Below are 144179 nucleotides of genomic sequence, written 5' to 3'. Positions count from 1 at the left end.
ATAGATAGTGAGAAAGGGCTGCATCCATTCGAATATATAGGTAGGTACTCAGCATATAGAAAATATACTAATTAGACAGCTCCTTTTCATAAATGGAATAAGTTATGCCTTCAAAATTGAATTATCTACAAATATCTTTTCTTATATATTCTAACAAATGACGTTTCATAAGGTTTTAGTTTGATTTATAGATAGTGAGAAAGGGCTGCATATCATAAAACTATTTTCATAACCTCATAAATCCATCTAGTTGTCATAAATAGGACTGACCAGAATCGAAGTTGAGGACGGATTCGTCATCAGTGAGTCATACACATAGACCTAATATCCATGGACCTAGTGTCACGTGATTTTTCAGAAGCTCGTAGAGGAGAAAGCATTACAGAGAGAAAAATATATGATTTCTCTTGATTCGAACAAGGATGCTACTGAGGGCAATCTGTCAAGAACCTAAAAGCAATAAAATAGGTGATTTATTACACTGAGATGGTCAAATGTCAAAATCATCTGATTGAAAGATATAAAGACATGTTATTTTTTTATACGTTTTATGAACTGAATAGAATGAAATTTACATACTTTTTTATATTTATCATTTCGATTTGCCTAATTCAATGATGGAATAAAATATGGCATATATTTGGATGAACTTCTACCATGTGAATCAGGAAAATTGAGAAATTTTAGACCATACTTCTTTCTGACATTGTGGGGACAGAACAGGATTTAATGTAACAATGAGTTGGACTCGTTAATATCTCAAGGAAATATAATATACATATAAATAATTGCTTATGGGAATCAGCAATACTCTTATTGGCTATAGGTGAAGATAAGTAATATTCGATTCAATCATCTTTTGAATTGGTAATATTTCTTCTACTTCAGGTAGAAAAATTCTCAATATTTTTCACAATTCTTTGCTTTAAATTCAAATTTGGAATAACGATTTAACGTTCAACTCTTCGAGTTGAAAGAGATGTATATTGTTCTCTTTCTCTAGGGCAATAAATCAAGAGAGTTGAGTTAACGAAAAAGATTATTTAAAAAAAATATTGCAATTTCTTAAACTTTTATGACATGAAATTTTCAAGGAGGTATGTATACAAGAATGGCTTCACGAAGCGAAAAATTTTTACTATAAATTTTTTCAAGTTAATATTAATGAAGGAAGTACGAGAAAATTTTCTTAATCAAGAATTGCCTATTTTCAGGGTTAAATTTAAATGGTAAATATTGTAGATAGAGTTTCGGGAATAGGGAGTTTTTCAAAAGAAATTTTTTTTTTTGAGAATTTTTTGTCAGATTTCTGAAATATTAATAATTTTCCATATTTCGGCAAAAATCCAGATACCTTTTTTTCATCTTAATTTCTTTATGACTTTTGAAATTTTCTTTATGATACTAAGCGCTCAAAATGTACTTCTCCAGACATCATTACGAATAAAATCAGCTAGCATATATATTTTAGGAACAGTATCGTTTCTAATTCTAACAATGATTTCATAACAAGTTTTCTACCTTTCCCTATTCTTCAGTGCAATATTGTCATAAACTAGTAATGTACACAATTTTAGCCAATCAGAGAAACCCTACCCTCGTAAATCATAAAAGTGTCATTCATCTCGAGCCATAAAATACAGTCCAAGATTCTATTGGCGTTCATGTTGCAAAAAGGCGTAAACCTTTGGGAGGCGTTCCAAAAAGCATAATTCCATATGAAAAACATCTACAATTAGAGCAAATCAAGCAATTTTAAAAAAATTTTTGCACCAATTCAAAACACATAATATCACTGAACATTTGTGGATGAGTTACTTGAAATGAGAAGTCTCTCTGAAGCTGAATAGTCATTTAAAGAAAGTGTTCAATTTCAAAGTTCGATTTGCGGAATACTATCGATTTTTTTTTGGAAATCGAGACGGGATCTTCAAGTTCACTATATCACGTCATTGTTCACTCAAAAAATGAAATGAATCCGACCTGTACTTTGGAATTGGAATGCACTGAAATTAGCACTGAAATAGCAGTGGTATGAACAAGGTATTGAACACCCTTAAAGAAAATGAAATGTTCGTTGTGTGGATGGTTAAGCCTAGCACATGTAAAAAAAAAAAAAAAAATAAAAAAAATTGAGGTTATCGTTCTGTGGATATTTTGCACATTCCTGGAATATTTTCTGACATCACTCGATGCTGGGTTGGACATCTTATGATTATGAATTAAGACAGTGCTTATTGTCGAAGGGAACTAATTCAAATTTATTGAATTGCCTGAAGGATTGAGTGGAAAATTTTCGAAATTCTCAAAAATTTTGTGTAGGTATTTTCTGATTGCATTTGTGTTTTTTTTTTGACTGTTTGGAGCCGTCAATACCTATGGTAGGTACAGTACAGTTGAACTGTGCAGAGTTTTGCCCCAGAATAGAAGATTATTGAGTATTGGAGGAGCAGCATCTAGAGAGTCTTCGATTCCAGGACTAGAAGTTGTAATTGCTTTGTTTGTTATTTCATACGTAGGAAGTTCAAATTTAAGTTAGTTAACTGCATAATTTCTGATCCAATAAGTATTAATTATAAATTCTCCTATATATTCCTAGTAACGAACAACTGTGAACTGAACAATTCGATCAGATCTCACCGAGTATTTGGTAGTTATACTATTTCCCTCTTTTATCAACTTAGGTATATCACAATTCACAAAAGTTGCTACAGTGAATAACTATAATACTTCCCTGCTACACTTATTGTAATTTTGCAGAGCTCTTTAAATTCCTTTTGTATATTATATATTTTTTGGTAATTAGATAGTTATGATTTCAGAGAAAAAGTTTTTGAGTGATTCAGCATTGTATACCCTCCTTCTCCACCTTTGTAGCATTTCAGGTTCCGATTTGCCTAACCCACGTCCTGACGTAGTCGCTTTTGAATCGGTGGCGCCCCATTAGGAAAAGGATGGTGATAAATGAAACGAAGTAAATTAGTGGAAATTACTTTTTTTATTATTTTATAATATCTGATACATTAATTGAAATCCAGAACATTGAAATTCAATGGAAAATATATTCAATTTGAAGCTTTTTTCCAGTACAGTTTTCCATAGTTCATTGTATAGAGTAAATAACGATGTTGAGTTTATAACATTCGGTTTTATGGAGCTGGCTCGATACGGAGGGTGGAAAAAACCGAGTATTTTAATCAGGGGTTTTCCTGTCCTGATTTATAAAGAAATACAATATTCCCAAGAAGTAACAACAAACTCGAGGTTCAAGTTTCAATCCGCCTTACCTTCTTCTATTTTGTTGAATGCAAAGTTTACCCCATATATCAGCGGATTAGGGAGAGAATTAATTTAACGTCTTCGATGGACTCGAGAACTTGAAGAGTCTCCTGTGCGTTACCATAACAACTCAACGGAGAGATTTCATCCCGTTTCCATCTCGTTACGGACAATGGGGAATCTACGGACGAAAAGCTCCGCTAGGCAGGTACGCTTCGTAATTGACCAATACGAATCTAAGTTTGGTAGGTAAGGGAGCTGCCGAGTTGGATGGAATTTTCTGTAAATATCATAGAGTAATAAATATAGATTGAGGGAGTATACGCAATTTTTACATGTCCCCAACATGGTTAGATTACGTTGTCAGATTGTGATATCATTTCAAATCCACAATTTTATTATATCATTATGAATGTATATTATAGCGAATGAAATTTATTTATCTGAGTGATTCTCAATTATAACGGGTGTTTTTTTTCGAGGTATATAACTTTAAGTTGGCATTACTGTTCAAGATGGCAACCGATTCAACAGCTGTCAAGTGATTTATTGTCAGTTTGGTTTGACAATTAATCATGAATAGACTCACGCCTGAACAACGCTTGCAAAGAGTACAATTTTATTTCGAAAATAATGGTTCTGTGCGGAATACGTATCGCGCACTACGTCCATGTTATTTTCTTTAGCGATGAAGCGCACTTCTGGTTGAATGGCTACGTCAACAAACAAAACTGCCGCATTTGGAGTGAAGCTGATGCTCAAGTGTATGTCGAAACACCGTTACATCCAGAAAAACAGACTGTTTGGTGCGCTGGTGGAATCATTGGTCCGTACTTCTTCAAAAACGATGATGGCCAGAACGTTACAGTCAATGGTGATCGGTATTGAGCTATGATTACTAACTTTTTCATTCCTGAATTGAACAACCATGATGTTCAGGAGCTGTGGTTCCAACAAGACGGCGCAACATGTCACACAGCTCGTGCCATAATCGATTTATTGAAAGACACGTTTGGTGACCGCCTAATTTCACGTTTTTAACCTGTGAATTGGCCTCCAAGATCTTGTGATTTAACACCGCTAGACTACTTTCTGTGGGGCTATGTAAAGTCATTGGTCTATGCGGATAAGCCACAAACCCTTGACCATTTGGAAGACAACATTCGCCGTGTTATTGCCGATATACGGCCACAAATGCTGGAAAAAGTCATCGAAAATTGGACGTCCAGATTGGATTACATCCGAGCCAGCCGTGGCGGTCATATGCCAGAAATCATATTTAAAATATTTATATGCAAATTTGAATATTTTGAATCCGATATTTTTCGTTATTGTCAAATCTATAATAAGCAGAATATTTATTATATTCTGTATCTAGGTAACTGTTGAAATCAAAGGTTTGGAAACTATTGCTCTCCTAGTGTCATCCGTTGTTTCACGTCGTTTGGCGCGCTTGAAGTTTGTTTTCTGAATTTCGGATAAATTTTCATCTCAATATATTTTGAGTTGATATGAAACGTTGATTCACTATGAGACATAAGATGTGCGTTCTTTGTGGAGAAACTCGCGTTTTGAGTGAAATATCGTATCACTGATATGTGTTCATTTCCGCGCGCTTCATATATTACCTATTTGATAGTTCATGTTTGGGACAAAATTTGCTTACTGAAAATGACATATGCTCCCTCTATTTATTTTTATTACTCTGAGGCAAATATCAATCAAAAGAGGTTATAGATTCGAAAGTTTGCATCACTTTATTCCATATGCAAGAATTTTTGAATATCAACAATATTTTTGTGGGTTTGTTCATCAATGTTTTTTATTTTATTTATTTTATTTATTTATTTTATTTATTTATTCACAATAATATACAAGTGAATAATTTTAACCCATCAACATATTCCATGGGGCGTCAATACATCAATAAAATCTAGTTCAAAGCAGTTAAATAAGTTTCATCAAATCTATAATATAATCAAATGTAAATATAAATAAAGTCAAAATTTAAAATAAATTAACATTGAAATAAATTAAATAAAATCAATAAATTAACGTTCAAAACAGGTTAAATCTTAAGGCATTGATAGTCAATAATCGAGTATAAGACAAACATTACATGGCAAACTATTCAAAATGGCTAATCCAAAACTCATTCATAGTGTAGAAGGCTGTTTTGTACAAAATTTTCTTTATTTCATGTTTCAACTTATTTTTGTTCATAACTTTGAAAGCTTCAGGGATCTTATTATATTCTTGTATGGCCTCATGGTTAATGCTTAGCTGAGTCGCCGCGACCCTATGATATGGTGTTGAAAAGTTCCTCGCATTCCTTGTGGTGTAATTGTGGAACTCCCCATTTCGCGTCAGTTTCTCCTTGTTGTCGTGGATGTATAGGATGCAGGAAAGTATGTACAAACAGGTGAGTGTGAGTATGTTCTCTTCTTGGAAGTGACTCCTACAGCTTTCAGCACTCCCCAATCCACACAATATACGAATTGCATTTTTTTGTTTTGTAAAAATCTTCTTCATTTCAGGTCCACCACCCCAAAACAGCAACCCATAATTCAAAACACTACTGAAATATCCATAATAAGCGATTTTGGCTGCTTGCTTTCCTGCCAATTGTTTAGATCTTCTAATGAGGTAAGTAGCTACTGACAATTTCTTTTCTAATTCCTCTATGTGTTTCCAGAACTTCAAATTCGGTTCCAGATATATACCCAGGAATTTCAGGTTCATCTCAGTCGCGGGTTTAGTTTCAAAGGTGAGATATTGTGTCTTTTCCCTGTTTATTTTGAGCTTATTTGCACTAAACCATAGTTCAGCCTGTTCGAGGATCTTCGATGAAATATCTTTGAGCTCTTCTTCAGTAGTACCAATTGTGAGGAATGAAGTGTCATCAACAAAGAGCACTGTGCTGTGTGACTTAACATTTGGAGGTAGGTCATTCATGTATATCAAAAATAATCGATCATCACGTATATTTTGCAAAAAAGGGATTTTCGTAATTCTTTTTAGAGATCAGAATTCTGGTGTAAGTTTGTTATTAAAAGCAGTTAAATTTTTCCATTTTGACTGCTGACATGAATCATAGAATAATAAGTGAGAGTGACCGTGCAAAAATTGTGGATCTAATTGGAGATTGTCATGCTCAAAAGTTTGGTATTACGCAACTGTTACTCAATCGGCAATTTTGAATCCAAATCTTTCTGTTGCTTCGGAACTTTTTCAGAGTTGCATTATTGCATAGGGGATGACCAAGCAATCCTAGCATCCATCGGCAACTTCGTCGGGTTTAGGAAGTATTTTTGTTGGACGTGTTCAAGTTTTAATCATGATTGTTGATACCAAGAAATAATAATATTTCTTAGTATTATGGTGTTCAATTACTGAACTACTACCTAGTGGCAACACAATTTGAATTTTATGGTTATTTTTGAGAAGCAACCCCCAAGAAAATCTTTCTATATAATTGAAGTTGCCGATCGTAGAAAATAAATGATGCTGGGTTATGAATAATAAACGAAAATCCATGAGAGACATTATGCTTTTTCTACTGACAAACTTTTTCTGAACTGTTCGTATTTGTTTATTTTTTTTTTGGCGTGGGAGGGCAGCAGCTCCAACGAATTTTCATTTTGAAATACTGTGGATTATTCATGGAATTTATCATAATAGTATGAAATATACATAAATTAACAAATATTCTGATTATTATTTCATTATCAATAACATCTTATTCAACTTCATTCGAAATATAGATACATCACATCCAATAACTTCTGAAAACATCAATCTCGATGGTAGCTCCCGTGCTTTGCCACACAAAAGACGGGAAACTTCCAGAATAAAGCTTTGCCGAGTAATTGACCACTACAGGTTGGTAAAGTGTAAAATGGAAGACCGGTGGTTACCAGCTGGCAGTTCGTTTGTTTCGATAGGTATTTCACAAAAGGAACCAACTTCGGACAGTACGGATGGATGAATTTCTGAAGTTTTGCTGCATTATTAGCAGATCCCCACGAATGGTTTTTCCAACCATTTGCATTTCAAACATACATATTGTCATTCTCGAAATTGTTGAACAATAATGATGTATGTAGTTCCCTGTCAGGAAAAACAACACTACTTATATTTTCGTAAAATTTTTATACCTTTTCCTTTTCAAAAAAATAAAAGTTCCTTCATGGGAATAATGTATCATTTTATTGATTCATTCGACAATGTAGATTACGAAAATGCTTGGAGTTGGGGGTCAGTACATTTATTCATGAATTCTATGCAAAAATCTGAAATTTTCTAAGGAAAAATTTATAATATTCCCGAAGCTGCAACTTCTTCTGCACGTGGGCTACGCGCTTGAAACCTCACTATGTTTTAGAGCGTGACTCGAAGTTTGAAAAACACTTTATTTGAGGGATCTGTGACGAATAATTCAGGAGATATAACGATTTTTAGAGGGAAATTCCATTTTTTCCCAAATTTCGAGTTCAAATTTCCTGGAAACCGGTAGCTTCACGAAGAATCGGTAAGCGGTGCCATAATTGACGATCTCTGATTAGCCGAATTTCGATTTCACCCGAAAAATTTTTTGTCCAAAAATTTTCGTAAAATTTTCCATACTTTAGAAAATTTTCCAAAAAATAAAAGTTCCTTCATGAGACTATTGTACCATTTTATTGATTGATTCGACTATGTAGATTACGAAAATGCTCTCAGTTGGGTGATCAGTACATTATTCCATAAATTATAGGCAAAAATCTGAAATTTTCGAAGGAAAAATTTATAATATTCCCGAAGCTGCAACTTCTTCTGCACGTGGGCTACGCGCTCGAAACCTCACTATGTTTTAGAGCGTGACTCGAAGTTTGAAAAACACTTTATTTGAGGGATCTGTGACGAATAATTCAGATGATATAACGATTTTTAGAGGGAAATTCCATTTTTTCCCAAATTTCGAGTTCAAATTTCCTGGAAACTGGTAGCTTCACGAAGAATCGGTGAGCGGTGCCATAATTGACGATCTCTGATTAGCCGAATTTCGATTCCACCCGAAAAATTTATTGTCCAAAAATTTTTGTAAAATTTTCCATACCTAATCCTTAGAAAATTTTCAAAAAAATAAAAGTTCCTTCATGAGACTATTGTTTCATTTTATTGATTGATTCGACTATGTAGATTACGAAAATGCTCTCAGTTGGGTTATCAGTACATTATTCCATAAATTATAGGCAAAAATCTGAAATTTTCGAAGGAAAAATTTATAATATTCCCGGAGCTGCAACTTCTTCTGCACGTGGGCTACGCGCTTGAAACCTCACTATGTTTTAGAGCGTGACTCGAAGTTTGAAAAACGCTTTATTTGAGGGATCTGTGACGAATAATTCAGGAGATATAACGATTTTTAGAGGGAATTCCATTTTTTCCCAAATTTCGAGTTCAAATTTCCTGGAAACTGGTAGCTTCACGAAGAATCGGTGAGCGGTGCCATAATTGACGATCTCTGATCAGCCGAATTTCGATTCCACCCGAAAAATGTATTTTCCAAAAATTTTCGTAAAATTTTCCATACCTAACCCTTAGAAAATTTAAAAAAAAATAAAAGTTCCTTCATGAGACTATTGTACCATTTTATTGATTGATTCGACTATGTAGATTACGAAAATGCTCTCAGTTGGGTGATCAGTACATTATTCCATAAATTATAGGCAAAAATCTGAAATTTTCGAAGGAAAAATTTATAATATTCCCGAAGCTGCAACTTCTTCTGCACGTGAGCTACGCGCTTGAAAACTCACTATGTTTTAGAGCGTGACTCGGAGTTTGCAAAACGCTTTATTTGAAGGATCTGTGACGAATAATTCAGGAGATATAACGATTTTTAGAGGGAAATTCCATTTTTTCCCAAATTTTGAGTTCAAATTTCCTGGAAACCGGTAGCTTCACGAAGAATCGGTGAGCGGTGCCATAATTGACGATCTCTGATTAGCCGAATTTCGATTCCACCCGAAAAATTTTTTGTCCAAAAATTTTCGTAAAATTTTCCATACCTAACCCTTAGAAAATTTTCAAAAAAATAAAAGTTCCTTCATGAAACTATTGTACTATTTTATTGATTGATTCGACTATGTAGATTACGAAAATGTTTTCAGTTGGGTGATCAGTACATTATTCCATAAATTATAGGCAAAAATCTGAAATTTTCGAAGGAAAAATTTATAATATTCCCGAAGCTGCAACTTCTTCTGCACGTGGGCTACGCGCTTGAAACCTCACTATGTTTTAGAGCGTGACTCGAAGTTTGAAAAACACTTTATTTGAGGGATCTGTGACGAATAATTCAGGAGATATAACGATTTTTAGAGGGAAATTCCATTTTTTCCCAAATTTCGAGTTCAAATTTCCTGGAAACTGGTAGCTTCACGAAGAATCGGTGAGCGGTGCCATAATTGACGATCTCTGATTAGCCGAATTTCGATTCCACCTGAAAAATTTATTGTCCAAAAATTTTTGTAAAATTTTCCATACCTAACCCTTAGAAAATTTTCAAAAAAATGAAAGTTCCTTCATGAGACTATTGTTTCATTTTATTGATTGATTCGACTATGTAGATTACGAAAATGCTCTCAGTTGGGTTATCAGTACATTATTCCATAAATTATAGGCAAAAATCTGAAATTTTCGAAGGAAAAATTTATAATATTCCCGAAGCTGCAACTTCTTCTGCACGTGAGCTACGCGCTTGAAAACTCACTATGTTTTAGAGCGTGACTCGGAGTTTGAAAAACGCTTCATTTGAAGGATCTGTGACGAATAATTCAGGAGATATAACGATTTTTAGAGGGAAATTCCATTTTTTCCCAAATTTTGAGTTCAAATTTCCTGGAAACCGGTAGCTTCACGAAGAATCGGTGAGCGGTGCCATAATTGACGATCTCTGATTAGCCGAATTTCGATTCCACCCGAAAAAGTTTTTGTCCAAAAATTTTCGTAAAATTTTCCATACCTAACCCTTAGAAAATTTTCAAAAAAATAAAAGTTCCTTCATGAGACTATTGTACCATTTTATTGAATGATTCGACTTTGTAGATTACGAACATGCTCTCAGTTGGGTGATCAGTACATTATTCCATAAATTATAGGCAAAAATCTGTAATTTTCGAAGGAAAAATTTATAATATTCCCGAAGCTGCAACTTCTTCTGCTCGTGAGCTACACGCTTGAAACCGCACTATGTTTTAGAGTGTGACTCGAAGTTTGAAAAACGCTTTATTTGAGGGATCTGTGACGAATAATTCAGGAGATATAACGATTTTTAGAGGGAAATTCCATTTTTTTCCAAATTTCGAGTTCAAATTTCCTGGAAACCGTTAGCTTCACGAAGAATCGGTGAGCGACGCCATAATTGACGATCTCTGATAAGCCGAATTTCGATTTCACCCGAAAAATTTTTTGTCCAAAAATTTTCGTAAAATTTTCCATACCTAACCCTTAGAAAATTTTCAAAAAAATAAAAGTTCCTTCATGAGACTATTGTACTATTTTATTGATTGATTCGACTATGTAGATTACGAAAATGCTCTCAGTTGGGTGATCAGTACATTATTCCATAAATTATAGGCAAAAATCTGAAATTTTCGAAGGAAAAATTTATAATATTCCCGAAGCTGCAACTTCTTCTGCACGTGGGCTACGCGCTTGAAACCTCACTATGTTTTAGAGCGTGACTCGAAGTTTGAAAAACGCTTTATTTGAGGGATCTGTAACGAATAATTCAGGGGATATAACGATTTTTAGAGCGAAATTCCATTTTTCCCAAATTTCGAGTTCAAATTTCCTGGAAACCGGTAGCTTCACGAAGAATCGGTGAGCGGTGCCATAATTGACGATCTCTGATTAGCCGAATTTCGATTTCACCCGAAAAATTTTTTGTCCAAAAATTTTCGTAAAATTTTCCATACCTAACCCTTAGAAAATTTTCAAAAAAATAAAAGTTCCTTCATGAGACTATTGTACCATTTTATTGATTGATTCGACTATGTAGATTACGAAAATGCTCTCAGTTGGGTGATCAGTACATTATTCCATAAATTATAGGCAAAAATCTGAAATTTTCGAAGGAAAAATTTATAATATTCCCGAAGCTGCAACTTCTTCTGCACGTGGGCTACGCGCTCGAAACCTCACTATGTTTTAGAGCGTGACTCGAAGTTTGAAAAACACTTTATTTGAGGGATCTGTGACGAATAATTCAGATGATATAACGATTTTTAGAGGGAAATTCCATTTTTTCCCAAATTTCGAGTTCAAATTTCCTGGAAACTGGTAGCTTCACGAAGAATCGGTGAGCCATAATTGACGATCTCTGATTAGCCGAATTTCGATTCCACCCGAAAAATTTATTGTCCAAAAATTTTTGTAAAATTTTCCATACCTAATCCTTAGAAAATTTTCAAAAAAATAAAAGTTCCTTCATGAGACTAAAAGTTCCTTCATGAGACTATTGTTTCATTTTATTGATTGATTCGACTATGTAGATTACGAAAATGCTCTCAGTTGGGTTATCAGTACTTTATTCCATAAATTATAGGCAAAAATCTGAAATTTTCGAAGGAAAAATTTATAATATTCCCGAAGCTGCAACTTCTTCTGCACGTGGGCTACGCGCTCGAAACCTCACTATGTTTTAGAGCGTGACTCGAAGTTTGAAAAACGCTTTATTTGAGGGATCTGTGACGAATAATTCAGGAGATATAACGATTTTTAGAGGGAAATTCCATTTTTTCCCAAATTTCGAGTTCAAATTTCCTGGAAACTGGTAGCTTCACGAAGAATCGGTGAGCGGTGCCATAATTGACGATCTCTGATCAGCCGAATTTCGATTCCACCCGAAAAATGTATTTTCCAAAAATTTTCGTAAAATTTTCCATACCTAACCCTTAGAAAATTAAAAAAAAAGTAAAAGTTCCTTCATGAGACTATTGTACCATTTTATTGATTGATTCGACTATGTAGATTACGAAAATGTTTTCAGTTGGGTGATCAGTACATTATTCCATAAATTATAGGCAAAAATCTGAAATTTTCGAAGGAAAAATTTATAATATTCCCGAAGCTGCAACTTCTTCTGCACGTGGGCTACGCGCTTGAAACCTCACTATGTTTTAGAGCGTGACTCGAAGTTTGAAAAACACTTTATTTTAGTGATCTGTGACGAATAATTCAGGAGATATAACGATTTTTAGAGGGAAATTCCATTTTTTCCCAAATTTCGAGTTCAAATTTCCTGGAAACTGGTAGCTTCACGAAGAATCGGTGAGCGGTGCCATAATTGACGATCTCTGATTAGCCGAATTTCGATTCCACCTGAAAAATTTATTGTCCAAAAATTTTTGTAAAATTTTCCATACCTAACCCTTAGAAAATTTTCAAAAAAATAAAAGTTCCTTCATGAGACTATTGTTTCATTTTATTGATTGATTCGACTATGTAGATTACGAAAATGCTCTCAGTTGGGTTATCAGTACATTATTCCATAAATTATAGGCAAAAATCTGAAATTTTCGAAGGAAAAATTTATAATATTCCCGAAGCTGCAACTTCTTCTGCACGTGGGCTACGCGCTTGAAACCTCACTATGTTTTAGAGCTTGACTCGAAGTTTGAAAAACGCTTTATTTGAGGGATCTGTGACGAATAATTCAGGAGATATAACGATTTTTAGAGGGAAATTCCATTTTTTCCCAAATTTCGAGTTCAAATTTCCTGGAAACTGGTAGCTTCACGAAGAATCGGTGAGCGGTGCCATAATTGAGGATCTCTGATTAGCCGAATTTCGATTCCACCCGAAAAATTTATTTTCCAAAAATTTTCGTAAAATTTTCCATACCTAACCCTTAGAAAATTTTCAAAAAAATAAAAGTTCCTTCATGAGACTATTGTACCATTTTATTGATTGATTCGACTATGTAGATTACGAAAATGCTCTCAGTTGGGTGATCAGTACATTATTCCATAAATTATAGGCAAAAATCTGAAATTTTCGAAGGAAAAATTTATAATATTCCCGAAGCTGCAACTTCTTCTGCACGTGAGCTACACGCTTGAAACCGCACTATGTTTTAGAGTGTGACTCGAAGTTTGAAAAACGCTTTATTTGAGGGATCTGTGACGAATAATTCAGGAGATATAACGATTTTTAGAGGGAAATTCCATTTTTTCCCAAATTTCGAGTTCAAATTTCCTGGAAACCGTTAGCTTCACGAAGAATCGGTGAGCGGTGCCATAATTGACGATCTCTGATAAGCCGAATTTCGATTTCACCCGAAAAATTTTTTGTCCAAAAATTTTCGTAAAATTTTCCATACCTAACCCTTAGAAAATTTTCAAAGAAATAAAAGTTCCTTCATGAGACTATTGTACTATTTTATTGATTGATTCGACTATGTAGATTACGAAAATGCTCTCAGTTGGGTGATCAGTACATTATTCCATAAATTATAGGCAAAAATCTGAAATTTTCGAAGGAAAAATTTATAATATTCCCGAAGCTGCAACTTCTTCTGCACGTGAGCTACGCGCTTGAAAACTCACTATGTTTTAGAGCGTGACTCGAAATTTGAAAAACGCTTCATTTGAGGGATCTGTGACGAATAATTCAGGAGATATAACGATTTTTAGAGGGAAATTCCATTTTTTCCCAAATTTCGAGTTCAAATTTCCTGGAAACCGGTAGCTTCACGAAGAATCGGTGAGAGGTGCCATAATTGACGATCTCTGATTAGCCGAATTTCGATTCCACCCGAAAAATTTTTTGTCCAAAAATTTTCGTAAAATTTTCCATACCCAACCCTTAGAAAATTCTCGAAAAAATAAAAGTTCCTTCATGAGGCTATTGTACCATTTTATTGATTGATTCGACTATGTAGATTACGAAAATGCTCTCAGTTGGGTGATCAGTACATTATTCCATAAATTATAGGCAAAAATCTGAAATTTTCGAAGGAAAAACTTATAAAATTCCCGAAGCTGCAACTTCTTCTGCACGTGGGCTACGCGCTTGAAACCTCACTATGTTTTAGAGCGTGACTCGAAGTTTGAAAAACACTTTATTTGAGGGATCTGTGACGAATAATTCAGGAGATATAACGATTTATAGAGGGAAATTCCATTTTTTCCAAAATTTCGAGTTCAAATTTCCTGGAAACCGGTAGCTTCACGAAGAATCGGTGAGCGGTGCCATAATTGACGATCTCTGATAAGCCGAATTTCGATTTCACCCGAAAAATTTTTTGTCCAAAAATTTTCGTAAAATTTTCCATACCTATCCCTTAGAAAATTTTCAAAAAAATAAAAGTTCCTTCATGAAACTATTGTACTATTTTATTGATTGATTCGACTATGTAGATTACGAAAATGTTTTCAGTTGGGTGATCAGTACATTATTCCATAAATTATAGGCAAAAATCTGAAATTTTCGAAGGAAAAACTTATAATATTCCCGAAACTGCAACTTCTTCTGCACGTGGGCTACGCGCTTGAAACCTCACTATGTTTTAGAGCGTGACTCGAAGTTTGAAAAACACTTTATTTGAGGGATCTGTGACGAATAATTCAGGAGATATAACGATTTATAGAGGGAAATTCCATTTTTTCCAAAATTTTGAGTTCAAATTTCCTGGAAACCGGTAGCTTCACGAAGAATCAGTGAGCGGTGCCATAATTGACGATCTCTGATTAGCGAAATTTCGATTTCACCCGAAAAATTTTTTGTCCAAAAATTTTCGTAAAATTTTCCATACACCCTTAGAAAATTTTCAAAAAAATAAAAGTTCCTTCATGAGACTATTGTACCATTTTATTGATTGATTCGAGTATGTAGATTACGAAAATGCTTTCAGTTGGGTGATCAGTACATTATTCCATAAATTATAGGCAAAAATCTGAAATTTTCGAAGGAAAAATTTATAATATTCCCGAAGCTGCAACTTCTTCTGCACGTGAGCTACGCGCTTGAAAACTCACTATGTTATAGAGCGTGACTCGGAGTTTGAAAAACGCTTTATTTGAAGGATCTGTGACGAATAATTCAGGAGATATAACGATTTTTAGAGGGAAATTCCATTTTTTCCCAAATTTTGAGTTCAAATTTCCTGGAAACCGGTAGCTTCACGAAGAATCGGTGAGCGGTGCCATAATTGACGATCTCTGATAAGCCGAATTTCGATTTCACCCGAAAAATTTTTTGTCCAAAAATTTTCGTAAAATTTTCCATACCTATCCCTTAGAAAATTTTCAAAAAAATAAAAGTTCCTTCATGAGACTATTGTACTATTTTATTGATTGATTCGACTATGTAGATTACGAAAATGCTCTCAGTTGGGTGATCAGTACATTATTCCATAAATTATAGGCAAAAATCTGAAATTTTCGAAGGAAAAATTTATAATATTCCCGAAGCTGCAACTTCTTCTGCACGTTTGCTACGCACTTGAAACCTTACTATGTTTTAGAGCGTGACTCGAAATTTGAAAAACGCTTCATTTGAAGGATCTGTGACGAATAATTCGGGAGATATAACGATTTTTAGAGGGAAATTCCATTTTTTCCCAAATTTCGAGTTCAAATTTGCTGGAAACCGGTAGCTTCACGAAGAATTGGTGAGCGGTGTCATAATTGACGATCTCTGATTAGCCGAATTTCGATTCTATCCGAAAAATTTTTTGTCCAAAAATTTTCGTAAAATTTTCCATACACCCTTAGAAAATTTTCAAAAAAATAAAAGTTCCTTCATGAGACTATTGTACCATTTTATTGATTGATTCGACTTTGTAGATTACGAACATGCTCTCAGTTGGGTGATCAGTACATTATTCCATAAATTATAGGCAAAAATCTGTAATTTTCGAAGGAAAAATTTATAATATTCCCGAAGCTGCAACTTCTTCTGCTCGTGAGCTACACGCTTGAAACCGCACTATGTTTTAGAGTGTGACTCGAAGTTTGAAAAACGCTTTATTTGAGGGATCTTTGACGAATAATTCAGGAGATATAACGATTTTTAGAGGCAAATTCCATTTTTTCCCAAATTTCGAGTTCAAATTTCCTGGAAACCGTTAGCTTCACGAAGAATCGGTGAGCGACGCCATAATTGACGATCTCTGATAAGCCGAATTTCGATTTCACCCGAAAAATTTTTTGTCCAAAAATTTTCGTAAAATTTTCCATACCTAACCCTTAGAAAATTTTCAAAAAAATAAAAGTTCCTTCATGAGACTATTGTACTATTTTATTGATTGATTCGACTATGTAGATTACGAAAATGCTCTCAGTTGGGTGATCAGTACATTATTCCATAAATTATAGGCAAAAATCTGAAATTTTCGAAGGAAAAATTTATAATATTCCCGAAGCTGCAACTTCTTCTGCACGTGGGCTACGCGCTTGAAACCTCACTATGTTTTAGAGCGTGACTCGAAGTTTGAAAAACGCTTTATTTGAGGGATCTGTAACGAATAATTCAGGGGATATAACGATTTTTAGAGCGAAATTCCATTTTTCCCAAATTTCGAGTTCAAATTTCCTGGAAACCGGTAGCTTCACGAAGAATCGGTGAGCGGTGCCATAATTGACGATCTCTGATTAGCCGAATTTCGATTTCACCCGAAAAATTTTTTGTCCAAAAATTTTCGTAAAATTTTCCATACCTAACCCTTAGAAAATTTTCAAAAAAATTAAAGTTCCTTCATGAGACTATTGTACCATTTTATTGATTGATTCGACTATGTAGATTACGAAAATGCTCTCAGTTGGGTGATCAGTACATTATTCCATAAATTATAGGCAAAAATCTGAAATTTTCGAAGGAAAAATTTATAATATTCCCGAAGCTGCAACTTCTTCTGCACGTGGGCTACGCGCTCGAAACCTCACTATGTTTTAGAGCGTGACTCGAAGTTTGAAAAACGCTTTATTTGAGGGATCTGTGACGAATAATTCAGATGATATAACGATTTTTAGAGGGAAATTCCATTTTTTCCCAAATTTCGAGTTCAAATTTCCTGGAAACTGGTAGCTTCACGAAGAATCGGTGAGCCATAATTGACGATCTCTGATTAGCCGAATTTCGATTCCACCCGAAAAATTTATTGTCCAAAAATTTTTGTAAAATTTTCCATACCTAATCCTTAGAAAATTTTCAAAAAAATAAAAGTTCCTTCATGAGACTAAAAGTTCCTTCATGAGACTATTGTTTCATTTTATTGATTGATTCGACTATGTAGATTACGAAAATGCTCTCAGTTGGGTTATCAGTACATTATTCCATAAATTATAGGCAAAAATCTGAAATTTTCGAAGGAAAAATTTATAATATTCCCGAAGCTGCAACTTCTTCTGCACGTGGGCTACGCGCTCGAAACCTCACTATGTTTTAGAGCGTGACTCGAAGTTTGAAAAACGCTTTATTTGAGGGATCTGTGACGAATAATTCAGGAGATATAACGATTTTTAGAGGGAAATTCCATTTTTTCCCAAATTTCGAGTTCAAATTTCCTGGAAACTGGTAGCTTCACGAAGAATCGGTGAGCGGTGCCATAATTGACGATCTCTGATCAGCCGAATTTCGATTCCACCCGAAAAATGTATTTTCCAAAAATTTTCGTAAAATTTTCCATACCTAACCCTTAGAAAATTAAAAAAAAAATAAAAGTTCCTTCATGAGACTATTGTACCATTTTATTGATTGATTCGACTATGTAGATTACGAAAATGTTTTCAGTTGGGTGATCAGTACATTATTCCATAAATAATAGGCAAAAATCTGAAATTTTCGAAGGAAAAATTTATAATATTCCCGAAGCTGCAACTTCTTCTGCACGTGGGCTACGCGCTTGAAACCTCACTATGTTTTAGAGCGTGACTCGAAGTTTGAAAAACACTTTATTTTAGGGATCTGTGACGAATAATTCAGGAGATATAACGATTTTTAGAGGGAAATTCCATTTTTTCCCAAATTTCGAGTTCAAATTTCCTGGAAACTGGTAGCTTCACGAAGAATCGGTGAGCGGTGCCATAATTGACGATCTCTGATTAGCCGAATTTCGATTCCACCTGAAAAATTTATTGTCCAAAAATTTTTGTAAAATTTTCCATACCTAACCCTTAGAAAATTTTCAAAAAAATAAAAGTTCCTTCATGAGACTATTGTTTCATTTTATTGATTGATTCGACTATGTAGATTACGAAAATGCTCTCAGTTGGGTTATCAGTACATTATTCCATAAATTATAGGCAAAAATCTGAAATTTTCGAAGGAAAAATTTGTAATATTCCCGAAGCTGCAACTTCTTCTGCACGTGGGCTACGCGCTTGAAACCTCACTATGTTTTAGAGCTTGACTCGAAGTTTGAAAAACGCTTTATTTGAGGGATCTGTGACGAATAATTCAGGAGATATAACGATTTTTAGAGGGAAATTTCATTTTTTCCCAAATTTCGAGTTCAAATTTCCTGGAAACTGGTAGCTTCACGAAGAATCGGTGAGCGGTGCCATAATAGACGATCTCTGATTAGCCGAATTTCGATTCCACCCGAAAAATTTATTTTCCAAAAATTTTCGTAAAATTTTCCATACCTAACCCTTAGAAAATTTTCAAAAAAATAAAAGTTCCTTCATGAGACTATTGTACCATTTTATTGATTGATTCGACTATGTAGATTACGAAAATGCTCTCAGTTGGGTGATCAGTACATTATTCCATAAATTATAGGCAAAAATCTGAAATTTTCGAAGGAAAAATTTATAATATTCCCGAAGCTGCAACTTCTTCTGCACGTGAGCTACACGCTTGAAACCGCACTATGTTTTAGAGTGTGACTCGAAGTTTGAAAAACGCTTTATTTGAGGGATCTGTGACGAATAATTCAGGAGATATAACGATTTTTAGAGGGAAATTCCATTTTTTCCCAAATTTCGAGTTCAAATTTCCTGGAAACCGTTAGCTTCACGAAGAATCGGTGAGCGGTGCCATAATTGACGATCTCTGATAAGCCGAATTTCGATTTCACCCGAAAAATTTTTTGTCCAAAAATTTTCGTAAAATTTTCCATACCTAACCCTTAGAAAATTTTCAAAGAAATAAAAGTTCCTTCATGAGACTATTGTACTATTTTATTGATTGATTCGACTATGTAGATTACGAAAATGCTCTCAGTTGGGTGATCAGTACATTATTCCATAAATTATAGGCAAAAATCTGAAATTTTCGAAGGAAAAATTTATAATATTCCCGAAGCTGCAACTTCTTCTGCACGTGAGCTACGCGCTTGAAAACTCACTATGTTTTAGAGCGTGACTCGAAATTTGAAAAACGCTTCATTTGAGGGATCTGTGACGAATAATTCAGGAGATATAACGATTTTTAGAGGGAAATTCCATTTTTTCCCAAATTTCGAGTTCAAATTTCCTGGAAACCGGTAGCTTCACGAAGAATCGGTGAGAGGTGCCATAATTGACGATCTCTGATTAGCCGAATTTCGATTCCACCCGAAAAATTTTTTGTCCAAAAATTTTCGTAAAATTTTCCATACCCAACCCTTAGAAAATTCTCGAAAAAATAAAAGTTCCTTCATGAGGCTATTGTACCATTTTATTGATTGATTCGACTATGTAGATTACGAAAATGCTCTCAGTTGGGTGATCAGTACATTATTCCATAAATTATAGGCAAAAATCTGAAATTTTCGAAGGAAAAACTTATAAAATTCCCGAAGCTGCAACTTCTTCTGCACGTGGGCTACGCGCTTGAAACCTCACTATGTTTTAGAGCGTGACTCGAAGTTTGAAAAACACTTTATTTGAGGGATCTGTGACGAATAATTCAGGAGATATAACGATTTATAGAGGGAAATTCCATTTTTTCCAAAATTTCGAGTTCAAATTTCCTGGAAACCGGTAGCTTCACGAAGAATCGGTGAGCGGTGCCATAATTGACGATCTCTGATAAGCCGAATTTCGATTTCACCCGAAAAATTTTTTGTCCAAAAATTTTCGTAAAATTTTCCATACCTATCCCTTAGAAAATTTTCAAAAAAATAAAAGTTCCTTCATGAAACTATTGTACTATTTTATTGATTGATTCGACTATGTAGATTACGAAAATGTTTTCAGTTGGGTGATCAGTACATTATTCCATAAATTATAGGCAAAAATCTGAAATTTTCGAAGGAAAAACTTATAATATTCCCGAAACTGCAACTTCTTCTGCACGTGGGCTACGCGCTTGAAACCTCACTATGTTTTAGAGCGTGACTCGAAGTTTGAAAAACACTTTATTTGAGGGATCTGTGACGAATAATTCAGGAGATATAACGATTTATAGAGGGAAATTCCATTTTTTCCAAAATTTCGAGTTCAAATTTCCTGGAAACCGGTAGCTTCACGAAGAATCAGTGAGCGGTGCCATAATTGACGATCTCTGATTAGCGAAATTTCGATTTCACCCGAAAAATTTTTTGTCCAAAAATTTTCGTAAAATTTTCCATACACCCTTAGAAAATTTTCAAAAAAATAAAAGTTCCTTCATGAGACTATTGTACCATTTTATTGATTGATTCGACTATGTAGATTACGAAAATGCTTTCAGTTGGGTGATCAGTACATTATTCCATAAATTATAGGCAAAAATCTGAAATTTTCGAAGGAAAAATTTATAATATTCCCGAAGCTGCAACTTCTTCTGCACGTGAGCTACGCGCTTGAAAACTCACTATGTTATAGAGCGTGACTCGGAGTTTGAAAAACGCTTTATTTGAAGGATCTGTGACGAATAATTCAGGAGATATAACGATTTTTAGAGGGAAATTCCATTTTTTCCCAAATTTTGAGTTCAAATTTCCTGGAAACCGGTAGCTTCACGAAGAATCGGTGAGCGGTGCCATAATTGACGATCTCTGATAAGCCGAATTTCGATTTCACCCGAAAAATTTTTTGTCCAAAAATTTTCGTAAAATTTTCCATACCTATCCCTTAGAAAATTTTCAAAAAAATAAAAGTTCCTTCATGAGACTATTGTACCATTTTATTGATTGATTCGACTATGTAGATTACGAAAATGCTCTCAGTTGGGTGATCAGTACATTATTCCATAAATTATAGGCAAAAATCTGAAATTTTCGAAGGAAAAATTTATAATATTCCCGAAGCTGCAACTTCTTCTGCACGTTTGCTACGCACTTGAAACCTTACTATGTTTTAGAGCGTGACTCGAAATTTGAAAAACGCTTCATTTGAGGGATCTGTGACGAATAATTCAGGAGATATAACGATTTTTAGAGGGAAATTCCATTTTTTCCCAAATTTCGAGTTCAAATTTCCTGGAAACCGGTAGCTTCACGAAGAATCGGTGAGCGGTGCCATAATTGACGATCTCTGATTAGCCGAATTTCGATTCCACCCGAAAAATTTTTTGTCCAAAAATTTTCGTAAAATTTTCCATACCTAACCCTTAGAAAATTTTCAAAAAAATAAAAGTTCCTTCATGAGACTATTGTACCATTTTATTGATTGATTCGACTATGTAGATTACGAAAATGCTCTCAGTTGGGTTATCAGTACATTATTCCATAAATTATAAAAAAGTTTTTGTCCAAAAATTTTCGTAAAATTTTCCATACCTAACCCTTAGAAAATTTTCAAAAAAATAAAAGTTCCTTCATGAGACTATTGTACCATTTTATTGATTGATTCGACTATGTAGATTACGAAAATGCTTTCAGTTGGGTGATCAGTACATTATTCCATAAATTATAGGCAAAAATCTGAAATTTTCGAAGGAAAAATTTATAATATTCCCGAAGCTGCAACTTCTTCTGCACGTGAGCTACGCGCTTGAAAACTCACTATGTTTTAGAGCGTGACTCGGAGTTTGCAAAACGCTTTATTTGAAGGATCTGTGACGAATAATTCAGGAGATATAACGATTTTTAGAGGGAAATTCCATTTTTTCCCAAATTTTGAGTTCAAATTTCCTGGAAACCGGTAGCTTCACGAAGAATCGGTGAGCGGTGCCATAATTGACGATCTCTGATTAGCCGAATTTCGATTCAACCCGAAAAATTTTTTGTCCAAAAATTTTCGTAAAATTTTCCATACCTAACCCTTAGAAAATTTTCAAAAAAATAAAAGTTCCTTCATGAAACTATTGTACTATTTTATTGATTGATTCGACTATGTAGATTACGAAAATGTTTTCAGTTGGGTGATCAGTACATTATTCCATAAATTATAGGCAAAAATCTGAAATTTTCGAAGGAAAAATTTATAATATTCCCGAAGCTGCAACTTCTTCTGCACGTGGGCTACGCGCTTGAAACCTCACTATGTTTTAGAGCGTGACTCGAAGTTTGAAAAACACTTTATTTGAGGGATCTGTGACGAATAATTCAGGAGATATAACGATTTTTAGAGGGAAATTCCATTTTTTCCCAAATTTCGAGTTCAAATTTCCTGGAAACTGGTAGCTTCACGAAGAATCGGTGAGCGGTGCCATAATTGACGATCTCTGATTAGCCGAATTTCGATTCCACCTGAAAAATTTATTTTCCAAAAATTTTTGTAAAATTTTCCATACCTTACCCTTAGAAAATTTTCAAAAAAATGAAAGTTCCTTCATGAGACTATTGTTTCATTTTATTGATTGATTCGACTATGTAGATTACGAAAATGCTCTCAGTTGGGTTATCAGTACATTATTCCATAAATTATAAAAAAGTTTTTGTCCAAAAATTTTCGTAAAATTTTCCATACCTAACCCTTAGAAAATTTTCAAAAAAATAAAAGTTCCTTCATGAGACTATTGTACCATTTTATTGATTGATTCGACTTTGTAGATTACGAACATGCTCTCAGTTGGGTGATCAGTACATTATTCCATAAATTATAGGCAAAAATCTGTAATTTTCGAAGGAAAAATTTATAATATTCCTGAAGCTGCAACTTCTTCTGCTCGTGAGCTACACGCTTGAAACCGCACTATGTTTTAGAGTGTGACTCGAAGTTTGAAAAACGCTTTATTTGAGGGATCTGTGACGAATAATTCAGGAGATATAACGATTTTTAGAGGGAAATTCCATTTTTTCCCAAATTTCGAGTTCAAATTTCCTGGAAACCGTTAGCTTCACGAAGAATCGGTGAGCGACGCCATAATTGACGATCTCTGATAAGCCGAATTTCGATTTCACCCGAAAAATTTTTTGTCCAAAAATTTTCGTAAAATTTTCCATACCTAACCCTTAGAAAATTTTCAAAAAAATAAAAGTTCCTTCATGAGACTATTGTACTATTTTATTGATTGATTCGACTATGTAGATTACGAAAATGCTCTCAGTTGGGTGATCAGTACATTATTCCATAAATTATAGGCAAAAATCTGAAATTTTCGAAGGAAAAATTTATAATATTCCCGAAGCTGCAACTTCTTCTGCACGTGGGCTACGCGCTTGAAACCTCACTATGTTTTAGAGCGTGACTCGAAGTTTGAAAAACGCTTTATTTGAGGGATCTGTAACGAATAATTCAGGGGATATAACGATTTTTAGAGCGAAATTCCATTTTTCCCAAATTTCGAGTTCAAATTTCCTGGAAACCGGTAGCTTCACGAAGAATCGGTGAGCGGTGCCATAATTGACGATCTCTGATTAGCCGAATTTCGATTTCACCCGAAAAATTTTTTGTCCAAAAATTTTCGTAAAATTTTCCATACCTAACCCTTAGAAAATTTTCAAAAAAATTAAAGTTCCTTCATGAGACTATTGTACCATTTTATTGATTGATTCGACTATGTAGATTACGAAAATGCTCTCAGTTGGGTGATCAGTACATTATTCCATAAATTATAGGCAAAAATCTGAAATTTTCGAAGGAAAAATTTATAATATTCCCGAAGCTGCAACTTCTTCTGCACGTGGGCTACGCGCTCGAAACCTCACTATGTTTTAGAGCGTGACTCGAAGTTTGAAAAACACTTTATTTGAGGGATCTGTGACGAATAATTCAGGAGATATAACGATTTTTAGGGGGAAATTCCATTTTTTCCCAAATTTCGAGTTCAAATTTCCTGGAAACTGGTAGCTTCACGAAGAATCGGTGAGCCATAATTGACGATCTCTGATTAGCCGAATTTCGATTCCACCCGAAAAATTTATTGTCCAAAAATTTTTGTAAAATTTTCCATACCTAATCCTTAGAAAATTTTCAAAAAAATAAAAGTTCCTTCATGAGACTATTGTTTCATTTTATTGATTGATTCGACTATGTAGATTACGAAAATGCTCTCAGTTGGGTTATCAGTACATTATTCCATAAATTATAGGCAAAAATCTGAAATTTTCGAAGGAAAAATTTATAATATTCCCGAAGCTGCAACTTCTTCTGCACGTGGGCTACGCGCTCGAAACCTCACTATGTTTTAGAGCGTGACTCGAAGTTTGAAAAACGCTTTATTTGAGGGATCTGTGACGAATAATTCAGGAGATATAACGATTTTTAGAGGGAAATTCCATTTTTTCCCAAATTTCGAGTTCAAATTTCCTGGAAACTGGTAGCTTCACGAAGAATCGGTGAGCGGTGCCATAATTGACGATCTCTGATCAGCCGAATTTCGATTCCACCCGAAAAATGTATTTTCCAAAAATTTTCGTAAAATTTTCCATACCTAACCCTTAGAAAATTTTCAAAAAAATAAAAGTTCCTTCATGAGACTATTGTACCATTTTATTGATTGATTCGACTATGTAGATTACGAAAATGTTTTCAGTTGGGTGATCAGTACATTATTCCATAAATAATAGGCAAAAATCTGAAATTTTCGAAGGAAAAATTTATAATATTCCTGAAGCTGCAACTTCTTCTGCACGTGGGCTACGCGCTTGAAACCTCACTATGTTTTAGAGCGTGACTCGAAGTTTGAAAAACACTTTATTTTAGGGATCTGTGACGAATAATTCAGGAGATATAACGATTTTTAGAGGGAAATTCCATTTTTTCCCAAATTTCGAGTTCAAATTTCCTGGAAACTGGTAGCTTCACGAAGAATCGGTGAGCGGTGCCATAATTGACGATCTCTGATTAGCCGAATTTCGATTCCACCTGAAAAATTTATTGTCCAAAAATTTTTGTAAAATTTTCCATACCTAACCCTTAGAAAATTTTCAAAAAAATAAAAGTTCCTTCATGAGACTATTGTTTCATTTTATTGATTGATTCGACTATGTAGATTACGAAAATGCTCTCAGTTGGGTTATCAGTACATTATTCCATAAATTATAGGCAAAAATCTGAAATTTTCGAAGGAAAAATTTATAATATTCCCGAAGCTGCAACTTCTTCTGCACGTGGGCTACGCGCTTGAAACCTCACTATGTTTTAGAGCTTGACTCGAAGTTTGAAAAACGCTTTATTTGAGGGATCTGTGACGAATAATTCAGGAGATATAACGATTTTTAGAGGGAAATTCCATTTTTTCCCAAATTTCGAGTTCAAATTTCCTGGAAACTGGTAGCTTCACGAAGAATCGGTGAGCGGTGCCATAATTGACGATCTCTGATTAGCCGAATTTCGATTCCACCCGAAAAATTTATTTTCCAAAAATTTTCGTAAAATTTTCCATACCTAACCCTTAGAAAATTTTCAAAAAAATAAAAGTTCCTTCATGAGACTATTGTACCATTTTATTGATTGATTCGACTATGTAGATTACGAAAATGCTCTCAGTTGGGTGATCAGTACATTATTCCATAAATTATAGGCAAGAATCTGAAATTTTCGAAGGAAAAATTTATAATATTCCCGAAGCTGCAACTTCTTCTGCACGTGAGCTACACGCTTGAAACCGCACTATGTTTTAGAGTGTGACTCGAAGTTTGAAAAACGCTTTATTTGAGGGATCTGTGACGAATAATTCAGGAGATATAACGATTTTTAGAGGGAAATTCCATTTTTTCCCAAATTTCGAGTTCAAATTTCCTGGAAACCGTTAGCTTCACGAAGAATCGGTGAGCGGTGCCATAATTGACGATCTCTGATAAGCCGAATTTCGATTTCACCCGAAAAATTTTTTGTCCAAAAATTTTCGTAAAATTTTCCATACCTAACCCTTAGAAAATTTTCAAAGAAATAAAAGTTCCTTCATGAGACTATTGTACTATTTTATTGATTGATTCGACTATGTAGATTACGAAAATGCTCTCAGTTGGGTGATCAGTACATTATTCCATAAATTATAGGCAAAAATCTGAAATTTTCGAAGGAAAAATTTATAATATTCCCGAAGCTGCAACTTCTTCTGCACGTGAGCTACGCGCTTGAAAACTCACTATGTTTTAGAGCGTGACTCGAAATTTGAAAAACGCTTCATTTGAGGGATCTGTGACGAATAATTCAGGAGATATAACGATTTTTAGAGGGAAATTCCATTTTTTCCCAAATTTCGAGTTCAAATTTCCTGGAAACCGGTAGCTTCACGAAGAATCGGTGAGAGGTGCCATAATTGACGATCTCTGATTAGCCGAATTTCGATTCCACCCGAAAAATTTTTTGTCCAAAAATTTTCGTAAAATTTTCCATACCCAACCCTTAGAAAATTCTCGAAAAAATAAAAGTTCCTTCATGAGGCTATTGTACCATTTTATTGATTGATTCGACTATGTAGATTACGAAAATGCTCTCAGTTGGGTGATCAGTACATTATTCCATAAATTATAGGCAAAAATCTGAAATTTTCGAAGGAAAAACTTATAAAATTCCCGAAGCTGCAACTTCTTCTGCACGTGGGCTACGCGCTTGAAACCTCACTATGTTTTAGAGCGTGACTCGAAGTTTGAAAAACACTTTATTTGAGGGATCTGTGACGAATAATTCAGGAGATATAACGATTTATAGAGGGAAATTCCATTTTTTCCAAAATTTCGAGTTCAAATTTCCTGGAAACCGGTAGCTTCACGAAGAATCGGTGAGCGGTGCCATAATTGACGATCTCTGATAAGCCGAATTTCGATTTCACCCGAAAAATTTTTTGTCCAAAAATTTTCGTGAAATTTTCCATACCTATCCCTTAGAAAATTTTCAAAAAAATAAAAGTTCCTTCATGAAACTATTGTACTATTTTATTGATTGATTCGATTATGTAGATTACGAAAATGTTTTCAGTTGGGTGATCAGTACATTATTCCATAAATTATAGGCAAAAATCTGAAATTTTCGAAGGAAAAACTTATAATATTCCCGAAACTGCAACTTCTTCTGCACGTGGGCTACGCGCTTGAAACCTCACTATGTTTTAGAGCGTGACTCGAAGTTTGAAAAACACTTTATTTGAGGGATCTGTGACGAATAATTCAGGAGATATAACGATTTATAGAGGGAAATTCCATTTTTTCCAAAATTTCGAGTTCAAATTTCCTGGAAACCGGTAGCTTCACGAAGAATCAGTGAGCGGTGCCATAATTGACGATCTCTGATTAGCGAAATTTCGATTTCACCCGAAAAATTTTTTGTCCAAAAATTTTCGTAAAATTTTCCATACACCCTTAGAAAATTTTCAAAAAAATAGAAGTTCCTTCATGAGACTATTGTACCATTTTATTGATTGATTCGACTATGTAGATTACGAAAATGCTTTCAGTTGGGTGATCAGTACATTATTCCATAAATTATAGGCAAAAATCTGAAATTTTCGAAGGAAAAATTTATAATATTCCCGAAGCTGCAACTTCTTCTGCACGTGAGCTACGCGCTTGAAAACTCACTATGTTATAGAGCGTGACTCGGAGTTTGAAAAACGCTTTATTTGAAGGATCTGTGACGAATAATTCAGGAGATATAACGATTTTTAGAGGGAAATTCCATTTTTTCCCAAATTTTGAGTTCAAATTTCCTGGAAACCGGTAGCTTCACGAAGAATCGGTGTGCGGTGCCATAATTGACGATCTCTGATAAGCCGAATTTCGATTTCACCCGAAAAATTTTTTGTCCAAAAATTTTCGTAAAATTTTCCATACCTATCCCTTAGAAAATTTTCAAAAAAATAAAAGTTCCTTCATGAGACTATTGTACTATTTTATTGATTGATTCGACTATGTAGATTACGAAAATGCTCTCAGTTGGGTGATCAGTACATTATTCCATAAATTATAGGCAAAAATCTGAAATTTTCGAAGGAAAAATTTATAATATTCCCGAAGCTGCAACTTCTTCTGCACGTTTGCTACGCACTTGAAACCTTACTATGTTTTAGAGCGTGACTCGAAATTTGAAAAACGCTTCATTTGAGGGATCTGTGACGAATAATTCAGGAGATATAACGATTTTTAGAGGGAAATTCCATTTTTTCCCAAATTTCGAGTTCAAATTTGCTGGAAACCGGTAGCTTCACGAAGAATTGGTGAGCGGTGTCATAATTGACGATCTCTGATTAGCCGAATTTCGATTCTATCCGAAAAATTTTTTGTCCAAAAATTTTCGTAAAATTTTCCATACACCCTTAGAAAATTTTCAACAAAATAAAAGTTCCTTCATGAAACTATTGTACTATTTTATTGATTGATTCGACTATGTAGATTACGAAAATGTTTTCAGTTGGGTGATCAGTACATTATTCCATAAATTATAGGCAAAAATCTGAAATTTTCGAAGGAAAAACTTATAATATTCCCGAAGCTGCAACTTCTTTTGCACGTGGACTACGCGCTTGAAACCTCACTTTGTTTTAGAGCGTGACTCGAAATTTGAAAAACACTTTATTTGAGGGATCTGTGACGAATAATTCAGGAGATATAACGATTTTTAGAGGGAAATTCCATTTTTTCCCAAATTTCGAGTTCAAATTTCCTGGAAACCGGTAGCTTCACGAAGAATCGGTGAGCGGTGCCATAATTGACGATCTCTGATTAGCCGAATTTCGATTCCACCCGAAAAATTTTTTGTCCAAAAATTTTCGTAAAATTTTCCATACCTAACCCTTAGAAAATTTTCAAAAAAATAAAAGTTCCTTCATGAGACTATTGTACCATTTTATTGATTGATTCGACTATGTAGATTACGAAAATGCTCTCAGTTGGGTGATCAGTACATTATTCCATAAATTATAGGCAAAAATCTGAAATTTTCGAAGGAAAAATTTATAATATTCCCGAAGCTGCAACTTCTTCTGCTCGTGGGCTACGCCCTTGAAACCTCACTATGTTTTAGAGCGTGACTCGAAGTTTGAGAAACGCTTTATTTGAGGGATCTGTGACGAATAATTCAGGAGATATAACGATTTATAGAGGGAAATTCCATTTTTTCCCAAATTTCGAGTTCAAATTTCCTGGAAACCGGTAGCTTCACGAAGAATCGGTGAGCGGTGTCATAATTGACGATCTCTGATTAGCCGGATTTCGATTTCACCCGAAAAATTTTTTGTCCAAAAATTTTCGTAAAATTTTCCATACCTAACCCTTAGAAAATTTTCAAAAAAATAAAAGTTCTTTCATGAAACTATTGTACTATTTCATTGATTGATTCGACTATGTAGATTACGAAAATGTTTTCAGTTGGGTGATCAGTACATTATTCCATAAATTATAGGCAAATCTCTGAAATTTTCGAAGGAAAAATTTATAATATTCCCGAAGCTGCTTCTTCTTCTGCACGTGGGCTACGCGCTTGAAACCTCACTATGTTCTAGAGCGTGACTCGAAGTTTGAAAAACACTTTATTTGAGGGATCTGTGACGAATAATTCAGGAGATATAACGATTTATAGAGGGAAATTCCATTTTTTCCCAAATTTCGAGTTCAAATTTCCTGGAAACCGGTAGCTTCACGAAGAATCGGTGAGGGGTGCCATAATTGACGATCTCTGATTAGCCAAATTTCGATTTCACCCGAAAAATTTTTTGTCCAAAAATTTTCGTAAAATTTTCCATACCTAACCCTTAGAAAATTTTCAAAAAAATAAAAGTTCCTTCATGAGACTATTGTACCATTTTATTGATTGATTCGACTATGTAGATTACGAAAATGCTCTCAGTTGGGTGATCAGTACATTATTCCATAAATTATAGGCAAAAATCTGAAATTTTCGAATGAAAAATTTATAATATTCCCGAAGCTGCAACTTCTTCTGCATGTGGGCTACGCACTTGAAACCTCACTATGTTTTAGAGCGTGACTCGAAGTTTGAGAAACGCTTTATTTGAAGGATCTGTGACGAATAATTCAGGAGATATAACGATTTTTAGAGGGAAATTCCATTTTTTCCCAAATTTCGAGTTCAAATTTCCTGGAAACCGGTAGCTTCACGAAGAATCGTTGAGCGGTGCCATAATTGACGATCTCTGATTAGCCGAATTTCGATTTCACCCGAAAAATTTTTGTCCAAAAATTTTCGTAAAATTTTCCCTTAGAAAATTTTCAAAAAAATAAAAGTTCCTTCATAAGACTATTGTATCATTTTATTGATTGATTCGACTATGTAGATTACGAAAATGCTCTCAGTTGGGTGATCAGTTCATTATTCCATAAATTATAGGCAGAAATCTGAAATTTTCGAAGGAAAAATTTATAATATTCCCGAAGCTGCAACTTCTTCTGCACGTGGGCTACGCGCTTGAAACCTCACTATGTTTTAGAGCGTGACTCGAAGTTTGAAAAACGCTTTATTTGAGGGATCTGTAACGAATAATTCAGGGGATATAACGATTTTTAGAGCGAAATTCCATTTTTTCCCAAATTTCGAGTTCAAATTTCCTGGAAACCGGTAGCTTCACGAAAAATCGGTGAGCGGTGCCATAATTGACGATCTCTGATTAGCCGAATTTCGATTTCACCCGAAAAATTTTTTGTCCAAAAATTTTCGTAAAATTTTCCATACCTAACCCTTAGAAAATTTTCAAAAAAATTAAAGTTCCTTCATGAGACTATTGTACCATTTTATTGATTGATTCGACTATGTAGATTACGAAAATGCTCTCAGTTGGGTGATCAGTACATTATTCCATAAATTATAGGCAAAAATCTGAAATTTTCGAAGGAAAAATTTATAATATTCCCGAAGCTGCAACTTCTTCTGCACGTGAGCTACACGCTTGAAACCGCACTATGTTTTAGAGTGTGACTCGAAGTTTGAAAAACGCTTTATTTGAGGGATCTGTGACGAATAATTCAGGAGATATAACGATTTTTAGAGGGAAATTCCATTTTTTCCCAAATTTCGAGTTCAAATTTCCTGGAAACCGGTAGCTTCACGAAGAATCGGTGAGAGGTGCCATAATTGACGATCTCTGATTAGCCGAATTTCGATTCCACCCGAAAAATTTTTTGTCCAAAAATTTTCGTAAAATTTTCCATACCCAACCCTTAGTAAATTCTCGAAAAAATAAAAGTTCCTTCATGAGGCTATTGTACCATTTTATTGATTGATTCGACTATGTAGATTACGAAAATGCTCTCAGTTGGGTGATCAGTACATTATTCCATAAATTATAGGCAAAAATCTGAAATTTTCGAAGGAAAAATTTATAATATTCCCGAAGCTGCAACTTCTTCTGCACGTGGGCTACGCGCTTGAAACCTCACTATGTTTTAGTAGTGACTTGAAGTTTGAAAAACGCTTTATTTGAGGGGTCTGTGAAGAATAATTCAGGAGATATAACGATTTATAGAGGGAAATTCCATTTTTTCCAAAATTTCGAGTTCAAATTTCCTGGAAACCGGTAGCTTCACGAAGAATCGGTGAGCGGTGCCATAATTGACGATCTCTGATAAGCCGAATTTCGATTTCACCCGAAAAATTTTTTGTCCAAAAATTTTCGTAAAATTTTCCATACCTATCCCTTAGAAAATTTTCAAAAAAATAAAAGTTCCTTCATGAAACTATTGTACTATTTTATTGATTGATTCGATTATGTAGATTACGAAAATGTTTTCAGTTGGGTGATCAGTACATTATTCCATAAATTATAGGCAAAAATCTGAAATTTTCGAAGGAAAAACTTATAATATTCCCGAAACTGCAACTTCTTCTGCACGTGGGCTACGCGCTTGAAACCTCACTATGTTTTAGAGCGTGACTCGAAGTTTGAAAAACACTTTATTTGAGGGATCTGTGACGAATAATTCAGGAGATATAACGATTTATAGAGGGAAATTCCATTTTTTCCAAAATTTCGAGTTCAAATTTCCTGGAAACCGGTAGCTTCACGAAGAATCAGTGAGCGGTGCCATAATTGACGATCTCTGATTAGCGAAATTTCGATTTCACCCGAAAAATTTTTTGTCCAAAAATTTTCGTAAAATTTTCCATACACCCTTAGAAAATTTTCAAAAAAATAGAAGTTCCTTCATGAGACTATTGTACCATTTTATTGATTGATTCGACTATGTAGATTACGAAAATGCTTTCAGTTGGGTGATCAGTACATTATTCCATAAATTATAGGCAAAAATCTGAAATTTTCGAAGGAAAAATTTATAATATTCCCGAAGCTGCAACTTCTTCTGCACGTGAGCTACGCGCTTGAAAACTCACTATGTTATAGAGCGTGACTCGGAGTTTGAAAAACGCTTTATTTGAAGGATCTGTGACGAATAATTCAGGAGATATAACGATTTTTAGAGGGAAATTCCATTTTTTCCCAAATTTTGAGTTCAAATTTCCTGGAAACCGGTAGCTTCACGAAGAATCGGTGTGCGGTGCCATAATTGACGATCTCTGATAAGCCGAATTTCGATTTCACCCGAAAAATTTTTTGTCCAAAAATTTTCGTAAAATTTTCCATACCTATCCCTTAGAAAATTTTCAAAAAAATAAAAGTTCCTTCATGAGACTATTGTACTATTTTATTGATTGATTCGACTATGTAGATTACGAAAATGCTCTCAGTTGGGTGATCAGTACATTATTCCATAAATTATAGGCAAAAATCTGAAATTTTCGAAGGAAAAATTTATAATATTCCCGAAGCTGCAACTTCTTCTGCACGTTTGCTACGCACTTGAAACCTTACTATGTTTTAGAGCGTGACTCGAAATTTGAAAAACGCTTCATTTGAGGGATCTGTGACGAATAATTCAGGAGATATAACGATTTTTAGAGGGAAATTCCATTTTTTCCCAAATTTCGAGTTCAAATTTGCTGGAAACCGGTAGCTTCACGAAGAATTGGTGAGCGGTGTCATAATTGACGATCTCTGATTAGCCGAATTTCGATTCTATCCGAAAAATTTTTTGTCCAAAAATTTTCGTAAAATTTTCCATACACCCTTAGAAAATTTTCAACAAAATAAAAGTTCCTTCATGAAACTATTGTACTATTTTATTGATTGATTCGACTATGTAGATTACGAAAATGTTTTCAGTTGGGTGATCAGTACATTATTCCATAAATTATAGGCAAAAATCTGAAATTTTCGAAGGAAAAACTTATAATATTCCCGAAGCTGCAACTTCTTTTGCACGTGGACTACGCGCTTGAAACCTCACTTTGTTTTAGAGCGTGACTCGAAATTTGAAAAACACTTTATTTGAGGGATCTGTGACGAATAATTCAGGAGATATAACGATTTTTAGAGGGAAATTCCATTTTTTCCCAAATTTCGAGTTCAAATTTCCTGGAAACCGGTAGCTTCACGAAGAATCGGTGAGCGGTGCCATAATTGACGATCTCTGATTAGCCGAATTTCGATTCCACCCGAAAAATTTTTTGTCCAAAAATTTTCGTAAAATTTTCCATACCTAACCCTTAGAAAATTTTCAAAAAAATAAAAGTTCCTTCATGAGACTATTGTACCATTTTATTGATTGATTCGACTATGTAGATTACGAAAATGCTCTCAGTTGGGTGATCAGTACATTATTCCATAAATTATAGGCAAAAATCTGAAATTTTCGAAGGAAAAATTTATAATATTCCCGAAGCTGCAACTTCTTCTGCTCGTGGGCTACGCCCTTGAAACCTCACTATGTTTTAGAGCGTGACTCGAAGTTTGAGAAACGCTTTATTTGAGGGATCTGTGACGAATAATTCAGGAGATATAACGATTTTTAGAGGGAAATTCCATTTTTTCCCAAATTTCGAGTTCAAATTTCCTGGAAACCGGTAGCTTCACGAAGAATCGTTGAGCGGTGCCATAATTGACGATCTCTGATTAGCCGAATTTCGATTTCACCCGAAAAATTTTTGTCCAAAAATTTTCGTAAAATTTTCCCTTAGAAAATTTTCAAAAAAATAAAAGTTCCTTCATAAGACTATTGTATCATTTTATTGATTGATTCGACTATGTAGATTACGAAAATGCTCTCAGTTGGGTGATCAGTTCATTATTCCATAAATTATAGGCAGAAATCTGAAATTTTCGAAGGAAAAATTTATAATATTCCCGAAGCTGCAACTTCTTCTGCACGTGGGCTACGCGCTTGAAACCTCACTATGTTTTAGAGCGTGACTCGAAGTTTGAAAAACGCTTTATTTGAGGGATCTGTAACGAATAATTCAGGGGATATAACGATTTTTAGAGCGAAATTCCATTTTTTCCCAAATTTCGAGTTCAAATTTCCTGGAAACCGGTAGCTTCACGAAAAATCGGTGAGCGGTGCCATAATTGACGATCTCTGATTAGCCGAATTTCGATTTCACCCGAAAAATTTTTTGTCCAAAAATTTTCGTAAAATTTTCCATACCTAACCCTTAGAAAATTTTCAAAAAAATAAAAGTTCCTTCATGAGACTATTGTACCATTTTATTGATTGATTCGACTATGTAGATTACGAAAATGCTCTCAGTTGGGTGATCAGTACATTATTCCATAAATTATAGGCAAAAATCTGAAATTTTCGAAGGAAAAATTTATAATATTCCCGAAGCTGCAACTTCTTCTGCTCGTGGGCTACGCCCTTGAAACCTCACTATGTTTTAGAGCGTGACTCGAAGTTTGAGAAACGCTTTATTTGAGGGATCTGTGACGAATAATTCAGGAGATATAACGATTTATAGAGGGAAATTCCATTTTTTCCCAAATTTCGAGTTCAAATTTCCTGGAAACCGGTAGCTTCACGAAGAATCGGTGAGCGGTGTCATAATTGACGATCTCTGATTAGCCGGATTTCGATTTCACCCGAAAAATTTTTTGTCCAAAAATTTTCGTAAAATTTTCCATACCTAACCCTTAGAAAATTTTCAAAAAAATAAAAGTTCTTTCATGAAACTATTGTACTATTTCATTGATTGATTCGACTATGTAGATTACGAAAATGTTTTCAGTTGGGTGATCAGTACATTATTCCATAAATTATAGGCAAATCTCTGAAATTTTCGAAGGAAAAATTTATAATATTCCCGAAGCTGCTTCTTCTTCTGCACGTGGGCTACGCGCTTGAAACCTCACTATGTTCTAGAGCGTGACTCGAAGTTTGAAAAACACTTTATTTGAGGGATCTGTGACGAATAATTCAGGAGATATAACGATTTATAGAGGGAAATTCCATTTTTTCCCAAATTTCGAGTTCAAATTTCCTGGAAACCGGTAGCTTCACGAAGAATCGGTGAGGGGTGCCATAATTGACGATCTCTGATTAGCCAAATTTCGATTTCACCCGAAAAATTTTTTGTCCAAAAATTTTCGTAAAATTTTCCATACCTAACCCTTAGAAAATTTTCAAAAAAATAAAAGTTCCTTCATGAGACTATTGTACCATTTTATTGATTGATTCGACTATGTAGATTACGAAAATGCTCTCAGTTGGGTGATCAGTACATTATTCCATAAATTATAGGCAAAAATCTGAAATTTTCGAATGAAAAATTTATAATATTCCCGAAGCTGCAACTTCTTCTGCATGTGGGCTACGCACTTGAAACCTCACTATGTTTTAGAGCGTGACTCGAAGTTTGAGAAACGATTTATTTGAAGGATCTGTGACGAATAATTCAGGAGATATAACGATTTTTAGAGGGAAATTCCATTTTTTCCCAAATTTCGAGTTCAAATTTCCTGGAAACCGGTAGCTTCACGAAGAATTGGTGAGCGGTGTCATAATTGACGATCTCTGATTAGCCGAATTTCGATTCTATCCGAAAAATTTTTTGTCCAAAAATTTTCGTAAAATTTTCCATACCTAACCCTTAGAAAATTTTCAAAAAAATAAAAGTTCCTTCATGAGACTATTGTACCATTTTATTGATTGATTCGACTATGTAGATTACGAAAATGCTCTCAGTTGGGTGATCAGTACATTATTCCATAAATTATAGGCAAAAATCTGAAATTTTCGAATGAAAAATTTATAATATTCCCGAAGCTGCAACTTCTTCTGCATGTGGGCTACGCGCTTGAAACCTCACTATGTTTTAGAGCGTGACTCGAAGTTTGAAAAACACTTTATTTGAGGGATCTGTGACGAATAATTCAGGAGATATAACGATTTATAGAGGGAAATTCCATTTTTTCCAAAATTTCGAGTTCAAATTTCCTGGAAACCGGTAGCTTCACGAAGAATCAGTGAGCGGTGCCATAATTGACGATCTCTGATTAGCGAAATTTCGATTTCACCCGAAAAATTTTTTGTCCAAAAATTTTCGTAAAATTTTCCATACCTATCCCTTAGAAAATTTTCAAAAAAATAAAAGTTCCTTCATGAGACTATTGTACTATTTTATTGATTGATTCGACTATGTAGATTACGAAAATGCTCTCAGTTGGGTGATCAGTACATTATTCCATAAATTATAGGCAAAAATCTGAAATTTTCGAAGGAAAAATTTATAATATTCCCGAAGCTGCAACTTCTTCTGCTCGTGGGCTACGCCCTTGAAACCTCACTATGTTTTAGAGCGTGACTCGAAGTTTGAGAAACGCTTTATTTGAGGGATCTGTGACGAATAATTCAGGAGATATAACGATTTATAGAGGGAAATTCCATTTTTTCCCAAATTTCGAGTTCAAATTTCCTGGAAACCGGTAGCTTCACGAAGAATCGGTGAGCGGTGTCATAATTGACGATCTCTGATTAGCCGGATTTCGATTTCACCCGAAAAATTTTTTGTCCAAAAATTTTCGTAAAATTTTCCATACCTAACCCTTAGAAAATTTTCAAAAAAATAAAAGTTCTTTCATGAAACTATTGTACTATTTCATTGATTGATTCGACTATGTAGATTACGAAAATGTTTTCAGTTGGGTGATCAGTACATTATTCCATAAATTATAGGCAAATCTCTGAAATTTTCGAATGAAAAATTTATAATATTCCCGAAGCTGCAACTTCTTCTGCATGTGGGCTACGCGCTTGAAACCTCACTATGTTTTAGAGCGTGACTCGAAGTTTGAAAAACACTTTATTTGAGGGATCTGTGACGAATAATTCAGGAGATATAACGATTTTTAGAGGGAAATTCCATTTTTTCCCAAATTTCGAGTTCAAATTTCCTGGAAACCGGTAGCTTCACGAAGAATTGGTGAGCGGTGTCATAATTGACGATCTCTGATCAGCCGAATTTCGATTCTATCCGAAAAATTTTTTGTCCAAAAATTTTCGTGAAATTTTCCATACCTATCCCTTAGAAAATTTTCAAAAAAATAAAAGTTCCTTCATGAAACTATTGTACTATTTTATTGATTGATTCGATTATGTAGATTACGAAAATGTTTTCAGTTGGGTGATCAGTACATTATTCCATAAATTATAGGCAAAAATCTGAAATTTTCGAAGGAAAAACTTATAATATTCCCGAAACTGCAACTTCTTCTGCACGTGGGCTACGCGCTTGAAACCTCACTATGTTTTAGAGCGTGACTCGAAGTTTGAAAAACACTTTATTTGAGGGATCTGTGACGAATAATTCAGGAGATATAACGATTTATAGAGGGAAATTCCATTTTTTCCAAAATTTCGAGTTCAAATTTCCTGGAAACCGGTAGCTTCACGAAGAATCAGTGAGCGGTGCCATAATTGACGATCTCTGATTAGCGAAATTTCGATTTCACCCGAAAAATTTTTTGTCCAAAAATTTTCGTAAAATTTTCCATACACCCTTAGAAAATTTTCAAAAAAATAGAAGTTCCTTCATGAGACTATTGTACCATTTTATTGATTGATTCGACTATGTAGATTACGAAAATGCTTTCAGTTGGGTGATCAGTACATTATTCCATAAATTATAGGCAAAAATCTGAAATTTTCGAAGGAAAAATTTATAATATTCCCGAAGCTGCAACTTCTTCTGCACGTGAGCTACGCGCTTGAAAACTCACTATGTTATAGAGCGTGACTCGGAGTTTGAAAAACGCTTTATTTGAAGGATCTGTGACGAATAATTCAGGAGATATAACGATTTTTAGAGGGAAATTCCATTTTTTCCCAAATTTTGAGTTCAAATTTCCTGGAAACCGGTAGCTTCACGAAGAATCGGTGTGCGGTGCCATAATTGACGATCTCTGATAAGCCGAATTTCGATTTCACCCGAAAAATTTTTTGTCCAAAAATTTTCGTAAAATTTTCCATACCTATCCCTTAGAAAATTTTCAAAAAAATAAAAGTTCCTTCATGAGACTATTGTACTATTTTATTGATTGATTCGACTATGTAGATTACGAAAATGCTCTCAGTTGGGTGATCAGTACATTATTCCATAAATTATAGGCAAAAATCTGAAATTTTCGAAGGAAAAATTTATAATATTCCCGAAGCTGCAACTTCTTCTGCACGTTTGCTACGCACTTGAAACCTTACTATGTTTTAGAGCGTGACTCGAAATTTGAAAAACGCTTCATTTGAGGGATCTGTGACGAATAATTCAGGAGATATAACGATTTTTAGAGGGAAATTCCATTTTTTCCCAAATTTCGAGTTCAAATTTGCTGGAAACCGGTAGCTTCACGAAGAATTGGTGAGCGGTGTCATAATTGACGATCTCTGATTAGCCGAATTTCGATTCTATCCGAAAAATTTTTTGTCCAAAAATTTTCGTAAAATTTTCCATACACCCTTAGAAAATTTTCAACAAAATAAAAGTTCCTTCATGAAACTATTGTACTATTTTATTGATTGATTCGACTATGTAGATTACGAAAATGTTTTCAGTTGGGTGATCAGTACATTATTCCATAAATTATAGGCAAAAATCTGAAATTTTCGAAGGAAAAACTTATAATATTCCCGAAGCTGCAACTTCTTTTGCACGTGGACTACGCGCTTGAAACCTCACTTTGTTTTAGAGCGTGACTCGAAATTTGAAAAACACTTTATTTGAGGGATCTGTGACGAATAATTCAGGAGATATAACGATTTTTAGAGGGAAATTCCATTTTTTCCCAAATTTCGAGTTCAAATTTCCTGGAAACCGGTAGCTTCACGAAGAATCGGTGAGCGGTGCCATAATTGACGATCTCTGATTAGCCGAATTTCGATTCCACCCGAAAAATTTTTTGTCCAAAAATTTTCGTAAAATTTTCCATACCTAACCCTTAGAAAATTTTCAAAAAAATAAAAGTTCCTTCATGAGACTATTGTACCATTTTATTGATTGATTCGACTATGTAGATTACGAAAATGCTCTCAGTTGGGTGATCAGTACATTATTCCATAAATTATAGGCAAAAATCTGAAATTTTCGAAGGAAAAATTTATAATATTCCCGAAGCTGCAACTTCTTCTGCTCGTGGGCTACGCCCTTGAAACCTCACTATGTTTTAGAGCGTGACTCGAAGTTTGAGAAACGCTTTATTTGAGGGATCTGTGACGAATAATTCAGGAGATATAACGATTTATAGAGGGAAATTCCATTTTTTCCCAAATTTCGAGTTCAAATTTCCTGGAAACCGGTAGCTTCACGAAGAATCGGTGAGCGGTGTCATAATTGACGATCTCTGATTAGCCGGATTTCGATTTCACCCGAAAAATTTTTTGTCCAAAAATTTTCGTAAAATTTTCCATACCTAACCCTTAGAAAATTTTCAAAAAAATAAAAGTTCTTTCATGAAACTATTGTACTATTTCATTGATTGATTCGACTATGTAGATTACGAAAATGTTTTCAGTTGGGTGATCAGTACATTATTCCATAAATTATAGGCAAATCTCTGAAATTTTCGAAGGAAAAATTTATAATATTCCCGAAGCTGCTTCTTCTTCTGCACGTGGGCTACGCGCTTGAAACCTCACTATGTTCTAGAGCGTGACTCGAAGTTTGAAAAACACTTTATTTGAGGGATCTGTGACGAATAATTCAGGAGATATAACGATTTATAGAGGGAAATTCCATTTTTTCCCAAATTTCGAGTTCAAATTTCCTGGAAACCGGTAGCTTCACGAAGAATCGGTGAGGGGTGCCATAATTGACGATCTCTGATTAGCCAAATTTCGATTTCACCCGAAAAATTTTTTGTCCAAAAATTTTCGTAAAATTTTCCATACCTAACCCTTAGAAAATTTTCAAAAAAATAAAAGTTCCTTCATGAGACTATTGTACCATTTTATTGATTGATTCGACTATGTAGATTACGAAAATGCTCTCAGTTGGGTGATCAGTACATTATTCCATAAATTATAGGCAAAAATCTGAAATTTTCGAATGAAAAATTTATAATATTCCCGAAGCTGCAACTTCTTCTGCATGTGGGCTACGCACTTGAAACCTCACTATGTTTTAGAGCGTGACTCGAAGTTTGAGAAACGCTTTATTTGAAGGATCTGTGACGAATAATTCAGGAGATATAACGATTTTTAGAGGGAAATTCCATTTTTTCCCAAATTTCGAGTTCAAATTTCCTGGAAACCGGTAGCTTCACGAAGAATCGTTGAGCGGTGCCATAATTGACGATCTCTGATTAGCCGAATTTCGATTTCACCCGAAAAATTTTTGTCCAAAAATTTTCGTAAAATTTTCCCTTAGAAAATTTTCAAAAAAATAAAAGTTCCTTCATAAGACTATTGTATCATTTTATTGATTGATTCGACTATGTAGATTACGAAAATGCTCTCAGTTGGGTGATCAGTTCATTATTCCATAAATTATAGGCAGAAATCTGAAATTTTCGAAGGAAAAATTTATAATATTCCCGAAGCTGCAACTTCTTCTGCACGTGGGCTACGCGCTTGAAACCTCACTATGTTTTAGAGCGTGACTCGAAGTTTGAAAAACGCTTTATTTGAGGGATCTGTAACGAATAATTCAGGGGATATAACGATTTTTAGAGCGAAATTCCATTTTTTCCCAAATTTCGAGTTCAAATTTCCTGGAAACCGGTAGCTTCACGAAAAATCGGTGAGCGGTGCCATAATTGACGATCTCTGATTAGCCGAATTTCGATTTCACCCGAAAAATTTTTTGTCCAAAAATTTTCGTAAAATTTTCCATACCTAACCCTTAGAAAATTTTCAAAAAAATTAAAGTTCCTTCATGAGACTATTGTACCATTTTATTGATTGATTCGACTATGTAGATTACGAAAATGCTCTCAGTTGGGTGATCAGTACATTATTCCATAAATTATAGGCAAAAATCTGAAATTTTCGAAGGAAAAATTTATAATATTCCCGAAGCTGCAACTTCTTCTGCACGTGGGCTACGCGCTTGAAACCTCACTATGTTTTAGAGCGTGACTCGAAATTTGAAAAACTCTTCATTTGAGGGATCTGTGACGAATAATTCAGGAGATATAACGATTTTTAGAGGGAAATTCCATTTTTTCCCAAATTTCGAGTTCAAATTTCTTGGAAACCGGTAGCTTCACGAAGAATCGGTGAGAGGTGCCATAATTGACGATCTCTGATTAGCCGAATTTCGATTCCACCCGAAAAATTTTTTGTCCAAAAATTTTCGTAAAATTTTCCATACCCAACCCTTAGTAAATTCTCGAAAAAATAAAAGTTCCTTCATGAGGCTATTGTACCATTTTATTGATTGATTCGACTATGTAGATTACGAAAATGCTCTCAGTTGGGTGATCAGTACATTATTCCATAAATTATAGGCAAAAATCTGAAATTTTCGAAGGAAAAATTTATAATATTCCCGAAGCTGCAACTTCTTCTGCACGTGGGCTACGCGCTTGAAACCTCACTATGTTTTAGTAGTGACTTGAAGTTTGAAAAACGCTTTATTTGAGGGGTCTGTGACGAATCATACAGAAGATAGATTTTTATAGGGAATTTCAATTTTTTCACAAATTTCGAGTTCAAATTTCCTCGAAACCGGGAGCTTCACGAAAAATCGGTGAGCGGTGCCATAATTGACAATCTCTGATTAGCCGAATTTCGATCTCACCTGAAAAATTTTTTGTCCAAAAATTTTCGTACAATTTTCCATACTCAAAAGAACGAGCCTCAATGCTTGTTCGATTTCTTTCGATCTATCTATAATAACCATTGGATAAGAAAGCTCACCTCAAGTGATTCAATTCCTTCTGGGGTATTTTGACACTCATATACCTGAGGCCCCCTCTTTACAATCTCCTTGCTCACTCACACTCGCGTCTAGAGACAGTAGAGCACTACTTTTTTATTTTCCACGGAGAATTGACAGTTTGGGTGTCTAGTATTCAGATGGTTTAAAAAGGCATTTAAATGTTCTTACTATGAGACCAAATGACATCCGCATATCGCAGCCAAGTTGATAACTTCTTCAGTATTACCGATAATTTAGCATCACAGCATGTTGTCATAAAAACTGCATTCGGTCATTTGGCATTTGGAGAAAGAGCCCGACACCGAAGTTGGAGGGCAAAAATGAAAATGATCGAATGCAGTTCTTCAAAGAAAACAGGCTGGAATGTGAAATTATCCGGTCATTTTGAAGCACGAGTGTAATTCGTGGGAAAATTTCCCGAATAAACTGTTAACTTGTCAATGTGACATAAATTCCATAGATGCCATAGATTCGAACTGTATAATATTTATAGAAACTATGCATCTATGAACAGAATAATTATCGCAGTGCTATTTCGCTTCCTACAATGCAATTATCGTAGGTAATTGCACAAGTGCATCAAAATTACCGATAATTTTGCATGACAGCGTGTTGTCATAAAAACTGCATGAGTTCATTTTCATTTTTGGAGAAAGAGCCCTCCACCTTCGGTGTCGGGCTCTTTCTCCAAAAATGAAAATGACCGAATGCAGTTTTTCAAAGAAAACACGCTGTAATGCGAAATTATCCGGTCATTTTGATGCACGAGTGTAATTCGGGGAAATATTTCCCGAATAAACTGTTACATTACTTGTCAAACTGATGTAGAATGGAATTGCCATAGATTCGATCTGTGTAAGATGCATAGAAACTATGCATCTATGAACAGAACAATTATCGCAGTGCAGTTTCGCTTCCTACAATGCAATTATCGCTGTAATTTTCGATAATTGTTTTTCATTTACATAGAATTTTTGGCAAGAGGGAAATATTCAATCAAATTAATATTCAATCAGAACAAGTAGGCACGTTAGGCCGAATAGGAAATAGGACCAATCTCGTATTCCTCTAATGGAAGCAACTGTTCGATAACATTCGTTAAAACGGAAAAACTTCGGAAGACCAATTCATTATTCAGAGCCCTCAATGGAACTACCCCATCCGTCCACACCGTATTAATCCGAATTGGACAGTCCGAGCGTAAAAATGGTAAAAAGGTCCGAAATAATCCCGAGGAGCTCGTTAATAATTATCTCGACGTTGAAAGCTTTCACTAAAATCGGTTTAGTTTTATGCAATATTTATTTCATTTCATATCAGGTCATACGTGACCCTTTTAGGGGAAAAGGATGACCACGAGTCCTTTCAATTTGTACACCCTTCTATAATTGTAGGGTGATGGTTCGATGGTCGTAGGAAAGGAATTTCGAAAAGATAGAGGATTAAAAATTATTTATTCAAGGTCTGAGGATCAATAGAAGGAATTTAGATTCTTAGAAAAAAATATGTCTGATGAAAAGAATGTCTTTATGAAATCCTAATTTCCTAAGTTTAAATAATTTCAATGAACATTATATGTTCTACAGAATGAAGAAAAGTCATCACTACAATATGATTTCTTATTTTTCAAAGAGCAGATGTTTCTGGCAGTTTGATTGATGAGCATGTGAATGTAAGTAGAAGGAGAACCATTGAGGATTTATTATCTTAAATTAACCTTTTCTATTTTTTATGGAATGGAACATCGTTAGATTAGGTACCATACTTGATAATGTGAATGAATATAATGGTATTTCCATTGAGGGAGTCAATACAGCATATCTATATTTTATTATGTGGAAAACAACATTTGCTTGGCATACTGAAGATATGGATTTGTATTCCATGAATTATCTCATGAAGAGCTTCAAAATAAAGCAAAAGAAACAAGTTTGGATATTCTCTAGTGAAAGAAGTCACTATTTTCTCCCTAGGTAAAATATACTTTTTTTTGGAAAGAAAGTATACAGATTTTCAAGAAAAATGTTCACTCCTAAAAATTTAATTTTTACAGGAGAGAAAAAAATACTACTACTCTAAAAATTTTGTTCCCAGATGGGAAAAGTATTTTTCCATTACAATACATTACATAACACTTCCAAACAATAAAATCGTAGAAAAATAATACCTTCACTCATAACCATACAGTAATAAACATAGATAGAGGGAGTATACGCAATTTTCACATGTTCCCAACATGCTTAGATTATAGTGTCGGATTGTGATATATTTTCAAATCCACAATTTTACTATATCATTATGAACATACATATTATATTAAATGAGAAATATGTGATTCCCGATTGAATATGCAAATTTGAATATTTAGAATCCGATACTTTTTCTATTTGTCGAATTTATAATAAGCAGAATATTTATTATTTTCTGTATCTACCTGCTGGAATCCAAGGTTTGGCAACTTTTGCTTTCCTTGTGTCATTGGTTGTTTCACGTCGTTTGGCACGCTTGAAGTTTGTTTTCTGAATTTCTGATATATTTAGGTATTTATTTCAATATATTTTGAGTAGATAAGAAACGTTGATTAACTATGGGACATAGTACGTTCTTTGTGGAGAATCTCGCGAATTGAGTGAAATATTGTATAACTGATATGTTTTTATTTCCGCGCACTTCATGTCAAATTTGATAGTTCATGTTGGGGACAAAATTTGCTCACTGAAAATGACATAATATATGCTTCTTCTATCTATGTTTATTATCTACTCTGAGGAATGGACGGATTTGCTACATAATTAGGAAAAACTCATTCCTCTACTACTATAAACATAGAACACTATGAACACAGAACACTATACGAACACAGAACACTATGAACACAGAATACTATGAATGTAATTTGTTCTATTAAGGTTCATTTTACCGAATTTCGCGTTGGAAAAAAGAGCCGATATTACAGAGAAAGAAATGATGGGACACTTGTGAAATGCCATGGCCATAATGGTGCCAAGTGGCATCCTCTAATTCGTGCAGTGCCGGCCGTAATTAGCGAGGAATAATGGTCACCGACTGCTCGGCGCTTCATGAAGTGGTCTAGACGCTGGATGTGTTTAATGAAATTTTATTTGAATAAATTCTCATTATGGCACTTTATGCGTTGTTTTTGATTTTATTTCGGGTGTTGGGCATAATTGAAACGAGCGAGGACCTCCGTCCTACCTACATTATCATCCTGGAAGTAATATACTCCAATTTTTATGAAAGGGACGCAATGTTTCAATGAATTTATATTAGGAGCTCAAAGAACAATGCTGATGAAATTCGAGTCAGTGAGATGTGATTCCAATCTGATTCATTACATATTTCTTTTCTTCTGGGAATATTGTAGTTGTTTCCTAGGAAAAAAAGTAAAAAAAGTAAAGGAAAAGTAAGTAAAGAATTAATGAATCTAGTTGAATTCCAATATCAAAGAAATATTTTAAGTTTATGGAAGAAATGGTAATAGCGGATTCAAAAATTGATTGATGTCTTGAGCAAATCATGTTTCAATTCTAATTTATATTTGCATCCTCCAGAGATTTCTCATTACACCCTACGTATTTATTGATCGGTCGATCAAAGTCTAGAGAATAAACATCAGGAGTTTACTAATTGCATCATGTCTGATAGTTGAGAATTTTTTCACTGAATTCAATTTGTAGAATTCTCTTAGATATCAGACGGATTTTGCTCAGCGCATGTACCACAAAAAGAAGGTAACCATTCTTTTTGAGTTTGATATTAAGTTAATTAGAAATAATAGGCAATTACTTCTTCGAAAATTGCAGTTCGTGCGCCTTTTCGTACCTTTTCTTATAAAACCCTATGTTAAGCTAGTTTCGAAGGAAACACGTATTCTTTTGATGTTTAAATGGAATCTCAGAAAGAAAAATTCAAATTTGTCACATAGATAATGAGAAGCAGATGGAGTTCAGGCTGAGGTTAGGATTTCCTCTCAGATTTGAAGTGCCAAATGAAAATAATTCAATAGATATTTGTATCAACTGGACAAAAATCAGCCCCTCAGATTGTTAGTCCATATTTTCACATTATTTTTGTGGTTAGTGATCCACTTTTTATCTCCAGTCACCAACCGCTTCAAACATATTTTCTTCCGATTCTGCAGCGGTTAGTGGAAGGAAATTCGGCCCATTAGATTGTTTTCGTTAACTCGTGTAGTACCCATATATAGAGCTTCTTCTTGAGACCAGCCTTAAGTAAATTGTTCCAAATAGTTTTTTGTGCAATTTTCATCCCTTGGGTAATCGAAAACATCCAAAAAAACATCCAAATTTACATATTTAATGGGGAATCACTGAAATAAATATATTTCATTCAATATTATATACATTCATAAAGATATAGTAAAATTGTGGATTTGAGAATATATCACAATCCGACAACGTTATCTAACCATGTTGGGGACATTTAAAAATTGCGTATACTTCCTCTATCTATGTTTATTACTCTATGGATTATTCTGAAATTGAATAGATGCAAGATAGCCCAGTTTGCAGATGACACTGCCATATACTATCACAGTAGAATGTGGAAAACAATCACTAGGCAGTTACAGATAGACCTAGATGAACTGATAAAAAACTTCAAGAAATGGAGATTCAAAATGAATACATTGAAAACAGTTGCAATCTACTTCGGAGGAACAACAGTAAAGAAAGAGAAAGCAGGAAACGTCAAAATAGACATCCAGACGATAGAATGGAAAAAGGAAGCAAAATATCTAGGATTAATACTAGATGAAAGAATGAATTTTAACAAACAAATAGAAAAAAACAGAAAAAAGGCAAAGCAATTGCACAGGAGACTGTACCCGCTGCTCAACCCTAAAAGTAAACATTCCTTAGAAAACAAGCTGAAGATAATAAAAATAGTGCTAATATCAAGCATTACGTATGTAGGAGTAACCTGGTACAATACGAAAGACAATAATAAGGATCAGTTGCGAAGTACGCTAAATGAATCGGGTGTCCCAAGGTGAGTGGCCTATTAGATTATTATGGAAACTATTGATGGTAAAGATTCCAAATTTTGAGGATAGATATTTGGCCATGTAAGGTACATTTTTAAAATAATTTCACATTTCCAGTGTTGCCGGATGTACGACAATTTGGCAACAACTTTGTTATTTTGAATAGGATATCCGGTATTTCTATTTTTTTTATGATACTCCATAAAATATCGAATCTATTCACTCTTACTTTTCCATCCCTATCTTCAACGGTTTTTGAGTTATTAATTATTTTTCGAAATTTTAGATCAAATTGGCGTATGTATTACGAAAATGACTCTAGTTCGCTCAATATTTGAGATTTAAGTCAGAAATTTTGCAAGTCGTTAGATATTGATCTGATCTGTGTCACTGCTTTTGAATTATGGTTGTCAATAATACAGGACGGACCAAAAAAAAATCATCATTTGCCAAGTTACAAAATTGTAAAAAAGTCTATTTTTTCAAATTAGACACCTAGTATATTTTTCAATTCTTGGAATCAGTACAACACACTCTACAATTTTTCTATTCACGTTCCTATACCTATCTCAACTGGATTCCGAGTTATATGCGTTATATGTGTATATCTTTCTTGAGCCATTATTTATAGAAAAACCTCGGAACAAAACACCTGTTAGGCAATAATTGTTTATTTTGACATTTATGGATTGAACTGATTCATTGATATATCGATCTATGAACGACAAAGAGAAAATAACAATACAAAAGAAATTAACACTTATTGAATCAATGTGAAATCTAATAAACGCATATAACTCGGAATCCAGTTGTGATAGGTATAGGGACGTGAATAGAAAAATTGTAGAGTGTGTTGTACTGATTCCAAAAATTGAAAAATATACTAGGTGTCTAATTTGAAAAAATAGACTTTTTCACAATTTTGTAACTTGGCAAATGATGAATTTTTTTGGTTCGTCCTGTATTATTGACAACCGTAATTCAAAAGCAGTGACACAGATCAGATCAATATCTAACGACTTGCAAAATTTCTGACTTAAATCTCAAATATTGAGCGAACTAGAGTCATTTTCGTAATACGCCAATTTGATCTAAAATTTCGAAAAATAATTAATAACTCAAAAACCGTTGAAGATAGGGATGGAAAAGTAAGAGGGAATAGATTGAATATTTTATGGAGTATCATAAAAAAAATAGAAATACCGGATGTCCTATTCAAAATAACAAAGTTGTTGCCAAATTGTCGTACATCCGGCAACACTGGAAATGTGAAATTATTCAAAAAATGTACCTTATATGGCCAAATATCTATCCTCAAAATTTGAAATTTTTACCATCAATAGTTTCCATAATAATCTAATAGGCCACTCACCTTGGGACACCCGATATAACCAACCAACAAATTAGAGAAGAACTGAAAATTGAAACTATTGAGGAAATCGTCAACAAACAAAGGAAGAAGACAATAGAGACGCTGAAAGAGTATGAGAATAAGGAATTGAGAAAGATAATACAAATCAAAATAAGAATGACAGATAAGAGATAATACCTGTTTCAAAGAAATAAATACAAGAAAAAAGTGACAGTAGGAAGTAGGGAGGAAAGCCTTCCGATCAGACAACAGTACAAAAAAGAAGAAATGGAATAAAGAAAGAGGCGTAGGAAATCTAAATTACGGACCTTAAACAGAAAAATATCTGAGGATTGTCCAGAAGCAGTCATCACAATTTTTGTCCCTAACAAAATCATTCACCTTCCATAATATTTCGCTTGCAATTATCCAACCACCATAAATGAGGAAAACGCATATAACATAGTAAAATTTTACGAGTTCCACCAGTAATCCGAAGTTAATACAAGTAATGTCCGGCCGGAGAGATAACATTTCGACGCCGTTGGCGGAGTTTAATAGTGAATTACAACCCCTCCGTTGGCCCGCAAGCATCGTTACGACTTTTTAATTTCGGACCTTTATTGCGAACCGCAGTAATGCGTTTCAAACAGCCATTTATATGTGTCATCCTCCATGTAAATACCTGGTGGGATGGGTGCTCAGGGTGCGCCATCTAGATTGACAATTTTCCGATTCTGTACGAGTGTCGGGGCGGATGGATTGAAAATTATCTTGCCCTGAACTGCCGTGCACTGAAAACTGTATTCGGAGGCAAAATCACAGAGTCGGTGTAGAGAGATTGAACTGATAGAAACACAGAGCCGGCAGATGTAATGTTATGTACTGTAATGTAATGTAATGTAATGTAATGTAATGTAATGTAATGTAATGTAATGTAATGTAATGTAATGTAATGTAATGTAATGTAATGTAATGTAATGTAATGTAATGTAATGTAATGTAATGTAATGTAATGTAATGTAATGTAATGTAATGTAATGTAATGTAATGTAATGTAATGTAATGTAATGTAATGTAATGTAATGTAATGTAATGTAATGTAATGTAATGTAATGTAATGTAATGTAATGTAATGTAAGGTAAGGTAAGGTAAGGTAAGGTAAGGTAAGGTAAGGTAAGGTAAGGTAAGGTAAGGTAATGTAATGTAATGTAATGTAAGGTAATGTAATGTAATGTAATGTAATGTAATGTAATGTAATGTAATGTAATATAAAGTAATGTAATGTAATGTAATGTAATGTAATGTAATGTAAGGTAAGGTAAGGTAAGGTAATGTAATGTAATGTAATGTAATGTAATGTAATGTAATGTAATGTAATGTAATGTAATGTAATGTAATGTAATGTAATGTTATGTAATGTAATGTAAGGTAATGTAATGTAATGTAATGTACGATTCCGTACGAGTGTCGGGGTGGATGGATTGAAAATTATCTTTCCCTGAACTGCCGTGCACTGAAAACTGTATTCGGAGGCAGGATCACAGAGTCGGTAAAATTCAGGTTTATCGCACATAAACAACTTTAAACACTGCTCAGAATCATTAATACGTCGTTGTTTTTGATCGTTTGTGGGCTCGCGCGGCACCCATTTTAGACAGCTCTTTCATGTAAAATATTCTTGAATGATATGATGTACACGTTCAGATAATATCTTCACAATCTCTGCTATCTCGATCAACTTCACTTCACGATCATTCAAAATTATTTTGTGAACTTTCTTGATTTTTTCGTCGGTGACAGCCTCTTTTGGGGGTCCACTGCGTTCGCCGTCTTCGATCCTCATTTCATCACGTTTAAACTGAGTATACCAATCAATGATGGTTGATTTTCCTGGTGCAGACCAAAAATTCAGCTGTTAAATGTGCACCAATGGTATTTTTTTATATTTGGTTACCTTTTAAACCACAGTTTATCTTTCGGAGAACAAACCAAATGTATTCGAATTATTTGAGTAGTTTGCAAGAAATGTCAGAACCCTAGTAGATGCAACAGGGCAGAAGTTTATACCTTAGAATATTCAATGAAAAAATAAGATTCAAATTCAAATGCAGAAGGTCGTTGATCACAACAAAATAACCAATCGAACTTTTTAAATTTATGATCGAAATAAATCCAAAACTAATTTCCATTAGTTACTCACGTTGTCTTCATCCCCTTCCCAACGAGGAATCCATGGAAAGATCAAAGTTCACCGAATTTCATCGGAGTTATATAAAATCACATCTCCAATTTTGTTTCCACCATATAGGAAGTTTTTCTTCCCTTCACCGAGTTTCGTCGGAGCTTTTTGCCGCATCGCTTTTTCAATATGCCCACAGTGGTGTTCAGAACATATCTCCATCCTCCCAAGCACATAATGGTCTGCTTTAATAAAGGATAATGGACCTTAAGCCTACGCAATGGGGATAAAAATATACAAATATAATGTGGAACTGATCAAAGGAAACCCAGTTGAAGCTACTTCGGTGAGCTCAACGTATTGAATTTGCTACTTTGTAATGATGAGATACTTTCCTGTCATGCTCATATGTTCTGTATTATCCTGGAAGCTTCCTGACGATCGCGAGTGCTAAGGTCGAGAGGTTATTAGGGATCTTCCAAAGATTTCATACTCTAATTGGACTCATCGAGAACCCCTGATCCACAAGGGTAGATGGAAGGTTTCAGCACAAAATTGATACGAAAGAGAATTTTACCTATATTTATAAGGTAAATTGGAGGAACGAAGGAAAATGAGATATTCTTTGGGTTATTTCAAGGAAACAAAATCCAACAAACATGGGCCGGCAAACGCTATGTTTTCGAGATACAGGGTGTTTCTTGTAGTTTGTAGTCCTACTTTTTTTGTGATTATTATACCAGTTTATTGAATCTACATTAATCTTGGCTAAATCTTCGCTTCGATTAATTCAAGTTAAATATCTTGTGAAGAGAAGGTGCTATGGGAAAAAAATTAAAGAAAAAATCAAACTTTAACACCCTGTATGTCAAACAAATCGTGTTGATAGGACTTGAGCACACCCTGTAGGACACTCACTGATATAAATCAGAAAACGACTCAATAAGAAAATGATGAACATTATCATAAAAATAACAAAAATGAGGGGTTTTCCAAAAAGAAGTTCCCATTTTGATATTTAAAAGAGCAATGGATGTTTATTTCATTATAAAGAGGAAGGCTTGCGATCAACGCTGCAGAACGATTATAGCCAAATGACTGCCACAGTCAGTTGCAGCGCCATATCCTTTCCATGAAATTTTTTATGACAAATTCCCAAATCTGCGAAAATATGTCCTGGGTATCTTTATGAATTCCACCTTTAAAGTCTTGAATCGGTTGGCATATTTCTAATCTTTCACAAGATCTCGAAGGCAAATTATGATCACCTTTTCGAGATAAAACACGGCCGGGATATTTCCTTGCAAAATACGATTGTTTCGTTATTTGTGTGGCACGTAGCGCCGTCTTGTTGAAAATAAACGCCGTCACATCAGTATCTTCCAATTCCGGACTTAAAAAACCATTGATCGTAGCTTATTCCGAAGATCTACGAGGAATAGACAAACCTAGCTTTTCGTCAAAAGTAGTGGCTACAGTAGTATTATTGTCAGTTTTTCTAGAGTGATGCACACGGTTTCAATACATCACATCACCAACTTTTTCACCAATTTTACTATTGCCGGCCGAGAAAGTCATTCACCACGATCCAAAAGTGCTTCAGTTTTTAGAACTGTGACTGCAAAATTTTCACCATTTTTGTAGTGAATTATAAAAATTTCAATACGTTGTTGAAGTGTGACGTATATCTGTTTCATTTTCAATTATAGCGTAGTTTTTACTCGTAAAATATCATGAAATGACACCTCCAAAAGTGACAGTTGTTCAAATAGCAGGCTATTCAAAATGAAAACTCTCACTGAAAACCCTTCATTTTTACATAACATTGAAATAACGATTTGAAGGTCACATGAATACGAATTTGAACAAACACTTTTCTTGTTCTTACAGTTGAGGAAACAAAATTTTTAAGTTATACAGGGAATACTTACGATTAAAATCAATACTACTACATGAGGATAGTTTGTTTACTGCCTCGTTTTGAATAGTTTCTGAATGCTTTGTCCCCCCTTCTACTGCAGAATTATCACAGAGAGATCTAAATCATTATGAGAGGTAGATAATATGGAGAACGTTGATAAATCTTGAACAATATTCGGATCAAACCTAAATGGGGTCGTCCCTACTTTAGGGACAGGATTATTATGATGTCCGTTGAAATTAGGGAGGTATTCAAGTAGAGATACCTATCAATATTGGAGTTCCGATGAAGATAGACGTTATTTGATGTTTCCGTGCTGGGAGGAAGGTTTGTATTGAGTGAACGAATGGTCTTTAAGCTATCAAACATGGATGAAGTTTCAGTAACCACACTCTAGTCTACAGATTCTGTGGATTAGGGATTACAGCAGAATATTATGACCACCGTGAATTCTAAAATTTCTTGTAGATACTTATTATAGACACGAGAGTTACTATTTATGTTTTTAGATTACGAAAAATAAACAAGCGATTTGGATGCAAAATATTTTTATGACTTTTCAAAATAATCGTATTTAAGATCTATACACTTTTGCATGCGATTGAACCATCATTCGAAAACATTTTTCCAGTCAGAAGATTGTACATGGTTCCAAAACATGCGTTTTGGAAGCCTCAACCTCATCTTTGGGTGATGAAAATCGTCCACGAAGTTTATTTTTAATATCTGGAAAGAGGAAAAAGTTATTCGGTGCCAAGTGGAGCCTGTAAGGCATTAATTTGATTTTTTATGTGTCCACGTACTCATTCGTTGCATTTGAGGTGTGTGAGCTCGCATTATCATGATGCAAGATGATTCGTCGTTTTGGGTTTGTTGCTCTCAATTTACCGAAAACTTCAGGCAAAAAAATGGTTCTGTACCACTGTGAATTGACGGTCTTTTGATTTTCAAGAGCCATAATTGCCACAGGACCAGTTTTTGTGACGAGAGATAGCACCATTTGCTTCTTAATGCTTCAAGAAGGAACAACTTTAGTTGGCTTTGCTTGACATTGAAACACCCAAACTGCCGACTGGCCTATTCTTTCTGCCTCGTATGCATAAATCTAAAACGTCACCTGTAAGGATGTTGTATACTGCTTTGGATGCGCCACAGTTGTATTTCGAAATAATTTTACTGCACCAATCGACACTAGCAATTTTTTGAGTATTATTCAACAAATGCAGAGAGCTACCGAACACAAAAATATTCGTGCAAAATCTTATGTATGCTATAGTCATACTAATGCTTAAACATCTCTCGATACCCTGATATGTCACTTGATGATCTTCTCCAATTAGTTTTCGCACAGCTTCAATGTTTTTCCGTACAACGACTGATTTTGGACGACCTTCCAAATGGTGCTTCATCGCCAAAAGTTGAATTTAGTTGATAGATGCGTTAGACCACGTCGAAAGTCATAATTTTCATAGCTCGAAAATTTTCACGGGTTAATCATATTTTGGCATAGATGAAATTTTGAATTTACTGTAAAATAACAAAAATTATGATCGTACGTCAAAACCCTAATAGTACTTATAACATAAAAATGTCAAATTTTACGATGTCAATATCAGATTTCACCTGGCAATATCGGTGTTGCCAATTCTCAAAACATAAATAGTAGCCCTCCTAGAATACTATTCTATCTCAATGATTGAGATAATGAGATAGAATAGCAATCGAACAAATGTGAAATATTCGTGGTTTTTTCAATTATTTTAATTTTTGAAATGGAATCAGTTGCTTTTCTTTCTACTCAAGAATATAAAATCATTATACTTATAACAGTTCGGAATCTTCTTAGTAAGTAGTGAGATTCATGAGATTCAAAATGATACAATCTTAAAAATATGTGAATTTTCAAGAAAAAGAAATCGTTAAAAATCTTTTTGTGTTCATCTTGCTCACTAAGTTGAAGAGAATTAGATAATTATTCAATGACATTTCAAGCATTAGTGTAAGTTATCGACTCGAAGAAACTGGCAGATGCTATTTCACTTGAGAAAGTACTTTTAAATAAGTGATTTTAAAATTCTTTTTGACTAATTGGGTATAGTTCAACAGGAGATGAATCACTTGATCTTCATACGAAAAGAAAGAGGTTATATAGGAATTATAACCTACCCTCCACGAACACTAACTCTTTCTAACGAACAGCATCTCACTGAATCAAAACTTTATATCATTATCTACAACGTTTAGTCCCGAGACAACAACATTCATTCAATTCTCACGAGCAATATGACTCCCAAAATTTAATTTCACCAAAAAAAGAAGAAGAAAACTAATTATTAATACTCCAGAGGTTTTCGCAACAATCACTTTCCTGCGCATAATCTAAATCAGAAACAACTTTGCAGCGAGGAACAATTCATTTACATCAATTTAATTTCAAACTAATATCAGTTTGTGCAACTTCATAAAGGGCCGATAGAGACGCTGTGACGGAAGGGTTGAAGAACCGTCGGTGACAGCAGACGCCGTGTTCTGCATCATGTTTTGTCTTCAGAATCGATTAATGTAATGGCAAGTGTTTCCATAGGGCCCCCCCGTTATTAAACATGGGACATTTCGCTTCATCAGCTCCTTTATTAGTTATGGCACACGGGTTATTTGGGGTTAGAAGACATATTAGGTGGCTAACTATCTACTATGAGTAGTATGGGGCGGATGCTATATGACGAATTCAATTATATGTGGGAGGTGATCATAACAACAAGAAAATGAGAATATTTATATAGGTACAATATGTGACTGGTACTAGAAAATATTTCTTTTTCCTTTTTCTCGACTATCATCTTCTCAGAAGTGTTTGAGTTCCATGATGTCTCAGGGCCCCCGCAACCGCGCGTGCAACGCGTGGACCGCACGCGAGCGCCACTCTAAAAGGGCGCCAAAAGATTCTTTCAAATTTTTCAACAATTTTTTTTTTCAAACTTTTTTCTTGCAATTTATACAAGTTTCTGAACGTCGCAATCGGCATGAAATATCTAGATATTGGTTTACAAAAACGCATGCTCGATGCTAATCCTAGGGCATTTTTTGCGCTATGTGCTGCACACAGCTTAAATTTAAATGAAAATGATGCTGCTAAGGTTTAAAATAAAACAGTGGACTCTTTTGATATTGTAAAAGAACTTTATATATATTTCTCTTCATCCACAAAAAGATTGGAATGTTATAAACAGCATGATCCTCAGTTACGTATAAAACCCCTAAGTGATACTAGATGGTCTAGCAGAATTGATGCTAAAGTTTCATTTCATTCAAATATGTGATAGCCTTTTAGAAATAGCAGAAAATGATACTTTCAACATAAAACAAGACATAAAGCAAGTTCTCTTTGATTAAATATTCATTCTTTTAAATTTATTATCAGTATCATAATTTCTTATGATGTTTCATTCCAGATTAATATTGTAAGCAACATGATGCAAAGTGTAGCGATTGACATTAAGGTGTACCAAAACCATTTGAAGAATTTAGTTGATCATTTCAAAAATTATAGGGATGATAATGCTCTTGAGGAAAAACTTGCGGGAGCTGGAAAACTAGCGTCTGTTCTTGAGATAGATCAAAGTTTTTCTCCATTATATACTGTAAGACGAAAGTATAAATCGAAATTGTTCGATTATGAACAGACAGAAGATCCAAAAATCGCTTTTAAAATAAATTTCTTTTAGAAAATAATTGATCAAACACTAAGTTCCTTAAATAGTAGATAAAGTTAACGTTTTCTGTTTTATTTGTGATATTCTTAAATTAAATGACAAATATCTATTGAAATGCTGTCATGCTCTTCAACAAAAGCTAACTGATGACAGGAAAAAAAAGAGACTGACGTGAAAGAAAATGATTTATTCAACGAGATAAAAGCCCTAAGATTGTTTTCATTATCTGAAAATCCTCTTGAAATTCTACAATATATTTTTGAAAATAATCTAACTTCTTCTCTACCGAATCTTAGTATTGCCTCAAGAATCCTTCTCACTTTACCTATGTCCTGTGTCTGTTGCTTCTGGTGAGAGATCATTCACTGAATTAAAAATTTTTAAAAACTATTTGAAGTCTACCATGTCTCAAGAATGATTTTCTGCATTGGCAATCTTAGATAAAGAGCAAGAGATACTCGATAAAATTGATTGATTGATAATATAAAAGAATTTGCAGCAGCCAAATCTAGAAAAACATCCATTCAATTTCTGGATTAATCCTAATTAAATGTTTATGCCTTTATGAATAATTTATAGAAGAATACAGCTTAAGTTTTGAAACACATTTGAAATGTATTATGTTACAGATAACACCATAAAGTTCTTAAGGCAATGAAGGTTGCTGATAGATTTTCATCCATTCTACACTAAATACTCAACTAAACTTAAGAAAAAAAATTTCCGATTATACAGTAGTACTTTTCTCCACCTCCCCCCTTTAAGGGGCGCCAAAATGTTCCGCACGCGGGCGTTGATGTCCCTTGTGAGGGCCCTGTGATGTCTGATGTGTCATTCTAATTGCAACATTTTTTCTTGATCGTTTACTTACTCAACAGCAAAACTGAAACGCATAATTCCTGCGTTGAACAGTGATTTCAAATCTGCAATGTCTTGCAGGGGGTAAAAACTCTCATAGATACTCACAAATTACCATGATATTCATCACATTTCGAACTCAGCTAAAAATTCCCAAGCCTTCTGCCTATGATGTCCCAAACAAGCTCTATGGACCAAAGATCGGGGGATCTGGGTGGCCATGGCAAAAAATTCACATGGGTCGCTTCGAAAAAGTTCAACAACATGAGGTCTGGCATTATCTTACTGAAATATTGGATTCTCGAGCCGGTTAAGGTAAGGGAGAACATATGGCTCCATTATTTCTTGAAGGTAACGCAGCGCTGTCAGGTTACCTCGAATAAAGAATAAAGGTGACCTACTTGCATGTGCAATAGCACCCCATACCATAACGCCTACTGTCCGGTGTACATGACGCTTAACTTCAAACTGAGGTTCACGTCTTTCTCTCCGACGTCGTCTAACCCTTCTTCGGCCATCATGTGCACCCAAGAAGAATCGAGATCAGAAAAAAAAAACTGGTGCCATTCTACATTCCAATGTTGACGTTCTCTCCACCACTGTAATCGTTGCCGGCGATGCTCAACCGTCAGAGGTAACACAAGATGGGGTCGATAATGCAGCAGTCCAAAAGACCTTATCCGGCGGTAAACCGTTCGGACAGTTGCAGGATGGCCTTGTTTTCTTTCTGATAGCCATAAGGTATATTCTAATATTAACAATACTAAATCAATACTTTAATAGTCGATTTCAACAAGGATGAACTACACATATAGACGTACTCTAAAAAAAAAGACATGAATCATGGTTCTTCTAGTTTTAATGATATATCTCAACCAAGCAAGAAAAATATATTAAAAGTATTCAAGCCTATATATTTAATGGTGAAATTGAAAAAAAAAACCACCATTAAAGCAAAGATGACCACACCCGTTTTTGTCATATTTTCGCAATAACTCTGTAGTCATTAATATAAAAATTCCGAACGATATTTCCATGAAAACTTGATATTCTCCGACAATCAAACTTTTATCTCTCAACGAAATGGAGCAATTAAAACAAAAGAACAAGCATTACAGGAAATAATAACCTCCAATTAGCAGAACGTAAAATACTGAATATAATCCTATTAAAAAACAAACCGCAGCTAAACTTTTATAATAATTTGGGATTTGCATCTCTTATTAGGGCAATTAAAATACTTCACCTCATATTCAGGGTGGGACCTATAATTATGTTGGAATATCAGCTGGAGGGTGAATATTTTTACTTCAGTCATAAAATACGAGGGATTAAATATTTTAAGGAGCTTTGCCAACCCCACAACACTCGAGGATCGTATTAATAAATTAATTAAACTGAGTTAAAATTTCAAAGCTCTTGTTTTATCAATTCCCTTTTCTATAAAAACAAAGAATCAAATTTGAAATAGGATACTGATCCATAATTAGCCATATTTTGCATTAATTATTCAGTAAAATTCAATTTAGTATTGAATCTCGCAGAAATTATTTTTATATTGATATATTCAACAAAAATTTTTCAGTTGACCAAAATTTTGTCTCGTACAATGGAATAAAATATTGAATAATTATGATTGAGATTGTATGTTATTCGAGACATTTCAGATGATCTGAACTCGAGATTATCCGAATGTCACTCCAATTGATTATCTTCATGGTAACAATAGAAGAAATACATAGGAAATGAGATGGAAATCGACTGAAGTTTGACCAATTTTCCTCGAATCTTAAAGGGGTAGTCACTACAAAAATTGTCAATTAGAACTTAAACTATTTCAGGTATGGATGAGTACACTAGTATCCTGAAAAATGAATTGGATACGATGGACCAATGACATGGACACACAATATCCTGAACTAACACCACTTCACAATTTTTTATGGGGTCATCTGAAATCAATTGTGTATAAGGAGCCAATCAATAACAGAGAGGAAAAATTATGCCACGAATAAATCAGGCATGTAAAAAGATATGGAATAATCCTAATATATTTCGAAAATAATTTTTTTTCGGGTTTTCGATATTTGCATTTAAATTGGTTCAGCAAAGTATTACTTTACCTGCCAAGTAGCTTGACATTTTAACCAACTACTTGACTTGAAAATCGAGCTCGTGAAAAATTATATACTTGAGCTTGACTTGAATTGATTTTAGATATTTATTGCTTGACTTGATATCAAGCTACTTGATATTACTTCACCATGATATGCACGCGTCGCACTGCATATATTTCTGCTATCTCATGCGCGCTTAAACATAATAAGGGGATTCTTCGAGCGCCGAGAGACTGAAACATTCACCAGTGCGACTATATTAGTAGTTTTCTCCCATTCCTACGGAATCTTTTGGTAGATTTTGGTAGTTTCAGAAATATCTTTCCAAATTTAGCCAAAATGGCCAAGGATTTTTTATCAACGCCAGCATCTTCAGCTCCTGCTGAAAGACAATTTTCCAGAACTGCTATTATAGTAACAAAAACCAGCAATAGGTTAGGCGACAAATCTATAAGATGCCTCATTTGCCTTAGATCCTGGATAGAAATCAAGAAATCGAACAAAGCCTGGAGGTTTCTCAATATTAAGAAACTTTATTTTTTTATTTTGTTATGATTTATAGTGATTTAATTTATGTTTCTATTCCAAAAAAGTTCTTATTTTCGGTTCTTTCTACTTTTTTTTTACTTTCTTTCTAGTACTTGACTTGAGCTTGACTTGAAATCAAGTCAAGGTGCAGCCAAGTAGCTTGAAAATGAAGCCAAGGCGTGAACCCCTATGCCTGTCCCACTGGTCACAAGACGCCCTGTATATTTCCCAACACATGAGAAGTTGGTTGAATGACTCAATTATGTTGGTTCTTGCCTTATAGCTTAACTAGAAATTAATTTATTTCTGAGAGCGTGTAGAAACTAGGAGGTCTGACATGCTTTGCGAATGCAAAGGACGATAGCTATATATCAGCACCGTATCTGATTTCAGATTTAATTTGCGAAACCCTTTCGCTAACCGCTCGTATGAGGAATAATAATTACTATAGTTCTGAGTCGAAATTAATGGCGAAACAATGGATATGTAGAGATCCTTTCTCGAATTCCTCGCATTCAGCGATCTGTCGCCAAGAGGATTTCCCGTGGGCTGATAATCCGAACGTCATTGTCTTCGGTGTATCGGGAGAGGGCAGCACTGATTGTTGCTTACTACCTTCAGAACCCCTCCTCTTGATTATTCATGGCACGCTGCTTCTTCTACATTTCAATATTGCATTCGGATTAATTTTGTTTGACGTCTACCCGAATATTTCAGGTATTCCCCTTTGTCCCACCGTTTGCGGTCTGGTGGGTACAGGTGAATGTTCTGTTCGTCAATACCTATCGTTCAAAAAGGTCCATCAAATTCCGTTGTCTGACTTCATTAAAAATGAGGGGGAAAACAATCAAAGTTCCGATTCAAGTAGAAATTTAAGGAAGTAAAATATTGAATGTGTCATTTAATATAGGGTGGTCCACATGAAATAGTCCAGCTGGAAATTTTCAAAAATACGAATTGTCTAGCAAAATACCGAGACAGGCCAATTTTCTTATTTGGGAAAATTTGAGGTTGTACGAACCCCCTCAAGAATTTTAAATGAATATAGGGTTTAAGTGCCACATAATATTGAAGGTTTTGTAATTTCATCAAATTCTATGCTAGTGGTGGTTCTTTGCTTGACCGAGAGATGGCCTCGAATACCCTGAACAATTCTCGGAAGAACGGCACCATTTGGGGTATAAAGCCAACCGTTCTATGCCAAATTCACCACGCTTCGCTATGGAGATCAGATCTATATTTGGCAGGACCACTGAATTGCCATATTGATGATTCCATCAGTAATCACTGAGAAAGGGGTTCTCAGAGAAATGTATTGAGAACGCTTCGCCAAATGCTATTTTCTGATTGGCCTCTGTTTTAGTGCGATAAGTACTTAGAAAATATTGAGTGAAGTACTTGAGCGAATACGAAATATTGAGACATTGAAATGTTTCAGAATGTAAGAGGAAACGTTGAACAAAGACTCAACTTATTTCAGTTAAAAGGTGACAGGTAGAGAATCTGGAGATCTTAGCAATTAAAATTCATTTTGAAATTCAACCACTCTTCAATAATTTTTTCAACGAAATAAAGACCAAACACAAATTCGTTAATTATATCCTATTGCCTTTGAGATTGCTGAAAGCGTTTTCACCTTGTTTAAGTGAATGATCGAATGACGAATAATTTCACAAATTAATTGATTCATTGTGACTTTTTTCGAAAAAACTCGTAATATTCGCCTGAACTGTTATGTAGGCCACTGTATAGTTAATTACAACAACTATAATATACATAAAACTATCTAATAGGCCTAACTGTATAAATATAGAACCAGAAAATGTTGCATTTTTGTCTCCCCAAAGGGAATCGTGAAAATGCAGTTATCTATATCAAGACCTTGAGGGTCAACTCAACATTTTTTTGACCATTACAATAATCATTATATCATATGAAAATTATTAGAGAATACTAGAGAACTTCGGACTGTGAGTATTTTTCATATTATATTTCACTCACTTCAGTTCGTTCAAAAATCATTATCATAATTTTTACATGATTGAAATTGATTTAGGTATAGAATTTTGAAGCTACCAACGTCAATATTGTTCGGTTAAAATCATTCGAATGAATATGTGAAGTTGAAATATTTCTAATGGCTCAATTTCGTGATGATCAATTGATGCAGATTAAAATCCATGATTTTGAGTTCTAAGGAAGTTATGCATCGTATTTTCAAATTTTAAAAAGCAATTTAATACTGCATTGCAATTTGAAAAACAATGTAACCAACGAATGCAATGCACTGCATTGTTCGTTAAAACGTACCAACGGACTCTATTTTGACAAATTATTTTATAGATAAGATCAAAAGCTTGGAAACAGAAATTACTTTTTATATGGCCCACAATTCAGCTTTGAAAATTTCCGACACACCAATTTTCAAGGTTGTAATAATTCTGGAAACTTTAGTGTTGATAACAATTAAAATGATTCAAAATTAATGATTACCTATACTATTAACAATTAACTTTTCTATCTATACGTGCTTATTATCTCTGGATATAAACATGCTAAGGATTTCCAATTTTACTTTTGAATCTATTTAAAGAAATTTCAAAAGTTTGAAGGCGTCATTCCAATGCTGCTTGTTTGCTTGCAGTTGGTCATAACAACGAGAGTCTTGTCTCTTTAGCAGTTACCTCCTCATAAATCTTGGATTTTCTATTCTAACATAATTTCAGCGAACTTCACTATATTGAATTGGTGCAAATTATTATTCATTAGCTCTTGTAGTTCGCGAAGAATCGGTGAGTATGATGAGAGGTTTGATAATGCCAAAAAAAAAACAATGGAATAAAAGTTGAGAAAGAGACATTCAAGTTGCTTTCGAGAAATCTCAGAAACCCTCTCTTGATATTCCCTCAAAAGTTCCATACAATTTATTTCATCATTCGCAGGATCATTTCGGAACATCTGAAACAGTGACTCACAGCTATATCCTTATAAATTTCCGAATGTTAAAGAAATGGTTCTTCATTTGAATAGCGGAAGTGAAGAGGAAAGGAAATGAGCAAAATTTCAGGAGTCATCATGTACTACATGTAAGTACTTTCCTAATTTTTTTCGATATTCAACTTGAATTTCTTGAAGATTCTTGCTAGAGGCTCGAAAGCTTTATGGTTGACGAGAATATTTTTTACAGCAGAGGGACTAATTTTTTACTGATTTCAGCGATTCATCATTAGAAATAATAAACCAATGAGAAAATATACATCCATTCGCTGCGTACCAATTATGATTTTCTTGGAAACTGGATGAAAGATCTGTTAGATTGTTGATATTGTTCCTTTATTTTTTTCCTGTATCAAATATTTCTCATATTTATCATGTATGTCGAACAGGGACTTGTCAAGTGGACTTTCTGAATGAAAATTTGACCGGAAACGTCATTCATTATAGTTAGCGAATTTTCTCATTTTAAATATTAAACCAGCTAAAAAGACTCCTGGAAGACATTCAGAAGTCAAGTTGAAGAAGTGAACAAGGTTGATACAAACATGAATTTCTATATAGCAATAATGATTTATTTCGAAAATAAGATTCATAAATTTAAATACTTGAGAAACCAAAATATGAAACTTGAAAAATTCAACTAATCTCAAATACATTAAAATAACTTGTGCTGGTATATTTCATTTTTTTTGTCGTCTAGAAAATTCATGAACTGATTTCAATTTAGAATCTGAACCATTTTTTTTAATTTTGAAAAATGAGAATCAGATACCAAATATTAAAAACTTTTGTGAGAAGGTGTACTTTCATTTTTGGTCGTTTTTACCAAGCTGAGGAAAAGTGCAGGAAAAGTTGAGTTCAAGGACTAGACTTACATTATCTTGCTGAAACCAAATTTCTTAGGAAGCGCATTGCCGTATATCTTGTATAATGACATTTTGTAGGTATCTTTTTCCCATTTAAGCTGCCATCGATTACAAAAGGTCCTACAAGATTATTCCACATAAAAATAGTCCATACCTTAAATTTCTTAGGATATTGTTTTCTTGATAATTTGGTTTGGCTATTAATGAATTGTGGTCTCGGAAAGAAAATGAACAAAATATTTTTTTCTCTCACAAAACTCCATTCCCCTTATACACAATCTTTTGTGAGAAATTTGTGGGCAGTTTTCAATTCATAGGTTCGATACCCATGATTTTTCAAATTTTGTCGATTTATATGAAATATGTATTGTTCCGAAAATATTTGATTGACGTTCAGAATTCACTTTTTTCCAACCCCACTGTCCGCATCTAAACGGAATGTTGCAGAGTGAAAAAAAAATTTATTATGATATAAAACCACCCCTTGAGATACCGTAAAGATGTATACAAAAGGTCACAATATCACCCAAACTTTTATTGCCCAAAATATGGCGAGAGCCGATAACGATATATGTTCGAATTTACAACGAAAACAAAACGTTGAAACAACCCCTGGACCCCTTCAATAAAAGATAATGTATGCTGGAAAAAATCACTCAAATGAAAAATATCTCAGTGAGAGCTTTTGGGTTATATTGTCTTCTCCTACGGAGCCGAGGATGTGGAAACATGATGAATACGTATCATATGTTCCGTAAGCCCCTATTTGAATTTGTTCCAGGGGTTAATTCTCGTTGAATAAAACATTTCGATCTCATTCGCGGGATTTTTGAACCGACCAGCGTGATGAATTAAAATATTTCGGTTTGAAAAGCTAGCCGAATATACAGTTTTTTATGGTATCCTCTTATGAATTATGTTCCGAGATTTTCCATCGCGAATAAAAGGAATAAAAGGAGATAGGAACTGAAACATTCAATTTTTGACTATGTGAAAACTGCAGAAAAGTACTAATGAATGATTACAATGGGAAATCCATTGCCCATTAACAAAAAAATCATCATTATTTGATGTTTTAGTGTTTTTTAACATTTCTGAACATCCTACCTACATAGTATCAGACATCATTTTGAAGGGAAAAAAATAACGAATTCAACGAAGTAATGAAATATAGGGTGTTCCATTAAAAAAAATATAGGTTTGTGTTGAATCTTCAAAACCATACCCCGAAAAAAAAAATCGAGTACGCCACTGGATTCTACGCAGAATTCTGATTCAAACGTAGTTTTTACCTCAGCATTATTCCTAATAACTTCGGAGATAAAGGAGGGGTCCGAAAAGTATCAATTTCCAAAATCGCCCTGTATCTCTTGAACGGAAACAGTTATGCAAAATTTGATTAGACCAATTTGAGTTTCACGAAAAAGTAGGACAGGAACGTGAAAACCGCAAGGCTCTATCTTAAATAACAAGCGAGAAACCTGGCTGTCTCACCCAAAATGGGATGCACTGTATATTCACTATAAATGTTTACATACGTTACAATTAATAATAACGAAAAATTTTCCCTTTGAGCACCTAGGTGTGTTACACCTGTGTGTGCTGTATAAATCAATCATGAACAGGTTTACCTCTATCATACACAAACAGAACAAAGCAACTTTTTACGATAATTATAATTTGGTTAATCTATATGTCAATTGTGATGTTTTTCTATCCATTTATGTTATTTATAGATGTTTCAATGAATATCTAGGTATGTTCTATGTTCTCATGGTATGTGTCGGAGTGACGTCTTATTTATTCATCAAAAAGCCATATTCTTCTTTTTGATTGCTCGATTTTGGTGATCAGAGTGTTAAATTATTGCGTCAAAATGTATGTTATTTTAGAATTTTGAGCCGAAAATCAATTATTTTGCGAAAAACAATTTATCAACTTTTTTTCATTCAGAAATTATAACTATTGTCATTCTACATTAGATTAGGTTGTATTGTTTGAAGAAATTATTTGGAAACACCATAAAAATCGGTGGTTGTAAGATAAAAAACTTTTTTTTCGTTTTGAACTACTGAGCGGTGGTGGTATTCCCTCTAAATATGAAAATGTGCATCACTTGCTGACCTTCTACTCTCATACAACCTTATATAATAGCTCAGCAAGACTCTTGGAAAAAGTCAAAATACGCCGCTGGTTTTCTACGAAAAGAGTATTTTCATTTCAACATCGTAGAACACTCAGGAACGGATATAATGACCAATGTTGAAACACCCAAATTTCAAAACAAAAAATTTAATTATACACAGCTAGACTAGTTTCTGTGGGGCTATGTAAAGTCATTGGTCTAGGCGGATAAGCCACAAACCCTTGACTATTTGGAAGACAACATTCGCCGTGTTATTGCCGATATACGGCCACAAATGTAGGAAAAAGTCATCGAAAATTGGACGTCCAGATTGGACTACATCCGAGCCAGCAGTGGCGGTCATATGCCAGAAATCATATAAATGTAATGCCACAAGATTATCTTGTGGATAAATAAAATTCATGGCAGTTGAATAATCCATCGTTGTTTTAATTCAATTTAAAGTTCTATACCTCTAAAAAAACACCCTTTACAAGTCTGTGGTAGAAAAACAGCGTTGAAAAATATAGGGTCTCCTATTTAAGAAACACCAACGCTCGTCTATAAACTCTAAAACGATAATTAATCTCTATGCTCTGCTATGAGTGTTATAAATACTATTGAAATTACTGAAAAAAACGTTCTAGAATTTTTTGAATATCTCGAACAGAAACCTAAATGAAGCGAAATATTCGTAACAGTCATATATTGGAAACACTCTGTAACTCGAGAACGAATTAAGATATCTGCTTTCTGATATCTTTTCATATCGGAAAAAGAAATGAGCGGTTGTTGAAGATTTTTTTCTCATATAGTTATCGAGATGGTTTCAATGAGCATCAAATTTGTGATACCATATGCAATACATCATAAGACGAGCACAACAGATTTTTCGGGGACCAACGAAGGGGGAGCTGAATGTATGTATAACCCTTACGTACTCCATCACCAATTTTGACTAGCGAACCATCCGTGAAAAAATACAAGCAAAACAGCATGTTCTGAAACATTTTGAGACTTTCGGCATCTTTCATGAATTTAGTTCCCTTCCCTCTGCCTCATAACTGGCGGAATCAACACCAGCAATAATTCCTCCGGAGATGCCTCCCCGGACTCCATGGCGAATATATTCGATTCCAGTGGGTTATTCCCAAACACATTGTGTCCCGCTTCTGGAATTTATATCACAACTGCCTTAAATTTTCCCCATGCTTCACGCATCAACGATTACATCCCTTCTCCCCGTGCATATTTTAGATCATGCCGCGTTTTTGAGCTGTCTATAAAATCAAAGATGCGTAAATACAGGGCACATAAAAGTGTTTATTTCAAAATCGTATAAATTTTAACGCCCAAGTACGGAATAACTTTGTAGTTAAATTTTTTATAGAGTCGATATTTCCGAAAACGGCCGGATTATCGTCCTATCATAAGGCGCTGTTGTCTTGAACGTTCTCGCTTTATGTGAATTGCTACACAGGGATGCACTAGAGATTCCCTGAAAATTGTACAGGGTGGGCAAATTTCGATGTTTTAGCATTACAACTTTTGAACCAGAGGAGATAGACAAAATCTGATACCCACTTCTCGATCTCTTTTTCTGAGAAACTAACCAGTGTAGTATTCATTTTTGGCCATCTTCTTCTGTTTTCGAGTTATAAGCGAAAATTGGAAAAATGGCGATTTCGAAAAACATTTATATCTCCGCTAATACTGATGATAGAGCTCTGAAATTGAAACATTATACAGGCACTTTTTTACGTAGAATCCAGTGGCGTGCTCGTATTTCCAAAAGGGTTTCTAATTACGAAGCTATGACCCAAAGTTATGTTTTTTCAAATGGGAACACTAAATTTTTGTGTCATTTTCTGAAAGCTTGATTTTTCCTGATTTCAAGAATATATGTTATCGTATGATTCGGATCAATATAAATAATAGAAAATGGCCAAAAACCTCTTTTCACCTAAGAGTCTCAATATTTCTATGATTTCAACTGTTGATGAACACATAAAAATTGAGCTTTCTATAACAAGAGCAGTGTCCTTCCGTCAATCTGATTATTTGTATGCTTTTCACTCATTTCTACAAAATTCGAATCTAGATATGTTTTATAAATTTTTTATCTAAAAATTGATTTGGACATAACGGAGAAACCACAAGATCGAATTTTTCAATCGAAAGAGTTGTATTGAGATGCATGTATCAGGAGATTATTTACATAGGTCTCCAGAATCAATACGCACAAATACCAATCCATTTTAAACAGCATATGAAACAATGCATATATGATTGAACTCAACATTTTAATTACGAAGGGACAAACAAGAAATAACATTTAACCTAATAATGACAACAATTGCACAATGCACAGTCGACACCTCTTCTCGATATTTCAATAGATGAATATTCGAAACTGTGTACAAGCTACCTAGGAAACTTTTTCCAAGTTCGTGCATCTTTTCGAAACTATTTGTATAAAATAAATATAGATTCGAATTTTGTAGAAATAAGTGAAAAACATAGAAATAATCAGATTGAAACCATAGAAATATTGAGACTCTTAAGTAAAAAAAGGTTTTTGACCATTTTCTGTTATTTATTTTGATACGAATCATACGATGTTATATATTTTTGAAATTAGGAAAAATTAAGCTTTCAGAAAATGGCACAAAAATCTAGTGTTCCCATTTGAAAAAACATAACTTTGGGTCATAGCTTCGTAATTAAAAACCTTTTTGAAAATACGAGCACGCTACTGGATTCTACATAAAAAAGTGCCTGTATAATGTTTCAATTTCAGAGCTCTATCATCAGTATTAGCGGAGATATAAATGTTTTTCGATATCGCCATTTTTCCAATTTTCGCTTATAACTCGAAAACAAAAGAAGGTGACCAAAAATGAATACTACCCTTGTTAGTTTCTCAGAAAAAGAGATCGAGAAGTGGGTATCAGATTTTGTCTATCTCCTCTGGTTCAAAAGTTGTAGTGCTAAAACATCGAAATTTGCCCACCCTGTACAGAAAATACCTTCTTGGAAATATCAGTTAATTGAAGTGAAATAATATTTCAAATGATTCTACTTTGACGCATTTTTGAATGAAGTATTGTTTTTCTTGTCAAGTGTCGGAAAATGAATACTATGTGAAACATATGGGTCATTAATTAATTATCAGGTTGATAAATCGATACGGTATATCCAAAGTCACTTGAAGGAAGCCTGAATATTTCGATTATACAAGAGTTACCAGAAATTCATTTGAGGAAAGGGTATTTAGTGCCTAACAGCACTTTCAAATAAACACTGGTATTGAACACTGGTCTGGTCTGGCAATCAGAATGTACCGATTTGGTTGTTTCTATTGGATAAAAAAATCCACGTTCCATCCGGGTGCCAATTTGATAACTTTCATTGGCTGCAGCTACGCACATCTGTCACTTCTTAATTATCTTTATTATGATTTGCATAGATTAGTGTGGCTCGTAGGGGGATTACTGAAATCAGCATTTTTACTCGGTTTTAGTTCGTTTTATTCAAAATTACTTGCAATATGCCTGAATACTCCTAATATACAATGGGTTGTCAAGTTCCCAGGAACTTCTTAGGGAGCAGAGAATTGATTGTCTTAAAAGTCCTTCTGAATAAATTCCAATATGCTAGTTGTTTATCTATCGAAATAGTGCATGTCTATTTGGTCACTTTCATTGCTCAAAATAGTACACCGACGTAGGATTCTACAGTAATCGAGAAAGTGAAGAGGTTTTCAATGATTTCGACGATGATGTTAAGTGAAATTCTCTTGCACTGGCACATTTTGAAGGAACTGAAGATGAATATTTTGCGATCAAAATAAAATTATTATTATTTTGTGAGAGATATGTAATTCATTTTTTCAATGAGTTTAGATGGAGCAGGAAAATTGATACGGTTACTAATAAACATTGTTAACTTTTGAAAATATATCATCAAGATATCACAATGAATTATTAGCGACGAGTAGGAGTAGCGACGAATGATAACCTAACGATATTTGTCCGATGAAATGAATTGAACTACTGTAAGATTTTTTCAAATATTTATTTTTCATTGAATTGACTGCCGTCCAGGAAAAATAAATATATTAAAGAAAAAACAAAATTATTGAAAATTTTTCATTGACATAATTTGAATTCCATTTAATCTCCTAAGTTCAATATTTTAGAACGGAATAGCCTGCTTTATTAGTTTTGTGGGCTGATGGAAGAATGAAGCCGAAAAAAAGGTCCTGTCTTTTCGATTTGTTCGAATTTCGATTCAAATCTCTGGAGATTGACTGAACATAAATGATATGATTCTTCTAAGGCTGTGAAAGGAGCTCTTGCAGTGATAATTTTTCTCATAACTCATAGAAATTCATATTATATATTTGGTAGGATAACATGAATGCCATTGCCATTTTGAGACCACTATCCAAACATTCCATATTAGCACTATTTTTTTTCCTGAGTATTCTCCATAGAGGTGGGCCCTGTAAAGAAAAGTTAATGAAAAACATGAATTTATTTCAGTTTTCCTTAATTTGAGTCTTCAAAATTCTTGAACCAGACTCATAACAAAACAGTGCAGTGGGGGACAACCATAAACTAAATTTTTTTTACTAATAAAATAGCACATTCAACTTCATCAACTATAATTAGCGAAAATGAACGGATTAGTTATTCACAACTACATAAATTGTACCATAAATATTTGAATCAATAAAGATTAAAAATGAATACATTTCTTCTTTTTTTAAAAATTTGTGGTTCCCAGGTAGATTTAATGAAAAATATCATTCATTCTTCTTCTTCAGGTGCCGTCTTCGTTCCGAAGTTTGGCTGATCAAAGCTATGCATATTTCTGATACTGCAGATATAGATCTGCAAAATGATATAATTGCAACAACTGCCAACTCTTCAGACAGTTGGCAGTTGTTGCAAATATTATATTCCCTTACGTTCTTCAATCATTCTTCGTTCATTACACATCTATAATAGTTATTTATAATACAAGTGCAGAAGGCATTGATATTCTTCCACGAGTTCAAAATTCAAAAACGAGCCACGAAGTGACGAGTTTTTGAATGAACGAGTGGTAGAATTAGCCTTCTGTACGAGTATTATACATTATTTTCTCTAATTCATTGCATTTTCATTGAAATTAATGAAATATTTCCATAAATATAATTTAGTGATTTTTGCATTGAAAAATGTTGGTTGGCAGAACTGATTTCTTTAAGGCAATTTGATGAATTGACAGATAAAGCCGTAGCGGAAAGTTCGGAGTAACAACATAGAATAATAAAATATAACCATGAAAACTGTGCGTTTCTGATATATTCTCGCACGATTTTGTTCTACAAGATGTCGAAGAATGAACGGAATAACCACAGAATTAGAGAAATACCTTTTCCATGCTTCTATGACTTCCTGTGGGAGTCACAGCCGAACTTGTTGCGTATATTAAGCCAATTGAAAAGTCTCAGGTCTGATTCACAGATGGCGGTGCTAGTATCAAATCCATATGATTTTTAGTTAGTTTCAACCTTCAAACGATACGTGTCGAAATTTGACAGCAGTCCGACAATTTGTTCATGAAATATTGCGTTCTGCATTGTGAGTATAGCTACTTTTGTTATTTGAAAAAAGATGGAAAAAAACGAATTTTGTGTGCTGATAAAATATTGCTTTTAGAAGGGAAAAAATACAGTTGAAGCAAAATCTTGGCCTGATGAAGAGTTTCCGGGGTCAGCACCAGGAAAATCAACCAATTGATTGGTATGCTAAGTTTAAAGGTGGTGAAATGAGGTTCGAAGACAGCGAACGCAATGGACGCCCAAAAGAGGCTGTCACCGACGAAAAAATCAAAAAAGTTAACAAAATAATTTTGAATGACCGTAAAGTGAAGTTAATCGAAATAGCAGACATTGTGAAGATATTATCTGAACGTGTACATCATATCATTCACGAATATTTGTACATGAGAAAGCTGTGTGCAAAATGGGTGCCGCGCGAGCTCACAATCGATCAAAAGCAACAACTTGTTAATGATTCTGAGCAGTGTTTGAAGCTGTTTAAGTGCAATAAACCTGAATTTTCGCGTCGATATGTGACAATAGATGAAACATGGCTCCATCATTTCACTCCGGAGTCCTAACGATAGTCAGCACACGATGAACCGAATTCGAAGCGAGGAAAAATACAACAGTCAGCTGGCAAGGCTATGGAATCAGTATTCTTAGATGGGCAGAGTATAATATTCATTGATTACTTCCAAAAGGGCCAGACCATCAACAGCGATTTTTAAATAGCGTTATTGGATCGTTTAAAGGATGAAATCGTTAAAAAACGAATTGCTTCTGCATCCACCGTATTCGCCAGATCTGGCCTCCAGCGACTTTTTCCTTTTCTCAGACCTCAAGAAAAAAAGCCTGCTGGAAAGAAATTTAGTGACAATGAAAAAGTAATCGCCGAAACTGAGGCCTATTTTGAAGCGAAAGACAAATCTTACTACAAAAATGGTATCGAAAAGTTGGAAGATCGCTATAATCGCTATATCGCCCTGTTGTTGAATAATGAAATCGAATTTTGCCAAAAAAATGTGTTTTACCATGGTAGACCGGAGACATTTCAATTGGCCTGTTATGCACATGGAAAAAGAATATTTTCTCGACTACTAAAGTGGCAATGGAATATAGCAACAAAACCGTTTTTCCCAGGTCGAAAAAGCTCTGAAATCTCTGACAAGGGCCAATCTTTTCAAGATCTTATAGGAAATCTAACCCTGATGTTTTTTTTTCAGTAAATGTTAAAGCTAATTCGCTTGGGTGTCTCACCCTTGGGGCCCACCTAGAGGGAAAGATATTCACCGTACGTGAGCACGAAAATAGTTCTTTATAATACAAGTGCAGAAGGTATAGATATTCTTCCATGAGTTCAAAATTCAAAAACGAGCCACGAAGTGGCGAGTTTTTGAATGAACGAGTGGTAGAATGAGCCTTCTGTACGAGTATTATACGTTATTTTCTCCAATTCATTGCATTCTTATTGAAATTAATGAAATATTTCCATAAATATCATTTAGTGATATTTGCATTGAAAAATGTTGTTGTTTGGCAGAACTGATTTCTTTAAGACAAATTGATGAATTGACAGATAAAGCCGTGGCGAAAAGTTCAGAGTACCAACATATAATAATAAAATATAATCATGAAAACTGTGCGTTTCTGATATATTCTCGCACGATTTTGTTCTACAAGATGTGGAAGAATGAACGGAATAACCACAGAATTAGAGAAAAGAAATTTCTCGCCCAAAATGTAAATAACTCATTACTAATTTGTATGACGCACATCTAGGCTCCATTGAAAAAACATGCTGAATATAATTTTTACAGGAAGAGACCATCATATCAGTCTGTTCATGAAAAGTAAATCGCAACTCACGTATCTCCTCTTAGCTGGCGTTGCTTCAACACAACACGTATGAATTAATAAGAGCACAACTATAATTGATATTGATATACAAGTGATTTTTCGCAACATTTTCTGCTATAATCTGTTCAGAATGCACTTGGAAATGTGAGAACGGTTTTAGTTATCTTATTGAAATCGTAGTTGTGGCGGGATTATCGTACCTCGTTATCATATCGTTCAAATAATGTACGAAATTCCCCAACAACTCTGCGTCGGTTTGTTGGTCGGTTTGATACCACCATGTATATGCACCTACCAGAACTAACTCTTTATATTTGGATTGCTTAAACTTATTTGCAAATGAGCAAAGAAAATGCAAAAAGCACCACTGACTTGGCATCAGAAGCTTTTAGGCGCTCGTAAATAACAAATATTCATTTTGATTTTTCTTTTCTTAGCCTTTTTCCTATTGAACGTTGTGTATTAATTTTTTTTCCACTTTATCTTCTGACTCATACTTGAGATGTTTCCAAGTATATTTGATGTTACTATCATCCTGAAATTCAGTATGAATACTTCAATGTCTATTCAAGATTCGCAAAATAAATCAACACAGCCTATCAACAAAAAAAAACCTTGCCTAGGCTTTACATTCTTATTTCACCACTACTTAAAAAAATAAATTCGGTTCGATATGTTGTCACGGAAATATTAAAATTTATCTTTCGATATTCTGCCTGAATTTACTATGGTTCTGGTGACGCCATCGAATTGCCATCAGCTAGAATTATTTATTTTAAATTTACACGTGAAATCTCAATCGAATCTGCAGTAACTCTGAAATATTGAAATATATCCTTCTTTTTTTCTGGTTTTGATAATGTATAATGCGATTATCATAAAATTTTTCACGTAGATAACTTGAATTAATTTTTTTTCGCAGTACCAAATTTTATCATTTTTTGTAGCCTCAATGTAGGTTCACGCAGTTAGTGAACTAACAATTTGTTAGTTTTGATGTAAACTAAATTTACACTACATATAATTATTTCTATATTATTTAATGGGTAAACTGTCGATATCTAAAATATATCTTGCTCCTCAAGATTTTTAAACGGGTTCAGTGCGAGCTTATTATATTCGGCTCCTATATTTTGATTAGGTCGATTTTTCGAATTCTTTTATGGATCTTCACAAAACGAAGGAGAAAAAAATTAAATTTCTTCATTCAAATATAATGATGATAACAATTATAAAAAGGATATTTCTCAATTTTTGAGATAATTGCCGAATTGTGGCAGATAAGAAAACCACATTTCATAATTGGAGGTAAATAAAAGTATTCTCCGTTATTTCTATCATTTTCAAACTTATCACCATGAAGTACACAATTTTTTTCTTCGTTGCAATCATTTTTTCGATTCTTCATCTTGAATTAGTTTCAGCATTAGAAGACGAAAGGGTGAGTACTAATTTTTAGAAAACAAAAATGATGAACACTATTTTTTTTTTTGATATTATTGAAATCCAAAAAAAATTGAGTGCTTGTTTTTGGGGTGCATCCTCCGGAAGCACTGGTCACAGAAGAAAATCATTAACTTGCTTTTCAGCCTAAAACTTAAAAAGTTCTGTAGACCGACATTCAGGAAAATCCTAATATTGACTAAATTATTTTAATTATATCTTTTTATGTGTTTTACATATAATTTGGACTTATTCTTATGTTGACATGTCTCATACATTATACTATGTCTTAAGAGGTTAATGAAGACGATTCATTGATTCAACATATTGCAGGTATGTATATCATTTTGCGATTCTGGCCGTCCGTTCGGCCGTAAATACCGATTAACTTCAAATTGTCGAGCGAGGATAATCAGTGATATAATGATACTACAGAAGGAAATATTAAGGCTTACGCTCAGGAATAAAACAACTCAATCATGTAGAGGAAAATTCAAGCATGATCGAAGTTTAACAGTACTTACCAGCCATTCTTAAAATTAGAGAGCACTTTAGGTATCTGTTCCCAACCCAGAATCCATAATACTAGACCATCTGAGATATTTTACGCAAAACATCATCTTGCACTTACAGAATAATGAATTGCCAAATGAAATGAAAAATTGTGATAAATATAGGCATTTTAGAAAATTATTGATATCTTGCATTAAGGAGCATTATGATTAAATTATTGTTAAAGTATAACTGTTGTTTCATCGTTTGTAAAAAGTATATTTTGCTAAAAGGGGGTTATTATTATTAAAAAAGTGCTAAATATTGTAGTATCAGATACTTCAAGAAATTACCGTTAACACTCAGGAGAGAACTGAATTTCAGGATTCAAAAAGAATTTATTTTCACTTCTAGTGTGATTCGAACCAAATTCAATTGAAGAATTTATGAAGTGAGTTTGTTACTTTTTTGACGATATTTCGTTTAATCCTGTAAATTGAACTTCAATATGTTAACATTGTAATCAAAAAGACGTGAAAACACCGAACCAATGAATTAAATTGTTTCAGGTTTCAAACGAGAAGAGGGAGGTAGTACGACTAGAGCCTAGCAAGATTTCACATGCTATTGCTAAGAGAAGTCCTCATTTCTGTCGTAGAAGAAAATGGAGGAGAAGAAAGATAACCACTACTCGAAAACCAGAGAGTTCAACGACACCAATACCAATAGATCCAAGAATAACCATTGATCCACGGGTTCCACCTGAAATTATCTACTGAATAGTAATTTTATTTTCAGAATGGTTCCTTTTTTTGAAAATGTAGTAGCCCAAAATTGTTCAAATCTGTAAAATAAATCTAATGAAAAAATGTGAAATGATGCATAATTATTATTCAAGAATATAAGGTAAAATAATATAAGTATACGAGTGCCATCTTCAATTTTCCTTGTGTTCGAAAGTTCATAAGAGTATTTCTGATTGCCATTTCGAAAGATGTATAATAAGTTGGTAATTGGAATTTGAATTATGTTTTATTTCACGGAAAGTATTTTGTTATTTTTAATTTGTAGGTATTCAATATTTCGGTGTTTTGGATTATTAGATTCCAGTAATGCAATATAATTATCCACTGAATACTTGTAATGTTTCCAAGACAGCTCAATTATCAGTTTTGTCGGTTAGTATATCTGATGTTACTACCATCCTGAAATTTGGCATGAACATTCTAATGTCTAACATTTACAAAATGAATTTTAATCAAGGTGGTTCTGCTACCGTACCTAATATTTATAGGTACGGTATTATCCATAGACATACTCTAATAGTAATAATATGAATTTTTTGAAGAAGCCGATCAAAAAAAACCTTGCACCAGGCTTTTCTTCTAATTCTTATTTCACCCCACTTGAAAAAAATTCTATTTGGTTCGATATGTTATCACAGAAATATTAAGTATTATTTTTCGATATTCTGCTTGAATTTTTAATGGTTCTGGTGACGCCATCAACATGCCATTAGCTTGAATTTGTTATTTTATTTTTACCCGTGAAATCTCATTCTATCGAATCTGCCGTAACTCTGAAATATTTCTTTCTTGCTTTTTTTCTGGTTTTGATAATGTGTATTCGGATCATCATAGAATTTCTGATGAAATTTTAAATCATATTTTTAGGTTAATCACAGTGCCAAACCATTTTTTGTTGCCTTCACTGTATGCAGGTTCACGTAATTCCTGATTTAACAATTTGCCAAGTTCGAGCAAAACTGAATATGTACCTATTTCTACGGATCGTTATTACTGTATATTTTTAACGGTTAAAATTTCAATATTATTGGAAGATCGAAATTGAGTACATATATCAAAAATACCTTTATTATATTTAGAATATATATTCGAACATTATGTTTGCTCCTCAAGATTACCAGACGATCTCAGTTTCCTTTTGTTTTCTATATTCAAAATAGGTGAAAATAGAAAAGAATTAAATTCTTTCATTTGAATGATAATGATAACAATTAAAAGAGGATATTTCTCAATTTTTGAGATGATTGTTGAAACAGTGATCCAGATAAGAAAACCACATTTCATCATTAGAGGTGAATAAAAGTATTCCCCGTTATTTCTCTCATTTTCAAACTTACTTATCACCATGAAGTACGCAATTTTTTTCTTCGTTGCGATCATTTTTTCGATTCTTCATCTTGAATTAGTTTCAGCACAAGAAGATGAAAGGGTGAGTACTAATTTTTAGAATGAACGAAATGAGCCTAAAGAAAACATAAATAATGAACATTATTCTTTAGTTTATGACATTATTGAATTCCAAAAATAAATGAGTGCTTGTTTGTGGAGTGCATCCTCTGGAAGTGGTCATGTTTTTTTCGTACCGAAGAAAATCAGTTACATTAACATTAAACCTCGTGCAAAATTTCATGTTGATTGCTTCATCAGAACCATAGTTTGAAGCAGAAAATGAAAGAACAAAACACATATTTCAGTGACAACAGATGCGACCATGTCGAATTTTGAGTGTGAATGTCTAATAGCAATGCATGATAAAAAAAATTTTCTTCTCAGTACTTTAAGGTGTATCGTTACTACGGATGCCGTTTCGAAAATTTTTTACTGAACAAATCAAACTTATTTTCCAGTGTACCTAATGGGATCACCTTTTCTTGGAACATCCTGTATACCTATATTCAATTTGGTATATACATACACAGGCGTAACTGGCATTCGTATGAAAGAGCATTTGAATACTTTTCAGTGTTTTTCTTCAATTTTTTTCAATTGCTTATACGATATGTTTGAAGCCAAATAATATTTTGGTATGAATATCGGAATTTGAACAGACATTCATCGCAGTCAGTTAACATCTCGAGTATCATTTTCCGAATCTCTTTTCTGAAATAAAATAAATGAATGCAGTGATAATGAAAAGTTTTTCACCGCGAGTCTCATCGGATAAGCTTACAATTCTGAGGAATTCAGAGCAATGAATTTAATTGTTTTAGGTTTCAAACGGAAAGAGAGAGGTAGTACGACTAGAGTCGAGCAAGATTTTACATGCTCTGTCTAAGACAAGTCCTTATAACTGTCGTAGGAGAAAATGTAGGAGAAGAAAATCTTCCACTCCAAAACAAAAGAATTGTGGGCGTACCACAATACCAACACCAATACCAATAGATCCAAGAATTACTATTGGTCTTCCTATTCCCCCTGAATTATCTGCTAACATACCTAAATGAATACAAATGATGAATGTTTTTTTCTGCATTAATGGTTTCAAACTAAATAATAATTTTTTGTTCAGAATGGTCCCTTCTTACAATAATATAGTAGCCCTGTATTAAATTGTTCAAAGCTATCTAGGTAATGAATAAAATTTGAAATAATAGGTAATTGATTTTAATGAAGTAATGGCTCTTTAACTGAATGAACTTACCCAAAGAATATGACGGTGAAAAAATTTATCTCGATTTCAAGAAAATAAGGTGAATTGATATATGTATACTATCTTACATTTTCCTTGCATATGATCCAAAGTTCATGACAGTATTTCTCATTGAAATTTCAAATTCATCTTATCATAAAACATTATTTATTATTTATAAACTAAACAGCCCAAAATATCAAGATTTAACCCAAATCACCAAGACGAATGGTGTCTGAGAGAAGGTTTTATTTCAAAATTAATAAATTATTCGTGCCACTTACACTAAAATAATTGTTATATTCAGAAGAATATACACGTATTCATATTTTGTGATCAAGAAACCATAGTTGAAATATTTCCAATTACTTATAATACACCCTGTACACAATAGATAAACATTGTTTGTTGTTACAGTACAGTAATGAAGCAATACAAATTGTTATATGTTTGGGGGCTATTAATTTGATAAGTAAACGTAAACCACGGTGTGAAATTTCCTGGAAAATTGTACACTTATCTGTTTAATAAGGTTATCTTATCCCACAGGATGTGAGGGATAAATTATACTTTAATTTTTACATCACTTATTGTTGAGCTCACAAGAGAACCACAAGTATTTTATATAGTAATTATACAAGATGTTATCAGTTTTTTTTAAATTGACATTGATGATTTTGATATTATCCATTGTTGTGAGTGAGTGCTGGGGTCCTTCTTATGTTGCACAGAAAGAAACCAACTGGTTGGACAACTTACACCCTGCCAAAATTTTTAGAGCTTTGGAAAAACAGCTTGGGAAAGCTATTTCTGCTATAAAAGGAACATGAGAGCCAGTAGAGAATGGAGAAGTGTACATGAGAGAGAAAACTTTCAAGGAAATGAACCTATTTATATGTGATACACAGGCAAAATGGATCAGTGATATCTATGTATGAATTTTTTTTACAAATATGAAGTTATAGCTTTCACTGAATGAATAAATATTATTTCGTTTTGGAAGTATTATTTTTTAACTACTTGGTAAGAAAACTGGAAATGCTTACTTTTTCAAGCATCTGGAGTCGACTGAAAATATTGCATATTACCGTTTATTATTTGCAAAACGGTTTGAAGTTTATTATTTATATAACAAATTCATTTAGAAAACTTTTGATAGTAGGTATATCCAAAGAGTGATTATTGTTAGATATTATTTATTTCCGAGGAATATTTAAGAAACGAGTCAGGTTAGTGGCAAGGAAGTCACATTTAGAGGAAATAGAAGCCTATTGCGTGTAGAATATTCTGTTCTCTATGACTATTTTATCAGGTTGTTCAATTGAGGAATTCATTGGTGAATAATATGAATATTAACGGTAGTACAATATGAATTTTCGCGAGCTCATTTTCAACCAGTAAGAAAATAGTAATTTACGTAACAAGTCCGGAAAATAGGGTTTTTTTGGACGAATAGACAAAATTCCAGGACGAGCGTAAGCGAGTCCTGGAAGTCTGTGAGTTCAAAAAAACCATTTTCGGGCGTGTTGCGTACAATATTTTTTCGGCAACCATGTAAAATAACACTATCGCTGCTGCTTTCCATATTTTATTGCGATTGCGATAAAAAAACATGCAAATTTTTGACAACTAATTTCATATGAACTGTCAGCCGTTATCTCGGTTGTTATGGATTCTATGACTCTTTTCCGGCCTAGTCCGGGAAGTACGTACTTTCCGGACTAGGCCGGGAAATGCTATTTTCTCAGAGAAAAAGCGTCCGGAAAGTGATCACTTCCCGGACGGTTGCCGAAAAAAAAAATTTAATATTTTGTCAGATAAATAGTTCAGTACAAAATTTTCGAATAATGTTTGGGAGATGCCATTCATCAAAAATTACGTAAGTTTTCTTTACAACGAATTCTTCTGTTGAAATTACTGGAGTAGAAGGATTTACAATTCAATGTGAGTATGAATAAATGATTTCTAGAGAATGATTGACATAAAGAAAATATTTGAAGTTAAATAATGAAGGACATTATAAAAAAAATCTTTTTTATTTTGCGATTTTTTTTTACTGAATTTTATTCTGTTGGACGAATGAGAAATGAATAAGGACTCGAATATTATAGAGAAATAACTATACACAGTGTCCGTAAAGTATGGAACAAATTCATTTTTAGCTAAACAGACCATTTTAAGAAATAATCCTGAAACACGTGGATTTTTTACTTTAATTTACCGTATTTTAAAATAATAATCTAATATACAGGGTGAATTACTTTCGAGTAATGACGTAACCGTCATTTTCTTTAAATGGATACCCCCATTCTGTCTCAATTTTCCAATTACTCTAGCTGAGCTGATTTCAAAAATGTATCACCTGGTGGTTCCAATTGGTACAGAGTGGACAAAAATACAATAGTTTTATGTGTGCTTAAATTAACAATATTATCAAAAAAACTTATTGTCTAGCGGCAATTGGTTTTAATGTAACACCCTGTAGTTTGTTACATTTTTAGAGTAATAAAAATTAGCTGTTTCCAAACATGTTTGGTACTTGTGGTCTAACAGACAAAAATGAGCACACACAAAACTATTGTATTTTTGTCCACCCTGTACTAATTGGAATCAACATGTGATACATTTTTGGAATCAGCTCAACTAGAGTAATCGGAAAATTGAGATGAAATGGGGGTGTTCCATTCAAAAAAACTGACGGTGACGTTATTACTCGAAAGAAATTCACTTTGTATATTAGATTGTTATTTTAAAATACGGTGAATTGAAATAAAAAATCGACGTGTTTCAGGATTATTTCTTAAAATGGTCTGTTTAGCTAAAAATGAATTTGTTCAGTACTTTACGAACACAGTGTATATTTTAATTCTCGTTTTATAGCTTTACTATTTAATTGGATATATTAATTTTATGAATTCAAGATCAAAACTTATAGGGTAAGTGATTTAAGTGATTAAGTGATTAAGTGTCAGCAATGAGCAAGACAGTTCAGTATGAAGAAAAAACACGGAATTACAAAACAATGATAATTTTAATAATAAAAGGTCTTTTTTGACAATAAAAAATACTCGATTTACATATAATATGAAAATATAATATAATTTAATTTAATCAAAGGACAGAGTTCAGGTGGGTGTAAACCTTGGTGTGAACACACTGTTCTACCACTCAAACCCTGAAGAAAAAAATTGCAATTGAGTATTATTGTGCTGACTACTAACAAGAAATAAGTGATGAAAAACAAAGTAATTATTTTAATTACATTTATTATTATTTAATATCAAGGTAATGGACTTCACCATCCAAATTGTTCAACCACTAATGGCAAGGATCATTTTTTCAAATCACGCGGAACCATGAAAATCTGATATCATCATCTAGATAGCGGGAGTCATTAGGACAGAATTCCACCTAAGTACGTGTCAAGAACACAACCTGCAATTAAAGGGGATACAAGAGTGTCGCCGGCACTCGACAATTGCCGGATCTCACACGCCACCTTTAAATTACCCCCAACTAAGTTTGTGGATGAAGGAAAACTTTACCCTCACTTCCGATAATTGTTTTTCATTCTCTAATTATTTTCGGAAAGGAACAATTAGAAGGAGAAATAGGGGATTTGTGTCCCGAATTATGATTGCGTAGGATCATCATTTTGTACATAAAGTTGTGAACTTTCCCGTGAGTAATTTGTACTTCTTATAAAACAACTGACTTCTATTAAAACAAAGACAACGAAGAATATGACGACACTGCAAATACGTCAGATGAAAATGTTCAAGAACTAATGAACTCAGGCAATAATGAAATAAACCAGCATCTCTCTTATGAAGGAGAAAGATTTATAAAATTTTAAAAATTACATGAAGCAATTGGCTCATGATTGAACGAGGCTGTGCTTTTTCTATTTTTGTTCGAAATTCTTCTTGAATTTTCTTTGGTCTTGATGATGCTATTAACACGAAGGAAAAAAAAATTTCTTTTGATATCAGGAATTATCGATTGAAATGAAGGGGGTTTTTTCTAGAGCTATAGAACTTTAAATTGCAATAAAACAACGATGGATTATTCGATTGACATGAATTTTATTTATCCGCGAGATAATCTTGTGGCATTACATTTTAAATATGATTTCTGGCATATGACCGCCACGGCTGGCTCGGATGTAGTCCAATCTGGACGTCAAATTTTCGATGACTTTTTCCAACATTTGTGGTCGTATATCGGCAATAACACGGCGAATGTTGTCTTCCAAATGGTCAAGGGTTTGTGGCTTATCCGCATAGACCAATGACTTTACATAGCCCCACAGAAAGTAGTCTAGCGGTGTTAAATCACAAGATCTTGGAGGCCAATTCACAGGTCCGAAACGTGAAATTAGGCGGTCACCAAACGTGTCTTTCAATAAATCGATTGTGGCACGAGCTGTGTGACATGTTGCGCCGTCTTGTTGGAATCACAGCTCCTGGACATCATAGTTGTTCAATTCAGGAATGAAAAAGTTAGTAATCATGGCTCTATACCGATAACCATTGACTGTAACGTTCTGGCCATCATCGTTTTTGAAGAAGTACGGACCAATGATTCCACCAGCCCATAAAGCGCACCAAACAGTCAGTTTTTCTGTAACGGTGTTTCGGCATACACTTGAGGATTAGCTTCACTCCAAATGCGGCAGTTTTGTTTGTTGACGTAGCCATTCAACCAGAAGTGCGCTTCATCGCTAAACAAAATAAAATGGACGTAGTGCGTGATACGTATTCCGCACAGAACCATTATTTTCGAAATGAAATTGCACTATTTGCAAGCGTTGTTCAGGCATGAGTCTATTCATGATGAATTGCCAAACCAAGCTGAGAATAAATCAATTGACAGCTGTTGAATCGGTCGCCATCTTGAACAGTAATGCCAACTTAAAGTTATATACCTCGAAAAAAAAACACCCTATATATGTACCTACAAGTCAAAGACTCACCAAGTATAGGCAATTTCAACAATGTCATTTCTCAAATCTGATCGGAAATATTTTGTATTTCTCTTCCAATATTCTAAACATGGTGATTGAATCTTGAAAGCATCATTCAATTTCTTAACTCAGTCGATTCTGTGGTCTCGGAAATATTGTTTTTTTTTTTAGATATTCTTCTGGAATTTTTTATCAAATAATAAATTAAGCACAAGGTTTAAAATTGTCAGCCTACATTCGAATGAAGAATTCAATCGATCGAACTTACAGTTTTCTAACCAACATCAGGAAAACAAAATTATCGATTTGACTAACTAAGAAGCGCTACAGAAAATAATAATTTTATTCTGCTCACATTTAAAAGAGGCATAGAGCTCTTATTGCCGCAAATGAATATGCCGAGTTATACCAAATAAAATCAGCTAAAAGGATTATGGGTAATCCATAAAATTATGATTTTTCAATTATCGCTAAAAAAAAGCAAGTTGGTATACATGCTAAAAAAGGAAAAAACATCTTATTTTATTTGAAAAACAGAATGCGAATGTTCGAGGATTTAACTCTGGGTCACCCTGTATACTTTGAAAACAATTCTCTTTATTTGAAATCGGTTCCGTCATTTTCTGAGTCAGAGAGCTGTCGGAAACTTCAACTGGATAGAGGCAGAAAGGCCAAAGGGATCTTCCGGAGAAAATACAAAGGCGGAAATCCATTTGATATTAGTCATAGACATCATGTGACATCTTTTATTGTTCCTGTCATCTCTCGGAAAGAGCACTCTCTTCGTAGATGCATTCCAAGGATGATATTAATGTCTTTCATATAAAAACTTAGGGACTCCATTCATATATTAGACTGAGTATTAGAAAAGGTATTATACTGGATATGACATGACGACGGCAGTAAAGGATGAAAATATCTGCACGAGATTTCATTTGAGGTTATTTTCTTTCTGGGAATATCCCGTCTAGATCGTCATTACTCGGTTATGTCGGAAATATTAGACATGAAAATTTTCATTAAAAAATATTGGCTTCAACTTGCGAGTGGTTCTTTCTTCTTTTGCGGGCGTGAGTTGATGTCTGAGAATTCGGGATGAACACTCTGGAAAATTTGTATTAATGTAATTTTCAGCCGAAGAAGTTTTCAATATCACTAGAGGCAATAAAGTTTTATTATAAGTATTTCATTGATTAAGGTAACTATGGACGTAAGGAATAGAGAAAATGATTATGGAATGAGTTTCATTTTTGATAGTGAAGCATTTTAGGCTTTTAGGAATGCAAAGTCACATTATGAGCCCGTTCACATGACAAGCGCTCAACGCGCGTTTTGACAACGCGCGTTTACAAGTACATGAATTTTTTTCGAAGCGTACACATGCCAACGAGCGTTTTCATGGAGCGCGCGTAGAGCGCTGTTCTAGCGCTTGACCGTAGTAAGCGCGCGTTGGCTCGCGCTTTGAGATCATAGGTTTCTAATGTAACCGTTCAGATGAGCGCGCTGGCACGAGTTGATAGATGCCACAGACGTATTTGCGTATTTTCTGATCCATTCGGTCAGAAATATTTCAAAATGGAATTATGCATATATGAAATTGAAAATTGTTCTGCAATATGCGACATGACATGTAGTGTATATTCAGATAAAAACTCAAGGAGACGGGCTTGTGAAGAACTCGTCATCATATCCTGTGAAGGAGATGCTAATGAAGAAAAAGTTTATTATGTGACCACATAAAAATGATAATAGCTCTTCATTTAGAAATCATGAGATACACGTAGAACAAATACAAATGAAGAAAAATAGTATCAAAACAACATTCACCTACCACTTAACAGCAGAAACCTTCCATACTATATGGTTCTAATTATAATTATTCAACAATAAATTGAATATATTTTTCTTAAATGGTTTATAATTATTTATTTCTTTGATTTAATTAAGCAGTCTTTTGAAGAACTTTAAACAACTGTATTCTACCTGCTGTATCCGTTGGAGGAAATATGGATTTTCTATAGACATCGGGATATGTTAGCAACGTTTCATTCAAATTATCATCTGTCTAATTTGAAAAATTCATATCTCCGGAAGTACGCGTCGGAGCATAACCATATATTGCATGAAGATTACTATTAGCGATGTTATAAACTGTGGAAAAATTATTGAATTCCCTTGGAATCCAGAGGTAGTTTTTTCAACCCTTAAACTTCGAAAATTCGCATCTCCGGAAGTTCGCGTCGGAGCATAACCATATTTGGAATGTAGATTACTTTTAGCGATGTGAATTATCTGTACAAATATCATTGACTTCCCTAGGGATCAAGGGGTTTTTTCAACCACCTTTTAGGTATTAATTTTAGTTAGTTGAACACTACGATACAGAGAAAGTCGACGAAGTTGCCAACGGATGCTGGAATTTCTCTGTCTTGAAAGACATGCTATGTTTCTAGTTACCTAGAAAAAGTTACTTCAGTTCTATTTTCATAAAATGAGTGTTTTTTTACTGAAATACATGTTTTCAATTGTTTGTCAAATATGGCTCAGTAAAAAGCCAGTTCTCAGTTTTAATTGATGAATAATAGAAACCATTCGATCAATAATTACCTATCAAAACTCAAAAAAAGTTCAATTTTCACCTAAATCTGATACTGAATCAAGATTCAAACCAAAATGTAGAATTCAAACTGAATACGGGCCGTTGCGGCAACGCGCGTTCAGCGCTTGGCAAGCGCGTACCATGTGAACGGTATCCAATTATCCAGCGCTCATTCAACGCCCGTTGAGCGCTTATCATGTGAACGTGCTCGTATAGAAAAATCAAGCAGAATATTCAGAAAAAAATGAGAACAATAAAAAACAGAAAAAAGATGAGGAAAACACGGCCATAAAGTTAGGAGCATTTGAGTGCGTTTATTCATGAGCCAATTGCATCCTCAGAGATCATAGAAAAGTATATAGGTTTATCCAAGGGTGCAATTGGCACATGAATGAAGGTTGCACTCAAAAGCTTCTGACTCATTTTTTAAATCTATGGTGGCTTTGAAAATAAAGAAAACACTAAATTCTCATTTTAATTTGAAACAAAAAATACATTAAAACCTGTTGAACTTACAATATGTGGTGTCAAATTTATTTCAAGCTGACTTCACGATATGCACCTACCTTGTAGGGCAACCTCTTACTTACCCATATTTACATTACTTAAATGTGTTAAATAATGTAACATTTGCATCACAAACGTCCCCAATATTAAAGGGTTTAATACAACAAAGGAATATTTAAATGAGAAGTCAACATTATTTCTACAGGAATCTGCATAATAAGGCACATATGCGGATGGGATAATATCAATTTGCATCTGAAGTGTGTACATTTCTATACCGGATCTGATAACTTTGAAGGAAGGGATATGAAGAAGACATTTTCCGAATGTACCTTGATAATGTTTGTTAATTGCACCCTTGTTCTCCGCAAATTGGTCTCTACAAAGGCAGATGGTCATATTAACATAAGAAACCTACTGTAATTTCGCCAGAGATGTTACGTTCGTGTAGTGTTATCTTAATTAGAAGATTATCGTTATCATTGAATGGATTCAAGAACCTGTAGTTGAAGAAATCAAATGGTATATTCTACCAGTTTGAGATCTTGAGAATTTTTAGTAGAAACTGCAGGTATATGTTATTTTTTTATGAAGTAAAAATGATATAGTTAGATCCATTGATATATACTGGCGAGCAGGTTTCACACTCCTTTTTTCAATAGACTCCCAGGTTCAATTCGATTCTATAATATTTTGTTCTTTATCTATCTTTCATAAGAAAATCAACTGAATATGCGCAAAATGTGTTCATATGGACTGAAAAAATTGATAAAGGAAACTATCTTCGAAAAATTCATCGTTTGTCAGTTGCGTTCAACATTGGCCATTGAAAAGTTTTTCTCAGCTCTCTGAAAAGAAGAATTTCATAAAATAAGTTCACCAATTGTGCGAGAATAGTGGCACTGATTGAAAATTGGTTGAGCCAGAGATCAGGAGGCAGGCAAGCTGACCAGAAGACCTAGATCTGGATGACATAATCATGGTTTCCACAAGTCTTCTAAATCACCATCTTACTGTTGTTGAAGATATATGTATGGAGGTACATCAGGTAGACGTAAGTGGAAGGACCGTGATAAGACCTCTCTCAGAGTCGAATTTACGACCATACAGACCTGCGATAGGTCCAGAACTTCTCAGAGAGCATCGAATGGCGTTTCTTCAATTTGCACGAGATCACATAAACTGGCTGAAAGACCTCAGTTACTTTTTTCAGATAAATCCAGATTCAGCATCCGAGGAGCTGATGGTCGTAGACGTGTTTATAGACGTCCAGGAGAAGGATACGACGATGTCTCTATTGAGGAGCGAGTTCCATTTGATGGAGGATTTTTACGCATGACAATGGACACTCACATACTGCTCGAATAGTGACAGTGTACTCAAATGAGGTAGAAATTTCAAGGTTTAAATTGCCAGCACGAGGTCCTGATTTGAATCCCATCGTACATCTATGGGACCAACAGGGAAGGCGAGTCAGAAGTATGGTTCCATTTCTCAATAATTAACAGAATTAATACTTTTTTTCCAGGTATTAGTGGTGCTTGTTGAAAGCAGGAGTTATGCAACTTTATGTCTGAAGACTTGAAGGATACGAGAAATTGATAATGATTCATAATGCCGATTCGAAAACCAAAACGCCACATTCATTTGTCGTTTCAGAGTCCTTCTATTGTTCTTTTTCTTCTTCTACATCAATTTACATCCTGCGGGACAACATGTTCAGACTCTGCCCTTCTGTTTTGTGAATGGAAAATGCACCAAACAATATGTTGGAATGAACAAAATCTATAGTATTCCAAAACAAATGGCAGAATATCTGGGCTGAGCGAATCCCAAATAATACACAGGCCTTTGCTTTAGGTGTTCTACAGCTACAATTCTTGTAGCTATTGCTAGCTAGCTATTGCTATTGAAGAGAGCATTGAAGAGACGCGGTGGTTGGTGATCATCAGTATCCGAGATCTTTGTAGATGATTGTATGCAAAACATGACTGCCAACTCATCAAAAATTATATGTGTCATTTAATACTGCTACAATAAGAGAAAACAATGATATTATTTTTAAAAATACAAAAAATGAGACAACCAATTCGCCGTCTTCTCTTTTTCTGTTTCTCTGTTTTTAATGCAAAGTTAGAATTACTAAGTATCGTTTTTCTGTTTTTCTGTTTTTAATGCAAAGTTACAATTACTAAGTATCGCAATCAAAAGTATAATGAACTGAAGTAACTTATGACAATTGAATGATCTATGTAGCTATTCAATTGACTGAATCAAAACATTTTGTCGTAATGGAATCCTTAGTTTTTATGGAAATGAATGCGGTCGTAGAAAAAGTATACTACACAACTAGTATCACCACTTTGCGCTTTTCTAGTTGTGCGTCATTTGCTTCTTACAGCTCTTGTTATGTAACATACTATTATTAAGTTGGGCTCAAGTAAAAAAGTAACTGTATAAAACGCTAGATTCCTCACTCTTTGACAACTAGATATATGAAGCACAGGCCGCTAATTACAGGTTCCTGAAGATTCTTCAAATTCTAAATCAAAATCAAACTATAAAAACTGTTGATTAGTTCATTCAGCAGCATCAGTTTTTTTTCCGTCGGTTAGATAATACTGATATTTTCTGCTCCCTGTGTACTTACAATGGCCGTAATGAATATGATGTTATTTCCCGGAAATACTTAATGTCAAATAACGAAAGCTACTAGAACCTGGAGATAAATCCACGCTCCAACTCTCAGAAAAATGAACCAAATAATTGGTCATTAATTTTTTGTCCGCCATCTTCTCTCGGCCACTTCTGAGACTCACCTGCTCTTATGACTCGACAAGATTGACATATTGGATTGCTCTTCGAGAGTAAATCATTAAGGCTTTAAGAAAATGTTCCATCAGCGCCAAGAGTCCTCCAAGGACCGACAATCATCGTTATCCTCCATTGTTCCGTACCAGGCCCACTTGATTGAGCCGCACAAATGGGGAACAATAAGGGGCCAGTGGACACGTCATGTCACTCAGTTACTCAGCTTTTACTGCTGTAGAAATAAATGTTTCAGTGAATGCTGTCGCTTTCTATTATTTAAGCCATTTCTTCAGATCTATTTGCTTCTAGATGGATTCACTCGGATATGTGATGTGAGCTTGTGAAATGGATGCCCTAAACGTATAGTAGTATTGATAATGAAAAGAATAAGATTGAATATAATAGAAAACATGTTCATTTTATGCCACTACAATTAGAAAAAGAAGAATTGTAACAAAAAAAATCCAATTCACAATAAAAATCTCCTATATCATTCATAAGGTTCTCATAGAGTTATTGTTTTCGTATATTCAAATGCTTCTTTAATTTCTTCTCCTATTTATTTCTCTTCTGACAAGAAAAGGTGATTATTTTCCAAAAATCAAACGGGCTTTGATGGCTAGGTATAAACTGCATATCATTTGAGAATCTTAATCTCTTTGAATAAACCTTTACAAGATTCTCTTTACCTGAGTACAAAAATTACATTCGAAACATTTTAAAGGGTGACAAAGATGTAATAAATATGATTGATTCATAACAAAATGTCCATAGCTCATTGGAAGTTAGCAAAAGAGGGATAGTTTTCAATAGGTATTTGGACAGTACTCTAATGGTGTAGCATATCGATTTCAAATGCCCCAATATTGACCCTTGAGGAATCGCAGTATCAACATCAACGACAAAACAGGGGACATAGTGTTGCCAATCTACATGTCAAGTAAGAATATATCAGGTGTAGTGAATCTTATATATTTAATTTTGCGCATATTAATTCATGATTTAAGTGGTCAATAATATCACCGATCACGTTGCAAGATCTATTGCAGTACTATGACTAACTATATATATTATGACTAACTACTATAACTAAATTCCCATCCAGCCTGTGATAATAATTTGTTAATATTCCAATATTTCTCTATTTGAATACTCAGAACCTTTTCGAAGACTTTCGAATAACAACAAAAAATTACCTATACTATGTATAAATTAAAAACTTTTTTTTCCTTTTTTCCCTGGACAGTTGACACTAGGTATAATTTCGGTACAATGAGGTTTGCCTTTCTTATGCGAATATTTGCTCAAATTCGAGAAATTGTCCGTCGGTAAACGTGATAACTCTCGAAAAGAAAAACCTATAAACATTCAGGATAGGTTCGGATCTCGAATGCCGCAGTTTGTTAATGGTAAAACCGAGAGTAAAACCCGTGAATATGGTCGTTTGAAAATTTGTTTTCCTAATCGTTTAAGAACTTCAGAACCGAAAGAACTGAAATTTTGATGTAAAATAGATATTTCAATTTAAGTACTATAATGTTGTCGGAACCCGAGAAGAAAAAAAAAAGAAGAATATCGGGAAAAACCGATATTTCAGTGACAACAGATCCGACTGGGTTAAAAACATATATAAATTACAAGCTTCATGCAAAAATCATAAAACTGGCAAGAATAATATCGAGAATAATCGGGAATCGCTCAAATAAATATAAATAAATATAGTTCATTCAATATAATATACATTTATAACGATATAGTAAAATAGTGGATTTGCAAATATATCACAATCCGACAACGTAATCTAACCATTTAGGGGACATGCAAAAATTGCTTATACTTTCTCTACCTATGTTTAATACTCTATGGTTTACACCAATTGCAGGCATCTTCATAAATTTCTAGGTTACAGATAGCAATTCGACTCTGCGACGTTTCCTACGAGATATCCTATTCAACGAAATTTGAAAATATATTATACGACAGTTGAACTTCCATTGATCATATCCCACCAAAGCTCACCCTCATTAATAAAGCACGTGGAAAATGCGTTCCTCTCGTGTAGGAAAAACCACACTCACAACTCAGGGACCGCAGGTTCATTGTAGCCATTGCCGCTTTATTAAAATTACGCGTCCATGCTGTTCTCGAAGGAATTCAAAGCCATCCGGAGAGTTGGCCATCCTTTGTGCGTCCAGGCAGCAGCGAATAACATGTGACCCGCTCTTTCGACGTTTTAATATCGACAAGGATATCGTTCTAAATTAGACAGCCTTTTGAAATATCAACTTTCCGTATATGATTAATTTCAAGCAGAAGAGGGCGGTAAATTGGCAGGACAACCCTTTCTGATTAGCGATGTTCGTTATTTCCTGCTGGGACTTTGAAGTTGTCCATCTAGATGAATAGGGATATCGCGCTCTGACTGGAACGTACCTGCCTTTTCAACTCCGGAATTATTTTCCCCTCTAGGCGATACCTACGTCAAGCTGGATAATGGCATACTTGAAGCTCGCGTTGAGCTTTTCCGAAATTAACCCTATATGAGTCGGAAATTCCATACTTCTTTGAGGCATGAGGAGGTTTTGATTCGAAACGGGTTTTCATTTACGAAAGCTCTTGAATTCGAACAAAAACATATGACAATTTCACATAAAGTGCTTTCATGCAAATGCTAAATTAATAAATTTGAATTCTACACAATTTTGTGGTTTGATTATTGTCCGTTGTCAGCCAGATTTCCGCAGGATGGTACCACATGCCATACCACCATACTACCTTGACTTGTATTGTGAAGAATGGAGAAATAGTACTGAACGATTCTCCTAAGGAATTCGAGCATGTCAATTTACTCTTCATAACAAAAATTTGCTAGTTTCCCTTTCGAGCGCATAATCGTCAAAACGTCTGTATTTTGCTCATCAAATTCAATTATGTCTGCATAAACGATAACTTTTGGACAGAAGGTCATAGAAACTAGAAATTTCTATCTATCTATTATCTGACTAGGGTTCAATGAATATAACCGTTCGAAATGTTTCGTTCCTTCCAATTTCAAAACTGCAGATTTCATCGAGATAGAATATGGATTTGAATATTTGGAGACAATTTGAAGCCTCCCGCAAAACCAGAACTTATAAAGAACCAGAAATTTATAAAGGTTATCGAAAAAAAAATCAACCAATATTTTCTTAACAACAGAACTGAGGGAGCTGAGATTTTGGGTATTGATTTGCAATATTGATTTCAAGCTCAGTGCAAAATTCCCAGCTGATTACGTCATTAAAAGATATTGTAGATATCCAATACGAAGAACAGATCTAAATGAAATCCCATCAGTTGAAAAATGATAGAATGATGCGGTCATTTCTACAATTCCCTTTCTAACATCGATTTGAGGGATGGAGGGGTTTTCAAAATATCAGGTCTAGTTTATCTGAATTATGATTTGCAAAGACAACAAACAAGAAACCATAATTTTCGTTACAATAGATTCGACCTATGAGTACTTGAGGTTTTGATAGTAAATATCATATAACAATCTTGATTTTCATGAGAAATCTCGCGTTGTCACGTCATCAGAATGTTATGGAAAATAGGAAATAAATCACTTTTGTGCGCACGTAATAGTATATGGATATATGTGGTCTGCGCAATGGATCGAAAAAGCATTAAAAACTCCTGAAATCGCGTTAATGTCTTCGTAATTTTTATCGTTTCAAACAAATTACGAATTCCATATTACTGTGCATCCATATATCGAATTTTAGCGCTGTCACTAGTTCGAATGTTGGTGCACAATTCACACATTTCATGACAGCTACATTGTTGCATTCTATAGCTGCCAATTTACTGTTGAAAATCTGTAATTCAACTGCCATAAAATGAAATATAGGATTTCCATATTAATGCCGACTATTTAGGACCAACACCATACATGTTTCACTGTATGACAGAATTATCCAGCGCATGAAGAGTTTTTTCCACAAATTCTGAACTTTTGAATATTTACCGTCTAGAATATTCAGAATTAAAAAATTAATGTTATTATTGGAAACAACTCTTATAGAAATTCGGTCCAGCAAATTGCTCTAGCAAGAACTAATAATCAAGCAATTAAAACTGAAATAATATTATTGTTCATAGGATATTTTATCGCAAGCTATAACATTCTTGCATCTAAGAAAATAATATTGTAATAACTGCAGATTCAACCCTCATTATATTTATAACTTAATAGTATTCATATTCAATAGAGAAATAAAATATGAGCAAAAAAACCATAAAGTGAAAGTAAATAATATAGAATGTTTTGAATTTTTCAATGAATTTCAATAATTTTCTAGAAACTTGATGTCTCATTTCATGGAATTTCTGTCAATTCGGAAGCAATTTACAATCAACATCATTAAAGTAATCCAAACTAAAAATAGGTACATTCTCTCCTGAATATATTTCATTCTTCGCTATAAAATCAATTCAATAATAGATCTGTCAGTAATTGTGGAAAAACATCTCTTATTTCTAATCCCATTCATTATGAGAATAAGAATATGTAGTCTTTTTTTTCCTGAAACGTGACAAAAAGTAATTCCGCCTATTTCTGTTTCCCTTGATCGGAACCTTGCAGACCACAAATGTTATTCATCACGTTTTGGAATACTCGAACGTATTTAATTCTCATATTATCATCACTTCTCATTCCAGTTCTTGTGCAGTTGTCTGAAATCCACTGGAATTTAAAATTTTGCAAGATGAATTTATGACTGTTATTGATTTTTCAGACCACCTTTCTATAATTTCTATTATTTCAAATACAGGAAAACTGGGTTCGAAGATCTTCTTCTTCGGAGAAAATAAAATTAATACGTATGTGTCCTGAAATTTATTGCAAAGCATATTTTTAAAATCAATCAGTATAATTGAGTCAGAGTTTCAATGCAGCAGCCATTATCTGGAGTAGAAGAAAAAATTCTAACATTAAAATTCGAATTTATACCCTTGAACTTAATTAAAGAACATCTGAATACACTACAGTTATTCAACCCAATTTTTCATGGAATAGAAGCGAACATACGAAAATATAATTACCTTTTCGAATGTTGCTTAGTTCCTTTTGCTTCAGCATCGAGAACCACTTGATATTCATCTTTTTGTAGTGGAGTGCGAAAGCTGATTCAACAAGTTCTCCAGCATTTTATTCACTGAAAAGGAATGTATTCAGACCGTCTAGGGAAAATAACTATATAACGTCGTTTTATTAGTAGATCTCCCAATTTATTCAGTCTTCAACTTTTCGAATTTGAATATTGTCCAATTGAATTTCTTTGAAACCTTTCATTATGAGACATTGAGATATTTTGAAGTTATGAGTGACAGGCATTGTCAATATCAATCAGAGTTCCTACTGACGTTTCAAGTGAGTGGATATTATTATTCGTCAAAAACACCGTCAAAAAAAAAACTCTGTAATAATTTCCTCTATACCCAAATTTCTTCGATAATTGAGTGCTTTTCCTTTGACATGAAAATAATAGCAAATTTCAACATTTCGTATGGAACACGGCAATAGATCCAAGGAAAGTTTGCCAGTTATTGCTAACTCCGATAGTTCAGACGATTCTTCAGATCTCGAGAGAGCGTCAGAAAATGGAGATGGCTTTATACAAACTTCGAAAAAAAGACTTAGTAAGCAGAACAGCAAATTATCTATTGGTATAGGTCAAAAAATCAGGCGTAAGAAAAAGAGGACTGTAACGCTTTGTTTGGCAAACTGTCGTTATGATGTCATCAGAAAAACATCCTCCAAATTCGGATATAAGGAGGTTGGCGAGGGTGAAAATTGGAATATGTACTGGACGGATCTTTCAATTACCATTGAGAGATGTAAAGAAATGAAACGTTTCCAGAAAATCAACCACTTCCCTGGCATGTTAGAAATTTGTAGAAAAGACTTGCTTGCGAGAAATCTCAACCGTATGGTCAGACTGTTTCCTAAAGATTATAATTTTTTTCCAAAAACATGGTGTTTTCCTGCAGACCTTGGAGAAGCACTCACCTACAGTAGGCTCAAAAAGAATAAGACTTTCATTTTGAAGCCAGACGCAGGGAGTCAAGGAAGAGGAATTATTGTTACCAAAACATTGAAAGACGTCAGACCCTGCGATCGAGGCATCTGTCAAGTATATCTCAATCGACCATTTCTCATAGACGGCTACAAATTTGATTTGAGAGTTTATACACTCATCACATCTTGCGATCCATTACGCATATATGTCTTCAGAGAAGGTTTGGTAAGGTTTGCAACGAGCCGTTACAAAGAACCAAATGGTGTCAATATTTCCAATGTCTTCATGCATCTCACGAACTATGCTGTGAATAAACATAGCAGGACATATAACTTGGATACCGAAGCAGGAAGTAAGAGAAAAATTTCTTGGTTGAACAATTACCTTCATACATTAGGACACGACGTCGATCATCTCTGGGCAAAAATTGATGATGTAATAATCAAAACGATCATTAGTGCTTGGCCAATCTTAAAACACAGTTATGCAGCCTGTTTTCCTAATCATGATGTCATACCAGCTTGTTGTGAATTATTAGGCATCGACATTATACTAGACAGAAGACTCAACCCCCAAATTTTGGAAGTTAATCATTCACCAAGTTTTCACACCGATACTCCATTAGATTTAGAAGTTAAGGAATCTCTTCTTTCGGATATGTTTTCTATGCTCAATTTGGAACAATGCGATAAGAAGAAAATCATGCGTGAGGACAGAAAGAGGGTGAGAGAAAGACTTCTTCATGGATTGAATAAGGATGTGCCACCTCCCACTGAAGTGAAATGTTTTGCCGAGTATTATAAGCATGAAATGATGCATAAGGGGGGTTTTCGTCTGGTGTACCCTTGCAATTCCACAGAGTACATCAAATTTTTCGATCAAGGTCAAGGTTCGTTGTATTGTGATACAGCCGCAAGCCGAGCTCGGGAAGCTGCCCAAAATGCAATGAGGGATGAAATGCTGCTGAAGGCTAAGTTAGAAGCTTCTAAGAGAGTTTCACCAATCATAAAAGGCCCACAAAAGAGAAATGATCAGTTGTTGCCTAGAACTTCATCTAAGATTTCACATCAATTTTCTTCCGCTAGGACCTCATGTTCTTTTGAACCACAAATGATCGTGGAAGCTGAAGAGAGGGATAGGCTGCAACGTCTTGCACAGAGGGATTATTTGATCAGAAGTCAGGGCATCTTAGAACACGTTTATTTCTCTATGAAGCAGAATGGTACACTCAGGCAGCAAGATCAGAGAAAATTCGCTATTTTCGAGAAGATTAGAAGTGCAAGTGAATCTATCGTTAGCAAAAAGGGGCCAGCAATTACGGATCTTCTAGAAGGAATGAGAAATGGGACCACTACGCAGGAACCGAATAACAGAAGGAATTTTATCACACCGTGGAGTGTTACAAATAAAAGTTGAAAGAAATGTATCTGTGAGTTTTGAATTTGTTGTCAGTCAGTATTCTGAGGTCAATATTAAATGTTCTCTAGTGGAAATAGCGATGAGAATTGCTTTGAATACACGAATGTTTCTAAAGATTACAGAAGCCGACAAGATTTAGTTTTTTCTAGTAATAAAGTAAGATAACCCTTGAATGACTCCTAATTAGTTTCTGATTTGGGTTTAATTTTGGATGGAAAAAATTGAAGAAATTTATGAAAAAATTTTTGACTAACATTAATATGCATAATAAATTTTTTATAATACGTTTCATAGGGGATATTTTTCAATTTTTTTTGCGATCTAGTTTTAGAGGGACAGACATCTATAAACCCAAATGCTTGTTATGTTCGAATTTTGAACCTAGAGTGATCTTTACTGATTCAGTTTGATATATTGATGCCGGATGCGCATGATATGTGAAATTATCTAGGGAAGTTCAGGATCCTATCATCAAAGTTGGTTATTGAGCCTAATTCGTCACAAAGTCCGGGATTAAATTTATATGAAATTTTGTATTCGAATTATGGAAAAAATACCGATCCAATTAAAATGAAATTCAGAAATCAGTTAGAAAATAGAAAATTTTCAAGCAGTTTCTCGAGGAGCGTATCAGTAAGAAATTAAAAATTTGTTCAAAAAAATAATCATATATTCGAATGCATCCACTAGGTATTACAAAATTTTGTGTGCATATAGAAATTTTTTTGATAATGCGAATTATTCAAGGATGATATCTTTCGGAGAACTATCTGATTTGCTTCAAATTTTTTCGGTTGATTGAGAAATGATCGAAGAATTAAATAATAGGATGCAAGGGCTGTGTAGCTTTCACAAAGAAAAAATAATGTCATAACCTTCTGAAAAAGATGATATTTTTCCGAGAACCGTCTGATTTGCTTCAAATACTTTCGGTTGATTGAGAAATGATCTAAAAATTGAATAAGATGCAAGAAAAACGGAATGTTTGTGGTCTGTCGAGTTGATGGCGAGAAGGATAGGTAGAGCTTCAATTTTCGAACTTTTTTGAATGTTTCTTCATTTCCTAATGAAAAAGTTTCAAATGACATTGTGTGTCACTGATCTTAAGAATCTTAAGAAGGAATATCTCAGAATATATGTAAAGTAGTAGATTTCAATGAATTTCAGTCCTTATTGCCACTTTTTTACCCTCAGTTCAACTTTGCCAATCGGTCGAAGGGTAATTTCATCTGATTTATTTGAAACTTAAGATATTTCATCCCCACATGGACTCGTAAGTATGTACCTAATCAGTTAATCAATACTCTTATTTTTATCAAAAATTTAATACTGATATTTTGTTCACTCAATATTTCATTACAACATTACAGGAACTGTCAAAAGTATAATCTCATGATTATTGATAAGCGTAGTGATATAGTAGGTTATTATCAGCGGTTATTGTTACATTCCTTTCATTTTGAATGTTTCACTGCATCAAATTGTTCTTGATCGTTATTGATTTATCACCTTGAACCACGCCAGATGGCGGAATAAATTTTCGATTAATATTTCTTTCATTCTCAGAATACCAAATTACTTTCTATCCATTCTACATAATATGGCACATATGTATACACTCCAGGTTTATCTCCACATGCTTTTCCGAAACCATGAGATATAACACCAACTACAAAACTGATTAATTTATTTCCAACGTTTCTTCCAAGCATAAGAGGACCTCCCGAGTCACCAAAGCAAGCATCTACTCCATCGCCTGTTCCTCCTGCGCACAGTTGGCTTTCATCTAATGGCTGCTCTATATATCCGTTGCATTTCTCCTTTGCAACAACATCAATTCTAGCTTTTCTTTTGACAGAACTTACTTTCTCTGCAAAAAAAAAGAAAATATTTTCATACTTCGGAGTAGATTACATACAGTACATACAAAGATTCATATATTGCAATATTAGAAATTGAAGAAGAGACAGACTAAATTATGTACCTATAAAGAAATCATTTTTTCTGTAATTATAACAGTAATATCTAGAACTACTCTGTTTTCAGAACGAAAATAATTCATGACAATGAAAATGACATACCCTTTTCTGTTTTTCCCCATCCAGCAATCATGAAAATATCTTTCTCTTTTAATTCTAACGTTGCAGGTGGAAGACAAATTGGACTTATGAAATCTGAAAAATAAAATTATAATTTAAAATGAAACGCATATGAAAACCATTTCAATTTCTATAATGTGGTTTCTTATTTTCTCATGGAATATCTCAAATTATTATAAAAAGCTGTTTCAAAATAAGAAAAAACTAGAAACTTGAAATAAGGACCTCGAAAAAAGTTCGGTATTCGGTAAATACTTCCGTGACAAGATATCTGATCGGGTTTAGAATGCTGAGATTTTGCGTATGTATACAGGGTGTCAGTGAATACAAAGGCGACAAACTTCAGGTGGTGATTCTTCATGAAAAAATAATGACATTGCTATATATCTTTCTTTCATAAATGCTTCATATTCCGATATACTGGGTGTTAGAGTTTCACTTTAAAACTATTTATTTATTGCTGTAAATTTTTCTGAAAAAATATCGGTATGACACTGAGATATTTCAAATTTGAAATTATTCTCAAATTGATCGCTCAATTTATGAAAAAAAACTCTCTCTCCCTTTTTTCGTATGAGGTTTCTATGCGAAAAAAATTAAACATCTTAACTTCAATCAATCAAGAACTATTTAATAATAAATATATCATTTGAGAAATGAAAAATATGCGTTAAGATATTTCATTTTTTGGTATGAAAACAAAAAAAGACATCATTGAAAATCGTCTCAAATTGACGGATCCATTCAAACATGATTTTCAGCTTGACGTTCCATTTTTTTTAAAGAGATCATCACTGTATGCGCGCCAATGGTAAACATAAATTTCTTTATTGCATGTCAATAGACCTCAATGAACTTTTTGAAACCTACCAAATTTCACTTGAATATAGGTATCGATTCTCAACTGGTTTCAGAGCAATAAATAGTCAGTTTTTAAGGAAAACTTTATTACCTCGTATCTCAGAATAAGAAAGTATTACTAGCTGTCATTATTTTTATGTATGTTTTTGACTCACTTATTCACTAACACTCAGTATACAATCAGAATTTCAACTTTTCTTGTAAAATTTAATATTGATCATGTAACCAGAATCATAGAAATGTTAGCAAAATATCGAAAAAATTTGTTCTCAAGGTGGTTTTTTTTTCAAATAATAATCCAAATTATTATTTTTTTTACCTGTAAATTCGACCACTTCTCGCAATCTTATAAGTCCAATATCATTATTTGTATATCCAGACATATATCCAGGGTGGACGAGGTAGGACTCCATTTCAATTTCTCGAACTGGATCAGCACAATCTTTACCCGATTTCATATAAAAACAATCGGTTTTATTTCTGATATCGTATTCTCCCAGAATGATGCGATGACTGTATAAGAACAAAAAGGACAGTAACAATAATTACTCAAAAATTGAAAGATTAAATAATAACATAGATAAATAATAATATAGATTGAAGATTGAAAATAATGACAAAAAGTACTTTGTCAATTCTTGTGAAACTTGTTCTGAATGAAAAACTTTCGATTTTGGTTTATTACTTCCAATAAAAAGAAGAAAATTCTCGAACCTACCCTGCGAATTCGGAAATATTCATCTCTAACACAATCCAATCATGATAATTGAAAATAAATTCACCGCTAACTATGATTCTAACCATTATATTCTTTACTGAAAAGTCCTTACTCTTATAGTTTTGCATTTATGAATTTTTACCACTTTTGCGTAGAGAAAAAAATACTCACATCTTCTTCAATCCTTTACTCTTCAAAATAATGGGATCAAGACAATGAGCAGCAGTTAGGATAAATCTTGGATGTATCAAAGCTCCACCACAACCATAAGAAAACCCTCCTAGTGCTTGCTGGTATCTCAACAATGCCATCCAAGGATATTCATCTAAGTTTGTTTCTACTCCTCCAAAAATTCTGTTATCACCACTCTGCATACCACAATTCTTTAAGTGTGGATTTTTTGAAGTGGAGGAAAACCTGTCATCTACATCATGATTTTCTGTGACACCTTTATTATTCTCATCTTCCCCATTGACTTCAGGTGCTATATCGGTACAGCAAACTTTAATGTCTGGATCATAGACGGTGCTACATCGGAAATCATTCAGATGTTTCCGTTCTATATTTGGTACTTGTATGTTGGTGTTTTCAATCTTGTTCAGGAAGGATTGGCATTTTCTGACACTGGTGCATTTTCCTGCAAGTGATAGAATATAAATAATAGTTCATAACGACTGAAGGTCTGCCTGTAGGTATTTAAAGAAAACAATATATATAGTAATCAGACACACACTATGGCTGCGGGATTATTCTGCGGGAGCTTCCTTCGAAAAAAAAAATTGGTCAAAAACTTCAGTGTATAGGTTGAATGTTGTTACACATCCCGAGTAAAAGTGAAATCCATTAGAGATTCTCAGAATTTAAAAATTCATTATGTGATTCATTTGAACTGAGAAGAGGGCTGTGACCTTGGGAGATTTGGCCACATAAAGAATTTCAGGAACCCCTGATCATTAGTTTCTAGATATAAATCTATGATCAGCAAGCGGAAGAAATATTGTGGGCATTTTGTCGAATTCTTCTCAATCACATTATCATGATATTGATTTCTCATTTCTTTATAACTTCTTTAAATATATTATCATTAATGATAATTGAGATTTTCGTTATCAACTGAAACCTCGTGGTTAACTTTATTGTCGGTTCAACTTGATAGCTAACCTAAATGTAGGTACATTCAGCAAATGAAACTCTATTACACAGGATGTTCCTAATTTGAAGGAACAAAAAAATTTGGAATTACTTGGGAGATTTTAAGAACAAAAAGTACTATAAAAGAATGGGACGATATCTCCAAAATTAAGCGTTTGCGGGCCCATATTTGCAGGGAATTTTTTTTTTTATTTGTACCTTCAATTTAGGAACACCCTGTGTAATTTTGACAAAATATGAAGAAAATAATTAATTACCTTTTTTTCCATCTGGAGCACTACATTCCTCGAACATATTGCACCAAACCATTGGTTCTCTTCCTTGAAAACCACAATGGCTAAATCGGAGAAATTTGACTACAGAAGGATCATTTCTTCTAGTTTCGACCAACTTCAGTGCGAAAGGGCAATGTTTCAGTTTGATACATTTAATATTATCATCCGTCAAAGAAGCAACTGAAAAAAAAACGTTCATAATTCATGAGGCAATTATAACGCATAAATATTTAATCATCTTGGATTTACAACTTTGTTTTGGTACTTTTCCACGTGTCTGCGCACAAGGTTCAATATACTTCACCGGTAATTCAAAAAGTGCCAGAACTAGTTACGTTTTAAAATTTCCAGTCCCATACTCCTCATTTCAGTTGTTTGTTATTCGAGGTTGTTTTGAATTAACATTGTTTTCGACAAGTTTTCAGAATATTATTAATTTTATTGAGGTTACTCATCATTTTCTTTGAGCTTAAAATTTGAAATCTTGAAATAAAATCACAAATATCGGGTAATTTTTTTTTGGTATCTTTTTGAATTCTCTTCGATTCTGAAATATGAATATGAATTTCTGTACGGAGCTTGAATGGATATTCCATGTAAGTACAGATAAAAACTCAACCTGATTGGATCTGCGATCACAGAAGTATTTAGTATCTAGTATTTTTTTTCAATATTCTTCTTGATCATAAGCTATCCTGAAAGACTCAAACTTCTAGTTCCTTCTGTACGAAAATTATCGTTTATATCGACGGACAATATCGAATTTGAGGACAAACTCGTCTTAAGCAAGTGTAATCTTATTTTTCGAGACCATTCCCGGCTTAAAATTTGAAAAATATCGTACCTAATTATATGGAAAACGATCGCTAAAAATGAAGCTAGGTTCACAGGATTATGCGGAATATTTCAGATAAAAAAAGCGGAAGTGAAATGATTATTGCCTTTATCACATTTGTTGAACCAACCTCGAATCTCCATGAAAATGATAAAATCTCAAGAGCACTAGAATTTATTGACTTTGATTATTGAAGAGTACACTTCCGGAATTGTTATTTCTAATGATTAGTTATTTTTAGCAGTTTGATTGATTTGCGTCAAATATCCGTTAGAATAGTCTGATCGCATAAAATTGATGTATATGTAACGAAATAATATTAATAAATCGAATTCTATTAAATCTTAACTTACCGGTAATAACAAAGTAAAATATCCCAATGATGAACAATAACACTTGAACCTGAGGAAATATATTGCCGCACAGAAAACTCATTTTGGTTTAGCATGTCATTACTGAACTATTTTCGAGGTGAATATGGTAGCCATCTCTTTCATAGACTCCTCCAGACACTTTCAATTCTGCAATAGTGACGTCGATCGAGCTCTTCTACCTTTTCTGCTAGTCAGCGCTGCATGAATAATATGGTATTTTGTATTTCCCGCGATGAGGAAAGTAATTGAGACATCGATTTTTGCAGTATATCGTGTGAGAGAAATGACTAATGGTCAAGGGAATATTTCAGTTTCATTAGTGATATTCGCAGAACAAACGAAATAGTCGGTAAGACAGATTGCTCTTACGGAATGGGAATTGCACTTGTTGATTACGATATCTCAACGGATGTCTTTCTGATGGATTTCCAATTGAAGGAAAGGGGGTCCCAAATTCATTGCCTAGTGAGGGGATCTCATAATCCCTTTGAGCTAGAAAAAATTGAATAACATTTTCGGGCTCTAATTCTGAGAGAATAATTTGGTGAAAACTGCAACCTCATAAATTCAACTGTTTTCAAGCTGAAAAGGAAAATTTTAAATTGCGTGAAATGAAAAGTTCTTCTAACTTCTTTATTGATGATGAAACTAAAACATTCACTTTTTCAGTAGAATCCAATGGTGTCATCATATGCTTTTTATTAAAATTAGTTTTGAAGTAATGATACAAACTACTGTTTTTTCAAATATGAAATATAAAAATTTCTATGACAAATAAAATTCCCTTTTTTCCATTTTCGAAAGATATAACGTTATTTATAAATCTCTTATCAAATTAATATAATCATCAAAAGTTTGAGTTTCACATGGCAAATCAACCAATTGTCTATCTATTACAATTTGTAAACTTCAGATAATCGAAATATTCGGTGGCCACCAAAGTCTCTGGATTTAACACCGATTTTCGAAATCAACTGAAATCTTAAGATTAAATTTATTGTCGATCCAACTTGATGGATAATCTAAAATCATATTCAGCAAATGAATACTCTATATTATACAGTGTCCTTAATTGGAGGTACAAACGAAAATGAGAGATTCTCTTTCTTGAGATGTGTATTCTTACATTATAGTCTCTATTTTTATCTTGATGTTTTCCATAAATATAAAAGAGAATTGAAATCATTTTAGAAGACTAGTATTCATTCTCATAACTCAAGAAACAAGGTAATAATATCCTTTCTTAAACATAACATCATATTTAGGTTTGAAATAGCTTCGATGTATGAAGGTATCAAACTTCTCAACCATCCTTACTCTCAGAAAAATATTATTATAATGTTCATGAGTAAACTTATGATAATTCGAAAAACAATTTTTGAATTATTCATTAATGAATTAATATATGCAATACATTGTTTGAAATGATGAATAAATTATTTAAGCATTAAAACTATTCATCTATAAGGATCTCAATAACTGAAATGATATGTTCCATACTGTCAAATAGCATTTTACCCTTCATCAGTCATCTGTAAGAATTTCACAAATTATTCATTTTTTTTTCGTTCAGAAACTTGCAACATTTCCAACATCGTACGGTCCAGCCAGTCTAGATAATATTGAATTCTGGTATACACTCCGGGTTCTCCTTGGGAGCAATCTCTGGAACCAAATGAAACAATCCCAAAAGCGGTCCAGCCGTCAGCAGTCATGTTCATAAGTGCACCTCCTGAGTCTCCATCACAAGAATCTTTATTGGGTTCACCACCAGCACAAATCACCCTACTCCATGGTATATTTTTTCTGTTTACAAATCGACATTCGTTGTAGGAAGCTGATCGGATTCTGCTCTGAATTGCTGCACTGAACTCTGTGATCTTTTCTGTAGGAATTTTTGAAAATTCTCGATTAAATGGGTTTCCACATTCGAAGGAGTTTCGAAATGAGTGCGAAAAATGAGGTTGCTTATATTAAAAAAAAAATTATTCGACTAACTTCTAATAAGCGTCATAACTAGTCAGCCGAAGAAGCAGTTTTTTCAATTGCCTCAACAATAACATGAGAAAAGGACTAACAAGAAGTCAGGAACTTTTAACACGAAATTTTGCCCGGAACTTTAAATAATTGTTATTTTATATGTAGGTATATATACGCCAAATTTCAACTAGGTTGTATCTGTAATCACTGAAATGATTTTTTATGATAATCGACTTGAAAGTTTTTTGGTCCTGATAACGTTATCCACATGATATTTTCAGGAATCTTGAAGCGATTTTACAGGGTGTTTCCAAATTAGACGTTAAACTTGGAGGACATGTTAGTATGAATCATTTGGTGTCGTTTGAGCCATACTTAGTGATAATCAAATAACAACAGTTTACGAGATATTTGAGGTCTTGTGATTTTCAAAAGATTTCTCATCTTACTTCATTTTCGTCAATTTTTTCCACGTTGACCAAATTTGATTATAATTTTGGATTATTTTCGTGGCCAGTGAGGAGTCCGGATCTAACAGCGTTAGAATTGATGAAGCAGCGAGAATATTGAGAGTAAATTTTATGCGGAAAGCAACAATAAATGAGAAAGAGGGTACGTGCTTGTATAATAAATGGTGGATGTCATTACCAACATAATTTATGGATACATTTTCTACTGAAATTTCGAGTTTAATTGCAATCAAAAAAATTTCAATCGATAACTTTCCTTTATCTGATTATTTCTCCTTTCAAATCAAAATCAGCTGATACAAAACTGGTGCCTGCATTCCAACGAAAACTTTTTCAGGAATAAAGAAGGGATTTGGCAAGTTTTTATAATAATTTTCTCACACAGAAATTTTGAAATTCGAAAGTTACAGGCAAATTTATATTAAAAAATTTACTATTATTTTCTTCGAATACCAACTATCAAATCATACTTTAATTCTCATTCAACGTCTACTGCAGCATAGTTTTGCTTTTTTCATACATTTCATATCCTTTTCTGATGAAAATAATCCACAATTCGAATCAAACTTGGTTAACGTAGAAAAAATTGATGAATAATGAAGTAAAGTGGGGAATTTTTCCAAAAACACAAAAACTCAAATACCTCGGAAACTGTTGATTTTCGGTATTCAATAAATATGACTATAGAACGACAGTAAATGAGTGATACTAACACCTCCTTCAAGGTTCATGTCTAATTATATATACACCATGTATATATGATTATATTCATATACAGGGTGAGTCAAAAGTGCTCGATCGCTTGATAACTCTTGGAAAGTTTGGGCTGGGAGAATGATTGAAATTTTGACGGAATCGACAGTACTAGCACATAAACTTAAATTATTTTTGACCCTTCTGACGGCTTCCCAGGAAGCTGATACATTTTTGAATAAAAAAATACTATTTTTAGTGAGAAAGCATTATTTGGAGTTCACCTACTATCATTTTTGCCCCATCCTCGTATAGTGAACCAAGAAGGTGATGCATCATTTTTACGGGGCAGACATATCCACCGAATGTTTTCTGAAATCATAAAAATATTGTTTCAAAACATAATCACTCCGGTATATTTATTTCTGAACTATTAATGGCATCCTACATAATTAGGCATTATTCTTACTTCAGTTCATGGTATTTACATCACCTGTATATTGAACTGGTCGGATTTGTATGAGACCAATATCATCAATATCTGTTGAGTATTCTCTATGGTATGTTATGTTAATAACTATAGATTTCTTGAATGATTCTTGTTCCTCGTAGTTGGTCAAATTTTTTACGCCCATAACGACAGCATGACTGAAATTTTTATATTAATTTTAAAACATAAATAAGAGCAGAATAAGGACAGAATATCGAGTAGGACTAAAGAACCTCCCAGAAGAAGCAACAAGAGAAGGAATAATTAAAAATAGGTACCTATATGAGCTACAGATAGATGAATATGGTCAGAAACGATTTTGATATAGAAAAACTAGAAAGGGAGACTACAGGCTGTCCCAATTTCGATAATCACTGACAGCATCTCGAGAACTATAAGACTTACAGAAAAAATATCCGAGTATCACCGATCTCATTTTTTGAAATGATAAGATAACAGAAATCAGATAGTAAATATTCTGCTTCGTTCTCAAGTTACAGGTAATTAATATCTATGGTCTGTTATGAGTATCACATTAATCATAAAAATTACAAAAAAAAGTTTTAGAATTTCTTTAACCAAAAAACCAAGATACCATAGCGAAATATTTGAAACAGTCATTTTTCATAAACGCCCTGTAACTCTAGAACGATCTGATATCTTATTATTTCGAAAAAAGAGATCAAGGGTCCTTGAAGATTTTTTTCTGGGTATTATAGTTCTCGGGATGCTCTCAGTGAGCATCGAATTTGTGACACCCTGTACATTATCTACATCTGCCAATCTTCAGGAAAACGTATCTACATCATACTTCTAGTTCCATTTATATCCACATAGCCATTCCAGAAAGCCTTTATAGATTGAAATGGTGAAAATTAGATAAGAGAGGTGAGAAGTTTTAAGTGAGCTCAAAATCGTACAGGAGAGGTCAAATTCTTTAAAATTGTGATAACTTACAATATAGGTGAATTATCAGATCAATATTTGAGCGGTTTTCCGAGAATTTACCCACCCATTTTCTAATATAATGCATTAACCAATTTTAGTATGAAGAAACTCTTCTTATGGGCAGATCTCCTTCAGTCATAATATTAGTTCAGAAAAAACTCACACTTTTCTGTATCTCAAACAATGGGCAGCTGTCAAGATGAAATGCTGGTTGATAAGAGAACCTTGGCACCTGAAAACTAGTCTCTCATTTTCTTCTTTGTACTGAATTGCAACCATCCATGGAAAATGCATATCGCTGATGTGTCCTCCAAAAATCTTGGGTCCAGAATTTTCCATTACTCCACATTCATCATAAATATTTGGAATAACAGGTCCACAACAAATGAGTGTCATATTGTACCTTTTTCCACAATAAGATTGTCTAAAATACTTCCTTACGGAAATGTTGGATAACTTTGTATGGTATGCTCGAACAATAGGACATGATGTTATTTCTGTACACACACCGATATCTCCATGGGGTGTTATGCATTTTTTGTTGATACCTATAGGAATGAGTTCGAATTTTACTAATTAAGTATTTATTTGAAAAATAGCATAATAATTATTTGTATTTGTTTCAAAGACATCATGAAATTAATTTCAATAATACTAAATAATGAATGCACTAAGATAACAATAACACTCAACATAGGATAACCCGTTGACGAACAAAACACTTTGAACTCAAAAGCAAGGTTCGTTTTCAACCGAAGGAAGGATGTACAAAATAAATCAATGAATTGATCAACTTACCAAATTCTGAGAAAGCCGGAGGTATTAAAAAAACTATCCAAACAATAATTTTCATACTGGCCGTTTGATCAAGATGATCTTGTTCTTGTTCGCAGCTTTCATCTTATCTCAATTTCTCGATAAGAAGTATGGGGAAGACGAACTATTTAATTTGTAATAATATTTTTCGGAATGAAAAAGTGATTTCCCAGAATTGATATCTATTTCATTGCTAAAGATGTATCCTAATCGTAGACATTGTTGATAAGGTTATATTATATCATAATGAAAGCAATGCAATTTCCAAAGAAATTCTCTCTTTTCTTTTATCTTTCTTCTTCTCATTGAACTCTAATTCGCATGTTGGATATGGAAGATATTTGCTTAGTGGATAAAAAATTAGTGCTTAGTGATTAAAAAATTGTATACCTGCTTTAGAACTGTTTGCTCAAAGTTGTCGCAGTCCTAACTAATCGAGAATGAAAACTTCAAAAATCACAGACAATATGGATATATTTTGCGAATATTTAATCCGAATTTTCTCAGGTTGATTTCGAATGGAAATGCTTGAAATAAATATTACACTACCACCATATTTACATATTCAGATTCAGATCCGATTGAGAATTTAGAAAATGTGGAAAAATATAATTAAGTATATTTCGTAAAGAAACATCTAGGAAGTCCAAATGTAGAAACAATTTTTGAGAAATTGTCTTTAGACTTAGATTTAAAAAAAAATGGTTTTTCTCAATAACTTCCTATGCCTTAGTTCGATAGTTTTTAGGACAACATATTTGGATAGCCTGTGAATAAAACTATCATTGTGATGAATCACTTTTCAATATTGCTCAAAGGATAAGCCACAAAATCCAGTGACCCGCTTACGTGCAACACCCTGTACATGTTTAGTTGTTCTTTAGGATGATCGAAAGACAATGTTGACCAAATGCTGAGAGAATCCCTTGTAGTCAATGAAGAACAACATAATTTGGAAAAAAAAATTTATAACTGATTAAGCGTTTGATTTATCCAAGTACTTAGTGCTGACCTTAGGTGAACACCATTGATGATATAACCATTTTTTTACAAAAAAAAACAAACGAATAATCCTTTTACTGATCTGTAGATAGATCAGTGGGTCAGTTGGCAAGATTTGTGGTAGCAGTAGATTTGTAGAAAAGTTCAATTGATAAGTAGATAAATGTATATGTTGATTGGTTTGGTTGATTAGTGAACAAAGTAGCTAAATCAGTAGGACGATAGATCCCCCAGGTATATATAATAAAAATGTTGATTTGTCAGTTTATTTATTTTTCAAAAATATAATTTTATGATTTGGTAAAGAGGTTTTACAGAGAGGAGGGAAATGAGCAGTAAATAATCGACACCCATTAAAAGGAACATTATTTCAATTCAGTTAGAATATACATACATACATATACATTAAAAAAGAAAAATATTAATTTGTGAGTAATAAATATAATTATGATACAAGTTTCAAAGCAACAGACCGTAAAAACTTCTTAATACTTGTTTTATTTACAATAATGATGGTTTATTATTCCCAAGATTCAGTATCGGATATCAAATCATGGTCTTCTTTAGTGAGTCATAGAACACTTTTTATCAAATACTGGTTGAATATTATTCATTTTTCAATGTAGCATTTCAATCATAGTTCTGTCTAACCAGTCTAAATAGTTTTGTATTTTAGTATAGACTCCCGGATCGCCCCTTGAACAATCTCTGGAGCCAAAAGCTACAATACCAAATGCAGTCCATCCTAGTTCAGTCTTATTCATTAAGGCCCCTCCAGAATCTCCATCACACACATCCATATTGAGTTCTCCACCAGCACATATTATCTTACTTTCGTCTATATTTCTTCTCCATGCATGTGGACAGTGGGAATAGGAAATCGATGGTATAAAATTTTGACGTGTGACGGTGAAAACAGACTTCTCTGAAATACTATATCATTTGAATATATTCAATCATAATGCAATTCGGACAACTTACCATCATTCATACCCCAACCTCTAACAGTGAACCAGTCAGGTATAGGAGCATTTTTGCTTGGAAGACATATCCAACGGATTTTATCTGGAAAAGACAAAGTAATTCGAAAGAGTAAGTGATCTAAACACAACTGTTTTAGTAATTCACTCATATTTCTTCTTCTTAGGAATATTTTTCTTTACCTCTGGTTCAAAAAATGTCACTGACAACATGAATTTAGCTGCCAGCTAGAATTATTGTAGTGTTCGCCACTATTGAACTTCTCGCAACCCAATTCAATCTGAAAACCGGAGGTAAAAAGAATTGACTCAAAAGAGCTCTATCAACATTAAGAAAAAGAAACATCTGCAGTAGACTGATAATCAAAGAAGTTAGTGAGGTTGCTAACTTGAACGCATGTTTTTGAATTATTTTATCAAATAATACTTGAATTTATAAAAAAAATCCTCTTCAAATGGATTGAATTAATTTTTTCAGTTTTCTCAAGAATGAAATTCGGATTTACCTCCATACTTCACTGACTCAATTCGAATAAGACCGATGTCATCAGCAACTTTGTAGTTTTCGTGGTAAGACACATTCAAAATCTTAAGTTTCTTATGTGATTCTTGTTCTGCATAATTCGATAAATTGGATACCCCTAAAATGACAGAATGGCTGAAAATAATTATCTGATCAAATTATAGAATATAAAAAATTATTGAGAAACAAAGCTAGTTATTATTGATTTTATGTAGAAGATCAACGGATTGAAGGGAATTAACTTGATCGAATCTTTATGAAGGGGTTAGGAATAACTGAAAGCTGAATATTTTAGCGGCCATGGCAAAATATTTACATGGGCCGCTTCGAAAAAGTTTAAACTAATTCTAGCAATATGAGGTCGGGCATTATCTGGCTGAAATATTGGATTCTCGAGCCGGATAAAGTAAAGAGAGAACATATGGCTCCACTATTTCTTGAAGTTAACGCAGCGCTGTCATGTTACCTCGAATGAAGACTAAAGGTGACCTACTTGCATATGCAATAGCACCCCATACCATTACGCCTACTGTCAGGTGTACATGACATCATCAAACTGAGGTTCACGTCGTTCTTCCCGACGTCGTCTAACCCTTCTTCGGCCATCATGTGCACCCAAGGAGAATCGTGATTCATCAAAGAAGATGACGTAATGCCATTCCACATTTCTATGTTGACGTTCTCTACACCACTGTAATCGTTGCCGGCGATGCTCAACCGTCAGAGGTAACACAAGATGGGGTCGATAATTCTGCAGTCTAAGAGACCCTTTTCGGCGGTAAACCGTTCGGACAGTTACAGTAAGGCCTTGTTTTCCTAACCACTCATCAGCCAAAGATCGAGTTGTCGCAAATCGATCTCTAATGACCATAAGTCTTAGACGTCGATCTTGAACTTCATTTGCTCCCCTTCGACGTCCGGTGCTTACTCTTCTTCGATTTTGGGCATTATCAAACCACGCTTGACAACATCTCATAGCAGTAGTTGGATTTCTGTTCGTACGGTTAGCGATTTCTCGAAATGACAACCCCGCCTCCCGTAGAACAAAAATTCGACCTCTTTCAAATTCGCTTAACTGGCGATAAATTCCGCGTAAACGTAATTTTAACAAAAAAATTTAATTTAAACAGATCCTTCTGGGTGTTGCAGTTTCTTGTCAGTTTGTATAATTGTCTTGTCACTTAAAAGCCACCATGGCTAAAAGTATGTTGAGGTCTTAATGAATTAATATTGTATCTGTTTACGTGTCTCAAGGAAAAAGAACGTTTCATATAAGACAAATAATTAAAGCAAACTAACAAAAACTTACATTCCGGAATTTTTCAAACAATGAGCCGCTGTCAGTATAAAATTTTGGTTGATCAGGAAACCCTGACATTTAAAAACTGGTTTTTCATTTCCATTTCTGTACTGAATAGCTGCCATCCAAGGAAAATGCTTTGCACTGTCATCTGATGTTGCACTTTTTTCTTCTTTTTGTGCACCACATTCTTCAAACGGATTGCTGTCAATATGATCACAACAAATCAATTTCATATTATACCTTTCTCCACATATGGATTGTTTGAAGTATTTCCTAACAGCAGAACTGTTAGAAAATTGATGATACTTCAAGAATAAAGGACAGGATGTTGCTTCTTGACATGTACCAATTGCTCCATGAGGTGTAATGCATTTTTTGTTGATACCTGTGAAATTTTAAGTATTTTTTCCAATTGACTTATTCAGTTGGAAACACCAATATTGGAGAATATTAGGATCGTACTTACCCGATTCTGATAAAGCAAACGGTAGTAAAAAACATATACATAAAATCTGCATGGTTTTTTTAGATGAACATAATCAACACGTAACAACTAATTGTATTGTGTCGGGCTCCTTCTCCGACAACTTTATCTTTGAAAGAAATACTTGATAAGATAATAAGTTTTGGAAATTTGAATTGAGTAATGGGGAATAAACGAATGGAATGAGAAAGTATTATTTATTGTCACTTTGATTCGACTTGATAAAAAAAAGGTCAAGTGCGACTTAGGTTAATAACCATTAACGCACATTCTTTCAGATGTGGATACTAAATTTTTATGAATTAATTATTTTACTTCTTATTTCATCATTGACTGCAGGATCAAATTTATTTTTTATGGGTAACTATATAATGGCTGACATTCACTGTTCAAATTTGATGTTGAATATTGATGGTCTAGGTTACTAGATTGAATCGTAAAAATATCTAATTAAATATTATTCTTTCTTGTCTTCAAAAAGCAGCCCTACACTGTACATTATTTCGTCAACATTGATATACCGTATGTTGAAAAATAAATTTCGGAATTATGGGAGCTGATTTTTATAAACCTCAAAATAATTAAAAATTTTACAAAAACATATGTCCGCAAATGAGTCGTTTTGGAGATATAAGTGATTTTCGGTCTTCAAATTGAATTCTAGTATGGGGTTTTTTTTTTCGAGGTATATAACTTTAAGTTGACATTACTGTTCAACATGGCGACCGATTTAACAGCTGTCAAGTGATTTATTCTCAGTTTGGTTTGGCAATTCATCACGAATAGACTCACGCCTGAACAAAGCTTACAAATAGTGCAATTTTATTTCGAAAATAATGGTTCTGTGCGGAATACGTATCGCGCACTACGTCCATTTTATTTTGTTTAGCGATGAAGCGCACTCCAGGTTGAATGGCTACGTCAACAAACAAAACTGCCGCATTAAGAGTGAAGCTAATCCTCAAGTATATGTCGAAACACCGTTACATCCAGAAAAACTGACTGTTTGGTGCGCTTTATGGGCTGGTGGAATCATTGGTCCGTACTTCTTCAAAAACGATGATGGCCAGAACGTTACATTACATACTATAGACTATAGAGACAAATATTTGCGGAGATAGGGATGACTGTCCTATTTTTTCTAATTGGACTTTCACTGCTGTATATCAAACAGAGTATGTGACTGACAAAATGGTTTCTTGTGATGAGATATTTTCTTTTTGGTATTCGATTTCTATTTTCATTCAAATAAAACACATTTTATATTTTCAAAAATATATATCAACATACGCTTGTCGAAATTTTTTCACATATAAATACATCAAAATATAAAATTACATTTAGTTAATGGCACCTAGATTCGAATACATCAGTACCACCTCCTCCTGACGCCATCACTTGAAATACTGCATGCATCTGAGTGATCAATGCCGTGAATGCGAGGGAGGAAGAGAAAGTGAGAGAGAGCTTTTCGAAATTTTTCGATGGAAGAAGAAATCAGTCCCTCACATTCTCCGTAATCCAATCCACATATTCTGATACTCTTGTGTATATTCCAGGCCAACCTTCTCTGCCACAGCTTGCTCCAAATGAGACTACCCCCTCCACAAACCACTGCGAATTATCATTGCTGAATGTTGTCATAAGAGGACCTCCGCTGTCACCACTGCATGAGTCCTTTCCTGAAAATTACATACATCAAACTTCACAACTAATGCTCGTTAGTTAAGTAGTATTCTAAATATTTGTTTTGGAACCGTATTTGTCTATAATAGTAATAGAGGCGGATGAACTGAATTAATTACGCTTTATGTTTCTATATGTGAAGCATGAAGATTTACCCTGTTTAGGGTTAGATGGAAACAGTAGTGACAATTAAAGCTGTTATATGAATCTAGTAAAGGAACCGAATGTTTTTTACCAGTCTTCATAATTGTCTGCCTCGGATCTATATTTTCCACTGAGTCTGAATCAGGGGAATATACAGGGGAGCGCAGGGGACGCGCCCCTCCCCCTTGAGCGATGATGTATAATGAAAAATGGAAAAAAGACTGCCTTCTGTACTTTCATGTGAATTTGGTACTGAAGAAATCCTGGATCCGCCACTGGTCTGAATGAGGTTTAATAATTACAGTTAAATGAGGCAAAAACAGAACATACATAATGAAAAAGGAATAGAATATATAAAAACTTTCCGCAGCATTCTCCAAATGGCTTGAGTAAAATGAAAAAATTTCGACTTTCGATGTAAAGTAATAATTTGAAACTACATGTAAAATTTTGAATTGATCACTTAAGAAGGAACACCGCTATTAATATTCTCGTGATCTGTCAATATTTGCCTGAAGGAGTAGACAAAAATAATGTGCGTTGTTGGCAGAACGATTTAATGATCTGTAGAAGTTAGTATTATTGCAATAGTTCCAATTTTTTTCGAAAGGTATTTTAGGAGTGTTTTTGAAAATTGTCATGAAATTGAAGTTTTCTGATGACATCTTGTCATTTGCTATTAATTTTTTATCTTGATGCGATTTTTTTTGAAAACTGAGAATTTTTTAAACATTCTTATTACCTCCTTGTCCTCCTGCGCAAATCTGGCTGTCACTCAATGAAACACCTGCAGATCTAAACTTTGCCAAACATTGGTCCGTCCTTGCAATGGGAACTTTGAGTTTTAACTTTTTGTTGCTATGAGCACTGTTTTCCGTTCTTCCCCATCCAGCAACAAACAATTCATCGCCCAAACGAGAACGGTCACTTGCTGAAGGTAGACAAATGGGCCTTATGAAATCTGAAAAAATAAATCCTATCAATTTCTCTATAATTCATTTGGAAATTCGAAAAATAAATATTCTCGAAGAAAATTGAAATATTTTTGAATTATATTATTCATTTCTGCATAAAAAATTAAGAAAATAAGATTTATAAATGCTATATTATATGATCTAACATTTCATGAATTGTAATTAATTGTTCGTAATTGAAAATTTGATTGGTTTATGGAGTCTCAACACTTCCAACGAAGAATTTATTACAATTCATTAAATGTTAAATGTAGTTAGAGAAACATGAAATATCGACTTTTAGTTCATTTCTCCACCCTGTTAGAAATTGCGGTGTTTACTAAGAATATGTTTTTCCCGATAATTTTTGAAATTTTCATTTTAAATATATGTAGAATTGATTGAAATAGTAAAAAGTATAGATTGTAATTTGAAAATCTTGAGTTTCGATGAATTTGAGTTGTCCAAGTTCATGATCTTTCCATAAACACCCTGTACATTTTTTGTCCAAACCCCAAACAGTTTTTTAATACCTAAACTACATTTTGGCAGAATCTGATATAAAAAAAAATTTTTTGATAATAACTTTTTCTGCAGAAATATTCAATAAAATGTATCCTCGTCGCATCTATTTTTTTATAGGAATCACATCAACTCATGAACCGTTGAGTTTACAGAATATTACTCAAATTGTCATTGAATAAGCTATCTAATGATGCAATAATATACTAAGTTTGCTACTTGAAATAAGAGAGTAGTAGTCTGTTTTCGGTTTAACAGAAACAAAATTATTATTAGTTTTCCATAAACGTTTAATAGGCCATCGGGGTGAGTCACCCTGTATATAGACACGAAACCAAAGTTGTTCAGAAATATGCAAATTTTCAAAACGAAATTATTATTAGTTTTCCATAAACGTTTAATAAACCATCGGGGTGAATCACCCTGTATATAGACACGAAACCAAAGTTGTTCAGAAAGGTCTGATAAACATTTTGCTAGGGATCACAATGCTTCCTCTACCTACGGTATACTTGCAAGCAATATCTGACTCTATGTTATTGTAATTCTAATGTGATTTTCAATTATTAGTTTTCATTCCTTCAAGAAAGCCCTGAACTTCTTTGAATCATCTGCGTTCAACTTACTTGTAAATTGCACACTCTCTTTGAGTTTGACGAGAGCTATGTCATGGTATCTATTCACATTGGAATCGCTGTAGTCTGGATGAGCAAATCCTCTTTCAACTTCCATGTCAACTGGAGGATCGTTGCAAGATTCAAAGTTGAAAACAGTCTGGCAGTCACGATCTGTTTCAGTATCCCATTCTCCAAGTCTCACACTATATCTACAGAAGAAAAAATTCGATATTAATTGATGTTAATAATCATTAATAATAGATACGTCAAATTCAATAGAATATTAATCTCCCTTTTTTCTCGATAGAAACAAACTTCCAAATATTCGTATGAAATTTAGACTTAAGTCTGAATAGAGATTATCGAAGGTTAAGTGATGCTACATTTGTTGTTGTTTGAAAAATGGTTAAAAACGAATTTCATGTATTAACAATGCTTTTAATTACAAATAGATGAGAAACAAAGAAATTGAGCTAAAATGAAGGCAAATACGAAACTGTCTGCAGAAAAGGTATTGAGAAGTTGACGGCATTAACGGATACAAAAAAGGAACAAACATATTGATACGCACAGGAACTGTATATCTATCTGATTCGATAGCATGTGATACAAAAGATTTATCAATAAAATGAAAGAATAAAAATTGATACTAGAACCTAGCAAACAGAAAGTTCAGAATCAGCATTCAAAGAACGAAATCGATCGAGAAGGTTATTATTAAATCAGGTGTACCACAAGGATCTCACATGGTCCTTTATTGTTTAAGATATCCTTTAGATATAACTACAAGTATTTCAACTGCAAAAGCATGACGAATAACTGCAGGAGGACATAGATAAAATTTACATAGATTAACATTTGGCACATGCATGAACGAGTAATATACCTATATACAGATCTGTGGTCTTAAAGGGTACAATTGGCGCATGAATAAATAAACGCTCGAAAGCTGACTTCAAGTCTCCCAACTCAATCGATTCAATAGTCATGGAAATATTGAGTCATCGTCAATCCATTGAGACCATACCCGACTCAAAATTAGAAAAGTAGAGAGATCGAGCGCTCAAAATATTTTTTCAAAATAAATTTTATCTACTTACAGTTTTCCAACTGCTGTCAGGATTCTTCCAGTGACGCAATGTGCAGCTGTAAGGACGTATTTCGAAGAGACCAAGGATCCCCCACAAGAGAATGGTGTATCACCATTTCTTTTGCGGTATTGCAATAGTGCCATCCACGGAAATTCATCAGGTGCAGTGGCTTGTCCGCCTATAATTTTATCAGCAGTCTGAAAGGTAGTTTTGAATCAGAATGAAACGATATAAATTGGTTCTAATACAGAGGCGTACAACTTTGCTTCCACCGTTTTTTTTTTCCGAAATTCGAGGCTTTATTGTAAAAAACTGGTTATACATTTATGATTCAAAGTATTGTCCATCGCTGGCCACTACATCTCTCATCTTTAGGACAGCGTACGAATCATCTTTTGAAACGAACCACGAATCGATCCAATTTTTTACTTCCTCATAAGACGGGAAGTACTGGTCAGCCAGGTCATGTGCCATTGATCGAAACAAGTGATAGTCCGAGAGAGCAACGCCTGGAGAATAATATGGGTGACTTAGAACGTTTTCAAATATTGATTGACCACTTTCGCAACATGAAGTCGAGCATTGTCATGCTGTAAAATCACTTTATCATGTCTCTCGTTGTATTGCGGCCGTTTGTCTTTGAATGCTCGACTCAAACGCATTAATTGCGTTCGATAACGACCGCCTGTTATTGCTTCAGGCTGTTTTTAACAACCCATAATACATTACGCCGAGCTGTTCCCACCAAATACTGAGCATGTCGTTGGAACCATAAATATAAGGTTTGGCCGTCGACGTGGAAGCATGGCCGGGATATCCTCATGATTTTCTGCGCTTGGGATTATCGTAATGACCCAATTTTTCGTCTCCAGTTACAATGCAATGCAGAAATCCCTTCAGTCGGGCCTCACCGTAGGTATTTGAGAGCATTCAATGAGCCTCAGTCGCAGATTTTTTCATATTAAAGCCAAAAATTAAAACCTCCTGCCAATTAGGAGAATTTGTCTCGTGAGCTGAAATGTTCAATCAAGAATATAATCTTTTGATGCAGTCACAAATCGACTAATATTTCGATGGCGTTATGTTTACAAATTACCTTAGCTTATTGTATGACATCTATGATCTGTTTTTTTCCGACTACAATTTACTACAGCCATCTATTGCAAAACGGGGGAAGCAAAGTTGTACACCTGATACAATTTCTCAATTTCAGTAGATAGTGACAATAAATCAGTTTTTCAATTTGCTCTGGAAGCAAACAAAGTTGTAGAAATGAAATTCGGCGAAGAAGAGGTCAATCAACAAATATCTTGTTGGTGTTTCGCTATATTTGTCAGAGTTAAAAATAGTCATCCCAAAACTTGATTACTTCGAAGCATTTTTCTATAGAAAATCATTCTAGATTTTGGATGAGTAATTTGTAATGAGTAATTATTGAACTCATCTGAATTTAAATTGTATGAAATTAACTTACAAAAATGAGTGATTGCTAATTAGCCAAAAGTATTTTTTATTATCAGATGAATGGTATGATACGCACAGGCTTAAAAATTAATCGATTTTGAATTCACCTTATAGACTTCATCTACCTCTTATAACCATAGCGAAACATCAAAACACATTTCTCGAACACCCTACAAATTTTGTATTTAAAAAAGTGCTTTTTTGGTTTCATCTTTGAAGGTTGAAAAATAATTCGAATAACATACTTGTCTTCCACACACAGTTTTATTCGGCAGATCGTTTCCACCTCTCCTATTATTATCGTTTCTATTGTTATTGCCATTGGTTTGAATTCTATCTCTATTATTATTATTTGTTCTTCTGTCATCGTCATCATCACCATTTCCATATTCTATTTTATCCTCATCTTCATCACTACCACGATTATTACCCCATGAGCTAGTCTCCCTTTGGAAGTGGTCATACCTACCACAACATACTAAAGGATTTGAGTTGTATCCGCATTGGGATTCTCTCAAAAACCGTATTTGTTCTGGATCTCTGCTCCTTACTACATTCAATAAAGTTTGACACGAATAAACAGAAATACATCTTCCTCTATCGCCATTTGGTGTTGTACATGGATTTTCTGAAAAACAAAAGTGGTTCAAGTATTCAAGAAAACAGAAAACGGAAATGTTCAAGGGAACTGAAATTTCAGTGTTAATGAGAAGTTGTTTGCATCAAATTGGAAAACTACATTATGATGAATTTCAATAATTATATCAAAATAAAGAAATATTACTGATATGAGTCCTTGTACTCCATTGAAATAAAATTTAAAGACACGACTGCTCTATACAGGGTGAGTCTTTGACTTGTACATATATTTCAACCGAAGATTAATGATGTTGAAGGAAACAATTTTTTCCCTACAAAGAAATCTTGACATAGATGAAAATGAATGATTTCCAGAAGACTTACAATTAATGAATCAATTTCAGAATAAATAAGTATTTAGCTTATGCTTTAATTGCAAAACTATTTTATTCTGAGAAACTGAAGGATTGTCTGAAGCGAAATGCTAATTCGTAATGTTCTTCAATTAGATTATAAAAAACTGAATTTAATTCACCACGATAAACTATTGAGAATTATGAGGAATACCACATGGCTATAATGGCAATCCAAAAATACATTTGCCTGGGATATTAAAAATGTAGTTTTTTTTCTGATTAATTATTAATACCTACTTTACCACATTCATATTTGGAAAATATTCGTCTTAACGTGTATAATTGTATACATTGGAAGATCATTCACCTTAAGACTTGGTATTTACCAAGATGAAAACAACTATGTGCATTTTCAATAATGAGTAGATTTCTGGTTTTTGACTTCACCTTGAAACTTGCCGTAGACTGAAGAATTCTCCAATAATATAATGTTTGACACATACAAAATGAGATAACCTTTCTCCAATGCCATTGATAATGAATATGGCAAACATTTAAGCTCAGAATCGTCGTATTATTATTTTTCGATAAATATCTCACAATCTTACAATAAGGAAGTAATAATCCATAGTTATTTCAAGTTCAATATGAATATGAGAAGATATTGATAATGTAAAAGAAATCAGGAATCTGGATATTCTCAAATTTTGAATTCGAAAGTAACAGTATATCGATATTAATAAAGTAATCTTGAACTTGTGTTGTGAATCTTGACACGATAATATTTATTCCTCATATAAACTCAGTTCTGAGTATTTGCACATCTAATGTTATCCGCTATATATCACTTTGATCTATTGGAAACGAAGTGATTGAAAACACTTTTGGATGTTAAATTCATATGTATCATATGTAAAATAGTTTTTAAATATTTTTTGAAAAGATGACGATTATCTTTTACTGTGATGTACATGAGGAACTGATTTTTCAATTTAATATAGTTCAGTAGCTTTGTCAATTTGAGAAACGAGTGCATATAAAACATAATTTGAATTATCATCTCGTTTCTACCTCTTCAAGAAGGCATTTTATTCTGATGTGAAAAAACGAGTATATTCTTTATTTTTTTACTAAATTTCTATCGTTTCGTTGATTGAATGGCACGTAGCACAGTCTTGTTGGAAATAAAACGTCTTCCACAAAATATGTTTCAAATTCAGAATTAAAAAAAATCACAGCTCGGTAACGCAATCAGTTTACCGTGAAAGTTGCGCCAGCCTCTTTTTCGAATAAATAAGGTCCAATCACACCACCAGCCCAAACCACCCCCCCCTAACTGTGGTACGTTGAGAATGGAGAGGATTTCAACATTGGATAAGCCCCAAATGCAAAATTCTGCTCATCACTGAAGATGATTTTCCGATGAAAGCCGTATTATTTTGATGAATTACAAAGATCCAATCAGCGAAGATGCGATGTTGCTAGTGATCGACGTTCTTGTGAACTTCAAAAGCCTTAACCTAAGTGTTCGTACAAAATTCGATATAATGTAGTTTGTTGAATGCCTTATTCCCAAGAATGACGAGGAAGCGACAAACTACGGTATTTTTAGCGAATTATAACAATTTTAATGCGCTGATTAAGCGGATACAATTCTAATTCTAGTGATAGTGTAGTTTTTACTTGTCAAATGTCAAAAGATGATTGCGTCGAAAATGACAACTGCCCAGATAGCGTGCTTTTCAAAATGAAATCTCTTATTGCAAAACTCTTTATAATAATTTGTAAATTTTCAGATTTTGTTTATGATTTTCTGTTTTATTCATACAAAGAAATTCAGGTGATAATTCCAAAATAAGTCTTCATATTGCTTCCACCATGTCACTTCTACTTGGAAAGTGATATTAAAAACATCGATTGATTGATATTAATTCAATTCATCGGACGCATAATTTCGTAATCTCAAAGGAAACAATACTGAAAGGAGGATCTTGAATGTACCTACATAGCAAAATTCAGGAGGATTGTTCCAACAGAATTCCTCTTTTAGATTAAATATCCGATAATAATGACATATATGATATAACAGCAGTTCTGTGTCTTCAATAAGTTCAGGAAGGTGATTGCATTTGTCGAATTTTTCATTAATCGATTTCATTACTAATATCCCGCAACAAGAATATATTTCTATGTTCTGAAATTAACAAATAACGCGTAAATTGCTCGTTATCATAATTAGCTATTGTGAATCTTTAATGTGTGAAAAACACACTGTCAGAACTCAAATGGATCAATAGGTGTGAAATTATCAACCTTCAAATCAGATGTCAAGTTCAAGTGAAAATAATTACTATATAGGTATCTAGTCGAGTCGATCCGATTGTCACCTGTAACCTTCAAAACAAGCCTTCAGGCTCATTAACGTCTATAGTTCACAACATTGCACATACGCGAAATACAGAAAGGTACTGGTAACAATATGCTTTTTTTTTCAAAACTCCTGCGTTGTGAAATAGTTCTTTAAGTACTTACGTGCTTTCACAAAAATCAGGAATGAAAACAAACACAGTATTCCGGCTGAGAACCACATCTTGACTAACAACTGGCTTGACGCTACGTACTAAACTGCCTTGTAGAATTTCAGGTTTATTATTTTTATTGGATCACCCATCATGTTGATGAATCGATTAGGATGTGAATGTTTACGTACACTACCGATATCTTCCACATGCAAATGCGTAAACAATGTATAGAAAACAGGAATGCCACAGGGAATCTGATTCAGTAGCTATTAGTACCTTCGGGAAAACCTCATGTTTCTAAGAAATGTGCTACATAGGCGTGGTAGACTAGTGGTCGACTGCTGTAATTATCTGTTGTTGTGGCTCATTGTCTCATGCGTTTTTTTATGCAAAGTTGATTAGGTGCAGATTTCAAGGGCATTTTTCCAGTGAAATCTGACAGGTTGGACCACAAACTTATCTCGATTTGTGGCCACCTATAATGAGCATTTCCCTGACCAAAATGACAAATGTTGTATTTCCAAAACCCCTCAAAAGATTGAGATATATTCCTATTCAGTGTTCGTGATTCATTTCACTATGTCAAAAAAATACCACGAAATTTACACTATTATTTCCTTCTTTATCACATAAAAACTATACTATTAAAAAGGAAGAAATGATTTCAAGTCAGTGCTTTCTACCTTTTGTTTCGATATTCTTGTTCGACTTTTTCTAATTCTGATGACGCTTTCAGTACAAAACATAGCAAGTCTTTTACCATGGTTATTTTATACAGGGTATTCATGGGCGTACCCAGCGACGGGCAGAGGGGGCAGCTGCATGTGTGATGCTAGTTTTGAATGTTTATTCACAAGGTGATATTTTTTCTGGAACAGTGATCACGTTTTTCCGAGCGTTTTTCCTCCAGAACTTTTTTTGGTTGAAAAAAATGTATAAAAACCTAGGGTTCATCACCAGTACAACACTTTTTGATTTCCAATAGTTTTGTTGTATCTGTTACCAATCTCGAAAAAAATTTTTACAGTAATCCTTAGGAAAATCCAAATAATCATAAAGATCACAGTTACTAAGCTGTGATGAATAAGTTCATTATAAATTTTGGTACTTTTCTACTCAATCTGTAGCGAAGATCAATGAAGATTCGACAATCTGGTAAAATCATCACAAAAACACCCTGTATCTCGAAAACGAAGCGTTTGTGGGGCCATATTTAAACAACTTTTTTTCTTAAAATTATCCAAGGAATCTCTCATTTTTCTTTGTACAGGGTGTTTCACGTAAGCGGGTCACTGGATTTTGTTGCTCATCCTTCAAGCAAAATTGAAAAGTGACCCATCAATATAATAGTATTTTTCATGGTTATCCAAATATGTTATTGGAAAAACTGTCAAACCATGTCATGAAAAGTAATCGAGGAAAAACCGTTTTCAAAAATAAAAAATTTATAGCAAATTTAACTGGTTTTCAAAATGAGAAGGTCTAGAGACAATTTCTCACCAATTGTTTCTTCATTAGAACTTCCGGTATTCTAGGAGTTTGCAGTAAAAATTAGTGTTCTTAATATCTTCGTAGCAATATAAGTTTTCTACAATTTGAGTTTAAAATTCGAGAGCGAATTGAAGTTATATTCCTATTCTTTCATTTCAATTTAACGCTTTCAAAATTTATGGATTGTGTCCAAGTGTCCTTGAGCTAGAAGAATCGATTCGGCAGAATACCTATAACCAATTTTTTACTGAACATCAATCAAATAACTCTCATGGTTTACGGGAACGAGAAGAGGCGAAAAACCGTTTCTTTCTATTTCAGATTTCATACATGTTAAAACTTAAACTGGGAATATTTCAGAGGAGGTCAAATGTTTTCTTGAAAAAAAAATTAATAATAAAAACCAATTATTGGTACAAATTTATCATTTTATTCTTCAGATTACAAATATTATTTTGATAGATTAACTATTGTAGTACATCGCACGTCAATTTCGAATTGTACGCCACTGACTATGAATATTTCAATTTTATAGTTATTTTCTCATTCGGTTATTCTGAAAAACCAGTGTTATCCATAATCATTCAGGAATATAATAATTGACTCCTGTTAGTTTTTTGAGTTGATGAATAATTAATCATACATAAAATCATCATAATTTCAAAATAATTATAATTTTCTCATAACAATGGTATGGTATCAGTTATTCAATTTGCACTATTGAATAAAGATAACTATTTATGGAAGAACTGTTTCGTTATATAATCTGAACTTTCAAAAGAATCAAGTACCAATAATTTGAATAGTGGTAAATTGAGACAAATCAGTCGTCATTTAGAGTTTTAGAAGTGGGATGAGCTCTCATATTATTATTTACCAGTAATTCAGGTTCCCTAAGTTGAATAATTGTTTCTACAATCCAATCATAATAAAATGGAATGCTAGTATAGACACCTGGCCATCCCTCTAAACCACAGCTTAGTCCATAACTAACAAGACCAACTGCAAACCTGAAACGAATAAAGCATGTAGATATAAAAGTCATATAATGTGATAATTTTTAAATATTTCCACATTGAAAGACCTTCATAAAAGCTTCCAAACGAAAAATTAGAACAAGCAGAAAACTATAGATACAAATGGACATCTACATACCACCTTCCTTCAACAGTTTGTAACATAAGAGGTCCTCCCGAGTCTCCTATACAACTGTCTTTGCCTTTCTCACCTCCAGCACAGAACTGACTCTGTCCAATTTTGACACGAACTTTGGAGTATATCCTATTGCATTCTATTAGATCGAAAGACGGGATCGATACTTTCATTTTAACGTCACTGTATGTGCCTACAAAGAAATGAAGTTGGGTTTTGAGTAAGTTCTCATCTACTTATTCGAACAGGATGTTTCTAAATTGGGGGTACAAACAAAAATGATAGATTCCGCGGACCATTTCAAGGAGAAAAGTCCTATAAACACAGGCCCGCAAACTTTTTGTTTTCGGGATACATGGTGTTAATAGTAATTTACGTAACAAGTCCGGAAAATAGGGTTTTTTTTGGACGAATAGACAAAATTCCAGGACGAGCGTAAGCGAGTCCTGGAAGTCTGTGAGTCCAAAAAAACCATTTTCGGGCGAGTTGCGTACAATATTTTTTCGGCAACCGCGTAGAATAACACTATCGCTGCTGCTTTCCATATTTTATTGCGATTGCGATAAAAAACATGCAAATTTTTGACAACTAATTTCATATGAACTGTCAGCCGTTATCTCGGTTGTTATGGATTCTATGATTCTTTTCCGGCCTAGTCCGGGAAGTACGTACTTTCCGGACTAGGCCGGGAAATGCTACTTCCTCAGAGAAAAAACTTGAAAAAGAAAAAAAAATTTTTTCGGCAACCGTCCGGGAAGTGCTCACTTCCCGGACGGTTGCCGAAAAAATTTTTTTTTCTTTTTCAAGTTTTTCTCTAATAACACCTTCCCTTCCCAAAATAATCAACTCAAATTAAGCATAGATATTCCAAGTTAAAGTTTTCATCATGTATGTCAATTTGGAATGAATATCTACAGGGTGATATTTCTGGTACAGTGCTCGCTTTTTTCCTCCACTTTTTTGGTGAAAAATGTAAAAAAAAAACTCTGATCCATTGCTACACTTTGATTTTTTGTAGTTTCATCTGACGTTTTATCGTATTTGCTACTGAATAATTCCTTAGATATGCTCTATGGAAAATCCAAATTATTGTAAAGATCCACTTAGTGAGCTGTGGTTAATGAATTAATTATAAGTTTTCGTAGTTATTTGCCCAGTTTTCAGCGAAAATTAATAATGATTGGATAAATTGATCATCACAAAAATGTAGAACTACAAGAAACACCCTCTATCTCGAAAACAAAGCGTGTGTAGGTCAATGTTTCTTCTTTCCTTTTATTCCTTTTATTTCATATTTTTTCGTCAGATTTCTCTCTTTCCATATAATCTTGTAAGTATACAATCTAATAGTACTCTCAGGTACTGTTGAATCTGACGCATTCAATAGATACCATACGAATTGTGTAGATTTATGATAATGCATTGAATGTTGCTCTAGTTTTAGTCAATAAATACCTGCCTTTTTCAGTCTTTCCCCAACCACTTATCCAGTATTCGTTAGGAATATGAGGCTTTTCTGATAAACAAATTGGTTGAACAAAGTCTGAAACAAACAAAAAATTGAGACATATTTCAAATATATATTTTTTATATGAATTATTAGGTGTACAACTTTGCTTCCTCAGTTTTGCAATATATGACTGTAGCAGTAATGGGTAGTCGAAATAAATAGATCGTAGATGTCATAAAATAAGCTTAGGTATTTATAAACATAGTCGATTTGTGTCTGCATCATGAAATTATTGTCGATTAAACATGTCAACTACGAGCCAAATAGTGCCAATAGTGCCCAATAGAGTCAATTGGAAGTGCAGCCAAAAAATGACTGATGTTTTGTCCATCTCTTCCTGCAACTCCTGTTGTAATTCATTTGGTTTTTAAGAGTTTATTTTTGATATTGAATCAATATTTCTGATAATAGGGACTTATATCTTTACATCTTTACTTCTTTTCGAAATAATGTAACATTTGCTGACAATCATTTTACTACAAATGAGATAATTATTGATATCATCGTAAAACGTACGAACTAGAATTTTTTTCTGAGGAACTAGATGTTACGGAATCAGAAGAACGTTCTTTCTTTATTGGTTTCCACCCCGAGGTGTCACAAGTGATGAAATCAAAGCGAAAACAATTAGGTTCTTATGAGACGAACAAGTTGCGAAGGACCATTGTTTGAAGTATCTCTTTTCCATCGAATTCATCTAAAAACTCATTCCCGACATGAAGCTACTCACCGGAGAATTTCACCTCCCCCTTCAGATATATGAGGGCGATGTCGTAATGATGATCCCTGGAATTGTGTCTGTACTCCGGGTGAGGAATTATACTTTTCACTCTCATTGTTTGGAGAGGATCGGCACACTTCAAACCATTGCAATCTTCCTCGGTCTGAGTATTATGTTCTCCGAGTTGTATTTCGGTGCTGAAATCGGAAATTTGAAGCCTGTCAATATTTGTTCCACTCCGGATTTTTCAATTGGGAAACGGCTCATTGGGTCTCTTCTGTGACAGATGAAAAAATAAATGGGATAAAGAACGAACGGGAGTCATGCTCAATGTCGGCAGATGTCGCAAGTGGTTTTTTTCGTTCCGTAGATTAGGTGGGAATGGGGGGAAATAAAATTGTCCGTTTAAAAGAAAAGAAAGTTTGGTTGGCGTAGCATGGTAATCATTATCGAGAAGACTTTCAAGAAGGTGTAGTAGAAGTGAAGTTCTGTGGTCTCCAAGAGCGTAATTGGAGCATGAACGAATGGGCGTTCAGAAGCTTATGACTTCAGCTAAGTGCTTTCTTTTTTTTTCTTCAGCGACGTTATCAACTCGAATTGTTGCATGAAGCTTGGAATTGTTATTTTATATACCCAAATACTCCACTCCATGGGATCTTTTCTTCTCAAATACACACATCGTCAAAAGTCTTGGCCCCCCTAGATATCTCTAGAATGAGATGATAATTTTCCTTTATTTCAACTGCAATATATTTGATAGAAAGTCATTGTTTGTTACTCTCTGCTTTATTGAGGATGATACAAAATAGGGAAAAATAGAAAACTATAAATATATCGATTTCTTATTTTTGAATAATTATAGTTATTCTACAACTGAATACAAATTCAATAGTCCGTATTACCACCTCTTCTTTCAATCAACTACTCAATACGCCTAGGCATTCCACGAATCAATTCATGAATGAAATTTTCAGGCATATCGTTCCATTCTTCCTGGAAGACTAAACCTAATTCCTGAAAAATTGAAAGTGGGTTTTGACGATTGGATATTGTTCTCCCTAAGTAATCCCTTACCCACACCTTCGCGTGTGGTGTTATCATCCTGATGAATGAAATTATTCCCAAATTCATTGCGCAGAGGAACAATGATTGGCTCAATGATGTTTTCTACGTAGATACCACCAATTATTCTTCGTTCAACGATAATGAGAGGAATACGGAAATGGAACATTATTCCTCCCCAGCACATTATTGTTTCGCCTTGAAAGGGCACAACTTCCCGGACGAAATTGAGTCGCTCTAGTCTGTCTGGATCTCTCCGAATCCTTTTTCGTCGACTACCACTTTGTAAACCGAATTTTCACGAAAAAGTATATTGCGCCATTGTGGTAAAGGCCAGTCTTGGTGGTGTTTTGCTCATTGCAGACGGGTTGCTGTAGAGCAACCCGTCTGCAATGAGCAAAACATTCACTGTACATAGGTACAGTGATAGCCGATGTACTCTTAAAGGTCTTCTTGCCATTGAATTTGGGGAATGCAACCGTCTCCCTATGGTACTGATTGAGACTACTCGTCTATAGGTCTTCAAAAAATGACTTCGAAGGACTGTTACAGATACCGTTCGATTCCTTCAAAAAAAATTTGCTATATAATGGTCTTTCCTTGCAGATGTTACTCTGGTTCGAGCAGGCACCAGCCTCCGGGCAACGCTGCCAGTTTCTAGGAAAAGGGCCACTATGCGCCTCACTGATGTCCGTGGAATATTGAAAGTTGCGCAATCTGGTGGTTCGACAAAGCTTCTTGATGTAGTGCTACTATTCTTGCCCGGTCAAACTGAGAAATTGGATATCCCGGCATTTTCCACGGAATATTCCCAATATTACAACTCTTGTTATTCCCTGAAAACTGATTAACTTCGAATACACCTGTATGTAAGAAATGTTTTTTGCTGTAACATTGTTTTGAACTAAATGGTATATGGTGAAGATTCCAGACACAAAAGATTGTCATGTTACATTCAACAAGTTGAAAGTTGATAGAGAGAGCAAGACTTTTGATGATGTGTGTATTATATTTTTATTTACGGAATTTTCTGCGTTTCCGATAACGCTATTATCCGAGAATTTCGCACGAAGCCGGAAATTATTATTTCATACAGAGTGTTTCAAAATTCAGTTTCATTTTCAGTTCAAAATACGACTTTTTTCCCTCAAACTGGCAAACGCTTTGTTATGGAACTACAGAACGTTAAACTTCAAGATTTTTCAGTTCTTTCTTCATAGGTGTTTCAGTTTGTGATATACTGAGGTACAATCGAAATGAAGAAAGAAAAGCATGGCAATATAATTATAAAAGGCAGAAAATTGAATGGTAGAAAGAAGCCAAATATATCTGGTAAGATTCTCGATCGAGCCGATGTTTCGCCAAACAATTGAAGAAAAATACGAAAGAAATCAAGCTATTGCACGTTATGGAATTCGATGAGATGATTCTTTTCGAAAAACAAAGTTAGAATAAAAAGAGTGTAATAATCACCAATAACACATATTCAGCAAGCACAAGAAACAGTTTAGAATACACTTGGACAAAGAGCTTACAGGGTGCATTTGATAAATTTATATAGAAGCCTATTATTACGTGAGAAACTCAAACATAAAAGAAGATAAAGAACCTAAATTCATCAACCATAGACAATATAATGAAGAAAAAGGAAGACACTTATTTGGAATGTCTGGAGGAATATATGAACTGAGAAATGAGCAGTCTCAGTAGAAAAATTGACGAAACGAAATAACTATAAAGACCAGAAGGAAATCCGTACATATCCATATTCCGAAATCAAATAAAAAGTGGTAAAAATGAAATTAGAGGTATAAGAAAGGAATTTATGTCCTGTAGAAAAGAACCTCTGTATTCTGCTTTGTTTATCCAGCATGAAAAAGAACAAGACTTCATAAAAAGTTAAATGAAAGTAAATAAACAAATATTCGATCTCTTCTATAATGAAAATAAATAACTGTAAAATGTCCATTGCGATCGTGAAACAAAAAACGTCTGAATATTATTTGTTCGCAGATATAAAACGTGATCGATATAGGTATGCTCATGCTAGAGCCCTTCTGTAGGATGCTGTATTGTTTCAAGAAATTCATTCATTCTGCTTCCATCATGAAAGATTTGCACATTCACTAGGGAGAAATAGAGAAGAATAATCGATAATGGTCAAGACTGTCTAGTGTCTAGTCGATTCTTACATGTTTCCAACAAGAGCAATGCTAGGACTCCTTACACAATGAGCTGCGGTCAGAATGAATCTCTTGTGGATCAAGAACCCTTCACAACCAACAGATTTGTCTCCTTCATTACTAGTGTGGATTATTCTAGCCAACCAAGGGAATTCCCCAAGTCTGGCCTCGGTTCCTCCGAATATTTTTCCTTTCTTGATTTGCTCGTAGCCACAAGATTTGGGTAGAGGTCGCTTGGGTACTGAAATTAATTCTAGAACATAGTATTTGTATTTTTGCTTTGGAATTTTCAAGTGACAATAAAAAATTCATAGAAATAGAATTAAAATATATGATTAGTATAATAATGTACATTTTTTTTTCAATTTCGTATGGTCGGATTTTCCAACAAAGTGATTGTTTCTCCAAATATTGTTACATTCATCTCATGAATTAATTTTACTCACACAGATACTTGAAATTTTCGTATTTTCCACAGCAATACCTCACCTCAACTTCATCTTCATGACAAATGGAATCTTTCAGGAATTGTTTGTTACTTTCCTTTGTTTTAACATTATCCAATACAGGACAATGGTTTAACATTACGCAATGTCCAGTGTCATTGTTGGGAGTTTTACATTCAGGTACTCCTAATAGAAAAAAATTTACTGGATTTTCTCAATGCTCATCAATAAATATAGAGTTGAGAATAGTCTTACCTGAAAATGTGTTCTTGTTGCTTAAACTTGTAACTTTTTGGTTTTTGAAACCAATCGAAATGGGTCTGAACGTCTGGGTATAATAGATTTTTCCATCAATTATTTCTGCAAAAATCAATGCACATAGGAAATATAAAAAAAAATCATCAAAATATTCATTCATATGCGAATAAAATACTTTCAGCTTTTCTAATGAACTGAATTTCAAAAAATTTAATCGTATTGTTCAAAATATATCTATCTATGTTCTCTTCTTTACAATCTTAATAGAACACAAGCACTCAGTAAACTTGGTAAGTTATATGGGAACATTGAATTACGTGATAGCAATTTTCTAAATCGATAATTACTGCATGTACCATAACAGGAAAAATTCCAAAGAAACCAATATGTCCTTCGAGAGATATTGTGGCTTGTAGTATTATGCGATCAGAATATTTTTATGAAAGCAACAAAGCTGACTTTTCAATATCTCACTTTATTTGAGGTTTCTCAAGATTAACATCTGTCAAATAGAAACCGAACAAATAAAATATCTCAACTTATTGATGAACATTATCAACTTACACGCGAAATTTCTGTGGAATCTGAGGGAATAGATCAGAGATATCGAACTTTTACAGAAAAATGTTTTTATGATCTAATAATACGATTATTCCACATTTTGCATAAACAATCGATTTCTAATTTTCAGTTTCATCAAATGGGTATTTTTCTTATCATTGAGAAACAATTTTCTTTCAACTACAAGTACAAAACCATTCAAATAATTTTGTTCAATAACGAACTCAATAGAGATACTGTGACTCTGAACCTACCCTGGAAATTTCAAGTTTCTGTGAATAGTTATCGGGTATGGCAACCGCCTGACGGACAGAATTAATTTTGACCAGAAATTCTTCTTCAGTGAGACAATTTTTCAGTGAAAATTATAGATATTAGAGTGTTCCCTTGAAGCAAGCACATGAAAATAATAAGCAAATCAGAATAACCTTATTCATTATATTGGAATACATCTCAATATAACTAAGGAATTCATCTAAATAATTGGGAAATTTTGATCGATGAAAAATATGTTTGGCCTGATGAAAAATAAAATGATTAAATATCTATGGAAACACGCTTGACAAAGAGAAGGATATTTTAGAATCCTCTGACGAAAAAAAATGTTTTCGTTTTAGATTTAGATTTCGAAAACAAGACGTTGAATAAGAGCATGTGCAGCCTATGGTATTCTGCTGAGAGGATGAATTATAAGGAGTTATATATGGAAATATCTCTTTACGGATGATAATAATTTCACAATGGATTTATGCCACAAATACATACTCAATTGACCTAATGGCGCATTTTCGTTTCGTTTCGTTACATTGATAAGTTTTCCATTGTTATACTGCTCTCCTACACAATTGACAAATGCTAACCAATGGTGACCACAAATAAGTAACACGAAGACGATGATTGTGGGGAAAAACGAAATCATCTGGTACGAAGCACTTAACCAAAACTGTAGACTGTTTCGCAAAAGTATGGAGATATTGAAAGGTCATGAACTTCGATAAGATAGAAGGAAATGGCTTGTTCTGACATAATCCATCAGGAAGTTGGTCTGGAGTTCATTTGATACTCAGTTTGGAACAAATGGTTATCCAGTAAAATGTGGTTATGTGATTTAAGTATGGGAGAGGGGCTTCCCTGTAGACAAAATGAGTATTCGATCATTTTGATAAGCTTACTTCGAATAGATAATTCACAAGAATACTTAGAATATTGTACAAACAGTACTCTTATTTAAGAATTATAATTTACCTACCAATAACTGCCAAACTATCATTTGAACGGAGTCATTGATCGGTTGAAAGTTGGGAATTCTAAAAGGTTTTTCCTGGTCAATCCCAAGACAACTCCTCTCGTATGGTAACTTGTTTATTGTTATAAAATTAAAATAACCCACAAAAAAATTTTAAATTGTTCTACATGAATTCTCCATTCTTCTGAGAGAGAAATATAAATAGTTACAATAATAGTTGTATGCCTCACTTAGGTATAGGCTTCTGAAAAATTGATGCATGATGGATTATATTTCAGCACCAGACATATAATTAATTATTTTTGTTTGTCTCGGAACCTTAGAATTGATATTACGAAAAATTTAAGTTGGTAAGTTTTCACAGAATTATTTAACAGATTTCGGGGAAATCGGATGATTCGAAGAAATCTAACAAATCTTTGTAATGTGTTTCAATTAATAAAGCATCAGGAGAAAAAAATGGATGATTTATTAATAACAAATTTTCAGTTGTGGCTTCTTAATTTTTTTTTAACCAAGGTAGTCTATTTGTATTAACTAGTTTTCAGTAATTATCTGTGCTATAGAAGATTAATACAGTAGTGACTCATCTAAATGAGGTACTCTTTCCACCTAATGCTGAACCCTGTGAAAAATGAAAGGCATCATAAATATGATATGATATATGATATATTTGATATAGGTATGATAATATGAGGCAAAATTGATTAATAAATAATGAAATAGTCAATAGTATCTACTACATCGAAAAAAGAATACGCTCTGAGCAATAAGATACCTTCTTTCTGATCTGTACTATTATTATGTATCATATATATACTTTGTTTTTCAATAATATCAATAACAGATTCGGTTGAAATTTAGTATATTTATTGGAAATGATAAGAAGTTTATTTTACCCTAACTAAATTGAGATTATTAGAATCAGTGGCGTCTCAGTGAGCTGGGCACGATAGACAACAATATTAGGTTATGGGTTTTTTGTTTTCTACACATCTAGCTTCGTTTACGAAAAAAAAAAAGTAAGTGATTCTATTGCATATCATGTTGCCCATTTCGTAATTTCGTAGGATTTTTTTCAACCTAATGAATCAATCCTTGAAATTTCGTTCCGTAGTTGGAAACACCCTGTATAGAAAAGATCGTGAAAAAGAAATACAAATATACAAAATCAACTTCTCAGTATTATCGTAGTATGAATCTTTATTCAATGTTATTCAAAATGATAAGCAATCGATTACTGAACGTAACATCTGCGCAAAAAAGTTCCTCTTCGTAAATTTTCTCAATTTTTGTGAATACTTTGGGTTTAAATATATAAATATAATATGAAATTAATAGATATGATAATATGAATATATCTTTTGAAGGAAAGGTACTATGAGAATAAAATTTGAGAAAAAATCAAACTTCACCCTGTATCTCGAAAACGAAGCGTTTGCGGGCACTTATTTTCTTAAAATGGTACAGGGAATCTGTCATTTTCCAATTTAGTATATTCCTGTATATTATGAAATTCATTATTTTTCTTATAGCACCCGATTGAATATTTCCACTAACCAAAAACTCATTTCGAAATTCGTGTTCATTTCGAATTTATTTCATAGCAGATTACTCTGCGAGCTCTTTCTACAATTTTCCATTATACACCACAACGCTGGCGGTATTTCCCAAAAATGAATTATAAATTTATCGACGCTCTATCCTTTGTGTTAGATCCATCGAATCCTTTGATCACGTCCCGATGGCCTTTTTTTGCCCTGCTGAAATTACCGAACATGTGTGCTCGGCGCTTCCAGTGGCGCCGTAAGTTAAAACCGCACTCGCTCTGAATCGAGACATTATCTCAATGAACAGCTGGAGGAATTTTCTGTGATATTAAATTTATTGCTTCAATGTAGCGATATTGGTATTCCATGAGGGGGAGTTAATATGAATTTTTCATAACCGGACTAGAGTCCGGGAGCTCGTTGCGACACTAAATCGTCCGGTAAGACCAATCCAATACTTTGCTCCGCGGGCTGCAGTTGAAGTGTGTTCGCTGGGAGCTGATGTATATGCGGGAAAAACTCCTGGGAATGTATCAATTATTGTTCTTTTCGTTTTAATGAATTTCATACCGGCTATACTATCTTTTTGTGGAAATTATGTTCGATTTATGAGATATATTTGCTGTTGCTGATTTGAATGTATTCATGAATTTTCTATGTTGGTAGTTTACTAGTGACTTCAGTTGCTGCAGTTGAAACGTATAAAAGGATTCGAACTCTTGGGAATGCATCAATTATTGTTCTCTTCATTTCAATTATATTTGTTTCGGATATTCTGGCTCTTCCGTTTAACTCATATCGAAATTATCTAGTGTTTTCATTGTTTTAGATTTCTAGAAAAGCATAAGCTTCTAGACAGCAGAATGAAAGTTTTTCAAATGTTTCAACCAGTTCCATTTCTATCGTATCAATTTAGATTTTAAAATGAATTTTCATACATACTTTGGAATTTCTTGATTTAACAATCGAAATTAACCCAATAGGGTATATAATTTAATATGTGAACTGAAAAATTCTCTATTCCTAATACTTCAAAGTTGGGAAATTACGTTGGTTCCTTATTGACTCAATAGACACACTAACATATAGTACCTTCTCTAAGCTTGAACGATTATAACGAATTGTAATTCTTATATAGATACAGCCCTTCCGCTAAGAATCCAGATATGTAGGTATACAAAATCACAGCCTAAACGGGACCATTTAGAGCAAAAATGACAAGAATAAGACCCCCCCCTCGAAATCGTCTCGAAGCCTCAGGAAATTGTTCAAACCTCCGATTTTCCTCGCTGGGAACTGATGTATATGCGGGAAAAACTCCTGGGAATGTATCAATTATTGTTCTTTTCTTTTTAATGAAATTCATACCGGCTATACTGTCTTTTTGTGGAAATTATGTTCGATTAATGAGATATATTTGCTGTTGCTGATTTGAATGTATTCATGTATTTTATATGTTGGTAGTAGTAGTGACTTTAGTTGCTGTACTCAGTTGAATTATTCAGTTGAAGCGTATGAAAGGATTTGGACACTGGGGAATCAATCAATTAGTGTTCTCTTCATTTCAATCATATTTGTTTCGGTTATTCTGGCTCTTCCATTTAACTCATATCGAAACTATCTAGTGGTCTCGTTGTTTTAGATTTCTTGAAGAGCACAGAGATTAGAATGAAAGTTTTTCAAATGTTTCAAGCAGTACATTCTAATTGTTTCGATTTAGTATTCAGAATGAATTTTCCTACATACTTTTTCGGAAATTTTTGATTTAACAATCGAAACTAACCCAATAGAGCCATAATCGTTGCTTACAATTTTAAGTACTCGAAAGTATTTTAGATGAACTTGGAAATGTTTTGTCTGAAGCTAAAGCAAACTAGTTATAACATTGATCAGAAAATGTAATGGAAATTATATTGGTTAATCTCACTTACTCCTTTTCGTATTTCACTGAAAATCTTTTCATCAATGTTATGACGCTCCTTAGAATGTGAACTTATTTTCTTAAGAACTCGACGTATCATTACCGACTTTATAAGTAACTGGAGGAATATATCTGATCGCAAAATATTTATCTTCATTTTTTCAACATGTGCTACAGAATTTTGTAAAACGTCATCGTCTCTCATTTTCTCTACGTCTTTTCTCGTCGGTATTTTATCACATTTTCTTAAATGGTTCGTCATAACTCCCTAAACCAGTTGTATTGAAGAGATGAAGAAGATGAGCACAAATCCCACCAATTAGAGGGACCAAATAGCACGTGTACTATTCCGAGCAATGAAAGTGTCTAAATCGACACTTACTACTTCGATAGATATAATCAACTAGCTATTGGAATTTATTCAAAAGGACTGGTACGGTAATAAATTCCGAGCTCCCTTATAAATTTCTGGGAACTTGGAAAACTCTTTTATATTAAAAATATCCTGGCATACTTCAAGTGACTTTGAATATTCTTTATATTACTAAAAATAAAAATTTAATCACAGAACAAACTAGGTCAAACCTAGTAAAAATGCTCTTTTCATTAATCTCGCACTATGCGAATCATAAGAAAGATAATTAATAAGTGATAGATGTGCGTTGCTGCAGCCAATGAAAGTAACCAAATCGTCACTCAGCCGGAACGTAGAGTATTTTCGCCAATAGAAACAACCAAATCGACACATTCTGGTTTCAGAGACGATCCGCTAAATACCGGGGTTTATTTGAAAGTACTGGTATACACTATACAATATACTTCCTGACCCCAAGTGAATTGGTGAAAACTGATAATCCCTTGTATCATAGAAATATTCTGGCTTCCTCCTACAATTCTTCTCAGCATCTGGCTACTGGATGAACAAAGGAACGTACTTGTCATGTATAATACAATGATTTTCATCGGATTGAAAGAGAAAACTTAGCTTTAATCATTGAAGAGCTGAATATTATTCTGATGTCTTTTTGAAACTGAATTTCCTTGAAGTTAATAAGTGTAGTGTAAGCTGAACTTGGCCTCATTCTTATGTATTTTGCTTTCTACAACGATAGAAGTAGGTTTTATGTATTTTGGTCTTCAAATTGAAAATGTTCTTCTGCAAAACATATTTTAGACCATTTTATAGTACAAAAATAACGTTTTGTAGAGGACTCTGATTTAAGGAGCGAAGAACGATGCTGCGTTATGCCACACATTGGCTGATAATTTTTATTTTTATTGTTATTTTACTCAATAGCATGACTATTTCTATCTGAGTAAAAGGCTTCAAGCTTATGGGATATTTTCAATTGATGTTAGTCAAAGTGATGGAAAAAGTGCGAAAAATTCCCAGAATTTCAAAATGTGCTATTCGAATATAAACCAACTACATCCATAATTCTGGAACCAACTCCCTTATCTTCCCAGCACATTCTCATTTAACCGAAAGCGAAAGAGCGAGTTAAAAATCGGCTAATTCGAATCGGATAGCGTACTAAGCCTTGGGGCTTGGGGAGCAGTCATTTTGATAATGACCTTGATAACGCCAGCGAAATATGGCATTTTTGCAAATCCGCTTCTATTTATTACTTCAAGGGAGAATCAGCGGGCTTAGGTGAATCTGCGGCGGAATTAAAAGATATAACCTGGTTCAATTAGATCGGCAAATATTCGGGAATGCCCATCAATTTTCGCTCCAAAATGTTGAAGACCGAAATATTTTTTGGTTATGAAGGTAGACAGAAAATTTCGTGCACATTTCGAAATTAGTGATTTGTCATTTGTCAACTGGGGGTGAGATTGTGAATTGATTCAGATGTTATTATTAGTATTTCATCTTTAACCAATAACACTCCACCCAATATGGCCTCTAATCGAATATGTGCGATTATACAGGGTGTTTCATTGGGAAACGGAAATACTTCACAGGTGCATAGGTGGCACCAAGGCGGTTCTGGAGACACCCCATTTATTGGGTCTTACTGTCTACGTGGCGGAGATACAGGGTGTTTTATGAATTTTGCCCGTTTCTTTCTGAGGCCATATCAAACGAACCACCTAGTATATTTTCTTCATATTTGGCAAATATGTTCCTAATTCAGAGCCCAGCCGTATCATGCAATAACCGCCTCGAAAATCCAGGTCCGGGTTAAAAAAAATTATGAATCGTTTGAATCTTCAAACAACACCTTGTACATCGGAATTTTGAAAATCCGTTTTAATATTCGGAAACACTACTAAAAACTAAACTGAGACGTGTACTTCAAATTTTCGCGCAGACAGTTTTATTGCACAAATTTTCAAAGTAAAAGTGAGAACTTTGAAAACTTGGATACCTGAAAGTGGTTTGAAGTGACTTTTAACAATGAATTATCGAAAATATTGAATCCATAATTATTTCAACATTACGTTGTAATTCATTTTCACATTGGTTTTCCTTTTTATAGCTGTATACTTTTATTGAGAATTGAGTTGCATTAGGTTGATATCATATATTTTGAAACAATTATGAACAAAAAAACATAATAACAAAATAATTAGAAAAATAACTACACAAACGGCTCGAAATGTCCTCCATTTTGATCTGAATATTTTCTTGCTCGTTTCAGAATATCAATATTTGAAATGGTAAACAGCTATAAAAAGGAAAACCAATGTAAAAATGAATTACATGTTGAAATAATTATGGATTCAATATTTTTGATAATTCATTGTTAAAACTCACTTCAAACCACTTCGAGGTATCCAAGTTCTTAAAAACTTCACTTTTACGTTGAAAATTTGTGCAATAAAACTGTCTGCGCGAAAATTTGAAGTACAAGTCTCAGTTTAGTTTTTAGTCTTTTAAAACTTGTTTTCAACAAGAAAAAAGTGTTATATGGCATTGGCAGTGCCATCTGTGGACTAGGCCCAGGACTTATTGAGTGACGTTGAAATTTTTAGGTATTTTTCCAGGCTTGATTACATTCTCATTTCTATGACTGAAAGACTTAATTTTTCTAATTCTAATGGATAACGACTTATAGCTTCACCGATCCATAAAACTACGAAACCAAAAAAAAAAAAAATTAATGATAATCTTATTCAGATTATCATTAATTTTTTTTTTCCTATTTTCCGTAGGAGAGTTATAGTTTTTACGACCGGGCCTCATCTGACCGTCCAGACTGGCATAATTGAATTTTTCTATGGATTTGTCATCAGTGAGAGAAACGTATCTTATTACTTTGAGACAATTCTCGGCTTAAAACTAGAAAATTACAGATATCGTAACGAAATCGTAGAGCGATCTGTTTGGAGAACTAAAAAAATTCTACTAGAAAAGATTATCATTCCCCTCCAAAAGAATCAATGCGTCCAATCACGATAAATATTCCATTTTCTCCATACACGATACAGAATATCATCCAAGATTTGGACCCAATATTTCGTTCAAGCATTCCTCTCACGCCCTTTACTTATCCAGATAACCACCCAATATTGAATCAATTTCCACGTGAATTAAGTTTTTATTGTGTGTCAACATTTTGCAGCACTGATCGCCGATATCTATGGAAACCTTTCGGGGGTTATCTTTTCATGCCGTTGTGCCTAATTTGAATTTGAAAGGGTCAAATTCCTTCACGGGAAATCCGGTCTGAATAAGAATGAGAATTTTTCATGAAATCCAGACAAAGTCGTCGATTACCAAGTTTTTCGAGTAAGAATTTTTCCCAGGCGTGGCGTACGCTTACACCAATATTTGAATATGAATCGATGCTGGCTTGAATCGGAATTGTTTGAATTAGACAAGAATCTTATCCTGCTTGCTATCAAGGTGGGGTATGCATTTTGTCGAAGATATTGAATAACTTTTCGCTCAAAGGCTGACCATTCTTTCGAATATGAAGGTTCGTTTGCTCTTGGTTTTTCCAAATCATAGATAAGACTATGCTTAGGGGAATCGCTTATACGATTTCATGAAAGTATTGCAATTCAAGAAGCATATGAATATCCTTCATACCAGACATTGAATATCAGTTTTTTCATCTTAGGATATTTTTGAGGAATTGTAGATTTGGTGGCTACGATTTTGCTTCACTTCTGTGCATTTTTAAACACCATAAATAGCAGATTGGATCATTCACTTCAATTTGAATAATATATGTATTATTCAAACCAAATAATGATTTATGATATGAAGATAAACCAGGAGAAGGCTAACACTTCAATAACATTTTCGCGAAAGTTGATGATGGTAGAATAAGTAATTAGAACATTCCTGAGATTATCGTAAGTAACAGTGGAGTTCGAAATACACTGTTTCTTAATACTGAGGTAAATGATGAGCAATAGTCGACGTTATTTCTTCTTCAAGAAATAATGCCTCTGTTGGCATTGATAGGTAATCATTCATCACTGGTATTCGTGTCCTGACTACATAGTTGAATATTGATAGGTAATATTCTCGTGATGTTTATGAAGCGATTCCACCATTTTTTCTTGGCTCCGCTATAGATAGATAGATAGATAGATAGATAGATAGATAATGCTTCACTTTATACGTTTGTGTTTTGTAAGTATTAACGTCACTGATTCCTTCAAGTAATCTAGAATTGATGAAATTTTCAAGAATGAGGATTTAAGATAAGCTACCGATAACAGATCAATTAAAACAACTGATCTTTTTTCAAAAATTTTTGATGTGAGTAAAAAATAAACTTAATTACTTTTTGGAAAAGGATGATATCTCATCCTTTGCTCAATTAGGTTTCAGACAAAACCGAAGATCTTCTCAATAGATTGGTGAGCAACATTGTAACTGTGACCGTTTTAAAAACGAGAAGGTTGAATTAGATACAGCAGTCAGAAAAAGTGCCTCTTCAAGCAAGTCAATACCTATCACAATAGGAGTCCCTCAAGGAACCGTTATCGGACTCAAAACTGTGAGGTTGACGAAAAATCGGTGACCGGTGTAAGAAATGACCACCCCTGATGAGCCGAATTTCGAACTCACCTGAAATTTTTTTTTTAATTTTCCATACCTTACCATTATTACCATATCTTTGAAAAATTTCAAAAAATTGAAAGTACCTTCATGGGCAAATTGTATTTTTTAATGCATTAATTGGATTATTTAGATCACGGAAATGCTCGCAGCTGAGCGATTAGTCCATTATTTTAGAAATTATAGGTTATCAACTGGAATTTTCAAGGAAAAAATTGATATTTTTCTAGAGGCTGCTATTTCTCGTCTATTTCTCGTAGACGCAATATACAGAGCTGAAACCGCAGCATATCCTATATCAGAGCTCGTTTCTACAGAAACGTTTTTATTTGCAGGGTCTGTGACGAATATTTCAGTAGATATAACGATTTTTCTACAGAAATTCAATTTTACTGATTTTTCCCAAATTTCGAGTTGAAATAGCTTCAAAGTTTTACGAAAAATCGGTGACCGGTGATTAGCCGAATTTCGAGCTTTCCTGAAAATTTGTCTAAAATTTTCAATACCTTTCCCTTGAAAAATTTAAAGAAATTGAAAGTTAATTCATGTAAAAATTGTACTTTTTAATTCATTGATTGGATTATCTAGATCACGGAAATGCTTGAAGTTGAGCGATTAGTCCATTTCAGGAATTATAGGTTATTAACTGAAATTTTCGAGAGAAAAATTGATATTTTTCTAGAGGCTGCTATTTCCAAGCGCAGTCCAAGGGGGGGAGTGTCAAGGGGGTCATGACCCCTCCGAAATGGAACCACCTAACACTCAATATGCGTTTCAAGCAATGTACGAAATGGTACCATAAAAAAAGTTGAAGCCCATAACGGCGACCCCCTCAAAATTCAAGACAATTTCTCGTAGACACAAAGATACAGACTTGAACCCGCAGCATATCCTAGATGAGAGCTTGTTCTTCAAAAAACCTCTTTATTTGCAGGGTCTGTGACGAATATTTCAGGAGATATAACGATTTTTCTATAGAAATTCAATTTTCTGATTTTTCCCAAACTTCGAGTTTGGCTGAATGAAAAAAAAATTCATTGTAGGTAATTTCGATAACCGAATATAGTCAATGATTTATAGTCAAGAGCATAGCACCTTTCCTATCATACAGTACTCATACTAGAACTAATTTCATACAATTCTATCAAAATTGTAGCTTACACCCAATGCATGTATTTCCCCCTCATTCATAGCAATAAATGCTTATCGAAACCCTAGGCCACAAGGAACCTATTAAGGCAATATTTGAAATGATTTTCTGGTGACTTAAACGTGTCACGATCAGCCAACGATAACGGAAAGGAGGGAAGTATAGCAAGCAGGAGGAACGAATTTCCTGCTGTCCGATCCAGAAGGCGTATCGACTTCTGAAGTCTTTTTACAGGACGGTCATATCATTCCACAAGCCATTATGTGATACAGTCTGGAATGTAAACATTTATTACACTGCGGAGGGGCTCTTAAGGTTTCCAGCTTCCGACGACCGATTTTGGACCCCACGTCTCTATCTCCTTCCTCCTC

At 33.9% G+C, this 144179-nt stretch overlaps 5 protein-coding genes and 2 long non-coding RNA genes across 8 annotated transcripts; 2 read left to right on the top strand and 5 right to left on the bottom strand.

Moving 5' to 3' along the window:
• Window positions 1–70462: 70462 nt before the first annotated feature.
• On the bottom strand, window positions 70463–74133 carry LOC123676426. The gene is made up of 2 exons (XR_006746938.1): window positions 73867–74133; window positions 70463–70911 (listed from the first exon to the last, which is right to left on the bottom strand). It is a non-coding gene; the product is annotated as an uncharacterized LOC123676426 (long non-coding RNA).
• Window positions 74134–77728: 3595 nt separating this feature from the next.
• On the top strand, window positions 77729–80092 carry LOC123674865. The gene is made up of 2 exons (XR_006746714.1): window positions 77729–78027; window positions 78809–80092. It is a non-coding gene; the product is annotated as an uncharacterized LOC123674865 (long non-coding RNA).
• Window positions 80093–95502: 15410 nt separating this feature from the next.
• LOC123676432 (tubulin polyglutamylase ttll6-like) lies at window positions 95503–97668 on the top strand. Its single transcript, XM_045612309.1, has one exon. The coding sequence runs from the start codon at window positions 95663–95665 to the stop codon at window positions 97589–97591; it is 1929 nt and encodes a 642-aa protein (XP_045468265.1). The 5' UTR covers window positions 95503–95662; the 3' UTR covers window positions 97592–97668.
• A 1232-nt stretch (window positions 97669–98900) lies between these two features.
• Window positions 98901–104583, bottom strand: LOC123674575 (melanization protease 1-like). Of its 2 annotated transcripts, XM_045609491.1 has the most exons (6): window positions 103888–104583; window positions 102682–102879; window positions 101444–101909; window positions 100874–101067; window positions 99676–99768; window positions 98901–99464 (listed from the first exon to the last, which is right to left on the bottom strand). In XM_045609491.1, the coding sequence occupies exons 1-6, from the start codon at window positions 103967–103969 to the stop codon at window positions 99157–99159; spliced, it is 1341 nt and encodes a 446-aa protein (XP_045465447.1). In that variant the 5' UTR covers window positions 103970–104583; the 3' UTR covers window positions 98901–99156. The 2 variants fall into 2 exon arrangements, with proteins under 2 accessions (XP_045465447.1, XP_045465448.1); XM_045609492.1 differs by lacking the exon at window positions 103888–104583 and having other exon boundaries at window positions 101444–101911; window positions 102683–102825.
• A 428-nt stretch (window positions 104584–105011) lies between these two features.
• Window positions 105012–109460, bottom strand: LOC123674577 (CLIP domain-containing serine protease 14D-like). Its single transcript, XM_045609493.1, has 5 exons — window positions 109288–109460; window positions 108653–109037; window positions 107545–107699; window positions 107340–107423; window positions 105012–105793 (listed from the first exon to the last, which is right to left on the bottom strand). The coding sequence occupies exons 1-5, from the start codon at window positions 109340–109342 to the stop codon at window positions 105459–105461; spliced, it is 1014 nt and encodes a 337-aa protein (XP_045465449.1). The 5' UTR covers window positions 109343–109460; the 3' UTR covers window positions 105012–105458.
• A 1272-nt stretch (window positions 109461–110732) lies between these two features.
• LOC123674578 (chymotrypsin-C-like) lies at window positions 110733–113872 on the bottom strand. Its single transcript, XM_045609494.1, has 5 exons — window positions 113580–113872; window positions 113120–113498; window positions 111794–111945; window positions 111289–111372; window positions 110733–111232 (listed from the first exon to the last, which is right to left on the bottom strand). Exons 1-5 carry the CDS (start codon window positions 113629–113631, stop codon window positions 110925–110927), a joined length of 975 nt encoding a protein of 324 aa, XP_045465450.1. The 5' UTR covers window positions 113632–113872; the 3' UTR covers window positions 110733–110924.
• A 983-nt stretch (window positions 113873–114855) lies between these two features.
• On the bottom strand, window positions 114856–133868 carry LOC123674446. The gene is made up of 14 exons (XM_045609290.1): window positions 133681–133868; window positions 132352–132456; window positions 132097–132282; window positions 131660–131891; window positions 128415–128602; window positions 127634–127717; window positions 126178–126367; window positions 125848–126032; window positions 123542–123622; window positions 120320–120702; window positions 118620–118807; window positions 117529–117728; window positions 116170–116388; window positions 114856–115279 (listed from the first exon to the last, which is right to left on the bottom strand). Exons 1-14 carry the CDS (start codon window positions 133832–133834, stop codon window positions 115095–115097), a joined length of 2580 nt encoding a protein of 859 aa, XP_045465246.1. The 5' UTR covers window positions 133835–133868; the 3' UTR covers window positions 114856–115094.
• Window positions 133869–144179: the final 10311 nt, after the last annotated feature.

Source organism: Harmonia axyridis, chromosome 3 (genome assembly GCF_914767665.1).
Source record: "Harmonia axyridis chromosome 3, icHarAxyr1.1, whole genome shotgun sequence".
NCBI lineage: Eukaryota > Metazoa > Arthropoda > Insecta > Coleoptera > Coccinellidae > Harmonia > Harmonia axyridis.
The sequence above is the reverse complement of the archived record's forward strand: the minus strand, read 5'-3'. Positions and strand labels throughout refer to the sequence as shown.

Coding starts and splice junctions, on each gene's coding strand:
- LOC123674577 (XM_045609493.1), bottom strand. CDS start 109,342: ATGAAAATTATTGTTTGGATAGTTTTTTTAATACCTCCGGCTTTCTCA. Junction 109,038..109,287: donor TCCGGCTTTCTCAGAATTTG/GTAAGTTGATCA, acceptor TCATTCCTATAG/GTATCAACAAAAAATGCATA. Junction 107,700..108,652: donor TGTTTGAGATACAGAAAAGT/GTGAGTTTTTTC, acceptor TAAAAATTTCAG/TCATGCTGTCGTTATGGGCG.
- LOC123676432 (XM_045612309.1), top strand. CDS start 95,663: ATGGAACACGGCAATAGATCCAAGGAAAGTTTGCCAGTTATTGCTAAC.
- LOC123674578 (XM_045609494.1), bottom strand. CDS start 113,631: ATGCAGATTTTATGTATATGTTTTTTACTACCGTTTGCTTTATCAGAA. Junction 111,946..113,119: donor TGTTTGAAAAATTCCGGAAT/GTAAGTTTTTGT, acceptor AATTATTTTCAG/CCATTCTGTCATTTTAGGGG. Junction 111,373..111,793: donor TGAGTCAGTGAAGTATGGAG/GTAAATCCGAAT, acceptor TGTCTTTTCCAG/ATAAAATCCGTTGGATATGT.
- LOC123674446 (XM_045609290.1), bottom strand. CDS start 133,834: ATGATTTCGTTTTTCCCCACAATCATCGTCTTCGTGTTACTTATTTGT. Junction 128,603..131,659: donor ATTGCTCTTGTTGGAAACAT/GTAAGAATCGAC, acceptor TTCCGATTTCAG/CACCGAAATACAACTCGGAG. Junction 117,729..118,619: donor CTGACAGCAGTTGGAAAACT/GTAAGTAGATAA, acceptor TTTCTTCTGTAG/ATATAGTGTGAGACTTGGAG.
- LOC123674575 (XM_045609491.1), bottom strand. CDS start 103,969: ATGAGTTTTCTGTGCGGCAATATATTTCCTCAGGTTCAAGTGTTATTG. Junction 101,068..101,443: donor AGTAAAGGATTGAAGAAGAT/GTGAGTATTTTT, acceptor GTTCTTATACAG/TCATCGCATCATTCTGGGAG. Junction 99,769..100,873: donor AGAAGTGGTCGAATTTACAG/GTAAAAAAAATA, acceptor TTTATTTTTCAG/ATTTCATAAGTCCAATTTGT.